The sequence below is a fragment of the Lycium barbarum genome, chromosome 6, assembly GCF_019175385.1.
Source record: "Lycium barbarum isolate Lr01 chromosome 6, ASM1917538v2, whole genome shotgun sequence".
Lineage (NCBI taxonomy): Eukaryota > Viridiplantae > Streptophyta > Magnoliopsida > Solanales > Solanaceae > Lycium > Lycium barbarum.
Genome location: NC_083342.1, coordinates 73,516,176 through 73,660,354, shown reverse-complemented (window position 1 = coordinate 73,660,354; position 144,179 = coordinate 73,516,176).

Genomic DNA, 144,179 nt, shown 5'->3' with positions numbered 1-144,179 from the left:
GTTATGGATATTATTTATGAATATTATTAGTATGGAAATATTGAGAAAGGCTAAGGGCAAAAAGGGAAATTCACAAAGTGGTTCATGGAAATATTGTGGAAGGCTAGGGGCAAAATGGGAATTTCACAAAAGTTTCATGAAAGTTCAAGAAAGGGCCATTTGGCCGTGTGATGTGTGTGTGTGTATGTGTGGGTCCCACACTTTTATGGGCTATGTCATTATATATATATAAGGAAGCTTACATAACAAGACATAGTATTCATTCATTTTCCAACTCTAGAAACTTGGAGAAAAAAAAAGAAGAAGAAGAAAGAAAGAGAAGGGTCATTCGGCCAAGGTCCCAAAAATTATGTCCATGAAATTGACCAAGAAAAATTATTTCCTTCTAGTGTTCCAAGCAATTGGAAGGTCCTCTTAGACATGGAATGGTTGGTGGAGCAATAAAATCATTTAATTGTGCAAGTTCACAACCTTAGTCAAGCCAAGAAGTTGAGTGAAAAAGGTATGTGTTCAATCTTCTCTTTCATATGTTATGCATGGTTTGTGCATGTTATGGTATGTAGAAATGGATGAAATACATGAAAATATGTATGTTGGAGTGTGGCCGAATAGAGGTGGTGTGGTGTAGATGTGATGAATTGATTTTATTTAGTATTTTGATTGTTGTGTTGTGGATTCCATGATGTAAAATAAGGATTTAATGGCTTGAAAAGAAGTTATAATCGTTGTGGGAGTGTTGAAGAAGTAATGTGACACTAGCATGAATTCTTATATTTGCATGAATAATGTTGTTAATGTGTAGATTGTTAGTGAAGTTCATAAATTTGGGAAGAAAGTAATGTGTTGTTGTCTTTGGTGGTGTTGTGAGATTTCGGGTGGAAGTGTGCATTAATTGGGTTGTTTGAATATTGTAAGAATTGTTTAAAGTGTTAGCTTGAATATATGTGATTGGGTGGAATAAAAAAAAATGAAATGTCGTCGAATTGTGTAGAAAGAATTGCTAGTATTAGAATGCATTTGAAATCATTGTTGAAGTTGGAGATGTGATTGTGGATATTGTTGTTGATAATTTGGACGAGTTGAATTCTCGGATTGTTGTTGATAAATTGGCCGAGTTAGATTCTCGGGGATGGTGTATTTACAGGGGAAATGCTGCCGAAATTTCGGCAGATTATAAGTGAAATTATTTGAGAAGCTAAGGCAAGTAATGACAATGAATTTAATGATTATGTGAATTCTTTTGTATGTAGACTAGCAAGCTTGGATAAATAAGCGTAGCTAATAGGACGTGGAGCAGGTATGTAAGGCTTACCCTTTCTTTCTTTTGGCATGTCTTAGAGCCAAATACGGTATGATATTGTCACGACCCAGCTAGGGGCAGCGACGGGTACCCGGAGCTAGTTACCGAGCACCGCTCACTCTACTACTTATCTTGCTCATTTAATACCCTTTTATCAATTGTAGGAAAATCATATTTAATTAAAATATAAATACTTTATATACATTTGCCTCTTGACCATCAAAATAATATACATACATATGAAAACATCTTGTGACACCATCTAACCCTAACTGCGTATCTACGAGCCTCTACTAACATAATGAATGCATGGACGGAACAAGACTCCGTCATGCCCAAAATATGCATATATGAATGTACATCAAAAGGGTAGCCATTAGCACCTCCGAACAATGGAGTGCTGTCTACCAGCTGACAACTACTGAGGACCTGGGCCAAGCTCTCCTCCCTGTCTACCTGTGGGCATGAACACAGCGTCCGAAGAAAGGACGTCAGAACGAATATTGTACCGAGTATGATAGGCATACATAATGAAAGAAGACATCAATAATAGGGGAATAACATCAACATGAGACAACTGAATCTGACTGATAATCATAAATGAAGTAATACATGCTGTCTTACTCATACTCATCATCATAACATGTATGAGTGCTATCGTGCTACGGGTGCCTGTTTTTCTTGTGGCCGTCAAGGCCATATTATGAGAGATTGCCTGTTGGCGAGTAGTTCCGGTGGTGCAGCTCAGGATCAGGAGGCGTCAACAAATGTAGTTACAGGTATACTATTGATCTTTTCCCGAGACGTGTATGCATTGATAGATCCGGGCTCTACTTTGTCGTATATTTCTCCCCTTGTCGCTAGTAGAATTGGGATAACACCTGAACCGATAAAACCGTTCGAGGTAGCTACACCGGTCGGGGATTCTGTTATAGCAAGGCAGGTATATAGAGATTGTTCAGTAATTATATGTGGTCATTGCACCAAAGACGATCTGGTAGAACTGGATATGACTGAATTCGATGTTATTATGGGCATGGATTGGTTAGCCTCTTGTTATGCCAATGTTGACTGTCAGAAGAAGGTAGTCCGCTTCCAATTTCCAGGGGAACCAGTTATAGAATGGGCAAGAAATACAGCATCGCCGAAGGGTAAGTTTATTTCATACCTCAAGGCCAGGAAGATGATTCAGAAGGGGTATATTTATCATCTGGTTCGCGTGCATGATATTAAAGTGGAAGCACCTACTCTTCAGTCAGTTCCAGTAGTTAATGAACTTCCAGATGTATTTCCAGATGAGCTTCCGGGCCTTCCTCCTGAACGGGAAATAGAGTTTACTATAGATGTGCTGCCAGATACCCAGCCTATATCTATTCCTCTTTAGAGAATGGCACCTGTAGAACTGAAAGAATTGAAGGAGCAGTTGAAGGATTTATTAGAGAAAGGCTTCATTAGACCCAGTACATCACCTTGGGGAGCACCGGTACTATTCGTGAGGAAGAAAGATGGGTCTCTACGGATGTACATTGATTATAGGCAGCTGAACAAGGTGACCATAAAGAATAAATAACCCCTCCCCCGGATTGATGATTTATTTGACCAGTTGCAGGGTGCTAAGTATTTCTCGAAAATAGATTTGCGCTCGGGCTATCACCAGGTACGGGTAAGAGAGGCAGATATTCCGAAGACTGCGTTCAGGACCCGATATGGACACTATGAGTTTAAGGTGATGTCTTTTGGGCTAACTAACGCTCCAGCAGTGTTCATGGATCTGATGAATCGAGTATTCAGACCGTTCCTAGACTTGTTCGTGATTGTATTTATTGATGATATTCTGGTTTATTCACGATCAGAAGAGCAGCATTCAGATCATCTGAGGTCAGTACTCGGAATACTCCGACAACAAAAATTATATGCTAAGTTCTCCAAATGTGAATTCTGGTTGACTTCAGTGGCATTTTTGGGGCATGTCGTCGGAGCAGATAGTATTCGGGTCGATACACAGAAGATCGAGGCCGTAAAGAATTGGCCTAGGCCTACGACACCCACTGAGGTACGAAGTTTTCTGGGGTTGGCAGGATATTACAGGAGATTTGTGGAGAATTTTGCTTCGATTGCAGCACCGTTAACGAAGCTGCCCCAGAAGGCAGCAAAGTTCCAGTGGACCGATGCTTGTGAATGAAGCTTCCAATTGCTGAAGGAAAAGTTGATTACAGCTCCAGTTCTGACTCTCCCCGAGGGGCCAGACGGGTATGTCATTTATTGTGATGCTTCAGGTGTTGGGATAGGTTGTGTATTAATGCAGCATGGTCGAGTTATAGCCTATGCGTCCCGGCAACTCAGACCGCACGAAAGGAATTATCCTACTTATGACCTGGAATTAGCAGCGGTAATTCATGCTTTGAAGATATGGTGGAACTACTTATATGGGATTCATGTTGATATTTATACGGACCACAAAAGCCTCCAATGCATCTTTAAGCAAAAGGAGCTGAATTTGCGGCAGAGGAGGTGGCTAGAGTTGTTGAAAGATTATGATGTTGACATTTTATATCATCCTGGGAAAGCCAATGTTGTAGCAGATGCGCTCAGCCGTAAGTCTATGGGAAGCTTGACAGATATGCAACTAGGAAAGAGAGAAATGGTACATGATATCCACCAGCTAGCTAATCTTGGAGTTCGTCTGGCCGATTCTGGAGGTACGAGTGTTTTTGTCCAAGGGGTTGTCGAGTCATCTATTATGGAAGAGATAAAGCGACACCAATTCGAGGATCCTATTCTGGTACAGTACAGAGATGCATCCCTTGATAAGGAGAGGACCCCATTCGAGATTACACCTGACGGAGTATTATTATATAGAGGCAGGTTATGTGTACCTGACGTTGCAGGGCTGCGGCGGCAGATTATGGCAGAGGCACATTAAGCCCGGTATTCTGTTCATCCGGGATCAACAAAGATGTACCATGACCTCAGATGCTTATATTGGTGGGATGGTATGAAAAGGAACATCGCAGAGTTCGTTGCTCAGTGCCCAAATTGCCAACAATTTAAGATCGAGCATCAAAAGCCTGGTGGGTTGTTACAGGAAATGGAAATTCCGACTTGGAAGTGGGAAGCAATTAATATGGATTTCATTATAGGTTTACCGCGCACCCCACTAAGGTATGATTCCATATGGGTTATTGTTGATAGGCTGACAAAATCAGCCCATTGTTTTCCAGTCAGGACCACCTACTAGGCTGAGGATTATGCCCGGTTATATATTAAGGAGATAGTAAGACTTCACGGAGTTCCCATATTTGTTATATCCGACAGAGGTGTTCAGTTTACAGCTAACTTCTGGAGATCATTTCAAGAAGGATTGGGGACCCAGGTAAGTCTTAGTACCGCATTTCACCCGCAGTCTGATGGACAGGCCGAGCGTACTATTCAGACACTAGAAGATATGCTACGGGCCTGTGTTATTGACTTCAAAGGCAGCTGGGATGACCATTTTCCACTCATTGAGTTCGCTTACCATAATAGCTACCATTCCAGCATCCAGATAGCACCGTATGAGGCTCTGTATGGTAGGAGGTGCAGGTCACCGATCGACTTGTTCGATGTTGGTGAAACTAAGTTAATTGGCCCGGACATGGTTCAACAAGCATTAGATAAAGTGAAACTTATTCGGGAACGGTTACTAGCAGCTCAGAGTCGACAGAAATCATATGCGGATAATCGACGTCGACATTTAGAATTCCAGATTGGCGATTGGATATTTCTGAAAGTGTCACCCATGAAGGGTGTAATGAGATTCGGAAAAAAGGGGAAGCTCAGTCCGAGGTATATTGGACCTTATCAGATCGTCCCAAGGTAGGCAAGGTCGCTTATGAATTAGACTTACCGTCTGATTTAGAAGAAGTGCATCCGGTCTTCCATGTGTCGATGCTTCGCAAATGTATTGGTGACCCTTCCAGAATATTTCTCATAGATGACATTCAGGTGACAGAAGAGTTATCCTACGAAGAGCAGCCGATAGCCATACTAGATCGTCAGGTGAGAAGACTGCGTACTAAAGATATGGCTTCTGTTAAGGTATTGTGGCGGAACAATAACAGGGAGGAGGTGACCTGAGAAGCTGAAGAAGAGATGAAGAAGAAGTATCCTCAGTTGTTTCCGATATCTACAAGTAATTTAAATTTCTGAATTGGTTATGTTGATTGATAGGTGGATTGTGTGTGATAGTTATAAAGGAAATTCCCCCGAAGTATTTATAAGACGCTATAAGACTAATTCAACATTCGAGGACGAATGTTCTAAAGGGAGGGAGGATGTTATATCCGGTATTTTGTACATTCGGATAATTCAAGATAAGTGCGAGAAGTTAAGGGCAAGGCTATATTTTGATCTTGTTTAATACACAAGTTGTTTATAAAAATTATTGATGTTGAAATATTAAGAAAGGATAGGGGTAAAAAGGGAAATTCACAAGGTGGCTCATGGAAATATTAAGGGAAGTTTGGGGTTAAAAGTGAATTATGGGAACATAAAATTCTTGAACAAAAAAAAAAAAGGGCAAGTGGCCGTGTAAGGTGGGGTGGGCCTTGGCCCACATGGATGAATTATATATGTGTATATTAGATGACTTATTAGTCATATTCATCATCTTCCACACTTAGAAAATTCAAGAAACTTGGAGAAAAACAAAGAGAGCCATTCGGCCATGGTGTAGCCGAACAACACCTTGGAAAAATTGATCACAAAAAAATATTTTCTTCTAGCAATTCAACCAATTGGAAGGTCCTCTTTAACGTGGAGAAGTTGTTGGAGCAAGCAAAACACTTATTTGTGCACTATTACCACCCTAGCCAAGTTGAGAAGTGTAGTGAAGAAAGGTAAGGTTTAATCCTATTTTTCATATGTTATGAATGTTTTGTACATGTTATGGTGTGTGGAAATGGATGAAAACCATGAAACTTGTGTGTTGGGGTGGTGTCCGAATATGGGCTTCTTTGTATGGCAAGGAATGAACAAATTTTTCTAGTATTTTGGTTGTTGTCGTCATGGATTCTATGATAAAAATGAGAGTTTAATTATTCAAATTGAAGTTGAAATTGTTGTGCTGTTTTAGAAGCCAATGTGATTTTAATGTAGTCATCTTGTATTTATGGATAATAATGTTGTTAGTGTAGTTCATGAATTTGAAAGAAGGAAATGTGTTGTGGTTGTTCCTAGTGGACTTGGAAGTTTTCGGGTAGGGTGGCATATTGGTTAGATTATTTTGAATATTGTACGAATTGTTTGATGTGTTCTTGAGTCTTGTTTGAATGGTTTCGGATTAGTGTTTGAGTGTGTGAGCATTGGTATTAGCTTGATTGTATGTAGTTGAAGTGAATGTAAATGGAATGCCGTCGAATTATGTAAAGGGAGTTGCTAATGTTAGAATGTGTTTTGAATTAGTTGTTGATGTTGTTAATATGGTTGTTGGTATTGTTGTTGATGATTTGGCCGAGTTGAATTCTCGGGGTTGTTGAATTTACGGGGGAAATGCTACCCAAATTTCCGTAGACAAGTGCTAGCTTAGGATTGAATTCCTAAGTACTTGTAGCAAACGTTTGGTATTTAATGACGTTATTGAAGATCTTGGGGAGCCCGAGACTTGAGTTGAGATTAGCTTAGGAAGCGGGCAAGGTATTTAAAGCTTACCTTTCTTTCTTTTGGCATGCCTTAGATGTAAATAAGATGTGATACAAACCTCGGGGTAACTCCATTCATAAGATCTGAGCATGTCGACGATTCTTATTCACTTCTTGATGTTACACTCCTAAAATAGTCGAACTATGGTCCTAAGGTCTTTTGTATAATTGGATAAAGGACGTGTATACCGAATTTTTATTCTTAAAGGTCTTATGTCGAATAATGTCCCTAACTCTCTTAGACGAGCTTGGATCGCTCCGAAATATTCTTAGGGAGTTCTAAAGCGAATTATGTTTGTAACTTTCGTAGGTCGGCTCGTATTGGGTTGCTACTTGTCTGTGGTCCCCGAGACTTCCCTTTGTGTAACTCTAACGAATTCGGAAAGGATATCACATAATTATCGTCTTAACCCTCGAGTGTTGGTTAGTTTACTGATTTGCTGAGTCTAAAATAATAATGTTTTTAAATTGCATATAGTTTCTCACTACTCTGCTCGTGCATAATGTATTTACATCTTTCGCCGAGTCCCGGGCCGGTTTTGTCATCGTGCGCACTATGTTATATTCGGCAGTATGATGTGTTACGGCTCCCCGAGTCCCCCACTAGCGGGCCGGGTACTGTTTATATATGTTATGGTGTGATGATGTGTTATGTTGCTATGATGTGTTACGGAGACGTTACGGGGATATGAAACCTTCTGGAGTATGATGTGCTGTGGCGCCAATGACGGGAGGGGCGACCACGTTCCTGAGCCCTATACATGATTTTGACATGCATTATTTGTGTTTCAAAAACAAGTATTTTGGTATACTGATTCTTGTACTCGTTTTCCATACTTCTTATTTCAGTTATGATCCTGATTATTGTATTTCACGCTTTATATACTCAGTACCTATTTCGTACTGACCCCCTTTCTTCGGGGGCTGCGTTTCATGCCCGTAGGTACAGACGCTCGTTCCGGTGACCCATCAGCTTAGTACACTTATTCTGCTGTTTTGGAGTGCTCTCCTTGTTCCGGGGCCTACATTCTGGTATAGACTCTTCCGTTGTATATAGGTATGTATATTAAGGGGTACGGCAGGGCCCTGTCCCATCATATGATTTTGTTGTCACTCTTAGAGGCCTGTAGACATACATGTGGATTGTGAATAGTTAATGTTCGGTTATGTCTGTGTGATTTATGTCTTAAGCGGTCCCATTTGCTATGACAGCCTTAACGACTTATATGTATTCCTGTATGTATATATTTTTGGGGCGATGTGTTTTACGACAGCCTTGTCGGCTTCTGTGTGATATATTTGTTTATATGCGACCGCTTGAGACGATGTCTGACCTTTGTATCTGAATAAGCCATTTGTATGCCGATTCCGGTAAATGACTGTGTACGGGTGCCCAGCTCGGGCACTAGTTACGGCCCACGGGGTTGGGTCGTGATATCATCATGCTCATTAACTACTCTTTTATCGATTCAATTCTCAAATCAAAGAAAGTCATGTTTCATTTTTAAACATAGATAGTTTCATATACGTAAGCCCTTTAGGCTAGCAAAAATAATATATATACAGTTATACCATAGTGACTTTATCCGACCACATAACCCACATTGAGTATCTACGAGCCTCTACTGAAGTACAAAACGCATAGGCGGGACAGGACCCCGTCGAGCCCAACATATACAAATATACACAAAATAATAATCAAGCACCTCCGGAACAAGGGAGTGCATTCAATTGGCGGACGGATACTACGAATCTGGCTCAAGCTCGCCTCCCTGTATACCTGTGGGCATGAACACAGCATCCAAAGAAAACGGACGTCAGTACGAACATTGTACTGAGTATGTAAGGCAAGAATGAAATAAATATAATAAGTGGATCGTGAGCCATGGGAGAAGGATATAACCTGCAAGATTTTCATAAGCAATTACATTTTGTACATATATCATATTTGTCATAATCATGGTACATATGTCGTCACCTCACATATCTCATCACATCATATGTCTCGTCACATCACATGTCTCGTCACATCACATATCTCATCACATCGCATAACATATCTCATCGTTATCCCGCGTCCGGGTAACCATCATATGCCGCCCACTAGTGGTGATCATGCCCGGCCCTCTAGGCTCGGTGTAACATCGCAGCCCGCCTTAGCGCTGACATGCCCGACCATCTAGGCATGGTGGAATCATGAGCAGCCTGCCTTAGCGGTGACATACCCGGCCATCTAGGCACGGTGGAATCTCGTCATCACAAAATCAATCATTAACCATCACTATTACACATTCCATGAACGTATCATATTCTTATCGTCGCTTGGCATATTCACACATAACATAGGCATATTATAAGCTAGGATCATTAATCATCTTATAGACATCTCATGACTTAGCATTATTTCACATTTAGCATTAGGAGTATACATTAGACTTTGAAAACAACCATAGCTATGTCGGGCTGACGTAAGGTCGTAAACCCCCGAATATATTATGAACATTTCTAAGTACTTTGCCTCACCTTGAGGGAAATAGTGCATAAGGTGAGTATTAACAACAATGACATCACTAGCGTTATGGGATCATTATATCATGAACTATCGAATCTCTATACTTTAACTCATTATCATCATCATCATGCTCGTATGTAATTTAGTATATTTAAGAACTCATAAGTTCCATCATATAGGAGGATCATGGAAAGCTTGAAAGATTCATGCCTTTGAAGGAAGGGATAAACCTTACATACCTTTGACGTTTAACTAACCTATCGCTTGCGTGTTCTCCTTTAATGCACACGTTCTACATTCAAGGGAATTTATATCGTCATTAGCTAAGCAATTATAAGAATGGGCTTTCTAAAGCTAGGGAAAATTGGGCAGCACTTCCTTTGTTTATACTACTTTCCCCATATTCTATATCAACTCCTAACACTCACAACAACATTCACAATATAGCAATCAACAATCATCATTCATATACAATGACCATAATCCACCATTCCTCTTCAATTTCTCCACATTTATGGTTATAGCTTACTATCACGTTTTCTTATGTATCACACTTATTTCATGGTCTAAATTTCATTTATAACGTATTCATAATCATAACACACCAACATTTATGATTCAATCCAACTACTATCCAAACATGGCACTATTCACTCATTAATGACCCATTTCCTATGTCTTTCTACAATTCAAGTATCTTAATCTTCCATTACCTTAAACAACATGGTTTAGTCATGAAACTTACCTTAGATGATGGTTGAACAAGTCCTGAGTGGAGTTTCTCCTCTAGCACCAAAACCCTATCTCACCTCTTTTGGTTTTCTTGGGGGAAGATGAACTTTACTTGGGTTTCATGCACTTTGATTCATGGATTTGGTGTTGTTGATCATTGATTTCCTTTGATTTTCCTGTGGATGGATGTTGGAGAATATTCTAGAGTGTTCTTGTCTTGTGGAGTGGAGGATGGAATGAAAATGAAATGAGAAGAGTCCCTTATATTAAAATGCAAAAGCTGGTCGGACCACTTTATACGGACCAACATACGATCCGTATAATTTTTACGGACCGTATGTTGGGACCATATATTTGGTCCAGTGAGCCTTGTTGTTCTGGACTGGATCTACGGACTGGACATACGGTCTGTGAATATTATACGACCTGTATGTCTGGCCGTATATTGTCCAGTTCTCCGGAACTTATTTTCGTCGACTCGTTTGATCTTCAATCCTTATGGAACCTTCTTGGCACTTGTTGAAAATCTCAATACCAATCTAAGGGACGTTATTACTTGTCTCCAAGACATCATTATACCATCATAGACTCGTTGCTCAAAATTCTTATCCGATACACAACATATGGTTCGCTTTCCTTGGCAATTTCTTTCCTTGCATTATATGCCTTTGGAATCTCGTCGAGGGTCATCAAATACTATTTCTTACTCATCAAAACATCGCATACGCTATGTCCTTTGTTAGCCTATTCACTGTACATATACAAGGGATTTTCCAAGGTGTAACATTCTTCCCCCCTTTTGGAACATTCGTACTCGAATTTTAAACACTCGGGATTCTACAAAAATTTCGCCAGAGTTTCCCCTGTAATTTGGCACTACCAAGCTGTCACAACAACCCATAATATCATCACCTCACAGGGATACATCACAATACCAGCATATCTATGGCCACACACGACCAAAAGCATAAAGATAAAGCGTACATACCTTATATTATTGGCGTTTCATCTTGGATCTCCCCTGGGGTTGGAATAAATGTGGGTACTTGGACTTCATCTTCTCCTCCGCTTCCCAAGTCATTTCTTCTCGATTGTTGTTTCGCCATAAGACTTTGACTGAATCTACCTCTTTATTTCGAAGTCTTCGCACTTGCCTGTCTAGGATAGCAATAGGCACCTCTTCATAGGTTAGCCTTTCTGTCACTTGCACATCATCTATCGGAACAATATTTGTGGGATCTCCAACACACTTGCGGAGCATCGAAACATGAAAAACTGGATGAACCAATTAAATCTCCGAAGGCAAGTCCAATTCATAGGCCACATGACCCACCTTGCGGATAATTCTATAGGGTCCAAAGTATCTAGGACATAGCTTCCATTTCTTACCAAATCTCATCACTCCTTTCATTGGCGATACTTTCAAAAATACCCAATTATCAGCCTGGAATTCCATGTCTCATCGGTGGTTGTCCGCATAAGACTTTTGATGGCTTTGGGCTATCAATAATCGATCTCGGATCACTTTCACTTTTTCTACCACCTGCTGAATCAATTCGGGGCCTATTAATTGTGCTTCTCCTGTTTAAAACCATCCAATTGGAGATCTACACTTCCTTCCATATAGAGCTTCATAAGGAGCCATTTGAATGCTGGAATGGTAACTATTATTGTATGCGAATTCGATTAGCGGCAAATGATCATCCCAACTACCACCGAAATCCAGCACACATGCTCGTAGCATATCTTCCAAGGTCTGAATAGTGTGCTCGGCTTGCCCGGCGGTCTGCGGATGAAATGTCGTGCTAAGTTTCACTTGAGTGCCTAGACATTCTTGAAAGGACTTCCAAAGCTTGGCTGTAACTGTGCTCCTCTATCTGTAATAATAGATAATGGTATACCATGGAGTCGCACAATTTCCTTGAGATACAACCTCGCATAGTCTTCTGCTGAGTAGGTAGTTCTGACTGGAAGAAAATGAGCTGCCTTTGTTAATATATCCACGATCACCCATATAGAATCATACCTGCCTCGAGAACGAGGTAACCCCACGATAAAATCCATGTTGATCACATCCTATTTCCAAGTAGGGATTTCTATTGCTTGCAATAAGCCTCCTGGCTTCTGCTGTTCGGCTTTTACTTGTTTGCAATTAGGACACTGTGCTACAAATTATGCTATGTCTCTTTTCATGTCATCCCACCAATATATCAATTTGAGATCGTGATACATTTTGGTCGCGCCTGGATGAATGGAATACCGAGAATAATGTGCTTCCTCTAGAATTCGCCGGCGCAATTCTGCCACATTCGGCACACATAGTCTGCCTCGGTACCTAAGAATTCCATCAGTAGAAACTTCAAATAGAGACTTATCCTTTTCATGAGATAGGTCTCTGTAATGGCACAATTGGGAGTCTTCATATTGTCGCTCCTTCACTTCTATGTCCAAGGACGAAGTTGCGGGGTCATTGATACTAATCCCCACATTAACTGAATATATTACACGTACTCCAAGACTAGCTAGTTGGCGGAGCTCATGAACCATCTCTTTCTTTTCCGGAGGGATTTCACATAAACTGCCCATCGATCGGCGGCTAAGCGCATCGGCTACTACATTCGCTTTTCCGGGGTGGTACAATATGTTCACATCATAATATTTTAACAATTCTAACCACCGCCTCTGCCGCAGGATCAACTCCTTTTGCTTGAAAATATATTGAAGAATTTTGTGGTCTGTATAAATATCGACATGCACACCATACAAGTAATGGCTCAATAGTTTTAAGGCATGAATAACCGCAGCCAATTCGAGATCATGAGTTGGATAATTCTTTTCATGTTTCCATAATTGTCTCGAAGCATATGCAATAACTTTACCATGCTGCATCAATACGCATCCTAATCCGACACCGGAGGCGTCACATTATACTACATAGCTATCTGGCCCTTCTGGAAGTGGTAAGACCAGAGCTGAGGTCAATCTGCCTTTCAACTCTTGGAAACTGTGCTCACAAGCATCATTCCATTGAAATTTGGCTGACTTCTGGGTTAGCTTTGTCAATGGGGATGACATAGATGAGAAGCCCCTTACGAATCTTCTATAACAACCTGCCAAACCCAAAAAAACTACGAACTTCTGTAGGCGTCGTAGGCCTTGGCCAAGTCTTCACAGCCTCAATTTTCTGAGTGTCGACTCGAATGCCATCATCTGAAATAAGATGGCCCAGAAATGTCACAGAATTGAGCCAAAATTCGCACTTTGAAAATTTTGCATATAACTCCCGAGCTCGAAGAATGCCAAGAACAATTCGCAGATGATCTGCATGTTCAGATTCCGTGCGAGAATACACCAGAATATCATCAATGAATACTATCACAAATAGATCCAAAAGAGGCCTGAATACATTGTTCATCAAATTCATTAACACGGCCGGAGCATTAGTCAATCCAAATGACATCACTCGAAATTCATAGTGGCCATATCTCGTTCTAAAAGCTGTTTTGGGAATATCTTCTCCTCTTACTCTTACTTGATGGTAACCCGATCTCAAATCTATTTTCGAAAATCACTTGGCACCTTGCAATTGATCGAATAAGTCATCAATCCTTGGAAGAGGATATTTGTTCTTTATCGTCACCTTGTTCAATTGCCTGTAGTCAATACACATTCGTAGAGATCCGTCTTTCTTCCTCACAAACAAGACTGGTGCTCCCCACGGTGATGAACTGGGTCTAATAAACCCCTTTTCAAGCAAATCTTTCAACTGTGCCTTTAGCTCTTTCAACTCTGCCGGAGCCATTCGATACAGAGGAATAGAAATAGGATTGGTGTCCGGCAACACATCAATGGAGAAGTCAATCTCTCTTTCTGGAGGAAGTCCTGGAAGCCCATCAGGAAATACATCTGGGAATTCATTCACTACCGGAACGGATCCGAAAGTTGGTGGCTTTGCCTCGATGTCATGAACCCGAACTAGATGATAAATATAGCCCTTGGCTATCATCTTTCTTGCCTTCAGATAGGAAATAAACCTACCTTTTGGTGATGCTGCATTACCCTTCCATTCAAGCACGGGCTCCCCCCGAAATTAGAATCGAACCACTTTCAATCGGCAATCAACATTAACATAATACGATGACAACCAATCCATGCCCATAATTACATCGAAATCTAACATCTTCAACTCAATCAAATCAGCTGTGGTCTGGCGATCACATATCATGACTACACAATTTTTGTACACTTGCTTTGCTATCACGGGATCACCAACCGGAGTAAACACCTCAAAAGGTTTGATTGGCTCAGGTTTCACCCCAATACATCCAGCAACATATGGAGTAATATAAGAAAATGTAGAACCCGGATCTATCAATGCATACACATCACGGGAGGATATAGACAATATACCTGTAACCACATTCGGAGAAGACTCGAGATCTTGTCGTCCCGCTAAAGCATAAACACGGGGCTGAGTGGCACCTGAAGTAGATGCTGCCCCTCTGCCTCTACCTCGACCTGCTGACATCTGGGGAGTCTGCCCTACCGGGCGTACTGATGAAGAACCAGCTGCTGAGCCTGTGGGATGAACCCCACCTCTACCAAACCGTGAGGGACAATCTCGCATCAAATGTCCAGTCTGTCCATAAACATAACAAGCATCCGTGTCCTGACGACATGGCCCTGAGTGTAACTTCTATCACCGACTACATCATATAACTAGTGGTCTCGTCTGACTGTAATCACCCCCAAACTGAGAACCCGAAGCTCTCAAACTCTGACCCTGTCCTGAAGGAAAAGAGCGATCAAATCCCCTATCTGCAAATCGTGGAAGCGCACTAGTCACTGGCTGACCTGAATGTCGGGAATAGGTCTGCCTCGATCCCCCTCTATAATCACTTCTTGTGCCCATAGATCTAGCCCTTGTTCTTTGTCTTCTATCACTGTCACGATCACCCCTTTGTGGTTGTTGTCGTCCCTCTAAGTTCTGGGCATGGGCTTGTATTTGAGAAATATCCATCCCTTCTTGCAAAGAGGCCGTCAAGCAGTCCTTGAAGAAATGTGGCCCCAAGCCACTCACGAATCGGTGTACACGATCTCCCATGTCGGCCACCATAGTCGGGGCATATCTAGCCAAGGAATTAAATTGCATGCTATACTCCCGGGCACTCATATTTTCTTGCCTCAAATGTAGAAATCTATCTGCTCTAGCTCATCCGACCTCGGGTGGAAAATAGAGACGAATAAATGCATCCACAAATTCTTGCCAAACCGGAGGAGGCGCATTCTCTCCCCTTGATAATACCCAGTTGTTGTACCATAAAACTGCCATATCCCAGAGTCTATAAGATGCCAACTCCACGGATTCGGTCTCGGAGGCATGGAAAATCTTCAAGGTCCTCAACATCTCATCTACAAAACTTTGCGGATCTTCATCCGGCTTAGACCCAAAAAATTCTGGAGGATTTAAACTCATAAAATCACGGGCTTTGGTACTTGCTGCCCGATCACTTGAACCCACATGTTGTTGTTGTGCCTGTGCGGTGACCAATTGTGTCAATAACTGGATGGCCTCGGTCATTTGTTGACCCGAAGAAGCCAGTGGAGGAATTGGAGTTGGGGCTCCTCCTTGCTCTTCCACATTAGGTGGGGTAGATGAAGTGTTAGACAAGGCCTCATTATGTGATTCGCCTTCTTCTATATTCATCGGAGGCTCTCTTTCTACCCACCTCATTGCCGTAGTCTTGCCCTTCTAGGCGACATTCTGAAATCATAACACACTATTAGGAAGGATAAAATCTTAAACATGGCTCTATCGCACGATCTTATGAGAAGAAGGATGGTCATTTTTCCTAAATGCCCTGTAGCCTCTTGTTTATTGATGTGGCGCGCAACACACCATAAACAAGACTCTACTAGACACGGCTCGTAGACACTTCCTAGGACTGAACCGCTCTGATACCACTTTTGTCACGACCCAGCTAGGGGCCGCGACGGGTACCCGGGGCAAACCGCCGAGCACCGCTCGTTCTACTACTCATAATGCTCATTAACTACTCTTTTATCGATTCAATTCTCAAATCAAAGAAATTCATGTTTCATTTGTAAACATAGATAGTTTCATATACGTAAGCCCCTTTAGGCTATCAAAAATAATATATATACAGTTATACCATAGTGACTTTATCCGACCACATAACCCACATTGAGTATCTACGAGCCTCTACTGAAGTACATAACACATAGGCGGGACAAGACCCCGTCGAGCCAAACATATACAAATATACACAAAAGAATAATCAAGCACCTCCGGAACAAGGGAGTTGTTATGTCCCATATTTTGCACATTCGGATAATTTGAGATAATTGTGACTAGTAAGAGATAAGGCAATATTTTGATCTTATTTAATACATAAGTTGCTCATGAAAATATTGATGCGGAAATATTGAGGAAGGCTAAGGGCAAAATTGGAAATTTCGAAAATAGTTTCATGAATTACAAAAACATGGACATGAAATAATTGGTCTTGAAAAAAAAAAAACAAAGCCCAAGTGTGGCCGGCCAAGGCCCACTTGGGAATTTTAATCCAAGTCAAATAAAAAGGGATGACTACTATTATTGTCAACTTATTCAAGAACATTCAAGAAAAATAAAGTTGAGAGCAAGGAGAGAAAGGGTTCGGCCAAGAGGGAAAAGGAGAGAAAACAATTGAAGCCATTCATCTTGATTAAAAACAAAATATTTTCCTATTATTCTTACTAATTCAAAGACCCTCTTTAACGTGGTATAATTATTGAAGCAAGAAAACTACGCTTGGTGGCAAGTCCAAAAATTCTAGTCAAGTGAAAAGTTAAGGAAAAAGGTAAGAATTCATATTCTTTTATATGTTATGGAAGGTTTATATATATAGTAGTAAGTAGAATTAAATGAAAATCATGGAAATAATGTGGGTTGTGTGTGGCCGTGTGGGTGTGTGTGTTGAATGGTGGCCGTGTGGTTGTTGAATGGTGGAGGAGAGGTGAATTAATTTTATTTAATATGTTAGTTGTGTTGTTGCGGACTCTATGATGCCAATGAAAGACTAATGGTTCAAGTTGGCATGGAAATTGGCTGTAGGGTGTTGTAGGAAATTATGTGATTTTAATATGGTTTTATGTAGTTGTGAGAATTTAGTTGCTTAAGTATGAATTTATGTTGTAGTTTACGAATTTGAAAGAAGGAAATGTGTTGTTGTAGCTTTTGTTGCATTTGTAGAGTTTCGGGTGGAATAGAGTTTGGTTGGATTGTTTTGAATGTTGTGCGGGTTACTAATGTTAGAATATGTTTAAAATTGATTGTTGGTATTGTTGAAATAATTGTTGGTATGGTTGTTGATAAATTTGGCCGAGTTAGATTCTCGGGGTTGTTGTATTTACAGGGGAGATGCTGCCGAAATTTCTGTAGATAAGTGCTAGTTAGAATTGAATTTCAAAGTACTTGTAGCAAACGTTTGGTAATTAATAACGTTATTGTAGATCTTGGGGAGCCCGAGACTTGAGTTGGGATTATCTTAGGAGGCGAGCGAGGTATGTAAGGCTTAACCTTTTCTTCTTTGGCATGATCCTTATGAAATAAGTATATGATGTATATGTATGGTTTCGGATAGATTCTTATTCTTAGAGCCACTAGGATGGCTAACGTCCTTGATTTCTCATAAGCTGTTCCGTATGGTTTTGATATGTATCCATGATGTCCGATGACGTGTATCTATGATGTCCGAAGTTTGGCCAATATGTTTCCGAATAGCATTTGAGAAACAAATGATATGACTATAGTTTCGACCGTCCAAATGTTAACACATTCGATTGCTCCATCGAGCCTTTGATATGTTTCAATACGTACATAAGACTCCAAAAGTTCTATTTGATTTTGATCCATAATAATATCCAAAAGATTTTTGACATGATTATGGCTTTGATTTTCCAAAAATGGCTTCTGAAACGCTTATAGAACGTTCTGTACTTCAAACGTTCGTAACTTTCTCATACTAGGTCGGATCGACCCGAAACTTGTTTCTGAGCCTTCAGGGGTCGGTAAGTATATATATCCATTGAATCTTGATTTATGTGCATGTGGTTTCTCACTACTCTGGTCGTGCATACTACTATGATATCGTTCGCCGGGTCCCGGGCTGGTTTTGTCATCGTGCGCACTATGTTACATTCGGCAGTATGATGTGTTACGGTTCCCGAGTCCTTTGCCATAGGGTCGGGTACCGCTTATATACGGCGTTATGATGTGATATGGCATATGATGTGTATGATATTATGATGTGCTATGATGATACGATATGTTCTGGATTGTACGGAGATTTGAAACCTTCTGGAGTATGATGTGTTGTGGCGCCAGTGTCGAAGTGGCGACCACGTTCCTGAGCCCTATGCATGACTCTTATATATGCATCATTTGTGTTTTAAAACCAGCTTCTTGGTATATTGATTTTATACTCATTTTCCATACTTCGTATTTCTGTTATTATTTTAGATAGTATATTTCATGCTTTACATACTCAGTACCTATTTCGTACTGACCCCCTTTCTTCGGGGGCTGCGTTTCATGCCTGCAGGTACAGACGTTCGTTCTAGTGACCCGCCAGTGTAGGTTACCTATTCTGCTACTTCGGAGTGCTCCTTTGATTCGGAGCCCATACTTTTGGTACAGATCTTTCGTTGTACATGTTTCTGTATATATATATGTATGACTATTTGGGGTACGGCGGGGCACTGTCCCGTCATATGTTTCTGTTGTTGTTTGTAGAGGCCTGTAGACATATATGTGGGTCATGGGTCATCATTGTGTGGTCATGTCTGTGATTTGTGTCTTAATTGGTTCCGTTTGCTGTGACGGCCGAAAAGGCCCATATGTGTGGGTATGGATGTATATATTTGAGCGATGTGTTTTCCGCCAGCCTCATCGGCTTCTTTATGATATTTTGCTATATATGACCACTTAAGACGACATCTGATTCCAGTATCGGTATAGCTTAATGTATGCTGAATACGAATAAGTCTTTGATATATCGATTTGGGAAGTGACGTGTATGGGTGTCCAGCTAGGGCACTAGTCACGGCCCACGGGGTTGGGTCGTGACAAAAGTGGTATCAGAGCGGTTTGTCCACGGAATGTCTAAAGGTCGTGTCTAGTAGAGTCTTGTTTATCGGTGTGCTGTGCTCCACATCTATAAACAGGAAGCTACAGGACATTTAGGGTGTTACCTTTCTTTCGATCTTAGATCGTGCGGTAGAGCTGTACTATTAGAATGATTTCTTTCTGACCGATTGTTATGTTTACAGTGATGCCTCCGAAGAAGGCGATGGCTGCCCAGAAGGGCAAAGCCGTGGCAGGAGAGACCAGCTAGATACAGAGAGTAACTCGGGCTCGTGCTCAGACTATGCCCGATATTGCACCCCAGTCAGCGGGTTCTGCTACACCCCCACCATTAGAGGAGCCTGGAGCAGCAGCCGCTGCCACCATGGATCAGGGGGCGGCTCCACCATTAGCTCTGGAGGCCCCATCACCCGAGCCTCTAGCTCCTCAGCCAGGGGCGGAGGACAGGGCGATGAGAGATGTGGTACAGCTATTGACGAGATTAGTAGCAGGACAGGCTCGCAGACGCGGGCTAGGGGGTGATGATGTAGACAGACATGACAGTTTGAGGGTTCATGATTTGTTGACCTGTAATCCCCTAGAGTTCTACGGGTCTAAGCCCGAGGAGGATCCCCAGGATTTTATTCGACAGATGCAGCATACGCTGAGACTAGTCAGGGCTTTTAAGACTGAGTCTGTCGAGCTGGCTTCACATAGATTGTGGGATGTAGCGATTAATTGGTATGAGTCCTGGGAGCTGTCTAGAGGCGAGGATGCTCCTCCAACCGTGTGGGATGAGTTTACAGTAGCTTTTCTCAGCCACTTTTTGCCTCCAGAGCTGCGGCGAGCGAGAGTTGACAGATTTTGCAACTGAGATAGAGGGGTAGGAGTGTTCGAGAGTACAGTCTAAAGTTCGACTCCCTGGCCAGATATGCACCTACAATTGTAGCTGATATGGCTGACAGGATGCATCGGTACGTGATAGGGCTGGACCGTTATTTAGTGGATAGCTGTATGGCGATTGTATCGCAGACTGGTATGGACATTTCCCAGTTACAAGCATATGCGCAAGGGATGGAGGACCGGCATAGAGGGGGCTAGCCCGAGAGAGATCGTGATAGGAGGCACCCCAAGAGGGCTAGATTAGCTGGACATTCTGGAGAGTTTCGAGGCGGGCAGCCTCAGCAGTAGTATAGCAGATATCCTTCTCAGTCAGGTCAGAGTGCACACTCACAGTCTGCAGGCAGACGCTTCGATGGTGCAGGGCACTCAGGAGCAGGCCAGAGTTCCAGAGCGGTAGGTTCACAGGTGAGCAGAGGTTCCAGCCAGGCGAGGCCACCTATGCCTCGATGTTCTGATTGTGGGAGGTCTCACCCAGGAGAGTGTTATCGAGCCACGAGTTCTTGTTTTTCTTGTGGCTGCCAGGTCCATATTATGAGAGATTGTCCATTGGCGGGTGGTTTCGGTGGTGCAGCTCAGCCGACGGGATCCGCTGCGGGTTCATCCTCCACTTCTGTTGCTATGCGCCCTATGAGGCAGGGTATGCCAGCACCAGCAGGCCGCGGTAGAGGTCGCGGCGGAGTTTCTGATTCTAGTGGTCCCTCGAATCGCATATATGCCTTGGCCAGCCGACAGGATCAGGAGGCGTCGCCAAATGTAGTTACAGGTACATTATTGGTCTTCTCCCGAGATGTATATGCATTGATCGACCCAGGTTCTACCTTATCATATATTTCTCCTCTTGTCGCTAGTAAAATTGGGATAACACCTGAACCGATAGAACCGTTCGAGGTAGCTACACCGGTCGGGGATTTTATTATAGCAAGGCAGGTATATAAGGATTGTTCAGTAATTATATGTGGCCGATGCACCAAAGCCGATTTGATAGAGCTGGATATGACTGAATTCGATGTTATTATGGGCATGGATTGGTTAGTTTCTTGTTATGCAAATGTTGATTGTCAGAAAAAGGTAGTCCCCTTCCAGTTTCCAGGGGAACCAGTTATAGAATGGGCAGGAAATATAGCATTGCCAAGGGGTAAGTTTATTTCATACCTCAAGGCCAGGAAGATGATTCAGAAAGGGTATATTTATCATTTGGTTCGCGTGCATTATATTAAAGCGGAAACACCTACTCTCCAGTCAGTTCCAGTAGTCAGTGAATTTCCAGATGTATTTCCGGACGAGCTTCCGGGTCTTCCACCTGAACGGGAGATCGAGTTCACGATAGATGTGCTGCCAGATACTCAGCCTATATCTATTCCTTCTTACAGAATGGCACCTGCAGAATTGAAAGCATTGAAGGAGCAGCTGAAAGATTTATTAAAAAAAGGCTTCATCAGACCCAGTACGTCACTTTGGGGAGCACCGGTATTGTTTGTAAGGAAGAAAGACGGATCGTTGCGGATGTGTATTGATTACAGACAGCTGAATAAGGTGACAATAAAGAATAAATATCCCCTCCCCCGGATTGATGATTTATTCGACCAATTGTAGGGTGCTAAATATTTTTTGAAGATAGATTTGCGCTCAGGTTATCATCAGGTGCGGGTGCGAGAGGAAGATATTCCAAAGACTGCTTTCAGGACCCGATACGGGCATTATGAGTTCAGAGTGATGTTTTTCGGGTTGACCAACGCCCCAGCAGTGTTTATGGATTTGATGAACCGGGTATTCAGGCCGTTTCTAGACATGTTTGTGATTGTGATTATTGATGATATTCTGGTTTATTCACGATCAGCAGAAGAACATTCAGATCATCTGAGGACAGTACTCGGCATACTCCGGCAACAGAAATTATATGCTATGTTTTCCAAATGTGAATTCTGGTTAACTTCAGTGGCCTTCTTGGGGCATATCGTCGGAGCAGATGGTATTCGGGTTGATACACAGAAGATCGAGGCCGTAAAGAATTGGCCTAGGCCTACGACGCCGACTGAGGTATGCAGTTTTCGGGGATTATCAGGGTATTACAGGAGGTTTGTGGATAATTTTGCTTCGATTGCAGCACCATTAACGAAGCTAACTCAGAAGGCAACAAAATTTCAGTGGACCGATGTTTGCGAACGCAGCTTCCAGTTGCTGAAAGAAAAATTGATTACAGCTCCAGTTCTAACTCTTCCCGAGGGGTCAGACGGGTATGTCATTTATTGTGATGCTTCCGGTATTGGGATAGGTTGTGTATTAATGCAGCATGGTCGAGTTATAGCCTATGCCTCCCGGCAGCTCAGACCGCACGAGAGAAATTATCCCACTCATGATCTGGAACTAGCCGCGGTAATTCATGCTTTGAAGATATGGCGGCATTACTTATATGGGGTTCATGTTGATATTTATACGGATCACAAAAGTCTTTAGTACATTTTTAAACAAAAGGAGTTGAATTTGCGGCAAACAAGATGGCTCGAGTTATTGAAAGATTATGACGTTGACATTTTGTATCATCCGGGAAAAGCCAATGTTGTAGCAGACGCACTTAGCCGCAAGTCTATGGGCAGCTTGATCGACGTACGGCCAGAAAGGAAAGAATTAGTTCGTGAAATTCATCAACTAGCCAGTCTTGCAGTCCGTTTGGTCGATTCTAGGAATATTGGGGTTTCTATCCGAGAAGTTGCTGAATCGTCTATTATGGAAGAAGTAAAACGACGCCAATACGAGGATCCTATTCTGGTACAGTACAGAGATGCAGCCCTTGATAAGGAGAAGACCCAGTTCGAGATTTCACCTGACGGAGTATTATTATATGGAGGCAGGTTATGTGTACCTGACGTTGCAAGGCTGCGGCGACAGATTATGGGAGAGGCACATTATGCTCGGTATTCTGTTTATCCGGGATCAACAAAAATGTACCATGATCTCAGATGTTTATATTGGTGGGATGGTATGAAAAGAGACATCGCAGAGTTCGTTGCTCAGTGTCTAAATTGCCAACAGGTTAAGATCGAGCATCAGAAGCCCGGTGGATTGTTACAGGAAATGGAAATTCCAGCTTGGAAATGGGAAATAATTAATATGGATTTCATTACAGGTTTACCGTGCACTCCACGAAGGTATGATTCTATATGGGTTATTGTTGATAGGCTGACAAAATCAGCCCATTTTTTTCCGGTCAGGACCACCTATTCGGCTGAGGATTATGCCCGGTTGTATCTTAAAGAGATAGTAAGGCTTCACGGAGTTCCTATATCTATTATATCCGACAGAGGTACTCAGTTTACAGCTAATTTCTGGAGGTCATTTCAGGAAGGATTGGACACTCAGGTGAGTCTTAGCACCGCATTCCATCCTCAGTCTGACGGACAGGCCGAGCGTACTATTCAGACGCTAGAAGATATGCTACGGGCCTGTGTTATTGATTTCAGAGGTAGCTGGGATGATCATTTGCCGCTTATTGAATTTACTTATAATAATAGCTATCATTCTAGTATCTAGATGGCACCGTATGAAGCCCTATATGGTAGAAAATGCAGATCTCCGATTGGTTGATTCGATGTGGGTGAAACTAAGTTAATTGGTCCAGATATGATCCAGCATGCAGTCGACAAGGTGAAACTCATTCGGGAACAGTTATTAGCAGCCCAGAGTCGATAGAAATCATATGCAGACAATCGACGTCGACACTTGGAGTTCCAGATTGGTGACTGGGTATTTCTGAAAGTATCACCTATGAAAGGTATAATGAGATTCGGCAGAAAAGGAAAGCTCAGTCCGAGATATATTGAGCCTTATCAGATTGTTCGAAAGATAGGCAAGGTCGCCTACGAGTTAGACCTACCATCCGATCTGGAAGCAGTACATCCGGTATTTCATGTATCAATGCTCCGCAAATGTATTAGCGATCCTTCCAGAATATTTCCTATAGAATATATCCAGGTAACAGAGGAGCTGTCCTACGAAGAACAGCCTGTAGCCATCTTGGATCGTCAGGTGAGGAGACTGCGTACCAAAGATGTGCCTTATGTTAAGGTCTTGTGGCGGAACAATAATCGAGAGGAAATGACCTGGGAAGCGGAAGACGAGATGAAGAAGAAGTATCCCCACTTGTTTCCAATGCCTACAGGTAATCTAAATTTCTTACTTGGTTATATTGATTGGTGAATGAATTATATGTGCTGTCCATAAAAAGAAACTCCCCGAAATGTTTGCAAGATCCTATAAGGCTAGTTTAACATTCGAGGACGAATGTTCTAAAGGGGAGGAGGATGTTATGTCCCGTATTTTGCACATTCGGATAATTTGAGATAATTTTGACTAGTAAGAGATAAGGCAATATTTTGATCTTATTTAATACATAAGTTGCTTATGAAAATATTGATGCGGAAATATTGAGGAAGGCTAAGGGCAAAATTGGAAATTTGGAAAATAGTTTCATGAATTACAAAAACTTGGACATGAAATAATTGGGCTTGAAAAAAAAAAGAAACAAAGCCCAAGTGTGGCCGGCCAAGGCCCACTTGGGAATTTTAATCCAAGTCAAATAAAAAGGGATGACTACTATTATTGTCAACTTATTCAAGAACATTCAAGAAAAAGAAAGTTGAGAGCAAGGAGAGAAAGGGTTCGGCTAAGAGGAAAAAGGAGAGAAAAAAATTGAAGCCAAAGACCCTCTTTAACGTGGTATAATTATTGAAGCAATAAAACTACGCTTGGTGGCAAGTCCAAAAATTCTAGTCAAGTGAAAAGTTGAGGAAAAAGGTAAGAATTCATATTCTTTTATATGTTATGGAAGGTTTATATATATAGTAGTAAGTAGAATTGAATGCAAATCATGGAAATAATGTGTGTTGTGTGTGGGTGTGTGTGTTGAATGGTGGCCGTGTGGTTGTTGAATGGTGGAGGAGAGGTGAATTAATTTTATTTAATATGTTAGTTGTGTTGTTGCGGACTCTATGATGCCAATGAAAGACTAATGGTTCAAGTTGGCATGGAAATTGGATGTAGGGTGTTGTAGGAAATTATGTGATTTTAATATGGTTTTATGTAGTTGTGAGAATGAAGTTGCTAAAGTATGAATTTATGTTGTAGTTTACGAATTTGAAAGAAGGAAATGTGTTGTTGTAGCTTTTGTTGCATTTGTAGAGTTTCGGGTGGAATAGAGTTTGGTTGGATTGTTTTGAATGTTGTGCGGGTTACTAATGTTAGAATATGTTTCAAATTGATTGTTGGTATTGTTGAAATAATTGTTGGTATGGTTGTTGATAAATTTGGCCGAGTTAGATTCTCGGGGTTGTTGTATTTACAGGGGAGACTGCCGAATGAAAGTGGTTCGATTTCAATTTTTGGGAGAGCCCTTGCTTGAATGGAAGGGTAATACAGCATCCCCAAGGGGTAGGTTTATTTCCTGCCTTAAGGCAAGAAAGATGATAGCTAAAGGCTATATTTATCATCTAGTACGAGTTCATAACACCGAAGCAAATTCGCCAACTCTCTAATCCGTTCCGGTGGTGAATGAGTTTCCGGATGTATTTCCAGATGAACTTCCAGGCCTTCCTCCGGAAAGAGAAGTTGATTTCGCTATTGATGTGTTGCTGGACACCAAGCCTATTTCTATTCCTCCTTACCGAATGGCTCTTGCAGAGTTGAAAGAGCTAAAGGCACAATTGAAGGATTTACTTGAAAAAGGATTCATTAGGCCTAGTTTATCACCGTGGGGAGCGCCAGTCCTATTTGTGCAAAATAAAGATAGTTCCCTACGGATGTGTATCCATTACAGGCAGTTGAATAGGGTGACGATAAAGAATATGTATCCTCTTCCAAGAATTGATGATTTGTTCGATCAATTACAGGGTTCCAAGTGGTTTTCCAAGATAGATCTAAGGTCAGGTTATCATCAAGTGAGAGTTAAAGAAGAAAACATCCCCAAAACAGCTTTCAGAATGAGATATGGCCATTATGAATTCCGGGTGATGTCATTTGGGTTAACTAATGCTCCGGCAGTGTTTATGAATTTGATGAATAATGTGTTTAGACCTTTCTTGGATCTATTCGTAATAGTGTTCATTGATGATATTCTAGTGTACTCTCGCACAGAGTCAGAGCATGCATACCATTTACATATTGTTCTTGGAATTCTTCGAACTCAAGAACTGTATGCAAAATTTTCAAAGTGCGAGTTTTGGCTGAATTCTGTGACATTTTTAGGTCATATTATTTCAGATGATGGCATCCGAGTGGATACTCAAAAAATTGAGGCTTTGAAGACTTGGCCAAGGCCTATAGAAGTCCGTAGTTTTCTGGTATTGGCAGGTTACTACAGAAGGTTTGTGGAGGGGTTTTCCTCTTTTTCAGCACCATTGACAAAGCTAACTCAGAAATCATCAAAATTTCAGTGGAATGAAGCTTGTGAACGCAGTTTTCAAGAATTGAAAGATAGGCTAACTTCAGCTCATGTCTTGACACTCCCAAAAGGGACAGATGGTTATGTTGTATATTGTGATGCTTCTGGGTTGAGGTAGGATGTGTATTAATGCAGCACGGTAAAGGCATTGCTTATGCTTCCAGACAGTTGTGGAAGCATGAAAAGAACTACCCAACTCATGATCTCGAATTGGCCGCGATTATTCATGCATTAAAAATGTGGAGGCATTACTTGTATGGTGTACATGTCAATATCTATACAGATTACAAGAGTCTCCAATATATTTTCAAGCAAAAGGAGTTAAATCTACGACAGAGACGATGGTTAGAACTTCTAAAAGATTATGATGTAAGTATTTTATACCACCCCAGAAAGGAGAATGTAGTGGCTGATGCACATCGTCGTAAATCAATGGGAAGTCTATGTGAGATTCCTCCGGAGAAGAAATAATTAACCCGTGAGCTTCACCAACTAGCTAGCCTTGGAGTTCGCCTAATTTATTTAGGCAATACGGGAATTGGTGTTCACAACCCAACTGTTTCATCCTTAGAAATGGAGGTGAGAGAACGTCAATGCGAAGATCCTCAGTTGAGCTATTATAGAGATACATTTCATGAGAAAGAGAAGTCTCCCTTTGAAACTTCTATAGATGGAGTTCTTAGATACCGAGGCAGGCTATGTGTTCCGAATGTTGCAGAATTACGTCGCCAAATTCTAAAATAAGCTTATTATTCTCGGTATTCTATCCACCCAGGTGCAACAAAGATGTATCATGATCTCAAATTGATGTATTGGTGGGATGGAATGAAAAAGGACATAGCAGAATTTGTAGCACAGTGTCCAAATTGCCAACAAGTGAAAATCAAACATCAAAAGCCAGGAGGATTATTGCAAGCAATGGAGATTCCAACCTGGAAATGGGAAATGATCAATATGGACCTTATTGTAGGGTTAACTCGTTCCTGAAGCAAGTATGACTCCATATGGGTGATCGTGGACAGACTCACGAAATCAGCTCGTTTCCTTCCAGTCAGAACTACTTACTTAGCAGAACATTATGCAAGATTGTATCTTAAGGAAATAGTGCGACTCCATGGTATTCCGATGTCCATTATTACTGATAGGGGAGCGCAATTTACAGCTAAGTTTTGGAAATCCTTCCAAGAAGGATTGGGTACTCAGGTGAAGCTTAGCACAACATTTCCCCCGCAGACTGATAGGCAAGCCGAACGCACTATTCAGACCTTGGAGGATATTCTAAGAGCATGTGTTCTAGATTTCGGTGGTAGTTGGGACGACGACTTACCCCTTATTGAGTTTGCATACAACAACAGTTATCATTCCCGTATCCAAATGGTTTCGTATGAAGCTCTATATGGAAGGAAGTGTAGATCCCCAATTTGGTGGTTTGAAGTCGGGGGGACACAATTAATAGGCCCTGAGTTGATTCAACAGGCAGTGGAAAAGGCCAAGGTCATCCGAGATCGATTGTTGACAGCCCAAAGTCGTCAAAAATCTTACGCGGACAATCGACGGCGAGACTTAGAATTTCAAGTTGATGACTGGGTATTCTTAAAGGTGTCACCAAATGAAAGGAGTGATGAGATTTGGTAAGAAAGTAAAGCTGAGTCCTCGACACATTGGACCTTATAAGGTTGTCCGCAAGGTGGGTCAAGTAGCTTATGAATTGGACTTACCCTCAGAACTAAAATCAGTCCATCCGGTTTTCCATGTCTCAATGCTCCGTAAGTGTGTTGGTGATCCTACTAGGATCTTCCCAGTAGATGATGTTCAAGTGACAGAAAAGTTGGCTTATGAAGAAGTACTCGTTGCCATACTAGATAGGCAAGTACAGAGACTTAGAAATAAAGAGGTAGCATCAGTTAAGGTTTTGTGGAGAAATAGCAACCGGGAAGACATGACTTGGGAGGCAGAAAAAAATATGAAGGCCAAGCACCCACATTTATTTCAGCCCCCGGAAGAAATCCAAGATGAAACGTCAAGATTATGAGGTATGCATGTTTTCTTTTTATGCTTTCGGGTCGTGTGTGGAAAAACTTTATTAATATGATGTTGTGGCCCTGTGAGGCATTGTTAATATGGGCTGTTGTGACAGGTTGGTAGTGCCATATTATAGGGGAAACTCTGGCGAAATTTTCGTAAAATTCTCGAGAACTTAACACTCGAGGACGGATGTTTTTAAAGGGGGGAAGAATATTACACCTCCCATTTTATTTCAAAGAGATTTCAGCTTATTGGTGGTGTATACTTAGGTATGGTAGTCCGCACCAGAGTTTTGGTCATGAGATATTTTGCTTGGTATGTGTACAGGTGTATAAGTATGTATTCTTGACATTTTGAGCGAATTGGAAGTGAAACGAATCGAATCGGAACAAAACGGAGCAGTTCAGGAAACTGCTAAAACTACACAACGTCGACGGCCCAAGGGACGGACCATTGACACGTCGATTAGCCTTCACCTGGCACCGTCTACGAGGTTTCACAATCTGACATCTCAGTCGGAGTATTGACGAGCCGTCGACCCTGCTTGCCGACTCGCCGATCTGAAAGCTTCCTGCCCTGATTATAAATATAAGCTCCCAAGTTTTATTTCATTATTTCTCCCAAGAACAGACCCTATATCTCTCTAGAACCCTCTAAAACTATCTCTTTATTTCTACAACCATCTATACCAAGAAATCAAGAGCAAAATCCAAGATTTAAGAGATTCATATACTATGAAGCCTATTAGGGTTTGTGAAGAGTAATTTATTTGGCATGCAAGAGAAGGATTCCATTCTAATGGAGTAGAGTGACTCAAGGCTTGTTCCCAAGTGTTTAAGGTGAGTTTTATGTTTATTTCTTATTATTGAGGGTATTGAGAGGTTGAAAGACTTGGATTATGGAAGAACATAGAATATGGAGCTTAAATGTAGAATCAATGGTATTCTTGAATGATAGTTGACCTGAATCATGACTCTTGATGTATTATGAATAGAATCTTGTTACAAATGACATTGAGAACATGGGATAATGTTACACCTTAAAAAAAATTCCGTTGATGCACAGTGAATAGACTAATGAAGAGCATGAAGTATATGGTATTTCAATAAGTAAGGAATGACATTTGATGACCCTAATTAAGATTTCAAAGACATTCGAGTAAGAGGAGAAAGTTTGTCAAGAGAAGGCAAGGCATACGATATGTATCGGAAAGGATTTACGAGTAACAAGTTAATGATGATTTAATGATGCTTTGGAGAAGAGTTATAATGTCCCTTAGATTGTTAATGAGGTGATAAACAAGTGTCAAGAAGGTTCCATAAGGATTGGAGATCAAACGAGTCGACGAGATTGAGTTCGGAAAAACTGGGCATTATACGGCCCAACATACTGGCCATATAAACTATACTGGCAGTATGTTTGGCCGTATAATCAGCCCAGATTAGCACCCCTCACTGGACCGAAAGTACGACCAAACATACGGTCAGTATAATTTATACGGACCGTATGTTGGTCCGTGAAATCCAAGCGGGACAGATTTTGTATTATTAATAAGGGGTCCAAGTTTATTTCATTTCATTTCCCCTTCACTCACCTTCTCTCTAGAACATTTCTCTACACTTCTCCCACAAAAATTCAATGCATATTAGTGAACAACTTCATCAAACCAAGAGAATCAAGTGTAAGAAACTTATTAAAGTTCATCCAAGACAAGGAATCCAAGTGAAGGTGAAACTAGGGTTTTGCTCAAGTGAAGTGTTTCCAGCCAAGGTTCATTCCTACACTATCTAAGGTAAGTTTTATGGTATTTCCATGTTGTTTAAGGTATTGAGAAGTTGAAACACTTGGATTGTAGAAGAATATAGAAAATGGGTCATGAATGTGGGAATAGTGTCATTTTTGAGTAATATCTTGGATTGAGGCATGATTCTTGATGTGTTGTGATTACGGTTATGTTATAAATGATGTTTAGAACATGGGCTAGACATTGTATATGAGTAAATGTAATCGTGTGCTATGACCATGGATATGGATGATTGGAAGTAAATTGAGAAGTAAGGATAATGTATGTGAATAAAGAGTATTGTTATGATATTGTGAATGTTATTATTGATGTTTGGGAGTTGATATATGATATGGAGGAAGTAGTATAAATAAAGGAGATGCTGTCCAATTTTCTCTAGCTTTAGTCATGTATGCTAAGCTATCGATTTTCTAATGATAGTATAACTCTAATGAAGGTAGAAACGTGAGCATTGAAGGAGAACGTGCAAGTGATAGAATAGTTGAACGGAAAGGTATGTAAGGCTAACCCTTCTTTCATAATGCATGGTTCTTTGACCAAATATCTAATTTTCTTTGAGCTTATGATGTCCTCCAAATAATGCTATCTTCAAAAGCTACTAAGCTCATGATTCTCGATATGTTATGATTGTACTAAATTCCTTATATGATGAGTAATCCTCTAAGGATAGATGTAATGAACGATGATAGTAATGATGCTAAAGATGCTTATGAGATTTTATGTATATGTGTCTATGTAGGACTATTATGGAACCTCGAGCTTATATGGCCGGGTAGAATATATATATATATATATATTGCGCGCGCACCACTGCAGTTGGGTACGGATAACCCTGAGCCTTAGTAGGGCAAGGTATGTATACTCACCGAGCCTTGCCATGGTCGGGTATGCGAAACACCGAACCTTCATGGTCGGGTATGCTATGTACATGATATGGATATGTATACGATATAAATATGACTATAAATACGAATATGCTATGAATACGAAATGTAAATGAGTACGGATATGAATACGGATACGGATACAAATATACATACACAATCACGCATTAGAAATGGAAAGTCCCTATGAAAAGAAAGTAAGTGTTCGTGACGATGATACTACTATCTGCCATCCTAGGCTATTTCTTATGTTGTCTATTATGCTTTCATAATGATGTTTACCATGCTTTACAAACTCAGTACATTCTTCGTACTGACGTCCTTTTGTTTGTGGACGCTGCGTCATGCCCGCAGGTGACCAGAGAGACAGGTTTGATCCATAGCTTTATTACTCAGGGACTACATAGCAGAGCTCCATTTCATTCGAAGCTACAGCTTTTGGTATTTATTCTTTTGTGTACATATTTATGGGCATAGCGGGGTCCTATTGTTACGCCTTGAAAATTTCATGTCGTCGTGTAGTGAATGAACCGATGCGAGCTTAAGGGTAACAGGAAGTTCTTAAGACTATAAGACGGATATTTAGTGGTCTTAGAATGCATATGTTAAGATTTTGAAGTTATATGAATTGATGAAATAAGGATTGATAAGGACAAGTTGAGTATAAGTAGGGTTTAGGAAAGGTTTTGTAAATTATCGCGTTAAGGATTGTTTGGTAAGGCCTTAAAAATGAGCTATAGGGATGTTTAGATTGCTAATGAATTATTAAACAAGTGTCAAGAAGGTTCCATAAGGATTGGAGATCAAACGAGTCGACGAGAACGAACTTAGGAGAGCTGGGCATTATACGGCCAAACATACTGGTCATATAAAACATACTGACCGTATGTCCAACCGTATGTTCTGCCTAGAATGAGGGCCTTCACTGGACCAGACATATGGTCAGTATAAAATATACAGACCGTATATTGGTCCGTATGTTCGTGTCGGGTCAGATGTTAAAACGATATAAGGACCCTCTCTCTCATTTACTTCATTTCATTTCCACTCTCCACGCTTCAAGAACACTCTAGAATCCTCTCCACTCTTCACCCACAAGAACCCAAGAGAAATCTATGATCAACCTCATCAAACCCACAAAATCAAGTGTATGAAACATATCAAAGTTCATCTAAGCCAAGAAATCCCAAGGGAAGTGAGCTAGGGTTTTGGTGCAAGAAGAGAATTTCCTCTCAAGGCTTATTCCTCCATTATATAAGGTGAGTTTTATGATCATTCCATTATATTTAAGATATTGAAAAGTTAAAACACTTGGATTGTAGAAGGGTGTAGAAATTGGGTCATGAATGTAGGAATAGTGTCATTGTGGAGGAGTAGTTTGGAGTGAAGTATGAATATTGATATGTTGTGATTACAAGTATGTTATAAGTGACATTTAGACCATAGGATAAGTATTATATGTGAGAAAAAATGATAGCGAACGATGACCACGATTATGGAGGAATCGAAGTAAATTGTGAAATGTGGATAACGTAGATGAATGATGATTTTTGTGTATAATATTGTGAATGTTGTGATGGATGTTGGGAGTTGATATGTAAAATGAGGAAAATGCTGCCCAATTTTCTCTAGAAATAGTAACACGTTCTTATAATCGATTAACTAATATTGATGCGAATCCTCTTGAAGGTAGAAACGCGAGCATCGAAGGAGAATGATCAAGTGATAAAACTATTAAACGAAAGAGGTATGTAAGGCTAGTCCCTTCTTTCTAAGGCATGAATCCTATGATATGATATTTCCTCCTTCTCCATGAATTTTTGACATTCCAGGAAAACTAAGAGTCTATGTTTATGAGTAGCCATATGATTTAAGATAAGAGACATGCCACGAGCATGATAATGATGATGATGATGAGTTAAGTATAAAGAATCCTAGAGTATAGTAAGATGTCCATGAAGCTAATGATTCTAAGTATGGTTCCATTGATGCTTTCTCGTTGTGTACACTCACCTTCAAATTCTAGTTCCTTCAAGGTGAGATATGATGTGGATGATTACTCCATAATATAATTGGGGTTTCACGACCTTATGTCACCCCGACATAGCCACAGTTGCCTTCAAGTTCTAATGTATGTGTTGATGATAAATGTATAATGAAGTTAAGTAATGATATGTCTATGAGATGTACAATAATGTAAGTTTATAATATGCCTATGCCATGTATGGAAATGTTGAGTTACGATGGGTTTATGACGATACGATTCCACCGTGCCCAAAAGGCCGGACATGTCACCGCTAAGGCGCGCTGCTTACGATTCCACCTTTCCCAAAAGGCCGGACATGTCACCGCTAAGGCGGGCTGCTTATGATTCCACTACGCCTAGAAGGCCGGACATGATCACCACTAGTGGGCGGCATATGATGCTTACCCGGACGCGGGTTAACGATGATGATTATGATGCGATGATATATGCGCTATGATATATGTACTATGAAATGTATTCACCCATAAAACTAACTCAGGTTATATCTTCATCCCATGTCTTATGATTCTTCTATTATGTTCATTTCATTCATGTCTTACATACTCAGTACAATATTCGTACTGACGTCCGTTTTCTTTGGACGCTGTGTTCATGCCCACAGGTAGACAGGGAGGTTATCCGGACTCGTAGAAGTTATCAGCAGATTTACAGGAGAACTCCATTACTCTGGAGGTGCTATTTGGTTTATTATTTCGTGTATTTATATATGTATATGTATTTTGGTACGACGGGGTCTTGTTCCGTCTATATGTCTAGTACTCTAGTAGAGGCTCGTAGATACGCATGTGTGGGTAGTATGGTCTCACGATGTTACTATTGTATATACATACTACTATTTTGACGGCCGAAGGGCTTATGTGTATATATATATATATATATATATATATATATATATATAAGAGTAATTATGTTTCCAAATGAAAAGTGGTTTTCCTATGTTTTGAGTATATAACTAATGAATGTTCGCTTAATGAGTATGATGAGTAGTAGAATGAGTGGTGCTCGGTGGTTAGCTCCGGGTACCCGTCATGGCCCCTAGCCGGGTCGTGACAAAAGTGGTATCAAAGCAGTTCAGTCCTAGGAAGTGTCTACGAGCCGTGCCTAGTGGAGTGTTGTTTATGGTGTGTTGCGCGCCACACTAATAAACAGGAGGCTACAGGGCATTTAGGAAAAATGACCATCTTTCATCTATAGAGATCGTACGATAGAGCTGTATTATAAGATTTTCTCCTCCCTAATAGTGTGCTATGATTTCAGAAATGCCGCCAAAGGGAAAAGCTACAGCCGCCCAGAAGGGCAAGACTACGATGAAAAGGCGGGTAGAAAGGGAGCCGCCAATGAATGTAGAAGAGGTCGAGTCACATAATGAGGCTCTATCTAATACTTCCTCCACCCCGCCTAATGTACAAGAACAAGGAGGAGCTTCAGCTCCAGTTCCTCCACCGGCTGCTTCGGCTCAACAAGTGACCGAGGCTATCCATTTATTGATGTAGTTAGTTGCCGCCCAGGCACAGCGGCAGAATGCGGGTCCAAGTGATCGGGCAGCTAGAACCAGAGCCCGTGATTTCATGAGTTTAAATCCTCCAGAGTTTTTCGGGTCGAAGCCGAATGAAGACTCGCAAAGTTTTATTGATGAAATGTTAAGGACGTTGAAGATTATTCATGCCTCCGAAACTAAATCTATGGAGTTGGCATCAGATAGACTCCGGGATGTGGCGGTATTATGATATAATAATTGGATATCGTCGAGAAAAGAGGATGCGCCTCCTCCCGTTTGGCAGGAATTTGTAGATGCCTTTATCCGCCACTATTTGCTACCTGAGGTCCGCCGAGCTAGAGCAGATAGGTTCTTAAATCTAAAGCAAGGAAAAATGAGTGCCCGGGAATACAATCTTCAGTTTAATTCATTGGCTAGATATGCCCCGACTATGGTAGCCGATATGGGATATAAGGTACACAAGTTTGTGAGTGGCTTAGGGCCACATTTATTTAAGGATTGTTTGACGGCTTCGTTGCAAGATGGGATGGATATTTCCCGAATACAAGCCTATGCCCAGAATTTAGAAGGACAACAACATCCGCAAGGGGTGATCGTGACATTGATAGAAGGCAGAGCAAGAGGGCCAGGTCTATGGGGGCAGGTAGTGATTATAGAAGGGGATCGAGGCAGACCCATTTTAGACATTCAGGCTGGTCGGTGACTAGCGCGCCTCCACAATTTGCAGATAGGAGATTTGATCGCTCCTTCCCTTCAGGACAGGGTTAGGGTTCGAGGGTTTCAAGTTCCCAGTTTGGGGGTGATTATAGTTAGAGGAGACCACCAATTCCACGATGTAGCCTGTGCAAAAAATTACACTCAGGGCCATGTCGCCAGGGCACAGATGCTTGCTATGTTTGTGGACATACTGGGCACTTGATGCGAGATTGTCCCTCGAGGTATGGCAGAGGTGGGGCTCAGCCCACAGGATCAGCAGCTGGTTCCTCTTCAGTGCGCCCGATAGGACAGACTCCCCAGATTTCAGCAGGTCGAGGTAGAGGCAGAGAGGGAGCATCTACTTCAGGTGCCACACAGCCCCGTGTGTACGCTTCAGCCGAACGACAGGATCTTGAGTCCTCCCTGGATGTGGTTACAGGTACATTATCCATATTTTCCCACGATGTATATGTATTGATAGATCCGGGTTCTACCCTATCTTATATTACCCCGTATGTTGCTGGTCGAATTGGGGTGAAACCTGAGCCAATAAAACCTTTTGAGGTATCTACTCCGGTTAGTGATCCCGTGATAGCTAGACAAGTGTATAAAAATTATGTAATTGTGATATGCGACCGTCAGACTAGAGCTGATTTAATTGAGCTGGAAATGTTAGATTTCGATGTGATTGTGGGTATGGATTGGTTGGCCTCATGTTATGCTAATGTTGATTGCCGAATGAAAGTGGTTCGATTTCAATTTCCGGGAGAGCCTGTGCTTGAATGGAAGGGTAATACAGCATCTCCAAAAGGTAGGTTTATTTCCTACCTTAAGGCAAGGAAGATGATAGCCAAGGGCTATATTTATCACTTAGTCTGAGGTCATGACACCGAAGAAAAGTTGCCAACTTTTCAATCCCTTCCAGTAGTAAATGAATTTCCGGATGTATTTCCAGATGAACTTCTCGGCCTTCCTTCGGAAAGGGAGATTGATTTCGCTATTGATGTGTTGCCGGACACCAAGCCTATTTCTAATCCTCCTTACCGAATGGCTCCGACAGAGTTGAAAGAATTAAAGGCACAGTTTAAAGATTTGCTTGAGAAGGGATTTATTATACCCAGTTCATCACCGTGGGGAGCACCAGTCCTATTTGTATGGAAGAAAGAAGGCTCCCCTGCGAATGTGCATCGATTATAGGCAGTTGAATAAGGTGACGATAAAGAACAAATATCCTCTCCCAAGGATTGACAATTTATTTGATTAACTATAAGGTGCCAGGTGGTTTTCCAAAATAGACTTGAGATCAGGTTATCATCAAGTGAGAGTTAAAGAAGAAGATATTCCCAAAACAACTTTCAGAACGAGATATGGCCATTACGAATTTCGGGTGATGTCGTTTGGGTTAACCAATGCTCCGCCAGTGTTCATGAATTTGATGAATAATGTATTCAGGCCTCTCTTGGATGTATTTGTAATAGTATTCATTGACGATATTCTGGTATACTCTCGCACAGAATCAAACATGCCGATCACTTACGTATTGTTCTTGGAATTATTCGAACCCGAGAATTGTATGCAAAATTTTCAAAGTACGAGTTTTGGCTGAATTCTGTGACATTTCTGGGTCATGTTATTTTAGATGATGGCATTCGAGTTGATACTCAGAGAATTGAAGATGTGAAGACTTGGCCAAGGCCTACGACGCCTACCAAAGTCCGTAGTTTCCTGGGATTGGCAGGGTACTATAGGAGGTTCGTAGAGGGATTTTCCTCTATTTTAGCACCATCGACGAAGCTAACCAAAAAATCAGTTAAATTTCAATGGAATGATGCTTGTGAACGCATTTTCCAAGAGTTGAAGGACAGACTAACTTCAGCCCCAGTCTTGACACTCCTAGAAGGGCCAGATGGTTACGTTGTATATTGTGATTGTTATATCCCGTATTTTTGCGTATTCGAAAAATTTGAAATAATTGTGACTAGTAAGAGATAAGGCAATATTTTGATTTTATTTAATATATATGTTGTTGTTCATGAAAAATATTGATGCGGAAATATGGAGGAAGGTTAAGGGCAAAATTGAAATTTTGGAAATTAGTATCATGAATTACAAAATACCAACCAAAAGTAATTGGGCTAGGAAAAAATCAAAAAAAAAAGAGTCCAATGGGTGGCCGGCCATGGAGCAAAAAAAAAAAAAAAAAGGGGCCCAAGCCCATGTGATAATTTAATCCATGTAATAAAAGGAAAAAAGGGCCACAATTATTCATTACACTTGAACATTCAAGAAAACAAAAAATAAAAAGTGAGAGTAAGAACAAGAGGGGTTCGGCCAAGAGAGGAGAAAAGAAAAAAAATTAAGCCATCAATCTTTGATCCAAAAATTATAATTTTCTAATATTCTTACTAAGTTCAAGACCTTCTTCAACGTGGTATAATTATTTAAGCAAGAAAACCACTTTGGTGGCAAGTGGAAAATTGAAGAAAAGGTAAGAATTTCTATTCTTTTACATGTTATGGGAGATATATATATGTTATAGTGAGTAGAATTGAATGAAAATCATGGAAATGTTGTGTGTTGTGTGTTGTGTGTGGGCCGTGTGGGTGTGTTGTTTGTGTGTGGCTGTGTGGTTTATATTGGTGGAGGAATAAATTTATGTAGTATGTTAGTTGTGTTGTTGTAAACTCTATGATGCCAAGGAAGGACAAATAGTTCAAGTTGGCATGGAAATTGGTTGTAGGTTGTTGTAGGAACTTATGTGATTTTAATATGGTTTTTATGTAATTGTGGAAATGGAGTTGCTAAAGTGTGAATTGTTGTTGTTGTTTATGAATTTGAAGGAAGAAATTGTATTGTTGTGGCTTTTGTTGTATTGTAGAGATTTCGGGTGGAGTATGGTGTTGGAGGAATTGTTTGAATATTTTGTAGATTGTTTGAAATGCTTTTGAATTGTATTTGAATGATTTTGGATTAGTAATGAAGATGTGAGCGTTGATATTGGATTGAATGTACGTAGTCGAATTGAATATGATAAGCTACGTAGAGAAGAAAGTTACTAATGTTAGAATGCGTTTAAATTGATTCTTGATGATTATTAGTATGGTTGTTGGTGTTGTTGGTATGGTTGTTGATAAATTTGGCCGAGTTAAATTCTCGGGGATGTTGAATTTACAGGGGAGATGCTGCCGAAATTTCTGTAGACAAGTACTAGTTAGAATTGAATTTCTAAGTACTTGTAGCTAATGTTTGGTAATTGATAACGTTATTGTAGATATTGGAGAGCCCGAGACTTGAGTCGGGATTTGGTTAGCGAGCGATCGAGGTATGTAAAGCCTACCTTTCCTTCTTTTGGCATGACCTTATGAAATGAACAAATAGCGTATATGTATGCTGCTAAGGAAAATCATATTCTTAGAGCCATTAGGTTGGCTAACATCTTTGACTTCCATAAGCTATTCCATATGGCTTGACACGTATTTTATGATGTTCGAAGATTCTAGTTGTTATGTTTCCGAATGTTGTTCGAAATAAAAATCGAGATGACTAAAGTCTTTGATGAATACTTTGATACGTAAATATGGTCTTAAAGTCTCCATTTGATTTGATCCATAATGTTATTCGAAAGTTTCCTAATATGAATAATACTTGAATTTCCAAATATGGCTTATGAAATGTTTTTAGAAGGTTCCGTACTTCAAAAGCTCGCAACTTTCTTATACTAATTCCGATTGACCCAATACTTGTTTCTGAGCTTTTTGATAGCGATATATATATTTTTTCATCGAGTCTTGGACTTTATTTACTTATATGCATATGGTTTCCTCACTACTCTGCTCGTGCATACTACTGTTACATCGTTCGCCCGGTCCCGGGCCAGTTTTGTGGTCGTGCGCACTATGTTATGTTCGGCAGTATGATGTGTTACGGTTCCCGAGTTCCTCGCCATAGGGCCGGGTACCGCTTATATACGGAGTTATGATGTGATATGGCATATGATGTGTTCTGATGTTGTGATATGTTATGATGATACGATATGTTCGGGGATTGTACGGAGATTTGAAACCTTCTGGAGTATGATGTGTTGTGGCGCCAGCGTCGGAGTGGCGACCACGTTCCTGAGCCCTTTGCATGATTTTTATTTGCATTATTTATATTTTCAGCACAGGTTTTGATATACTAATTCTGTAGCCATTTTCCGTACTTCTCACTTCAGTTATGCTTCGGATTACTGTATTTCATGCTTTACATACTCAGTACATATTTCGTACTGACCCCCTTTCTTCGAGGGTTGCGTTTCATGCCCGCAGGTACAGACGTTCGTTCAGGTGACCCGCCAGTGTAGGACACTATTCTGCCATTTGGAGTACTCCCTTTGATCCGGAGCTCATATTTTTGGTACATATCTTTTGTTACACATGTTTCTGTATATATGACTATTTGGGGTACGGCGGGGCCCTGTCCCGTCATATGTTTCTGTTATGGTTTGTGGAGACCTGTAGACATATATGTGGGTCATGGGTCGTGTTTGTTCGATTATGTCCGTGACTTATGCCTTAAGCGGTCCTGTTTGCTATTATGGCCAAAACGGCCCATATGTTTGTATATGTATGTATATTCGGGCGATGTGTATTCCGCCAGCCTGCCGGCTTTTGTATGATATTTCTTTCACAGGTGACCGCTTAAGATGACGTTTGTTCTCAATATTTGTGCAAATTAACGTATGCTAAATTTGAATAAGTCTTTGATATGTCAATTTGGTAAGCGAATTGGTTTGGGTGTCCAATTAGGACACTAGTCACGGCCCACGGGGCTGGGTCGTGACAAAAGTGGTATCAGAGCGGTTTGTTCTCGGAATGTCTACAGGTCGTGTCTAGTAGAGTCTTGTTTATCGGTGTGTTGTGCACCACATCTATAAACAGGAGGCTACAGGACATTTAGGGTGTTACCTTTCTTTGAATCTTAGATCGTGCGATAGAGCTGTGCTATTAGGATGATTTCTTTCTGACCGACTATTATCTTTACAGTGATGCCTCCGAAGAAGGCGACGGCTGCCCAGAAGGGCAAAGCAGTGGCAGGAGAGACCAGCCAGATACAGAGAGTCACTCGGGCTCGTGTTCAGATTATGCCCGATATTGCACCCCAGTCGGAGGGTTCTGCTACACCCCCACCATTGGAGGAGCCTGGAGCAGCAGCCGCCGCCACCATGGATCAGGAGGAGGCTTCACCAGTAGCCCCAGAGGCTCCAGCGCCCGAGCCTCCATCTCCTCAGTTAATGGCGGAGGATAGGGCGATGAGAGAGGCTGTGCAGTTATTGATGACATTAGTAGCAGGACAGGCTCGCAAACGCGGGCTAGGGGGTGATAATGGTGACAGACGTGATAGTTTGAGGGTCCGTGATTTCTTGACCTGTAATCCCCCAGAGTTTTTGTTACATCCGGCATTTTTGCATATTCGAAAAATTTGAGATAACTTGACTTGTAATGAATAAGGCCATACTTGGACTTTACTTGGTATGAATGTGTCGGCTATGAATGCATTGGTGTGGAATTACGAAAGGAGGCGAAGGGCAAAAATCGGAATTTTGGAAACTTGTTCCATGAATTACAATTTTTTAGCCAACAATTGGGCTAAAAAAAAATAGAAAACAAGGCCCATTTTGAGAGGGGTGGCCGGCCATGGTGAGGCCCAAGCCATGGCCCCTAATCAATTTTTCCATGTGATGAATTAAGATAAGGAACCATATTATATATATGTATCATTATCCTTTAGAGCTTTCAAGAAACTAGAAGAAAGAACAAACCAAAAGAAGAGCAAAAAAATAAGGGACCATTCGGCCCTTCCTTGCAAAAATCAAGACCAAGATTAAGCCACCAAGAAATTAAATTCTTCAAGTAAACTTGCCAATTCAAGGGTGCTAAGTAACGTGGAGTCGTTGTTTCGGACAATCGGTGGTTCGTTTTCTCTAGCTACCAACTTGGGTCAAGTTAAGAACTTGAAGGAAAGATTCTGGACGAAATTGGAATCGAAGCCAAGCGAGCGTAAGACGCAATCGAGGTATGTAAAGCCTTCCCCTTTATTCTTAGGCATGTTCTGAATGTAATAGGCTCGGCCGCGGGCCTTGAATACGACTTCGTTCCTCGGAATTCGAGATGGAAATCCGCTCCAATTCCTTCAGTACGATTGAAACCATTTCCTTATAAAGTGCCTTTAAAGTGAACTTTTGTACGAAACTTTTCTAAACGGAGTCGGAATACTTCCAAATGATTATGGATGACCTCATAAGGTCCATTATCAGTAATTTACGTATGTCGCCTCGGGTTGGTTCGAGGTGGGCCCACGGAGCCCCGATACCTATTGTATGATCTAAATTGTCTCATTTTTGTCCGATTCTCACAAGTAACATCTGGACTATTATTCTGATCATGATATGACTACTTTTTATATAAATTTTACAAAATGGCTTTGACATCTGAATCTGGTAATATTCTGTCGTGCCTCCCCAAGCAGGATATAGGCGCATATTATGAACGCTAGCCAAATACTCTGATTTGACTCGCCATTTGGCCTACTTCAGTTTGATTGAGTCGGTATAACGGTCTGTATGTATGTGGTTTCTCATTAATCTGTTCGTGGATGTCTCAATGCTTCCTTTCACCGGATCCCGGGCCGGTTTATATCGTGCGGATGGGCCGCCGAGTCCCTTGTCGGGGGCCGGGTCCCATGTATGTATTCCGAAGTATGATGTGTCCGGTTCCGGGGTACTGTGGTATATGTCTGTCCCCGGTTACCGTGTATATGTTACGAAGTATGATGTGTCCGGTTTCCCGGCGTGTGATCTGTCCCCGGGGTTACCGTGGTTATGATATGATGTGTTATGTGACGGAGATGTTCGAAGATATGAAATCTTCTGAAATATGATATGTTGTGGCGCCAAAGGCAGGAGTGGCGACCACGTTCCTGTGCCCTATTATGATTCTGTCTGTTTGATTGGATTCTGATTTTGTCTGTCCGTATGGATTCTGACTCTGTCTGTCCGTTCGGATTATGATTCTGTCTGTCTGTCTGGACCATGATTCTGTCCGTCCGTCTGGATTATGATACTGTCCGTCCATTTGATTTATGGTTCTGTCCACTATATTTCTATGCTTCTGGTTCGGGCTATGGTTATGTTTGTTATGTTTCTGCTTTACATATTCGGTACATTTTTCGTACTGACCCCCGGTTCTTCGGGGGCTGCGTTACATGCCCGCAGGTACAGACGCACCTGGAGATACACCGCCAGTCTAGGGATCAGATTCTGCTATTTTGAAGAGCTCTTTTGATCCGGAGCGAATACCTTTGGTATATATCTTCTGACATCTGTATATTCTTTATGTATGATAATTCTGGGTACGGCGGGGCGCTGTCCCGTCATCTGATTCTGTGTGTCTGTTAGAGGCCTGTAGATATGTATGTGGGTTACGGGTTACATCTGTTCAGGTAGGCGTGCACGATTTTGTGACTCTGTCCGTTATGTTAGCCTCCTCGGCTTATATGTAATTTCAGTATGTTCGGATATGCGTATATTATAGCGCGCGCGACATTTGTATTCGTTTAAGTCTGTATATAGCTAGTGTGAATTATCTGTCTGGTACGATTCTGTCAGGTAGGTACGTATGGGTATCCAGTTAGGATACCAGTCGCGGCCCACGGGGTTGGGTCGTGACAGGAGTGGTATCAGAGCGGTTAGTCCTCGGTATGTCTACAGGCCGTGTCTAGTAGAGTCTTGTTTATCGTTGTGTTGTGCACCACATCTATAAACAGGAGGCTACAGGGCATTTAGGATGTTAGCCTTCTTTGGATCTTAGATCGTGCGATAGAACTGTATTAGTCGGATGATCCCCTCCTGACGATTTGTTATGTTTTCAGCGATGCCTCCGAGGAAAGCAACAGCTGCCCAGAAGGGCAAAGCGGGGGTTGAGGTAGGAGAAACCAGTCGGGCCCAGAGAGTTACCAGGGCCAGTGCGCGGTTAGCGCTTGAGGATGAGCCCCTGTCAGCCGGCTCTGTTACACCGCCCTTATCAGAGGAGATTGGAGCAGCAGCTGCTGCTGATCAGAGGGCGGCTCCACCGCGAGCTCCCAGGGTTCCAGTGCCCGAGCCTCCAGCTCCACAGCCAGGGGCAGAGGACAGGGCTATGCGAGATGCGGTTCAGTTATTGACCACGCTGATGACGGAGCAGGTTCGTAGGCATGGATTTGGGGGTGGTCGTTCGGACAGGTATGAAAGCTCCAGGGCTCGTGAGTTCTTGACATGTAATCCTCCAGAATTCTTCGGGACAAAACCCGAGGAGGACCCCCAGGAGTTTATTAGGAAAATGGAGAGTACGATACGGTTGATTAAGGCTTCGCCGACTGAGTCCGTCGAGTTGGCTTCGTATCGGTTATATGAGGTAGCGGCGAACTGGTATGAGTCCTGGCAGCTATCCAGGGGTGACGATGCTGCCCCAGCGGTATGGGCAGAGTTTACTAAGTCTTTTCTGGATCATTTTCTACCTCCAGGGCTACGGAGAGCTAGGGTTGATCGATTCTTGCACCTGAGACAGAACGGTAGAAGTGTTCGTGAGTACAGCCTAGAGTTCGACTCACTGGCTAGATATGCACCCGCTATAGTAGCGGATATGGCCGATAGGGTGCACCGATATATGATGGGGCTAGATGACTATCTGATCGATAGTTGCCTGGCGGTGGCTTCTCAGCCAGGGATGCATATTGCCCGGGTGCAGGCACACGCCCAGGGCATGCAGGACCGACGTAGGGAACGTCGGCCTGATAGGGGTCACGACAGGAGTCGGCCTAAGAGAGCCAGATCAGCCGGGTATTCAAGGGGATTTCAGAGCGAGTTTTCTCAGCGGCAGGGTAACAGGTATTCGTCCCAGCCAGCACACAGTACGCCCCCACAGTTCTCGGGACAGAACTCCATGGCTTCGAGTTCGCAAGTAAATAGGAGTTTCAGTCAGATGGGGCCATCCATACCTCGGTGTCCTTATTGCAGAAGGCGTCACCCTGGGGAGTGTTATCGTGCCACTAGTGCCTGCATTTCTTGTGGCCGACAAGGCCATACGATGAGAGAGTGTCCGTATAGGGGTGGTCCAGGTGGTTCAGCCCAGCTTACCGGGTCAGTTGCTGGCTCGTCTGCTCCTTCGGTAGCCATACGCCCCACGGGGCGAGGAGCACCAACACCAGCGAGTCGTGGCCGGGGGCGAGGTGCAGCTTCTGGTTACAGCCCCAGGTACGTTAGTGATCTTTTCTTGAGGTGATTATGTGGATCAAGAGCCGAGTCCCGGCGATTAATGTTATGATAGACGAAAGGTTTTACTAAACCGAATACATGAAACGAAGCGGAGACGAGGATACGAATGTTGTCAAAAATATATATAATAGATAAACTCCGGTTACGTTACCACTTAGTCTAGTGCGACGATATTTGGAAAAGAAAATGAGTATGGATAGTAGGAAAGATGAAGGATAAGAAATGTGAATAAGCAGAATCTTTGAAAGAGTCGATAAGCGACACGTAAGACGATTTGTATGACAACTTGGTGAACAAGTTTATGAATGAGTGAACAGGTTTCGATGAGATAATCGGTGATATAATGGTCGAGGTGAATAATGAAATGTCGGCAAAGGGAAATTTTCGTAAATCACTGGAGCCTTAATAGAAGTGGTCTGATTCCAATCAAAACTCTGTTTGTTGTACTTCTGCACCTCTGATTCTGATAAGACTCTGTCTATTATGCCTCTGTAATTCTGAACCCGATTACGTTTCTGTCTGATACACCTCTATCCGATTGACTCTGGACATGAATCTGTCTGATATAACTCTGTATGTCTGACATTGATTACGAATCTGTTCGATACATCTCTGTATGTCTGATTCTGATAGCGAATCCGTCTGGTACATCTCTATAGGTCTGATTCTGATTACGAATCCTTCTGATACATCTCTGTACGTCTGACTCTGATCTCGGATCTGTCTGATACCCTCCCATATATCTGACTTTGACTACGAATCCGTCCGCCATAGTTTAGTACGTTTGCCTCCGATTACGAATCCGTCCGATATGCTCCTGTGCGTCCGATCCCAGTTCTGAATCTGTTTGGTACGACGTGGAATCATGATGATGCGGTAAGGAACCGAGGAGTATGAGAAGAAGTGATAGTAAGTATAATGTCTGAAAAGCTTTGAAGGAAAAGGAAGAAGGGACATAGCGTCCGTAAAGAGAGCGAAAAGCATTCCTCTGTTATTAGAATGTAGCTCATGACCCAGTGATTATGTAGGATATGAGAAAATACGTTATGAAAGCATTTGCATCAGTAATGTGAAAAATCACTCCATCACATTGGTAAAGAATCCATATCGGAAAGTCAACAAAGGACGACTATAAAAAGAACCCTCCCGAAGTAGTATGACGCCCCATGAGGTCAATTTAACATTCGAGGACGAATGTTTTAAAGGGGGGGAGGATGTTACATCTGGCATTTTTTCATATTCAAAAAATTTGAGATAACTTGACTTGTAATGAATAAGGCCATACTTGGACTTTACTTGGTATGAATGTGTCGGCTATGAATGCATTGGTGTGGAATTACGAAAGGAGGCCAGGGGCAAAAATCGGAATTTTGGAAACTTGTTCCATGAATTACAATTTTTTAGCCAAGAATTGGGCTAAAAAAAAATAGAAAACAAGGCCCATTTTGAGAGGAGTGGCCGGCCATGGTTAGGACCAAGCCATGGCCCCTAATCAATTTTTCCATGTGATGAATTAAGATAAGGGACCATATTATATATATGTATGATTATCCTTTAGAGCTTTCAAGAAACTAGAAGAAAGAACAAACCAAAAGAAGAGCAAAAAAATAAGGGACCATTCGGCCCTTCCTTGCAAAAATCAAGACCAAGATTTAGCCACCAAGAAATTAAATTCTTCAAGTAAACTTGCCAATTCAAGGGTGCTAAGTAACGTGGAGTCGTTGTTTCGGACAATCGGTGGTTCGTTTTCTCTAGCTACCAACTTGGGTCAAGTTAAGAACTTGAAGGAAAGATTCTGGACGAAATTGGAATCGAAGCCAAGCGAGCGTAAGACGCAATCGAGGTATGTAAAGCCTTCCCCTTTATTCTTAGGCATGTTCTGAATGTAATAGGCTCGGCCGCGGGCCTTGAATACGACTTCGTTCCTCGGAATTCGAGATGGAAATCCGCTCAAATTCCTTCAGTACGATTGAAACCATTTCCTTATAAAATGCCTTTAAAGTGAACTTTTGTACGAAACTTTTCTAAACGGAGTCGGAATACTTCCAAATGATTATGGATGACCTCATAAGGTCCATTATCAGTAATTTACGTATGTCGCCTCGGGTTGGTTCGAGGTGGGCCCACGGAGCCCCGATACCTATTGTATGATCTAAATTGTCTCATTTTTGTCCGATTCTCACAAGTAACATCTGGACTATTATTCTGATCATGATATGACTACTTTTTATATAAATTTTACAAAATGGCTTTGACATCTGAATCTGGTAATAATCTGTCGTGCCTCCCCAAGCAGGATATAGGCGCATATTATGAACGCTATCTGAATACTCTGATTTGACTCGCCATTTGGCCTACTTCAGTTTGATTGAGTCGGTATAACGGTCTGTATATATGTGGTTTCTCATTAATCTGTTCGTGGATGTCTCAATGCTTCCTTTCACCGGATCCCGGGCCGGTTTATATCGTGCGGATGGGCCGCCGAGTCCCTTGTCGGGGGCCGGGTCCCATGTATGTATTCCGAAGTATGATGTGTCCGGTTCCGGGGTACTGTGATATATGTCTGTCCCCGGTTACCGTGTATATGTTACGAAGTATGATGTGTCCGGTTTCCCGGCGTGTGATCTGTCCCCGGGGTTACCGTGGTTATGATATGATGTGTTATGTGACGGAGATGTTCGAAGATATGAAATCTTCTGAAATATGATATGTTGTGGCGCCAAAAGCAGGAGTGGCGACCACGTTCCTGTGCCCTATTATGATTCTGTCTTTTTGATTGGATTCTGATTTTGTCTGTCCGTATGGATTCTGATTTTGTCTGTCCGTATGGATTCTGTCTCTGTCTGTCCGTTCGGATTATGATTTTGTCTATCTGTCTAGACCATGATTCTGTCCGTCCGTCTGGATTATGATACTGTCCGTCCATTTGATTTATGGTTCTGTCCACTATATTTCTATGCTTCTGGTTCGGGCTATGGTTATGTTTGACATGTTTCTGCTTTACATACTCGGTACATTTTTCATACTGACCCCCGGTTCTTCGGGGGCTGCGTTACATGCCCGCAGGTACAGACGCACCTGGAGTGTTATATCCCGTAATTTCGCATAATTGGAAATTCTTGGAAATAATTAGAACTTGTATGTTATAAGGCAATATTTTGATTTTAGTTAATATGTCTAGGTTGTTTATGAAAAATATTGGTGTGGAAATATGGAGGAAGTGCAAGGGCAAAATTAGAATTTCGGAAATTAGTTTCGGGAATTACAAAACGTGAGTTTTAACGAATTGGGCTCAATAAACTTGAGGAAATTTAGGCCCAAACCACAAAGGTGGCCGGCCATGGTCCAACATATAGTAGCCCAAGTCCATGGATTAAGTAGTCATGTGATGACCATGTGACATATATTAAAGGGGCAATAATATATATACAAGCTTATCCTTTGGAATGTTCAAGAAAGCAAATTAAACACAAAAAAAAAGGATTGAAGAGCTCCAAGAAAGAGCTCTCGGCCGAGAACCCTCCAACAAAAAAAAAAAAAAAATTCTCCTAGCCTTGTTTTCCATCTAAAAATCTTGTCCTTCTTGTATTGTAGTAAGTTCAAGATGCTCTCCGACGCGATATAATTAGTTAAGCGAGTGAGCGACGTTTGCGGCAAGTCGGAATCTTAAGAAAAAGGTTGGATTTCTATGTTTTTATGTTATGGAATGGATATATATGCTATAGTGATTAAAGTGGCATGAAGATTATGGAATTTTGTGGTGTTTGTGAGTGGCGCGTGTGTGTGTAGAGGGTGTGTTTGGCCGTTAGCCATGATAGTGTGGAAGGGAAGGTGAATTTGATTTTGTTTAGTTGTTAATTGCGTCGTTGTGGCATTTATCGCGTAAATGAATGTTTAACGAGTTGAATTGGCATTGGAAAATGGTTGCGGGTTCTTATGGGCATTTATATGATTTTTGTATATTCTTATATAATTGTGAAAGTAAGACTTTAAATGTGGATTATGGTTGTTGTTAATGAATTTGGAATGAAACAATGCGAGTTAATATGTTCGTCGTAGTTGTTGACGTTTCGGATGGAATATGGAAAGTGATGAATCATTCGAACTTGTGTATATTGCTCGGAATATTATTGGGATGTGTTTGAATAACCTTGAATGAGTAAATGAATACAATAATGCGCACATTAGCTTGGTATTGTGAAGTTTGAATGAAAGTTGTCGATTTATATAGAAAGGAAGAATATTGACGTTAGAGTGATTTTGTTATGACTTATGATGTCTGTGATATTGTGGGTTGTTGTGTTGATGTATTTGAGCCGAGCTAAGTCTCGGGGGTGTTATATATGTAGGGGAAATGCTGCCGAAATTTCGGTAGACAAATATGTGGTTAAGTGAATTCTTAAGCCTTGAAATCCCTAATTGGTAACTTTGACCATTTGCAGATTCTGAGCGAAACGGGACTTGAGTTTGGGGCGAGCGTAAGACGCTTATAAGGTATGTAAGGCTACCCTATTCCTTCTTTTGGCATGTCTTAAGTATCCTATGTTGATATCGGAGCCCCGGGGGCAGTTCTGTTCCTTGAAATCCGAATTAGAAATCGAGCACTATTCATTCAATTGAATTGAACCTTAAAGTTCTTCTTTTGCTTGCAAAGTAATTAAATGTCCGAAACTTATGCAAATGTAATCAAATCGCTGCGGATCTTCCATGTATGATTCCATAGACCCTAAATGTTCGTGATTCATGTCCGTCACCTCGACTTGACCCGAGGTGGGTCCGCTAACCCCGAGATGCCTTCGTTTGCTCTATTAGGCTCTTTTTTGTAAAATTGTGATAAGGAACTTTTGTTATGAAATTGCCTATTGTAAAATAATGTTTCGATTAACACAAAATGCTAAACTATATTTTGGGGCTATAAATACCATTTCGGGAACACTTTTGTGAAATGAACTCCGTACTAGTTAATTGTTCGACTACTTTGACTAATGAATTGACGTATGACCTTATGAAGTTTCAAATCATATTTTGATATACAAATTGCATTGTTTTCTCACGACTCCGCTCGTGCCCTTATTAAGGCTTCGTTCACCGGTTCCCGGGCCGGTTATGATTCGTGCGCAATATGATAAATTCGGCCGTATGCTGTGTTACGGTTCCCGAGACCTCGCCATAGGGCCGGGTTCCGTTTGGTGTTATGCTGTGATATGGCTAGTGATATGCTATGATGATATGTGTGCTCGGGGATGTACGGAGATTTGAACCTTCTGGTGTTATGTTGTGTGTGGCACCAGTGTCGGAGTGGTGACCACGTTCCTGAGCTTTGCATGATTTTGTTTGCATTATGTATATATGATTTTGATATAGATTCTGATATAATGTTCAGTATTCCCCCTTTTGTATCCTGTTTACTTTCAGTTGTGGCTCATATTTCTGTACCCTATGCTTTACATACTCAGTACATCTTTCGTACTGACCCCCTTTCTTCGGGGGCTGCGTTTCATGCCCGCAGGTACAGACACAGGTGATCCACCACTGTAGGCTCCATTTTCTGCTATTTCGGAGTACTCCCTTTGATCCGGAGTCCACTTTTGGTACATACATCTTTTGCTATGTATATACATTTCTGTATATCTGACTATTTGGGTACGGCGGGGACCCTGTCCCGTCATATGATTCTGTCGGTCTGTTTAGAGGTCTGTGGACATGTTTGTGGGTTAGGGTCTTTCTGTATGGATATGTGTATATGTTGTTTGGGGCGATCCCATACGCCGAGGCGGTCGGTCCGTATATGTTTATACGTTGCTTTGTTAGCCCTGTGTGGCCTTTGTTGGTGTTTGCTGTGTACAGGGTTATTCTGGATAGTCTGAAAAACAAAGGAGACTCTGTCGAAATTTTTCTGGAAATTATCTAAATTTATAAATACAGCCTTGTCGGCTTCTGCTATTTACTTGAATGTATTTGATAGATGGGTTTGGGTGCCCAGATCGGGCACTAGTCACGGCCTACGGGGGCTGGGTCGTGACAAAAGTGGTATCAGAGCGGTTTGTCCTCGGAATGTCTACAGGCCGTTTCTCGTAGAGTCTTGTTTATCGGTGTGTTGTGCACCATATCTATAAAAAGGAGGCTACAGGGCATTTAGGGTGTTACTTTTCTTTGGAATCTTAGATCGTGCGTTAGAGCCGTGCTATTAGGATGATTTTGATCTGATTCGTTATTGTGTTTGCAGTGATGCCTCCAAAGAAGGCAACGGCGGCCCAGAAGGGCAAGGCAGGGATGGCAGGGACTAGTCAGGCATTGCGAGTTACCCGAGCTCGTGTTTATGATTTGCCCGAGGTTGTGCCCCACTCAGAGGGATCCGCTACACCACCGGTGGAGCCTGGAGCAGGTCCATCAGCAGCTCCAGGGGTCCGCGTACCCGCACCCGAGCCTCCAGCTCCTCACCCAGGGGCGGAGGACAGGACACTGAGAGAGGCTGTGCAGTTATTGACCACTCTGGTAGCGGGACAGGCTCGCAGACGCGGGCGGAGAGATGATGATGATGACGACAGGCGTGACAGCCTGAGAGTTCGAGAGTTCCTATCGTGTGGCCCTCCAGAGTTTTTCGGGTCTAAGCCCGACGAGGACCCCCATGACTTTATTCGGGGGATGCGGCGCTCACTAGACTTGGTCAGGGCTTCAGAGACTAAGTCTGTTGAGTTGGCTTCGCATAGACTACGGGATGTTGCTGCTCACTGGTATGAGTCCTGGGAGCTATCCAGGGGTGAGGGTGCCACCCCAGCTACTTGGGACGAGTTCGTGACTGCTTTCACTCACCACTTTTTGCCCCCAGAGTTACGGCGGGCGCGGGTTGACCGATTTTTGCATCTGCAGCAGAGGGGTCGGAGCGTCCGTGAGTATAATATGGAGTTTGATTCTTTGGCCCGGTATGCACCTGCCATAGTAGCAGATATGGCCGATCGGATGCACAGATACGTAATGGGGTTAGACCGCTATTTGATTGATGGTTGTATGGCGGTGGCATTGCAGGCAGACATGGATATTGCCCGACTACAGGCTTATGCCCTGGGTATGGAGGACCGACATAGAGCTGATTATTCTAGCAGAGATCGGGACAGGAGGCCGCCCAAGAGGGCCAGATCCGCAGGTTATTCTGGAGATTCTCGAGACGGACAGCCTCAGCAGCAGCAGTCAGGCAGACATCCTCCTCCGTCAGGCCGGGGTACACAGCCAGCCGGTAGGAGATTTGACAGTGCAGGACAGTCTGGGGCCGGTCAGAGCTCCAGAGCATCAGGGTCACAGATAGCTAGAGGTCCCAGCCAGCCCAGACCACCCAGGCCCCGTTGTTCCCATTGCGGGAAATCGCACCCTGGAGAGTGTTATCAACTTACTGGAGCCTGTTTTTCATGAGGTGGTTAGGGCCATCTTATGCGAGATTGTCCGTTGGCGAGCGGTTCTGGTAGTGTGGCTCAGCCGACGGGGTCAGCCGCTGGTTCATCAGTTGTACGCCCTGCGGGGCGAGGTATGCCGGCACCGGCGGGACGCGGTCAGGGCCGTGGCAGTGCTTCAGGTTCTAGCGGTCCCTCGAACCGCATATACGCATTAGCCAACCGCCAGGATCAGGAGGCCTCACCGAATGTCGTCACAGGTACATTATTGGTTTTCTCCAGATCTGTATATGCACTGATTGATCCTGGTTCTACTTTATCATATATTTCCCCGCTCGTTGCTAGTAAAATGGGGATAGTGTCTGAGCCTATAGAGCCATTTGAAGTGGCTACACCGGTTGGGGATTGTATTATAGCGAGGCAGGTATATAGGGATTGTTCTGTGACTATATGTGATCGCTGCACTAAAGCTGATTTGATAGAATTAGATATGCTGGAATTCGATGTCATTATGGGTATGGACTGGTTAGCTTCCTGTTATGCTAATGTTGACTGCCAGAAAAAGGTAGTCCGTTTTCAGTTTCCAGGGGAACCAGTTATAGAGTGGTTCGGGTCTACAGCATCGCCGAGGGGTAAGTTTATTTCGTACCTCAAGGCTAAGAAGATGATTCAGAAAGGCTATATCTATCCCTTGGTTCGTGTGCACGACACTACAACTGAGACACCTACCCTTCAGTCTGTTCCGGTCATTAATGAATTCCCAAACGTATTTCCTGATGAGCTTCCGGGTCTTCCGCCCGAGCGGGAGATAGATTTCACTATAGACTTGTTGCCGGATACGCAACCTATATCTATTCCTCCGTACAGAATGGCACCGGCTGAATTGAAGGAATTGAAAGAGAAGCTGAAAGATTTGTTGGATAAAGGCTTTATCAGACCCAGTACATCACCCTGGGGAGCGCCGGTATTATTTGTAAGAAAGAAAGACGGGTCACTGCGCATGTGTATCGATTACCGACAATTAAATAAGGTGACTATAAAGAATAAATATCCCCTCCCCCGGATTGATGATTTGTTTGATTAGTTGCAGGGTGCTAAATATTTTTCAAAGGTGGATCTGCGCTCAGGTTATCATCAGGTGCGAGTGCGAGAATCTGATATCCCAAAGACTGCTTTCAGGACCCGGTATGGGCATTATGAATTCAAAGTTATGTCTTTCGGGTTGACTAATGCTCCAGCAGTATTTATGGATCTGATGAATCGGGTATTTCGGCCTTTCCTGGACATGTTCGTGATTGTGTTTATTGATGACATTTTGATTTACTCGCGATCAGTAGAGGAGCATTCAGATCATTTGAGGACGGTACTTGGTATTCTTCGCCAACAGAAATTATATGCTAAATTTTCTAAATGTGAATTCTGGTTAACTTCGGTGGCATTCTTGGGGCATATTGTCGGAGCAGACGGTATTCGGGTCGATACGCAGAAAATTGAAGCTGTACAGAATTGGCCCAAGCCTACTACACCGACAGAGGTGCGCAGTTTTCTGGGGTTAGCCGGATATTATTGGAGGTTCGTGGAAGATGTTTCTTCTATTGCAGCACCACTGACGAAGCTTACTCAGAAAGCCGCGAAATTTCAGTGGACCGATGCCTGTGAGCGCAGCTTTCAGATGTTGAAAGAAAAATTAATTACAGCTCCAGTTTTAGCTCTTCCAGAAGGATCAGATGGGTATGTTGTCTACTGTGATGCCTCCGGTATTGGGATAGGTTGTGTGTTGATGCAGCACGGTCGAGTCATAGCCTATGCTTCTCGGCAGCTCAGACTGCATGAGAAGAATTATCCCACTCATGATCTTGAGTTAGCCGCGGTAATTCATGCTTTGAAGATTTGGCGGCATTATTTATATGGGGTCCACATTGATATTTATACGGACCACAAGAGTCTCCAGTATATTTTTAAGCAGAAAGAATTGAATTTGCGGCAGCGAAGATGGCTTGAATTATTGAAAGATTATGATGTTGATATCCTGTACCATCCTGGGAAAGCCAATGTGGTAGCGGATACACTTAGCCGCAAGTCCATGGGCAGTTTAGCTGATGTACCATCTAGTAAGAAAGACTTGGTTCGTGAAATTCATCAGTTAGCCAGCCTTGGAGTTCGTTTGGCAGATTCTGGAGATACTGGGATTTCTGTTCGTGCAGTTGCTGAATCATCTATTATAGAAGAGGTAAAGCAGCGTCAGTTTGAAGATCCTATTTTGGTTCAGTACAGGGATGTGGCTCTTAATAAAGAAAAGACTCCGTTTGAAATTTGACCTGAAGGGGTATTGTTATATGAGGGCAGATTCTGCGTACCAAATGTTGCAGGCCTACGGCGACAGATCATGGGCGAGGCGCATAATGCACGGTATTTTGTTCATCCTGGTTCCACTAAAATGTATCATGATCTCAGATGTTTATATTTGTGGGACGGTATGAAGAAAGATATTGCTGAATTCGTTGGTCAGTGCCCAAATTGCCAGCAAGTTAAAATTGAACATCAGAAGCCCGGTGGATTATTACAGGAGATGGAAATACCAGCCTGGAAATGGGAGATGATTAATATGGACTTCGTTGTTGGGTTACCGCGCACTCCACGTAGGTACGATTCTATTTGGGTTATTGTTGACAGACTGACGAAATCAGCCCACTTTCTCCCAGTCCGGACTACTTATTCGGCTGAGGATTATGCTAGATTATATATCAGACAGATAGTCAGACTTCACGGAGTCCCTGTATCTATTATTACTGACCGAGGTGCCCAGTTTACGGCAAATTTCAGGAGGTCATTTCAGGAGGGATTAGGGACTCAGGTGAGCCTCAGTACAGCTTTTCATCCCCAGTACGACGGGCAGGCCGAGCGCACTATTCAGACGCTGGAAGATATGTTGCGGGCCTGCGTTATTGATTTCAGTGGCAGCTGGGATGATCACTTGCCGCTTATAGAATTTTCCTATAATAATAGTTATCACTCCAGCATTCAGATGGCACCGTACGAAGCCCTTTATGGTAGAAAATGCAGATCTCCTATTGGTTGGTTCAACGTGGGCGAAACTAAATTAATTGGGCCAGATGTGATCCAGGAAGCAGTAGATAAAGTAAAACTTATTCGGGAACGATTATTGGCTGCACAGAGTCGACAGAAAGCTTATGCAGATAGACGACGTCGACCGTTAGAGTTCCAGATTGGCGACTGGGTATTTCTGAAGGTGTCGCCTATGAAGGGTGTTATGAGATTTGGCAAAAAGGGTAAGTTAAGCCCGTGGTATATCGGTCCATATCAGATTGTTCGGAAGATAGGCGAGGTCGCCTATGAGCTAGACTTACCATCCGATTTGAAGGCCGTACACTCGGTATTTCATGTGTCTATGCTGCGAAAATGTATTGGTGATCCTTCCAGGATATTCCCAGTGGATGATATTCAGGTAACGGAGCATTTATCTTATGAAGAGCAGCCTGTAACTATTCTGGATCGGCAGGTCAGGAGACTAGGGAAGAGATGACCAGGGAGTCAGAGGAGGAGATGAGGAGGAAATATCCCCACTTGTTTCCTACGCCCACAAGTAATCTAAACTTTTAAGTTTGTTGCATTAATTGACGAATAAATCATGTGTGCTAGTTATAAAGCGAGACTCCCCCGTTATGCTCATAAGACTTTATAAGACTAATTTAACATTCGGGGACGAATGTTCTAAAGGGGGGGGGGGGGGGGGGAGAATGTTATATCCCGTAATTTCGCATAATTGGAAAGTCTTGGAAATAATTAGAACTTGTATGTTATAAGGCAATATTTTGATTTTAGTTAATATGTCTAGGTTGTTTATGAAAAATATTGGTGTGGAAATATGGAGGAAGTCCAAGGGCAAAATTGGAATTTCGAAAATTAGTTTCGGGAATTACAAAACGAGAGCTTTAACGAATTGGGCTCAATAAACTTGAGGAAATTTAGGCCCAAACCACAAAGGTGGTCGGCCATGGTCCAACATATAGTAGCCCAAGTCCATGGATTAAGTAGTCATGTGATGACCATGTGACATATATTAAAGGGGCAATAATATATATACAAGCTTATCCTTTGGAATGTTCAAGAAAGCAAATTAAACACAAAAAAAAAAAAAGGATGGAAGAGCTCCAAGAAAGAGCTCTCGGCCGAGAACCCTCCAACAACAAAAAAAAATAATAATAATTCTCCTAGCCTTGTTTTCCATCTAAAAATCTTGACCTTCTTGTATTGTAGTAAGTTCAAGACGCTCTCCGACGTGATATAATTAGTTAAGCGAGAGAGCGACGTTTGCGGCAAGTCGGAATCTTAAGAAAAAGGTAAGATTTCTATGTTTTTATGTTATGGAATGGATATATATGCTATAGTGATTAAAGTGGCATGAAGATTATGGAATTTTGTGGTGTTTGTGAGTGGCGTGTGTGTGTGTAGAGGGTGTGTTTGGTCGTGAGCCATTATAGTGTGGAAGGGAAGGTGAATTTGATTTTGTTTAGTTGTTAATTGCGTCGTTGTGGCATTTATGGCGTAAATGAATGTTTAACGAGTTGAATTGGCATTGGAAAATGGTTGCGGGTTCTTATGGGAATTTATATGATTTTTGTATATTCTTATATAATTGTGAAAGTAAGACTTTAAATGTGGATTATGGTTGTTGTTAATGAATTTGGAATGAAACAATGCGAATTAATATGTTCGTCGTAGTTGTTGACGTTTCGGATGGAATATGGAAAGTGACTGTCACGACCCAACCCCGTGGCCGCGACTGGTACCCTAACTGGGTACCCGTACATACCTACCTGACAGAACTTCGTACCATACAAAAAATATTTCTTTCAAACAGATGTTTACAAAATCAGGCCGATACAGATACTGCACGCGCGCGAACATATACATACCTGAACATACAGAAATTTACAGATAAGCCGATGAGGCTAACATACAGACGGAGTCACAAAATCGTTCGTACCTACCAAACAGATGAAACCCGTAACCCACACATCTATCTACAGGCCTCTACAGACATACAGAATCATATGACGGGACAGGCCCCGCCGTACCTCGAAATACCATATATACAGAGTCTACAGATAACAGAAGATATATACCAAAAGTATTTGCTCCGGATCGAAGGAACTCTTCAGAATAGCAGAATCCGAGCCCTAGACTGGCGGCGTATCACCAAGTGCGCCTGTACCTGCGGGCATGTAACGCAGCCCCCGAAGAACCGGGGGTCAGTACGAAAAATGTACCGAGTATGTAAAGCAGAAATATATCAAACATAATCATGATCTGGACCGGAAGCACAGAAATATAATAGACAGGCTCATAAGCCGGATGGACAGAGTAATAGTCCCGACAAACGGACAGAATCATAGTCCAACAGACAGAATCAGAATTCATACGGACGTACAGAATCGGAACCCGTCGGTCAGATAATCCAGACGGACAGACGGAATCGTAACCGGTTGGACAGATAATCCGGACGGACATACAGAAGCATAACCAGTCGGACAGATAATCCGGACGGACATACAGAATCATAACCAGTCGGATAGATAATCCAGACGGACATACAGAATCATAACCAGTCGGACAGATAATCCAGACGGACATACAGAAGCATAACCCGTCGGTCAGATAATCCAGACGGACATACAGAAGCATAAGTCATACAGACAGAAAGAATCACACATAGGGTGCAGGAACGTGGTCGCCACTCCTCCCATTGGCACCACAACACGTCAGATATCAGAAATTCTTCTCCGATCTCCGTCACACATCATAACATAACCACGGTACCCGGGGGCGGACAGATAACACAGCACCCCGAGCCCGGACTCATCATACTTCGTAATATATCCTCGGTAACCGGGGACGGACATGTAACACAGTACCCCGGAACCGGACACATCATACTTCAGAATTCACATATGGGGCTCGGCGGCCCACCGCACGATATACGTACCGGCCCGGGATCCGGTGAAAGGAATCATAGCATGTGCACGAACTGATTAATGAGGAACCACATACATACAGATCGTCATACAGACTCAACAGAACAGAAGTAGGCCAACTGGCCGATCGAACCACGTATTTGGATAGTTTTCAAGGTACGTGCCTACACGTCACTTGGGAAGGCACGACAGATTATAACCAGAACCAGATTTCCAAATGTCAAAAACTATTTTGTAAGATTTGTATAAAAACAGTCGTATCGTGATCAGAATAGTAGTCCAGGTGTTTTCTGAGAAAATCGGGCAAAACTAAAGTAATTAAGATCATACAGAAGGTATCGGGCCTCGTGGGCTCGCCGCGGATAAACTCGAGGCGACATAGGTAAATTACCGATAGTAGACCTTATAAGGTCATCCATATTCATCTGGAAGTGTTCCGACTCCGTTTAGGGAAGTTTTGTACAAAAATTCACCTTAAAGGCAATTTGTAAGAAAATAGCTTCAATTGGATTGAAGGAATTGGAGCGGTTTTCCGTCTCGAATTCCGGGGGACGGAGTCGTACTTAAGGCTCGCGGCCGAGCCTATCACATCCGGAACATGCCTAGGAACAAAGGGGAATGCTTCACATACCTTGGTAGCACCTTACGCTCGCTTGGCGTCAATCCAAATTTCGTCCAAAATCTGGAAATGGTCAAGTTTACCATTTGTTAGTTTCAAACTTTCAATATTCCAACTTAACACATACTTGCCTACCGAAATTTCGGCAGCATTTCCTCTGTATACACGACATCCCCGAGACTTAGCTCGGCTCAATTCATCAACACAACAACCCAGAAATGACATTAAAACAACAATAAACATTAAGACATACACTATGGCATCACTAGCCATCTTTCGACACAACGAAACATCTTTCGTTTCAAACTTACATTTCCAAACCAAACTTATTATTTTCATATTCATTATCCATCAAAATCATTACGACATACATCGGAGGCATCCATACCATTTTCACACGATATACATAAGATATGCAAACATTCAAACTTTCCATTAAGCTACTACTTATCCAATCTTCCCAACCTTCAACATACAAGTTCATAAACACATTTCCATATTCCAAGTTCATTATCCTTAATCATAATTTCAAGAAACCATGCTAAAACAACATACTTTCCGACAACAACTTTACCAACAAATACTTCGTGTTAGCTTAACCATTATCCTCCCATCTACTTCACAAATCCATAACAACACAATTAACATGCTAACAAGATTTGGTTCTCCTTCCAACATCACATAACCACACGGCCACCTACAATATTTTCCAATTTTCACTAATTCATTCCACTTTCATTTCTAATACAATTTCCATCATACTACAACTAAATTACAACATGAATTCAAATCATCCAAATCATGCAATATACATATATATATTCGGCCAACACACACTTAGTTCCAACACACAAAATTTCCATGTTTTTCATTCATTCACACATACTACATCATACATATACCATTTATAACATAACAAGAGTATGAAACCCTCACCTTTCTTCAAGTTCTTCACTTGGAGGATAAAATTGTTTTCTTGCCACAATACTTATATCAACTTGCAGAGGGCTTTGCACTTGGTAATAATTTCACAAGAGATGAACTTTTAAACCAAAGAATTGGCTCCAAAAAAAATTTCTTTCTTTTCTTTCTTTTTCTCCCTTCCACCCGAATTCTCTTCTTTCTTTTCCTTTCAATTCTTTTTCTTGAAGCTTCTTTGGATAATGATGCATTTTCATATATAATAAAATCCATGTGATAATTATCACATGGTAATTTAATAAATCCCATGGGCCAAGGCCTTACATGGCCGGTTGGGCTCCCACTTGGGCCTTAGTTTTCTTATTTTTTTTTTGAGCCCACTTGGCTAATTTTGTGATTTATGGAACAAGTTTCTAAAATTCCAATTTTGCCCTTGGCCTCCTTTCGTAATTCCATACCATTGAATTCACAACCTACACATTCATACCAAGTAATGTCCAATTGTGGCCTCATTCATTACAAGTCAATTTATCTTGAATTTTTCGAATAAGCAAAAATGTCGGATGTAACATCCTCCCCTCCTTTAAAACATTCGTCCTCGAATGTTAAATTGACCTTATGGGGCGTCATACTACTTCGGGAGGGTTCTCTTTATAATTGTCCTTCGTGGACTTTCCGACATAGCTTCTTTACCAACATAATGGGGTAATTCTTCACATCTCTGATTCAAATGCCTTCATAATATATTTTCTCATACCCCACATAATTATCGGACCATAAACTATATTCTCGTAGCAGACGAATGCTGTTCAGACATTATAATTAACATCACCTCTTGTTACACTTCTGTGTTCCTTCCCACACTATCGTAATCCCACTTCATACCAGACACTTCATGCCAAACAGATTTAGAACTAGGACCGGACGCGTAGAAGCATATCGGACGGATTCGTAATCGAGGGCAGATGTACTAAACTATGGCGGACGGATTCATAGTCAAAATCAGAGGTACAGAAGTATGTCAGACAAATCTGAGATCGGAGTCAGACGTACAGAGAGGCATCAGACAGATTCGAAATCAGAATCAGACGTACAGAGGCATATCAGACGGATTCATAACCAGAGTCAGACATACAGAGGCGTGTCAGACAGATTCGCAATCAGAGTTAATCATACAGAGGTATGTCAAACAGAAACGTATTCAGAATCAGACGGACAGAGGTATGACAAACGAAATTTTGATCAGAATCGGACCACTCTTGTTGAGGCTCCTGTGGTTTATGAAAATTTCCTTTATCGATACCTCATCATTAATCCCGACGATTATACCACAGGGTTTTTTTTTTCTACATCCTTCCCAGGGGGGGTCACCCATCCCAGAATTACTCTAGCCTTAGCACGCTTAACCTTGAAATTTTCATGCGTTTTGATACGTTACGGCTAATATAATTTCGTCGACCGCCCCGCACGACCTTTGTCACGTGATTTAGGGCAAATCGGGATCTTGGTACATTTTCGGAAAATTCTCGTAGTGGGTCCCACCCCGGGCTAAACCGTACAATTATCATATCGCCCTTCTGAACTCTCGGTGTCGATCGAGTTAGACACTACCTTACCCCTACTAATACCCAGAAGAAGGAAATCATATGACGTAATGAGATACAGACTTGTTCATACACACATCCCTCAAAAAGAGATTAGTAGCATACCTGGGTGTGCACTGGAAGACGCTCCTGGGTCCTGCTGGCCGGTCAAAGCAAATACGCGGTTCGAAGGACCGCTGTAACCCGAAGCTGCACCGCGACCCCTGCCACGACTCGCTGGCGCTAGTGCTGGTGCTGGTGCTGGGGCCCCTCGCCCCGTGGGGCGTATGGCTGCCAAAGGAGGGGATGAGCCAGCAACTGACCCGGTAAGCTGGGTTGAACCACCTGGACCACCCCTATATGGACACTCTCTCATCGTACGGCCTTGTTGGCCACACGAATAGCAGGCACCAGTGGCACGATAACACTCGCCGGGGTGGCGCCTCCTGCAATGAGGACATCGAGGTATGGATGGCCCCATCTGACTGAAACTCCCATCTACTCGCGAACTCGAAGCCATGGAGTTTTGTCCCGAAAACTGTGGGGGCGTACTGTATGCTGGCTGGGACGGATACCTGTTACCCTGCCACTGTGAAAACTCACCCTGGAATCCCCCTGAATATCCGGCCGATCTGGCTCTCTTAAGTCGGCCCCTATCGGGACCCCTATCAGGCCGACGCTCCCTACGCCGGTCCTCCATGCCCTGGGCATATGCCTGTACTCGGGCAACATGCATTCCTGGCTGGGAAGCCATCGCCAGGCAACCATCAATCAAATAGGGGTCTAGCCCCATCACATACCGGTGCACCCTGTCGGCCATCTCTGCTACTATAGCGGGTGCATACCTAGCCAATGAGTCGAACTCCAGGCTATACTCTCGAACACTCCTACCGTTCTGTTTTAGATGCAAGAATCGATCAACCCTGGCTCTCCGTAGCTCTGGAGGCAGAAAATGCTCAAGGAAGGCCTTAGTAAACTCGGCCCATACTGCTGGGGGATCTCCGTCACCCCTGGAGAGCTGCCAAGACTCATACCAATTTGCCGCCACCTCATATAGTCGATACGAAGCCAACTCCACAGACTCAATCGGCGAGGCCTTAATCAATCGTATCGTGCTCTCCATCTTTCTAATAAACTCCTGGGGGTCCTCCTCAGGTTTTGTCCCGGAGAATTCTGGAGGAATACACGTCAAAAACTCACGAGCCCTGGAGCTCTCATACCTGTCCGTACGACCACCCCCAAATCCATGCCTGCGAACCTGCTCCGCCATCAGTATGGTCAATAGCTGAACCGCATCTCGCATGGCCCTACCCTCCGCCCCTGCCTGTGGAGCTGGAGGCTCGGGCACTGGAACCTCAGGAGCTTGCGGTGGAGCCGTCTCCCGATTAGCAGCTCCTGCTGCTCTGATATCCTCCGGCAAGGGGGGTGTAACAGATACAGACGACGGGGGCACATCCCCAAGTGCAGGCTGCACACTGGCCCTGGAAACCCTCGGGGCCCGGCTGGTCTCTCCTGCCTCAATCCTCGCCTTGCCCTTCTGGGCAGCTATTGCCTTCTTCGGAGGCATCACTGAAACATAGCAGATCGTTAGGAGAGGATCATCCTACTAATACAGTTCTATCGCACGATCTAAGAATCCAAAGAAAGGTAACATCCTAAATGCCCTGTAGCTTCCTGTTTATAGATGTGGTGCACAACACATTGATAAACAAGACTCTACTAGACACGGCCTGTAGACATTCCGAGGACTAACCGCTCTGATACAACTTCTGTCACGACCCATCCCCGTGGCCGCGACTGGTACCCGTACATACCTACCTGACAGAACTTCGTACCATACAAAAAAAATTTCTTTCAAACAGATGTTTACAAAATCAGGCCGATACAGATACTGCACGCGCGCGAACATATACATACCTGAACATACAGAAATTTACAGATAAGCCGATGAGGCTAACATACAGACGGAGTCACAAAATCGTTCGTACCTACCAAACAGATGAAACCCGTAACCCACACATCTATCTACAGGCGTCTACAGACATACAGAATCAGATGACGGGACAGGGCCCCGCTGTACCCCGAAATACCATATATACAGAGTCTACAGATAACAGAAGATATATACCAAAAGTATTTGCTCCGGATCGAAGGAACTCTTCAGAATAGAAGGATCCGAGCCCTAGACTGGCGGCATATCACCAAGTGCACCTGTACCTGCGGGCATGTAACGCAGCCCCCGAAGAACCGGGGGTCAGTACAAAAAATGTACCGAGTATGTAAAGCAGAAATATATCAAACATAATCATGATCTGGACCGGAAGCACAAAAATATAATAGACAGGCTCATAAGCCGGACGGACAGAGTCATAGTCCCGACAAACGGACAGAATCATAGTCCAACAGACAGAATCAGAATTCATACGGACGTACAGAATCGGAACCCGTCGGTCAGATAATCCAGACGGACAGACGGAATCGTAATCGGTTGGACAGATAATCCGGACGGACATACAGAAGCATAACCAGTCGGACAGATAATCCGGACGGACATACAGAATCATAACCAGTCGGATAGATAATCCAGACGGACATACAGAATCATAACCAGTCGGACAGATAATCCAGACGGACATACAGAAGCATAACCCGTCGGTCAGATAATCCAGACGGACATACAGAAGCATAAGTCATACAGACAGAAAGAATCACACATAGGGTGCAGGAACGTGGTCGCCACTCCTGCCATTGGCACCACAACACGTCAGATATCAGAAATTCTTCTCCGATCTCCGTCACACATCATAACATAACCACGATACCCGGGGGCGGACATATAACACAGCACCCCGAGCCCAGACTCATCATACTTCGTAATATATCCTCGGTAACCGGGGACGGACATGTAAAACAGTACCCCGGAACCGGACACATCATACTTCAGAATTCACATATGGGGCTCGGCGGTCCACCGCACGATATACGTACCGGCCCGGGATCCGGTGAAAGGAATCATAGCATGTGCACGAACTGATTAATGAGGAACCACATACATACAGATCGTCATACAGACTCAACAGAACAGAAGTAGGCCAACTGGCCGATCGAACCACGTATTCGGATAGTTTTCAAGGTATGTGCCTACACGTCACTTGGGGAGGCACGACAGATTATAACCAGAACCAGATTTCCAAATGTCAAAAACTATTTTGTAAGATTTGTATAAAAACAGTCGTATCATGATCAGAATAGTAGTCCAGGTGTTTTCTGAGAAAATCGGGCAAAACTAATGTAATTAAGATCATACAAAAGGTATCGGGCCTCGTGGGCCCGCCGCGGATAAACTCGAGGCGACATAGGTAAATTACCAATAGTAGACCTTATAAGGTCATCCATAATCATCTGGAAGTGTTCCGACTCCGTTTAGGGAAGTTTTGTACAAATATTCACTTTAAAGGCAATTTGTAAGAAAATAGCTTCAATTGGATTGAAGGAATTGGAGCGGTTTTCCGTCTCGAATTCCGGGGGACGGAGTCGTACTTAAGGCTCGCGGCCAAGCCTATCACATCCGGAACATGCCTAGGAACAAAGGGGAATGCTTCACATACCTTGGTAGCACCTTACGCTCGCTTGGCGTCAATCCAAATTTCGTCCAAAATCTGGAAATGGTCAAGTTTACCATTTGTTAGTTTCAAACTTTCAATATTCCAACTTAACACATGCTTGCCTACCGAAATTTCGGCAGCATTTCCTATGTATACACGACTTCCCCGAGACTTAGCTCGGCTCAATTCATCAACACAACAACCCAGAAATGACATTAAAACAACAATAAACATTAAGACATACACTATGGCATCACTAGCCATCTTTCGACACAACGAAACATCTTTCGTTTCAAACTTACATTTCCAAACCAAACTTATTATTTTCATATTCATTATCCATCAAAATCATTACGACATACATCGGAGGCATCCATACCATTTCACACGATATACATAAGATATGCAAACATTCAAACTTTCCATTAAGCTACTACTTATCCAATCTTCCCAACCTTCAACATACAAGTTCATAAACACATTTCCATATTCCAAGTTCATTATCCTTAATCATAATTTCAGGAAACCATGCTAAAACAACATACTTTCCGACAACAACTTTACCAACAAATACTTCGTGTTAGCTTAACCATTATCCTCCCATCTACTTCACAAATCCATAACAACACAATTAACATGCTAACAAGATTTGGTTCTCCTTCCAACATCACATAACCACACGGCCACCTACAATATTTTCCAATTTTCACTAATTCATTCCACTTTCATTTCTAATACAATTTCCATCATAGTACAACTAAATTACAACATGAATTCAAATCATCCAAATCATGCAATATACATATATATATTCGGCCAACACACACTTAGTTCCAACACACAAAATTTCCATGTTTTTCATTCATTCACACATACTACATCATACATATACCATTTATAACATAACAAGAGTATGAAATCCTCACCTTTCTTCAAGTTCTTCACTTGGAGGATAAAATTGTTTTCTTGCCACAATACTCATATCAACTTGCAGAGGGCTTTGCACTTGGTAATAATTTCACAAGAGATGAACTTTTAAACCAAAGAATTGGCTCCAAAAAAATTTTCTTTCTTTTCTTTCTTTTTCTCCCTTCCACCCGAATTCTCTTCTTTCTTTTCCTTTCAATTTTTTTTCTTGAAGCTTCTTTGGATAATGATGCATTTTCATATATAATAAAATCCATGTGATAATTATCACATGGTAATTTAATAAATCCCATGGGCCAAGGCCTTACGTGGTCGGTTGGGCTCCCACTTGGGCCTTAGTTTTCTTTTTTTTTTTTTTTTGAGCCCACTTGGCTAATTTTGTGATTTATGGAACAAGTTTCCAAAATTTCAATTTTGCCCTTGGCCTCCTTTCGTAATTCCATACCATTGAATTCACAACCTACACATTCATACCAAGTAATGTCCAATTGTGGCCTCATTCATTACAAGTCAATTTATCTTGAAGTTTTCGAATAAGCGAAAATGTCGGATGTAACAGTGACGAATCATTCGAACTTGTGTATATTGCTCAGAATATTATTGGGATGTTTTTGAATAACCTTGAATGAGTAAATGAATACAATAATGTGGACATTAGCTTGGTATTGTGAAGTTTGAATGAAAGTTGTCGATTTATATAGAAAGGAAGAATATTGACATTAGAGTGATTTTGTTATGACTTATGATGTCTGTGATATTGTGGGTTGTTGTGTTGATGTATTTGAGCCGAGCTAAGTCTCGGGGGTGTTATATATGTAGGGGAAATGCTGTCGAAATTTCGGTAGACAAATATGTGGTTAAGTGAATTCTTAAGCCTTGAAATCCCTAATTGGTAACTTTGACCATTTGCAGATTCTGAGCGAAACGGGACTTGAGTTTGGGGCGAGCGTAAGACGCTTATAAGGTATGTAAGGCTACCCTATTCCTTCTTTTGGCATGTCTTAAGTATCCTAGGTTGATATCGGAGCCCCGGGGGCAGTTCTGTTCCTTGAAATCCGAATTAGAAATCGAGCACTATTCATTCAATTGAATTGAACCTTAAAGTTCTTCTTTTGCTTCCAAAGTAATTAAATGTCCGAAACTTAGGCAAATGTAATCAAATCGCTGCGGATCTTCCATGTATGATTCCATAGACCCTAAATGTTCGTGATTCATGTCCGTCACCTCGACTTGACCCGAGGTGGGTCCGCTAACCCCGAGATGCCTTTATTTGCTCTATTAGGCTCTTTTTTGAAAATTTGTGATAAGGAACTTTTGTTATGAAATTGCCTATTGTAAAATAATGTTTCGATTAACAAAAAATGCTAAACTATATTTTGGGGCTATAAATACCATTTCGGGAACACTTTTGTGAAATGAACTCCGTACTAGTTAATTGTTCGACTACTTTGACTAATGAATTGACGTATGACCTTATCAAGTTTCAAATCATATTTTGATATACAAATTGCATTGTTTGCTAACGACTCCGCTCGTGCCCTTATTATGACTTCGTTCACCGGTTCCCGGGCCGGTTATGATTCGTGCGCACTATGATAAATTCGGCCGTATGCTGTGTTACGGTTCCCGAGACCTCGCCATAGGGCCGGGTTCCGTTTGGTGTTATGCTGTAATATGGCTGGTGATATGCTATGATGATATGTGTGATCGGGGATGTACGGAGATTTGAACCTTCTGGTGTTATGTTGTGTGTGGCACCAGTGTCGGAGTGGTGACCACATTCCTGAGCTTTGCATGATTTTGTTTGCATTATGTATATATGATTTTGATATAGATTCTGATATACTGTTCAGTATTCCCCCTTTTGTATCCTGTTTACTTTCAGTTGTGGCTCATATTTCTGTACTCTATGCTTTACATACTCAGTACATCTTTCGTACTGACCCCCTTTCTTCGGGGGCTGCGTTTCATGCCCGCAGGTACAGACACAGGTGATCCACCACTGTAGGCTCCATTTTTTGCTATTTCGGAGTACTCCCTTTGATCCGGAGTCCACTTTTGGTACATACATCTTTTGCTATGTATATATATTTCTATATATCTGACTATTTGGTACGACGGGGGCCCTGTCCCGTCATATGATTCTATCGGTCTGTTTAGAGGTCTGTGCACATGTTTGTGGGTTAGGTATTTCTGTATGGATATGTGTATATGTTGTTTGGGGCGATCCCATACGCCGAGGCGGTCGGGCCGCATATGTTTATACGTTGCTTTGTTAGCCCTGTGTGGCCTTTGTTGGTGTTTGCTGTGTACAGGGTTATTCTGGATAGTCTGAAAAACAAAGGAGACTCTGCCAAAAATTTTCTGGAAATTATCTAAATTTGTAAATATAGCCTTGTCGGCTTCTGCTATTTACTTGAATGTATTTGATAGATGGGTTTGGGTGCCCAGATAGGGCACTAGTCACGGCCTACGGGGGTTGGGTTGTGACATGGAGATACACCACCAGTCTAGGGATCAGATTCTGCTATTTTGAAGAGCTCCTTTGATCCGGAGCGAATACTTTTGGTATATATCTTCTGACATCTGTATATTCTGTATGTATGATAATTCTGGGTACGGCGGGGCCCTGTCCCGTCATCTGATTCTGTGTGTCTGTTAGAGGCCTGTAGATATGTATGTGGGTTACGGGTTACATCTGGTCAGGTAGGCGTGCACGATTTTGTGACTCTGTCCGTTATGTTAGCCTCCTCGGCTTATATGTAATTTCAGTATGTTCGGATATGCGTATATTATAGCGCGCGCGGCATTTGTATTGGCTTAAGTCTGTATATAGCTAGTGTGAATTATCTGTCTGGTACGATTCTGTCAGGTAGGTACGTATGGGTATCCAGTTAGGATACCAGTCGCGGCCCACGGGGTTGGGTCGTGACAGTTTTACTGGTCTACCCGAGGAGGACCCCCAGGATTTCATTCGACAGATGCAGCACACATTAAGACTGGTTAGGGCTTCTGAGACTGAGTCTGTCGAGCTGGCATCACACAGATTGCGGGACGTAGCGATTAATTGGTACGAGTCTTGGGAGCTGTCCAGAGGCGAGGATGCTCCTCCAGCTGTGTGGGATGAGTTTACAACAGCTTTTCTCAGCCACGTTTTGCCTCCAGAGTTGCGGCGGGCGAGAGTTGATAGATTTTTACAGCTGAGGCAGAGAGACAGGAGTGTCCGAGAGTATAGCTTAGAGTTTGATTCTCTGGCCAGATATGCACCTACCATTGTGGCTGATATGGCTGACAGGATGCATCGGTACGTGATAAGGCTGGATCATTATTTGGTGGATAGCTGTATGACGATGGCGTCGCAGACTGGGATGGACATTGCCCGGTTACAGGCCTACGCGCAGGGTATGGAGGATTGGCACAGAGGGCGCCAGCCTGATAGAGATCGTGACAGGCGGCAGCCCAAGAGGGCTAGATCAGCCAGTTATTCAGGGGAGTCTAGAGGCGGACAGCCTCAACAGCAGTATAGCAGATAGCGCCAGCCTGACAGAGTGCACATTCACAGTCTGCAGGTAGACGATTTGATGGTGTCGGGCACTCAGGAGCAGGCTAGAGTTCTAGAGCCTCAGGTTCGCAGGTGAGCAGAGGTTCCAGCCAGGCGAGGCCACCTATGCCTCGATGTTCGTATTGTGGGAGGTCGCACCCAAGAGAGTGTTATCGAGCCATGGGTGCGTGTTTTTCTTGTGGCCGCCAGGACCATATTATAAGAGATTGTCCATTGGAGGGTGGTTCTGGTGGTGCAGCTCAGCCGACGGGATCAGCTGCTGGTTCCTCTTCAACTCCTGCAGCTATGCGCCCTGCGGGGCGAGGTATTCCAGTACCAGCAGGCCGCGGTAGAGGCCGTGGCGGGGTTTCTAATTCTAGCGGTCCCTCGAACCGCATATATGCATTGGCTAGCCGACAGGATCAAGAGGCGTCGCCAAATGTAGTCACAGGTACACTATTGGTTTTCTCTCGAGCTGTATATGCATTGATAGACCCAGGTTCTACCTTATCATATATTTCTCCCCTCGTTGCTGGTAAAATTGGGATAACACCTGAACCTATAGATCCGTTAGAGGTAGCTACGCCGGTCGGTGATTTTATTATAGCGAGGCAGGTTTATAAGGATTGTTCTGTAATTATATGTGGCCGTTGCACTAAGGCTGATTTGGTAAAATTAGATATGATGGAATTCGATGTTATCATGGGCATGGATTGGTTAGCCTCTTGTTATGCTAATGTTGATTGTCAGAAAAAGGTGGTTCATTTCCAGTTTCCAGAGGAACCAGTTATAGAATGGGCAGGAAATGCAGCATCGCCGAGGGGTAAGTTTATTTCATACCTCAAGGCCAGGAAGATGATTCAGAAAGGGTATATTTATCATTTGGTCCGTGTGAATGATACTAAAGCAGAAACACCTACTCTCCAGTCAGTTCCAGTTGTTAATGAATTTCCAGATGTGTTTCCAGATGAGCTTCCAGGTCTCCCACCTGAACGGGAGATAGAATTTACGATAGATGTGCTGCCAGATACTCAACCTATATCTATTCCTCCTTACAGAATGGCACCTGCAGAATTGAAAGAATTGAAGGAGCAGCTGAAAGATCTATTAGAAAAAGGCTTCATCAGACCCAGTACGTCACCCTGGGGAGCACCGGTATTGTTTGTAAGAATGAAAGGCGGGTCGCTGTGTATGTACATTGATTACAGACAGCTGAATAAAGCGACTATAAAGAATAAATATCCCCTCCCCCGGATTGATGATTTATTTGACCAGTTGCAGGGTGCTAAATATTTTTCGAAGATAGACTTGCGCTCGGGTTATCATCTGGTGCGGGTACGAGAGGCAGATATTCCAAAGACTGCTTTCAGGACCTCATACGGGCATTATGAGTTCAGGGTGCTGTCTTTTGGGCTAACTAATGCGCCAGCAGTGTTTATAGATTTGATGAATCGGGTATTCAGGCCGTTTTTAGACATGTTTGTGATCGTATTCATTGATGATATTCTGGTTTATTCCCGATCAGCAGAGGAGCATTCAGATCATCTGAGGACAGTACTTGGCACACTTCGGCAATAGAAATTATATGCTAAGTTCTCCAAGTGTGAATTCTGGTTAACCTCATTGGCATTCTTGGGGCATATCGTCGGGGCAGATGGTATTCGGGTCGATACACAGAAGATCGAGGCTGTACAGAATTGGCCTAGGCCTACGACACCGACTGAGGTATGCAGTCTTCTGGGATTGGCCGGATATTACAGGAGATTTGTGGAGAATTTTGCTTCTATTGCAGCACCATTAACGAAACTAACTCAGAAGGCAACAAAATTTCAGTGGACCGATGCTTGTGAACGCAGCTTCCAGTTGCTGAAGGAAAAAATGATTACAACTCCAGTTCTAACTCTTCCCGAGGGGCCAGATGGGTATGTTATCTATTGTGATGCTTCCGGTATTGGGATAGGTTGTGTATTAATGCAGCATGGTCGAGTTATAGCCTATGCTTCCCGGCAGCTCAGACCGCACGAGAGAAATTATCCTACTCATGATCTGGAACTAGCCGCGGTAATTCATGCTTTGAAGATATGGCGGCATTACTTATATGGGGTTCATGTTGATATTTATATGGATCACAAAAGTCTTCAGTACATTTTTAAACAAAAAGAGTTGAATTTGCGGCAAAGAAGATGGCTCGAATTATTGAAAGATTATGACGTTGACATTTTATATCATCCAGGAAAAGCCAATGTTGTAGCAGATGCACTTAGCCGCAAGTCCATGGGCAGTTTGACCGACGTGCGGCCAGAAAGAAAAGAATTAGTTCGTGAGATTCATCAGCTAGCCAGTCTTGGAGTCCGATTGGCCGATTCTAGAAATATTAGGGTTTCTGTTCGAGAAGTTGCTGAATCATCTATTATGGAAGAGGTGACACGACGTCAGTTCGAGGATCCTATTATGGTACAGTACAGAGATACTGCCCTTGATAAGGAAAAGACCCAGTTCAAAATTTCACCTGACGGGGTATTATTATAAGGAGGCCGGATATGTGTACCTGACGTTGCAGGGCTGCGGCGACAGATCATGGGAGAGGCACATTATGCTCGGTATTCTGTTCATCCGGGATCCACAAAAATGTACCATGATCTCAGATGTTTATATTGGTGGGATGGTATGAAAAGAGATATCGCAGAGTTCGTTGCTCAGTGCCCAAATTGCCAACAGGTTAAGATCGAGCATCAGAAGCCCGGTGGATTGTTACAAGAAATGGAAATTCCAGCTTGGAAATAGGAAATAATTAATATGGATTTCATTACAGGTTTACCACGTACTCCACGAAGGTATGATTCTATATGGGTTATTGTTGATAGGCTGACAAAATCAGCCCATTTTCTTCCGGTTAGGACCACCTACTCGGCTGAGGATTATGCCCAGTTGTATATTAAAGAGATAGTAAGGCTTCATGGAGTTCCTACATCTATTATATCCGACAGAGGTGCACAGTTTACAGCTGACTTCTGGAGGTCGTTTCAGGACGGATTAGGGACCCAGGTAAGTCTTAGTACAACATTTCATCCTCAGTCTGACGGACAGGCCGAGCGTACTATTCAGACGCTGGAAGATATGCTACGGGCCCGTGTTATTGATTTCAGAGGTAGTTGGGATGATCATTTTCCGCTTATTGAATTCTCTTATAATAATAGTTATCATTCCAGCATCCAGATGGCGCCGTATGAAGCCTTATATAGTAGAAAATGCAGATCTCCGATTGGTTGGTTCGATGTGGGTGAAACTAAATTGATTGGTCCAGATATGATCCAGCAAGCAGTCGATAAGGTGAAACTCATCTGAGAGCGGCTATTAGCAGCCCAGAGTCGACAAAAATCATATGCAGATAAACGACGACGACCTGTAGAATTCCAGATTGGCGATTGGGTATTTCTGAAAGTGTCACCTATGAAAGGTGTAATGCGATTCGGCAGAAAAGGAAAGCTCAGTCTGAGATATATTGGGCCTTATCAGATTGTTCGAAAGATAGGCGAGGTCGCCTACGAGCTAGACTTACCATCCGATCTGGAAGCAGTACATCCGGTATTTCATGTATCAATGCTCCGTAAGTGTATTGGTGACCCTTCCAGAGTATTTCCTATAGAAGATATCCAAGTAACAGAGGAACTGTCCTACGAAGAACAGCCTGTAGCAATTTTGGATCGTCAGGTAAGGAGACTGCGCACCAAAGATGTACCTTCTGTTAAGGTTTTGTGGTGGAATAATAACTGAGAAGAAATGACCTGGGAAGCGGAGGACGAGATGAAGAAGAAGTATCCTCACTTGTTTCCTATGCCTGCAGGTAATTTAAATTCCTTAATTGGTTATATTGATTGGTGAATGATTTATATATGTTGTCCATAACATTCGAGGACGAATGTTCTAAAGGGGGGGAGGATGTTATATCCCGTATTTTTGCATATTCGGAAAATTTGAAATAATTGTGACTAGTAAGAGATAAGGCAATATTTTGATTCTATTTAATATATATGTTGTTGTTCATGAAAAATATTGATGCGAAAATATGGAGGAAGGCTAAGGGCAAAATTGGAATTTTGGAAATTAGTTTCATGAATTACAAAATACCAACCAAAAGTAACTAGGCTAGGAAAAAATCAAAAAAAAAAAAAAGAGCCCAATAGGGTGGCCGGCCATGGAGCAAAAAAAAAAAGGGGGGGGGGGGGGGCCCAAGCCCATGTGATAATTTAATCCATGTAATAAAAGGAAAAAGGGGCCACAATTATTCATTACACTAGAACATTCAAGAAAACAAAAAAAAAAAAGTGAGAGCAAGAACAAGAGGAGTTCGGCCAAGAGAGGAGAAGAGAGAAAAAAAATTAAGCCATCAATCTTTGATCCAAAAATTTTAATTTTCTAATATTCTTACTAAGTTCAAGACCTTCTTCAACGTGGTATAATTATTTAAGCAAGAAAACCACTTTGGTGGCAAGTGGAAAATTGAAGAAAAGGTAAGAATTTCTATTCTTTTACATGTTATGGGATATTTATATATGTTATAGTGAGTAGAATTGAATGAAAATCATGGAAATGTTGTGTGTGGGCCGTGTAGGTGTGTTGTGTGTGTGTGGCCGTGTGGTTTATATTGGTGGAGGAAGATGAATTAAATTTATGTAGTATGTTAGTTGTATTGTTGTAAACTCTATGATGCAAAGGAAGGACAAATGGTTCAAGTTGGCATGGAAATTGGTTGTAGGTTGTTGTAGGAACTTATGTGATTTTAATATGGTTTTTATGTAATTGTGGAAATGGAGTTGCTAAAGTGTGAATTGTTGTTGTTGTTTTTGAATTTGAAGGCAGAAATTGTATTGTTGTGGCTTTTGTTGTATTGTAGAGATTTCGGGTGGAGTATGGTGTTGGAGGAATTGTTTGAATATTTTTTAGATTGTTTGAAATGCTTTTGAATTGTATTTGAATGATTTTGGATTAGTAATAAAGATGTGAGCGTTGATATTGGCTTGAATGTACGTAGTCGAATTGAATATGATAAGCTACGTAGAGAAGAAAGTTACTAATGTTAGAATGCGTTTAAATTGATTCTTGATGATTATTAGTATGGTTGTTGGTGTTGTTGGTATGGTTGTTGATAAATTTGGCCGAGTTAAATTCTCGGGGATGTTGAATTTACAGGGGAGATGCTGCCGAAATTTCTGTAGACAAGTACTAGTTAGAATTGAATTTCTAAGTACTTGTAGCTAATGTTTGGTAATTGATAACGTTATTGTAGCTATTGGAGAGCCCGAGACTTGAGTCGGGATTTGGTTAGCGAGCGATCGAGGTATGTAAAGCCTACCTTTCCTTCTTTTGGCATGACCTTATGAAATGAACAAATAGCGTATATGTATGCTGCTAAGGAAAATCATATTCTTAGAGCCATTAGGATGGCTAACATCTTTGACTTCCATAAGCTATTCCATATGGCTTGATACGTATTTTATGATGTTCGAAGATTCTAGTTGTTATGTTTCCGAATGTTGTTCGAAATAAAAATTGAGATGACTAAAGTCTTTGATGAATACTTTGATACGTAAATATGGTCTTAAAGTCTCCATTTGATTTGATCCATAATGTTATTCGAATGTTTCCTAATATGAATAATACTTGAATTTCCAAATATGGCTTATGAAATGTTTTTAGAAGGTTCCGTACTTCAAAAGCTCGCAACTTTCTTATACTAATTCCGATTGACCCAATACTTGTTTCTGAGCTTTTTGATATCGATATATATATTTATTCATCGAGTCTTGGACTTTATTTACTTATATGCATATGGTTTCCTCACTACTCCGCTCATGCATACTACTATTACATCGTTCGCTGGGTCCCGGGCCGGTTTTGTGGTCGTGCGCACTATGTTATGTTCGGCAATATGATGTGTTACGGTTCCCGAGTTCCTCGCCATAGGGCCGGGTACCGCTTATATACGGCGTTATGATGTGATATGGCATATGATGTGTTCTAATGTTGTGATATGTTATGATGAGACGATATGTTCGGGGATTGTACGGAGATTTGAAACCTTCTGGAGTATGATGTGTTGTGGCGCCAGCGTCGGAGTGGCGACCACGTTCCTGAGCCCTATGCATGATTTTTATTTGCATTATTTATATTTTCAGCACAGGTTTTGATATACTAATTCTGTATCCATTTTCTGTACTTCTCACTTCAGTTATGCTTCGGATTACTGTATTTCATGCTTTACATACTCAGTACATATTTCGTACTGACCCCCTTTCTTCGGGGGCTGCGTTTCATGCCCGCAGGTACAGACGTTCGTTCAGGTGACCCGCCAGTGTAGGACACTATTCTGCTATTTGGAGTACTCCCTTTGATCCGGAGCTCATATTTTTGGTACATATCTTTTGTTACACATGTTTCTGTATATATGACTATTTGGGGTACGGCGGGGCCCTGTCCCGTCATATGTTTCTGTTCTGGTTTGTGCAGGCCTGTAGACATATATATGGGTCATGGGTCGTGTTTGTTCAATTATGTCCGTGACTTATGCCTTAAGCGGTCCTGTTTGCTATTATGGCCAAAACGGCCCATATGTTTGTATATGTATGTATATTCGGGCGATGTGTATTCCGCCAGCCTGCCGGCTTTTGTATGATATTTCTGTCACAGGTGACTGCTTAAGATGGTGTTTGTTCTCAGTATTTGTGCAAATTAGCGTATGCTAAATTTAATAAGTCTTTGATATGTCGATTTGGTAAGCGAATGGGTTTGGGTGTCCAATGAGGACACTAGTCACGGCCCACGGGGCTGGGTCGTGACAGTGATGCTTCTGGTGTTGGGTTAGGATGTGTGTTAATGCAGCACGGTAAAGTCATCGCTTATGTCACGACCCAACCCCGTAGGCCGTGACTAGTGCCCAATCTGGGCACCCAAACCCATCTATCAAACGTATTCAAATGTATAGCAGAAGCCGACAAGGCTATATTCCAAATACAGATAATTTTCAGAAAAATTTCGGCAGAGATTCCTTTGTTTTTCGGACTAACCAGAATAACCCTGTACACAGCAAACACCAACAGAGGCCACACAGGGCTAATCAAAGCAATGCACAAACATATGCGGACCGGCCGCCTCGGCGTATGGGATCGCCCAAACAACATATACACATAAGCATACAGACTGACTATAACCCACAGACATGTCCACAGACCTCTAAACTGATCGACAGAATCATATGACGGGACAGGGCCCCGCCATACCCAAATAGTCAGATATGCAGAAATATATACATGGCAGAAGATATATATATACCAAAAGTGGACTCCGAATCAAGGGAGTACTCCGAAATAGCAGAAGTGGAGCCTACAGTGGTGGATCACCGGCGTCTGCACCTGCGGGCATGAAACGTAGCCCCCCGAAGGAAGGGGGTCAGTAGGAAAGATGTACTGAGCATGTAAAGCATGGAGTACAAAAATATAGGCCGCAACTGAAAGCGAACAGAATACCAAAGAGAGAAATGCCGAACAGTATATCAAAATGTTTATCAAAATCATATATACATAATGCAAACAAAATCATGCAAAGCTCAGGAACGTGGTCACCACTCCGACGCTGGTGCCACACACAGCATAACACCAGAAGGTTCAAATCTCCGTACATCCCCGAACACACACATATGAGCGTATCACATCACAGCCATATCACAGCATAACTCCAAACGGAACCCGGCCCTATGGCGAGGCCTCGGGGAACCGTAACACAGCATACGGCCGAATCATCATAGAGCGCACGAATCATAACCGGCCCGGGAACCGGTGAACGAAGTCATAATAAGGCACGAGCGGAGTCGTGAGCAAACAATGCAGTTTGTATATCAAAATAGCCTTTCAAAACTTGATTACTTCATAAGTCAGTTCATTAACCAAAATAGTCAAATAGTTAGTTGGTACGAAAGTTCATTTCACAAAATGTTTCCAAAGTGGTACGTATGGCTCAAAACATAGTTTGTTACATCATAGTGTTCCGAACATTATTTCATAGAGGACAATTTCAAAATCGAAGATTCGTTGTCGAAGCTTATCCAAAAAGAGAGCCTAGTAGGACAAATAAGGCATCTCGGGGTTAGCGGGCCCACCCCGGGTCAAGTCGAGGTGGCGAACATAATTTATGAACATTTCGGGTCTATAAGATCATACATAAAGATTTCAAAGTAATCCGATTGCATTTGCATAAGCTTTGGACGTTTGATTGCTTTCTAGCCAAAATAGGAACATTAGGCGTCAATTGAATTGAATGAATAGTAGCCATTTTCTAGATCGGATTTCGAGGAGCAGAATTGCTCCCGGGGTTCCGATATCAACCTAACATACTAAGACATGCCAAAGGAAGAAGTGGGAAGCTTTACATACCTTAGAAACGTCTTATGCTCACCCCAAAATCAAATCCCGTTTCGTCCAGAATCTGCAAATGGTCAAAGTTACCTATTAGAGATTCTTAAGCTTAAAAATTCCATTAACTTCATTTCTGCCTACCGAAATTTCGGCAGCACTTCCCCTATATATCTAACACCCCCGAGACTTAGCTCGGCTCAATAAAAATCAACAACAACAACCCAAACGTCACAAACAACATAAACCACAACTAAATCATTCTAACTTCAATATTCTTCTTTACTATAAAAGTTGGCAACTTTCATTCAAACTTCACAATTCCAAACTTATGTCCACATTATTGTATTCATTCAATCATTCAAGATTATTCAATCACATCCCAATTATGGTCCAACATTATACATAAATTCAAGAAGTTCGTCACTTTCCATATTCCTTTCAAAACGTCAACAATTCCGACGAACATACTAACTTGCATTATTTCATTCCGAATTCATTAACAACAACCATAAGTCATATTTAAAGCCTTTATATCATAATTATACAATGATATACACAAATATACCGAAATTATATACTTTCCCATAATAATCCGCAATCATTTTCAACACCAACTCAATTCGTTAAACACTCATTTACGTCCTAAATGTCACAACGAGGCAACTAATCAACTTAAACAAAATCAATTTCACCTTGCCTTACACACCTTATGGCTCACGGCCACCTCACTACACACACACACACACCCGGTTTCATACATACATCAAAACTACGAGGTTCTCGTCTATTCTCAATCCTTATCATATTCATACCAATTCCATAACATTAAAAGGGTAAAATTCTTACCTTTTCTTGAAATTCCGACTTGTCGCAAACGTGATTCTTCTGCCAAATAAATTATATCACGTTGAAGAGCGTCTTGAGTACCCTACAAATATGGGAAAACCAAGATTTTTGGATCAAACACAAGGGCTAGAGAATTGTTTTGGTTGGGAAATGGGGTTCTCGGCCGAATGGAGCTTTTAGCTCAAAGTGGAGTTATGATTTTTATCTTGATAATTCCAAAGGCAACTTTGATATATATCCAACTAAGGGTCATGTGAAAATCACATGACCACTTAATAAGAGGCTTGGGCCAAGCCTTGTGGCCGGCCACCCCATGATCTTTGGGCCTAAATTTTTGTTCCAATTTCTCTTGGCCCAATTCGTTGAAGGCTCGTTTTGTAATTCCCGAAACTAATTTCCGAAATTCCAAACTTACCCTCGGCCTTCCCCAATGTATTTACACCAACAATTTCGCAACCAACAATGTCATGTTAACTAAAATAATATTATTTACTTATAACATACAAGTCTTAATTATTTTCACGATTTCCAATTATGCGAAAACACGGGATATAACATTCTCCCCCCCTTAAGAACATTCGTCCCCGAATGTTAAATTAGTCTTATAATATAACGGGGGAGTCTCCCTTTATAGTTAGCACACACAATTCATTTGTCAATCAATACAACAAATTTGAAGGTTTAAATTACCTGTGGGTGCAGGAAACAAGTGGGGGTATTTCTTCTTCATCTCGTCCTCCGCCTCCCAAGTCATCTCTTCCCGATTGTTGTTGCGCCACAGGACTTTAATAGAAGGCACTTCCTTAGTGCGTAGTCTCCTGACCTGCCGATCCAAAATAGTTACAGGCTGCTTTTCATAAGACAAATGCTCCGTTACCTGAATATCATCCACTGGGAATATCCTGGAAGGATCACCAATACATTTTCGCAGCATAGACACATGAAATACCGGGTGTACGGCCTCCAAATCGGATGGTAAGTCTAGCTCATAGGCGACCTCGCCTATCTTCCGAATGATCTGATACGGCCCAATATACCGCGGGCTTAACTTACCCTTTTTACCGAATCTCATAACACCCTTCATAGGCGACACCTTCAGAAATACCCAGTCGCCAATCTGGAACTCTAGTGGTCGACGTCGTCTGTCTGCATATGCTTTCTGTCGACTCTGTGCAGCCAATAATCGCTCCCGAATAATAATACTCCTTCATATAATAATACTCCTTCAGGTGAAATTTCAAACGGAGTCTTGTCTTTAGTAAGGGCCACATCTCTGTACTGAACCAGAATAGGATCTTCGAACTGACGCTGCTTTACTTCTGCTATAATAGATGATTCAGCAACTGCACGAACAGAAATCCCAGAATCTCCAGAATCTGCCAGACGAACTCCAAGGCTGGCCAGCTGATGAATATTACGAACCAAATCTTTCTTACCAGATGGTACATCAGCCAAGCTGCCCATAGACTTGCGGCTAAGTACATCCGCTACCACATTAGCTTTCCCCGGATGGTACAGAATATCAACGTCATAATCCTTCAGTAACTCAAGCCATCTTCTCTGCCGTAAATTCAATTCTTTCTGCTTAAAAATATACTGGAGACTCTTATGGTCCGTATAAATATCGACATGGACCCCATATAAATACTGCCGCCAAATCTTCAAAGCACGAATCACCGCGGCCAACTCCAGATCATGAGTGGGATAATTATTCTCGTGCGGTCTGAGCTGCCGGGAAGCATAGGCTATGACTCGACCGTGCTGCATCAACACACAACCTATCCCAATACCAGAGGCGTCACAATAGACCACATACCTATCTGATCCCTCTGGAAGAGTCAAAACTGGTGCTGAAACTAACTTTTCTTTCAACATCTGGAAGCTGCGCTCGCAGGCATCGGTCCACAGAAATTTCGCTGCTTTCTGAGTAAGCTTCGTCAGTGGTGCTGCAATAGAAGAAAAGTCCTCCACGAACCTGCGATAATATCCGGCTAATCCCAGAAAACTGCGCACCTCCGTCGGTGTAGTAGGCCTGGGCCAATTCTGTACAGCCTCAATCTTCTGCGTATCGACCCGAATACCATCTGCGCCGACAATATGGCCCAAGAATGCCACAGAAGTTAACCAGAATTCACATTTGGAGAATTTACAATATAATTTCTGTTGACGGAGAATACCAAGTACCGTCCTCAAATGATCTGAATGCTCCTCGGCTGATCGCGAGTAAATCAAAATATCGTCAATGAACAGAATAACAAACATATCCAAGAAAGGCCAAAATACCCGATTCATCAGGTCCATAAATACCGCTGGAGCATTAGTCAACCCGAAAGACATAACTCTGAATTCATAATGCCCGTACCGGGTCCTGAAAGCAGTCTTCGGGATATCTGATTCTCGCACTCGCACCTGATGATAACCTGAGCGCAGATCTACCTTCGAAAAATATTTAGCACCCTGCAACTGATCAAACAAATCATCAATCTGGGGGAGGGGATATTTATTCTTAATAGTCACCTTATTTAATTGCCGGTAATCGATACACATGCGCAGTGACCCATCTTTCTTTCTTACAAATAATACCGGCGCTCCCCAGGGTGATGTGCTGGGTCTAATAAAGCCCTTATCCAACAAATCTTTCAGCTGCTCCTTCAACTCCTTCAATTCAGCCGGTGCCATCCTGTACGGAGGAATAGATATAGGCTGCGTGTCTGGCAACAACTCTATAGTAAAATCAATCTCCCGCTCAGGCGGAAGGCCAGGAAGTTCGTCAGGAAATACATCTGGGAATTCATTAACGACCAGAACAGACTGAAGGGTAGGTGTCTCAGCTGCAGTATCGTGCACACGAACCAAATGATAGATATAACCCTTCTGGATCATCTTCTTAGCCTTGAGGTATGAAATAAACTTACCCCTCGGCGATGCTGTAGATCCGAACCACTCTATAACTGGTTCCCCTGGAAACTGAAAACGGACTACCTTTTTCTGGCAGTCGACATTAGCATAACAGGAAGACAACCAGTCCATACCCATAATGACATCAAACTCAAGCATGTCTAACTCTATCAAATCAGCTTTAGTGCAACGATCATAAATAGTCACAGAACAATCCCTATAGATCTGCCTCGCTATAACAAAATCCCCAACCGGCGTAGCTATCTCAAATGGCTCTATAGGCTCAGACACTATCCCAATTTTACTAGCAACGAGCGGGGAAATATATGATAAAGTAGAACCAGCGTCAATCAATGCATATACAGATCTAGAGGAAACCAGTAATGTACCTGTGACGACGTTTGGCGAAGCCTCCTGATCCTGGCGGCTGGCCAAAGCATATATGCGGTTCGAGGGACCGCTAGAACCTGAAACGCCACCGCGGCCTCGACCGCGTCCCGCCGGTGTCGGCGTAACTCGCTCTGCAGGGCGTGCAACAGATGGAGCAGATGATGAACCGGCGGTTGACCCTGTCGGCGGAGCCACACTACCAGAACCGCTAGCCAACGGACAATCTCGCATAAAATGGCCCTGACCACCGCACGAAAAACAAGCTCCAGTAGCTCGATAGCACTCCCCAGGATGAGACTTCCTGCAATGAGAGCAACGGGGTCTGGGTGGTCTGGCCTGGCTGGGGCCTCTAGACACCTGTGAACCTGCCGCCCTGGAGCCCTGACCGGCCCCAGGCGGTCCTGCACTATCAAACCTCCTGCCGCCAGACTGAGTACTCCGGCCGGACGGAGGAAGCTGTCTGCCTGTCTGCTGCTGCTGAGGCTGCCCGCCTCGAGAATCTCCAGAATATGCCGCGGACCTAGCCCTCTTGGGCGGCCTCCTGTCCCGATCTCTGCTAGAATAATCAGACCTGTGACGGTCCTCCATACCCAGCGCGTAAGCCTGAAGTCGGGCAATATCCATATCTGTCTGCAATGATACTGCCATACAGCCGTCGATCAAATAGCGATCCAACCCCATAACATATATGTGCATCCGATCGGACATATCTGCTACTATGGAAGGTGCATACCGGGCCAGGGAAACAAACTCCAGATTATACTCACGAACGCTCCGACCCCTCTGCTGCAGATGTAAAAATCGATCAGCCCGCGCCCGTCGCAACTCTGGGGGCAGAAAATGGCGGGTGAAAGCAGTCGCAAACTCGTCCCAAGTAGCTGGGGAAGCACCCTCACCCCTAGATAACTCCCAGGTCTCATACCAGTGAGCAGCAACATCCCGAAGTCTATGTGAGGCCAACTCGACTGACTCGGTCTCTGAATCCCTGACCAAGTCTAGTGAGCGCCGCATCCCCCGAATAAAATCATGGGGGTCCTCATCGGGCTTAGACCCGAAAAACTCTGGAGGGCCACACAATAAGAACTCTCGAACCCGCAGGCTGTCACGCCTGTCATCATCATCATCGTCCCTCCGCCCGCGTCTGCGAGCCTGCCCCGCTACCAATGTGGTCAGCAACTGTACAGCCTCCCTCAGGGTCCTGTCCTCCGCCCCTGGCTGAGGAGCTGGAGTCTCGGGAGCGGGTACTCGGGCCTCTGGAGCTGCTGAAGGACCTGCTCCAGGTTGTACCAATGGTGGTGTAGCGGACCCCTCAGAATGAGGCACAACCTCAGGCAAATCATAGATACGAGCCCGGGTAGCTCGCTGTGCCTGACTAGTCTCTCCCATCCTTGCCTTGCCCTTCTGGGCCGCCGTTGCCTTCTTCGGAGGCATCACTGCAAACACAAGAACGGGTCAGATCAGAATCATCCTAATAGCACAGCTCTATCGCACGATCTAAGATTCCAAAGAAAGTAACATCCTAAATGCCCTGTAGCCTCCTGTTTATAGATGTGGTGCACAACACATCGATAAACAAGACTCTACGAGACACGGCCTATAGACACTCCGAGGACAAACTGCTCTGATACCACTTTTGTCACGACCCAACCCCGTAGGCCGTGACTAGTGCCCGATCTGGGCACCCAAACCCATCTATCAAACGTATTCAAATGTATAGCAGAAGCCGACAAGGCTATATTCCAAATACAGATAATTTCCAGAAAAATTTCGGCAGAGTTTCCTTTGTTTTTCGGACTAACCAGAATAACCCTGTACACAGCAAACACCAACCAAGGCCACACAGGGCTAATCAAAGCAATGCACAAACATATGCGGATCGGTCGCCTCGGCGTATGGGATCGCCCAAACAACATATACACATAAGCATACAGACTGACCATAACCCACAGACATGTCCACAGACCTCTAAACTGACCGACAGAATCATATGACGGGACAGGGCCCCGCCGTACCCAAATAGTCAGATATGCAGAAATATATACATGGCAGAAGATATATATATACCAAAAGTGGACTCCGAATCAAGGGAGTACTCCGAAATAGCAGAAGTGGAGCCTACAGTGGTGGATCACCGGTGTCTGCACCTGCGGGCATGAAACGCAGCCCCCCGAAGGAAGGGGGTCAGTACGAAAGATGTACTGAGCATGTAAAGCATGGAGTATAAAAATATAGGCCACAACTGAAAGCGAACAGAATACCAAAGAGAGAAATGCCGAACAGTATATCAAAATGTTTATCAAAATCATATATACATAATGTAAATAAAATCATGCAAAGCTCAGGAACGTGGTCACCACTCCGACGCTGGTGCCACACACAGCATAACACCAGAAGGTTCAAATCTCCGTACATCCCCGAACACACACATATGAGCGTATCACATCACAGCCATATCACAGCATAACTCCAAACGGAACCCGGCCCTATGGCGAGGCCTCGGGGAACCGTAACACAACATACGGCCGAATCATCATAGAGCGCACGAATCATAACCGGCCCGGGAACCGGTGAACGAAGTCATAATAAGGCACGAGCGGAGTCGTGAGCAAAAAATGCAGTTTGTATATCAAAATAGCCTTTCAAAACTTGATTACTTCATAAGTCAGTTCATTAACCAAAATAGTCAAATAGTTAGTTGGTACGAAAGTTCATTTCACAAAATGTTTCCAAAGTGGTACGTATGGCTCAAAACATAGTTTGTTACATCATAGTGTTTCGAACATTATTTCATAGAGGACAATTTCAAAATCGAAGATTTTTTGTCGAAGCTTATCCAAAAAGAGAGCCTAGTAGGACAAATAAGGCATCTCGGGGTTAGCAGGCCCACCCCGGGTCAAGTCGAGGTGGCGAACATAATTTATGAACATTTCGGGTCTATAAGATCATACATAAAGATTTCAAAGTAATCCGATTGCATTTGCATAAGCTTTGGACGTTTGATTGCTTTCTAGCCAAAATAGGAACATTAGGCTTCAATTGAATTGAATGAATAGTAGCCATTTTCTAGATCGGATTTCGAGGAGCAGAATTGCTCCCGGGGTTCCGATATCAACCTAACATACTAAGACATGCCAAAGGAAGAAGTGGGAAGCTTTACATACCTTAGAAACGTCTTATGCTCACCCCAAAATCAAATCCCGTTTCGTCCAGAATCTGCAAATGGTCAAAGTTACCTATTAGAGATTCTTAAGCTTAAAAATTCCATTAACTTCATTTCTGCCTACCGAAATTTCGGCAGAACTTCCCCTATATATCTAACACCCCCGAGACTTAGCTCGGCTCAATAAACATCAACAACAACAACCCAAACGTCACAAACAACATAAACCACAACTAAATCATTCTAACTTCAATATTCTTCTTTACTATAAAAGTTGGCAACTTTCATTCAAACTTCACAATTCCAAACTTATGTCCACATTATTGTATTCATTCAATCATTCAAGATTATTCAATCACATCCCAATTATGTTCCAACATTATACATAAATTCAAGAAGTTCGTCACTTTCCATATTCCTTTCAAAACGTCAACAATTCCGACGAACATACTAACTTGCATTATTTCATTCTGAATTCATTAACAACAACCATAAGTAATATTTAAAGCCTTAATATCATAATTATACAATGATATACACAAATATACCGAAATTATATACTTTCCCAAAATAATCCGCAATCATTTTCAACACCAACTCAATTCGTTAAACACTCATTTACGTCCTAAATGTCACAACGAGGCAACTAATGAACTTAAACAAAATCAATTTCACCTTGCCTTACACACCTTGTGGCTCACGACCACTTCACTACACACACACACACACCCGGTTTCATACATACATCAAAACTACGAGGTTCTCGTCTATTCTCAATCCTTATCATATTCATACCAATTCCATAACATTAAAAGGGTAAAATTCTTACCTTTTCTTGAAATTCCGACTTGTCGCAAACGTGATTCTTCCGCCAAATAAATTATATCATGTTGAAGAGCGTCTTGAGTACCCTACAAATATGGGAAAACCAAGATTTTTGGATCAAACACAAGGGCTAGAGAATTTTTTTGGTTGGGAAATGGGGTTCTCGGCCGAATGGAGCTTTTAGCTCAAAGTGGAGTTATGATTTTTATCTTGATAATTCCAAAGGCAACTTTGATATATATCCAACTAAGGGTCATGTGAAAATCACATGACCACTTAATAAGAGGCTTGGACCAAGCCTTGTGGCCGGCCACCCCATGATCTTTGGGCCTAAATTTTTGTTCCAATTTCTCTTGTCCCAATTCGTTGAAGGCTCGTTTTGTAATTCCCGAAACTAATTTTCGAAATTCCAAACTTACCCTCGGCCTTCCCCAATGTATTTACACCAACAATTTCGCAACCAACAAAGTCATGTTAACTAAAATCAAATTATTTCCTTATAACATACAAGTCTTAATTATTTTCACGATTTCCAATTATGCGAAAACACGGGATATAACAGCTTATGCTTCGACATAGTTGCGAAACATGAAAAGAACTACCCAACTCATGATCTCGAATTGGCTGCAGTTATTCATGCATTAAAGATGTGGAGACATTACTTGTATGGAGTGCATGTCGATATCTATACAGATCACAAGAGTCTTCAATACATTTTCAAACAGAAGGAATTAAATCTGTGGCAGAGGCGGTGGTTAGAATTATTAGAAGATTATGATGTGAGCATTTTATACCACCCCGGGAAGGCAAATGTAGTAGCTGATGCGCTTAGCCGCCGATCAATGGACAACCTATGTGAAGTTCCCCCGGAAAAGAAAGAATTAATTCATGAGCTCCACCAACTAGCTAATCTTGGAGTACATGTGATTGATTCAGATAGTGCTGGAATTGGTATTGATGATCCCATAGTTTCGTCCCTGAATATGGAAGTAAAAGAGCGTCAATATGAAGATCCTCATTTGAGCCATTACAGAGACATATTTCATGAAAAAGAGAAGTCTCCATTTGAAACTTCTATGGATGGAATTCTTAGCTACCGAGGCAGGCTGTGTGTTCCGAATGTCGCAGAATTGCGCCTTCGAATCTTAGAAGAAGCTCATTATTCTCAGTATTCTATTCACCCAGGTGGAACAAAGATGTATCATGATCTCAAGTTGATATATTGATGGGATGGCATGAAGATAGACATAGCGGAATTTGTAGCTCAATGTCCAAATTGCCAGCGAGTGAAAATCCAACATCAAAAGCCAGGTGGATTATTGCAAGCAATAGAAATCCCTACTTGGAAGTGGCAAGTGATCAACATGGGTTTTATTGTGGGGTTACCTCATTTTCGAGGCAAGTATGATTCTATATGGGGTATTGTGGACAGATTAACGAAAGCAGCTTATTTTCTTCTAGTCAGAACGACGTACTCAGCAGAAGATTATGCGAGGTTGTATCTCAAAGAAATTGTGCGACTCCATGGTATTCCAATATCCATTATCACAGATAGAGGAGTGCAATTTACAGCCAAGTTCTGGAAATCCTTCCAAGAAGATCTAGGTACTCAAGTGAAGCTTAGCACGACATTTCATCCGCAGACCGATGGACAAGCCGAACGTACTATTCAGACCTTGGAGGATATGCTAAGAGCATGTGTCTTAGATTTAGGTGGTAGTTAGGATGACCACTTACCTCTAGTTGAGTTTGCATACAACAATTCATGTATTCAAATGGCTCCGTATGAAGCTTTATATGGAAGGAAGTGTAGATCCCCAATTGGATGGTTTGAAATAGGAGAAGTACAGCTAATAGGCCCTGAGTTGATTCAACAAGCAGTAGAGAAAGTCAAGGTGATCCGAGATCGATTGTTGACAGCCCAAAGTCGCGAAAAATCTTTTGCGGACAACCGCCGGTGAGACCTAGAATTTCAAGTTGATGATTGGGTATTCTTAAATGTGTCACCAATGAAAGGTGTGATGAGATTTGGTAAAAAAGGAAAGCTAAGTCCTCAATACATTGGACCCTATAAGATTATCCGCAATGTAGGTCAAGTAGCTTATGAATTGGACTTACCTCCAGAACTTGAATCGGTCCATCCAGTTTTTCATGTCTCCATGCTCCGCAAGTGTGTTGGAGATCCTACGAGCATTGTCCCGATAGGTGATGTTCACGTGACAGAAAAGCGAGCCTATGAAGAAGTGCCCATTTCCATATTAAACGAGCAAATACGGAGACTTCGAAATAAGGAAGTAGCTTCAGTCAAAGTCTTGTGGCGAAATAACAACCCAGAGGAAATGACTTGAGAGGCGGAAGAGAAAATGAAATCCACATACCCGCTCTTGTGGCCAAATTATATTGCTATTGTGTTGTGGCCCTAAGAGGCGATGTTATTATGGGTTGTTGTGATAGGATGGTATTGCCATATTACAGGGGAAACTATGGCGAAATTTTTGTAGAATTCCCGAGTGCTTAACATTCGAGGACAAATGTTCTAAAAGGGAGGAAGAGTGTTACGCCTTGGAAATTTCATGTCATCGTGTAGTGAATGAACCGATGCAAGGTTAAGGGTAACAGGAAGTTCTTAAGACTATAAGACGGATATTTAGTGGTCTCAGAATGCATACGTTAAGATTTTGAAGTTATGTGAATTGATGAAATAAGGATTGATAAGGACAAGTGGAGTATAAGTGGGGTTTAGGAAAGGTTTCGTAAATTATCGCGTTAAGGATTGGTTGGTAAGGCCTTGAGGATTAGTTATAGAGATGTTTAGATTGCTAATGAAGTATTAAACAAGTGTCAAGAAGGTTCCATAAGGATTGGAGAAGTGTCAAGAAGGTTCCATAAGGATTGCTAATGAAGTATTAAACAAGTGTCGACGAGAACGAACTTCGGAGAGCTGGGCATTATACGACCAAACATACTGGCCGTATAAAACATACGGACCGTATGTCCAATCGTATGTTCTGCCCAGAATGAGGGCCTTCACTGGACCAAACATACGGTCTAGAAATACGGTCAGTATAAAATATACAGACCGTATGTTGGTCCGTATGTTCGTGTCGGGTCAGATGTTAAAACGATATAAGGATCATCTCTCTCATTTACTTCATTTCATTTCCACTCTCCACGCTTCAAGAACACTCTAGAATCCTCTCCACTCTTCACCCACAAGAACCCAAGAGAAATCTATGTCAACCTCATCAAACCCACAAAATCAAGTGTATGAAACATATCAAAGTTCATCTAAGCCAAGTAATCCCAAGGGAAGTGAGCTAGGGTTTTGGTGCAAGAAGAGAATTTCCTCTCAAGGCTTATTCCTCCATTATCTAAGGTGAGTTTTATGATCATTCCATGTTATTTAAGATATTCAAAAGTTAAAACACTAGGATTGTAGAAAGGTGTAGAAATTGGGTCATGAATGTGGGAATAGTGTCATTGTGGAGGAATAGTTTGGAGTGAATTATGAATATTGATATGTTGTGATTATAAGTATGTTATAAGTGACATTTAGAACATGGGATAAGTATTATATGTGATAAAACATGATAGTGAACGATGACCACGATTATGGAGGAATCAAAGTGAATTGTGAAATGTGGATAACGTAGATGAATGATGATTTTTGTGTATAATATTGTGAATTTTGTGATGGATGTTGGGAGTTGATATGTAAAATGAGGAAAGTTGTATAAAAAAAGGAAATTCTTCCCAATTTTCTCTAGAAATAGTAACACGTTCTTATAATCGATTAACTAATATTGATGTGAATCCTCTTGAAGGTAGAAACGCGAGCATCGAAGGAGAACGATCAAGCGATAAAACTATTAAACAAAAGAGGTATGTAAGGCTAGTCCCTTCTTTCTAAGGCATGAATCCTATGATATGATATTTCCTCCTTCTCCATGAATTACCTACATTCCGGGAAAACTAAGAGTCTATGCTTATGAGGAGCCATATGAGTTAATATAAGAGACATGCCACGAGCATGATAATGATGATGATGAGCTAAGTATAAAGAATCCTAGAGTAAAGTAAGATGTCCATGAAGCTAATGATTCTAAGTATGGTTCCATTGATGCTTTCTCCTTGTGTACACTCAACTTAAAATGCTAGTTCCTTCAAGGTAAGATATGATGTGGATGATTACTCCATAATATAATCGGGGTTTCACGACCTTATGTCACCCCGACATAGCCACAGTTGCCTTCAAGTTCTAATGTATGTGTTGATGATAAATGTATAATGAAGTTAAGTCATGATATGTCTATGAGTTGTACAATAATGAAAGTTTATAATATGCCTATGCCATGTATGGAAATGTTGAGTTACGATGGGTATATGACGATACGATTCCACCGTACCCAAAAGGCTGGACATGTCACCGCTAAGGCGGGCTGCTTACGATTCCACCGTGCCCAAAAGGCCGGACATGTCACCGCTAAGTCGGGATGGTTATGATTCAACCGTGCCTAGAAGGCCGGACATGATCACCACTAGTGGGCGGCATATGATGGTTACTCGGATGCGGGTTAACGATGATGATTATGATGCGATGATATATGCGCTATGATGATACATGTACTATGAATATATATATATATATGGTATATGTGTGAAATGTATTCACCCATAAAACTCACGCAGGTTATATCTTCATCCAATGTCTTATGATTCTTCTATTATGTTCATTTCATTCATGTCTTACATACTTAGTACAATATTCGTACTGACATCCTTTTTCTTTCGACAATGTGTTCGTGCCCACAGGTAGACAGGGAGGTGATCCGGACTCGTACAAGTTATTAGTAGATTTACAGGAGCACTGCATTACTCCGGAGGTGCTATTTGGTTTATTCTTTTGTGTATATATATATATATATATGTATATGTATTTTGGGCACGACGGGGTCTTGTCCCGTCCATATGTCTGTACTCTAGTAGAGGCTCGTAGATACGCATGTGTGGATAGTATGGTCTCACGATGTTACTATTGTATATACATACTATTATTTTGACGGCCGAATGGCTTATGTATATATATATATATATATATATAAGAGTAATTATGTTTCCAGATGAAAAATGGTTTTCCTATGATTTGAGTATATAATTAATGAATGTACGCTTAATGAGTAGTAGAATGAGTGGTGCTCGGTGGTTAGCTCCGGGTACCCGTCATGGCCCCTAGCCGGGTCGTGACACCTGTCCCGCCTATATGATATGACATACTCTCTTTAGAGGCCGTAGACATGTGTATATGGTTAGATGTATTTGGCCTTGTCGGCTAGTCTTGTATATATCATTTTGTTAGCCTCGTCAGCTTATGTACATTGATATGGGCATTGTTATTGATGGTGATATATATATATATATATATAGGTATCGTTGCCCAATGGGATTAGTACGAATAATAGATGGAAAGTATGAATTAGCTATGTGGCTCACCTAGATGTAAATGTGAAAGTATGATAAAAGGTGCCCGGGTGGGTTAGAAACGGGTGCCCGTCGCAGCCCTCCGGTTGGGTCGTGACAGATAAACATTATATGTGAGTAAATGTAGTAGTGCACTATGACCGTGATTATGGATGACTTGAAATGAAATTGGGAAATGTGGATAATGTAAATGAATGGAGATTATTGCTTAGGATATTGTGAATGTTATTATAGACGTTTGGGAGTTGATAAATGATATGGAGAAAGTTGTATAAACAAAGGATATGCTGCCCAATTTTCTCTAGCCTTAGTTAAGTATGTTCATGTGATCGATTAGCTAATGTTAATATGAAATCTCTTGAAGGTAGAGACGTGAGCATTGGAAGAGAACGTTCAAGTGATAGAGTAGCCAAACGAAAAGGTATGTAAGGCTAGTCCCTTCCTTCTAAGGCATGATTCTCATGAAATGAATTCCCTTTTCTTTCCATGACTTTCTTGCATTCCGTAAAATATGAGTCAACGTTATATAGAGCTCCTTCTGAGACAAAGAATAAGAGATGCGTTTTGAATTCGATAATGGTACTGAGGAGCCTAAGTCTAGAGATTCTAAAGCCTACGATATGACGTTAATTATTATTGCTAGACCCACCTTATGATACTAGTTCTTCAAGGTGAGGTATGATGATTATGATTTTCCCATAATAGAATTGGGGGTTCTCGACCTTACGTCACCTCGATATGGTTATAGATTATCTTGGGACTCTAATGTATGTTTTATGATGAGTTTATGAGGTGTATGCGATGATACGATTCCACCGTGCCTAGATGGCCGGACATGTCACTGCGAAGGCGGGCTACATATGATTCCACTGCGCCTAGATGGCCAGACGTGTAACTGCTAATGCGGGCTGCTTATGATTCCACCGCGCCTAGATGGCCGGACATGTCACCGCTAATGCGGGCTGCTTATGATTCCACCGCGCCTAGATGGCCGGACATGTCACCGCTAATGCGGGCTGCTTAGATTCCACCGCGCCTAGATGGCCGGACATGTCACCGCTAATGCGGGCTGCTTATGATTCCACCGTGCCTAGAGGGCCGGACATGACACCACTAGTAGACGGCGTATGATGGTACCCGGAAACGGGTAAATGATGATTATATATGTGATATGTTTAAAATGCATTTACTCTTAAAGGCTAAGCAGGCTCTGTTTTCACCTTATCTTTCATGATTTCCTTATTATGCTCATTTTATTTACGTCTTGCATACTCAGTACAATGCTCGTACTGACGTCCTTTTCTTTGGACGTTGTGTTCATGCCCACAGGTAGACAGGGAGTTGATCTAGACTCGTAGGAGCTATCAGCAGATTTTGAGAGCACTCCATTATTCCGGAGGTGCCACTGATTTACCATTTTGTGTGTATATATATGTTTTGGGCACGACAGGGTCCTGTCCCATCCATATGTCTAATAATCTAGTAGAGGCTCGTAGATACGTATGTGTGGGTAGTATGGTTTCACGATTTCCCATTTGTATATGTATATTCTTTTGATAGCCCAAGGGGCTTATGTATATAAAGGTAATTATGTTTCAAAGTGAAAATGGTTTCCCTATGATTAGAAGCATTAGGTTAATGAAAGAGCGCAGGATGAGTATGATGAATAGTAGTACGAGCGGTGCTCGGTGGTTAGCCCCAGGTACCCGTTATGGCCCATAGTCGGGTCGTGACATTAACTATCTAACGTTCTTCTCCAAAGTCCGTAAAATCTACATTCAACAGGATTCACACTATGGTTAAGTCTCGAAAATACTTCTAAGTTAAAACCAGTACAATTAACGAGCTAACGAAATTAGGGCAGCATTTCACCTTTTGTCAACTTCCACCATATTATAAATCAACTCCCAAACAACAATAATAACGTTCACAATATCATAATCAAGAAGTTATTGTCACGACCCGACTAGGGCCGTGACGGGTACCTGGGTCTAACCACCGAGCACCACTCGTTCTACTACTCATTAAGCGTTCTTTTATCAAATTCATAGTCAAATCATAAGAAAATCATTTTTCATTCGAGAGCATATATACTTTTATATACATAAGCCTTTCGGCTATCAAAATGAATATATATATATATATATATATATATATATAGTAGTAACATTGTGAGACCATATAACCCACACCTGCGTATCTACGAGCCTCTACTAGAGTGCTAGACATATGGACGAGACAAGACCCCGTCGTGCCCAATATATATATATATATATATATATATATATATATATATATATATATATATATATATATATAGTAGTAACATCGTGAGACCATATAACCCACACCTGCGTATCTACGAGCCTCTACTAGAGTGCTAGACATATGAACGGGACAAGACCCTGTCGTGCCCAAAATACATATACATATCTACCCAAAAGCATAAACCGAGTAGCACTTCCGGAATAATGGAGTGCTCCTGTAAATCTACTGGTGGCTCCTATGGATCTGCACCGTCTCCCTGTCTACCTGTGGGTATGAACACAGCGTCCAAAGAAAACGGATGTCAGTACGAATATTGTACTGAGTATGTAAGACATGAATGAAATAAGCATAATAGAAGAATCACAAACCATAGGAGAAAGATATAACTTGCATGAGATTTATGGGCGAATACATTTCATACATATATCGTATACTTATATGATCATAGTACAGGTATCATCATAGCATATATATATATCATCGCGTCATCATCATCATCGTTAACCAGCATCTGGGTAACCATGATAAGCAGCCCGCTTTAGCGGTGACATGTCCGGCCATCTAGGCACGGTGTAATCATAAGCAGCCCGCATTAGCGGTGACATGTCCGGCCATTTAGGCACGGTGTAATCATATCGTCATATACCCTTCGTAACTCAACATTTTCATACATGACATTGGCATATTATAAACTTACATTATTAATCATCTCATAGACATATCGTGACTAAACATCATTATACATTTATCATTAAAAACATACATTAGAACTTGAAGGAAACTATGGCTATGTCGGGGTGACATGCGGTCGTGAACCCCCGATTTCCATTATGGACGTTTATAAGTATTCAGCCTCACCTTGAAGGAAATAGTGTATAAGGTGAGTGTATACAATAACAGCATCATTAACTATATAGGAACATCATACCATGAACTCTAGGATCTTTAGACTTAAGCTCATCATCATCATTATTGGGCTCGTAATGTATCTCTTATCTCATGTAGCTATTCATGAACATAGACTCTTAGCTTTCCGGGGTATAGAGGATTCATGGAGAAGAAGGAAAAATCATGCCATCGGATTCATGCCATAGAAAGAAAGGACTAGTCTCACATACCTTTTCCGTTTAACTAATCTATCGTTTGCTTGTTCTCCTTCAATGCCACATTTCTACCTTCAAGAGAAGTCGCATGAATGTTAGCTAATCGACTATAAGAACATGTTAATATTTCTAGGGAAAATTGGGCAGCATTTCCTTTGTTTATACTACTTTCCCCATATCATATAACAACTCCCAACATCAATAATAACATTCATAATCTCATGATCAACAACCTTCATCAACCACACATTATTCAATTTCCCCAATTCCATTTCAAGGTCATCCATAACCATGGTCATAATACAACATTACTTTCATCCCCATATAATGTTTCTCCTATGTTCTTGATATTATTTATAACATAACTATACTCGTAACATATGAAGAATCATGATTCATATTAAGCTACAACTCAAAAATGTCACTATTCTCATATTTGTAACCCATTTTCTATTTCCTTCAATACTCAAGGTCTTTCAACCCCTCAATACTCTAAATAACATGAATTGATCATAAAACTTACCTTTGATAATGTAGGAATGGGTTTTGGATAGCAATACTCCACTTGAAGAAAAACCCTAGCTTCAATATCCAAAGAATTCTTGGAGCTTATTAACCCTAGCAAGACCTCTAGCACATGGGTATCTTGATTCTTGCTTATTGATAATTAATCTCTCATGGATTTTGGCTTGGATTAGTTTAGAGAGCTTTTGGATCTGATTTTGTAAGATGAAATGTCCAAATGAAGTGGACTAAATTATATAAAGCGGAACTTAAAATCCCGTCGGGCAATCCTGCGCCAATTTTGACGGGCCGTCAAAATTCCTACGGACCGTGAAAATGGTCCGTAGAACTGCCCGGTCAAATATGGGTCACTGTGACCATTTGACGCTGGGCTGTGTCAATTTGACGGACCGCAGAATTTTCTGCGGGGCATCAAAATTCGTGCGGGCCGTCAAATGGTTCGCAGAACTTTTCTGCTCAGACAATCTGTCGTAGAATGGCCATAACTTTTTATTCAGATGTCACATTGATGAGCGGTTTGTTGCGTTGGAAACTAGACTCGATGAACTTCAATTGGACAACAGAAATGCACCAAAAATCCTCATATTCTAGGAGATATGCCCCCACCAATTTGGACCAAAATTCTGTCCGAAAGTTTGCCAAGTTTTACCAAAGTTCCCACAACTCCATTCCTTTATTTGTTTGTTCTTAAATCCTTCCATAGCTCATTTAATGGGCTTAAACCCCTATAACCATAATATGGGAAGATGTAATCTCACATATCCTAAGGTAACTCCCGTTTCCGCGATTAGGACAACTAACGCCTAACGAATCTCAACAGACGAAACTACGAGGTGTAACAGTTATATTCAATTTAGTCTCGAATTTACCCAAAATCCCCTTTTTAAGTTCATCTCATAGTCATCTTCCACTTCAACATTTATGACTTCTCCACTTTCACTCTTTTTCTTTCCAAAGGTTACTAAACCTTTATATCAAATCAATCATGAAAATAATAGGAAGATCATACCTTAGTATAGAATAACTTCACCTTCCCCTACTCCTTTCAAGACCAAGTTTATCACAATTTTGAAGAGAAGCAAGAACAATCACCTTCCATGGATTCTCTTTGGTCTTTGATGTTGATCTTCTCTTTTGATGATATGGAAAGGTTTGGAGTGTTATGGAACTTTCAATAACTCTCAAGAACTCTCTAGAAGTGTGGGGAAATAAGTGTGGGAGGTTGAGATGAAAATGGGATCTTTTAGGATTTAAAAAGGTGGCAAAATCTCTCCCCCGCATCACTTTGCGGTGGAGATGCGGCTCAGCATATTGGATATGCGTCTGTATATCCCCTCCTCTCCTTAGGGAGGAAGCTGGGATGTGAGGGTTGCAAATTTGGGGAGTTTGCTGCCCATATTCGGTCCAGCATACTGAGCATGCAGCCGCATATGGCCATAATTGCCCCGCTTTTTCGAAAATGCGTTCTTTTTTATTCATTTGACCTCCGATTCTTATGTAACCTTCTTAGAACTTGTATAAAACTTCATTAACCACACAAGGGGCCCTATATATCCCTCTTAAGGTAATGCTAAGCAATGTGTAACTGAAATGATATGAAATCTTCCCAAAACATGACTTAATTCTTCCAATCTCTTAACAAACTTACTTCCGCCGCTTCATGTGACTCCAAAACCTTAAAGTACACACTTAAAGTTATCAAATACCCTCTTCAACCTTATAAGGGCCTCATATCTACTTTAGGTTTGCGTTAGTCTACTCATAATGCGAATGACACGAAATTTCCAAGATGTAACATTCCTCCTCCCTTAGGAACATTCGTCCTTGAATGTTAGGCTCTTAGGGATTCTACAAAAAATTTGCCAAAGTTTCCCCTGTAATATGTCACTACCATCCTTTCACAGCAACCTAAAATATAAAACGCCTCACGGGGCTACAGAAACAACAACAATAATGGCCATACATGACCAAGAAATCATCGAAAGAAAGCATTACATACCTGAGGACAATGGTGCCTCTTTCTGAATCTCTTCTGGGGGTGGAAATAAATGTTGATATCTGAACTTCATATATTCCTCATCTTCCCAAATCATTTCCTCCTTATTATTGTTTCTCCATAAAACTTTAACTGAAGCTACATTTTTTGTTCTGAGCCTTTGAACTTGCCTATATAGAATAGCAATGGGAACTTCTTCGTAGGATAGTTGCTCGGTGACTTGGATATCATCTATAGGTACAATTCTGGAGAGATCTCCAATGCACTTGGGAAGCATCGATACATGGAACACTGGGTGGACTGACTCCAAGTCCGAGGGTCGATGTAACTCATATGCCACCTGGCCCACCTTGCGCACAATCTTGTAAGGTCCAATGTACCAAGGACTAAGTTTTCCTTTCTTACCAAATCTCATTACACCCTTCATAGGTGACACCTTTAATGTTACACCCCGTAGTTCGTATGTTGAGATTTGAGCTACCTTTCAGGAGGTATGTGAGCTTATATGTGTTTAACTTATGGTTATAAGGGTTTAAGTGGATATAGTAAGCTATGGAAAGACTGCAGGGCAAGTGAATTAAGGAAATTAAATTTGTTGGAACTTGGAAGAGAATATGAGGGGTAATTTGGGCCCAACTTGGGGAAAGAATATCTTTTAGTATATGAGGAGTTTTGAAGCAAAGTAAAAGCCTAAAATAAAGTTCGTCATGTCTAGTTTCCAGCGCAACAAACCGCTCATCAATACGGCATCGAAGTGGAGAATTATGGATGTTACAAGTTAGGCTGACAGAGCAGAACCGCTGCTACAGTAACCGGGCTGCTACAGTATCGACTTGCTACAGTACTGCTATAGTGACCCGACCCGAATTTGACCCACTATTTAAGGACCAAATCTGATCCTAAACCTCATTTTCAGCCAAGAACACTCCAAATATTTCCCAAACCTTCTAGAAAACTCTCCCAACTTCCGTCCACTAGATTTTAACGCAAATTAAGTGAAATCCCCGAATTTAAGTTTGGACAACACATAGCTGCGATTATAATATCGAATTGCGGCAAAAATTGGCTTCGATTCAAGGTGATAATCGAAGATATTGCAATTCTAGCGGGTGAAAGGTATGAATATTTCCTTATTAGTATTGATTTAAGCTGATCTACGGAGGAAAAGTTACTAAATGAGCGTATAAGGAATTTATGGGTTGAGAAATTTGATAAAACATCATGTGGGATGTTTATGGAATATTTTGATATTGATAATATTGTTGTTGATGTTGGTATTATTGTTGTTGTTGTTGGTTGCTGAGTTGAGATTTTGGGCTAGGCATATAAACAGAGGAGATGCTGCCAAAATTTCGGCAGATTCTAGAAAGATTTATTTGAAGACTTAGGATAAGTATATAACAACGGGCCTAACAATAGTATGAATGGTTTTATATGTAGATTTCAAGACAAGAGGTAGTTTGGAAAGACGAGAAGCGATCTTCCAGGTATGTTAAGGCTCGTCCCTTTCTTTCAAAGGCATGATTCCTATGTTTTGATTACATACGTGACATCCATAGTATTTTTACTCCTAGAAATGCCAGAAGTCTATAGTTTCTGAAGAATCTTACGATGACTCCAATCCTAGAGATTTTCAAGCCTAAGGTTCTAGATGATTTCATGACGTGACTGAGTGTGCTATATAATATATGGCCTCAGCTTATGTCTGAATGTGCTACATAACATATGGCCTCAGCTTATGTCTGAGTGTGCTATAATATATATGGCCTCAGCTTATGTCTGAGTGTGCTATATAACATATGGCCTCAGCTTATGTCTGAGTGTGCTATATAATATATGGCCTCAGCTTATGTCTGAGTGTGCTATATAATATATGACCTCAGATTATGTCTGAGCGTGCTATATAACATATGGCCACAGCTTATGTCTGAGAGTGCTATATAATATATGGCCTCAGATTATGTCTGAGCGTGCTATATAACATATGGCCTCAGCTTATGTTATGGATAATTCAAAGTAAGACGTGATAGTGGTGATGAGTATGGTAGTGATGAAGACACTTATGTCTGAGCGTGCTATATAACATATGGCCTCATCTTATGTTATGGATCATTCAAAGTAAGTCGTGATAGTGGTGATGAGTATGGTAGTGATGAAGGCCCTTATTATCTAAACGAACCCACCAAATAAGCGGATTCCAAAGACTCTATTCCTAGACAGTGTAGGGATATACGTATCCTTGACCTCTTAAGTCTCGAAGGGGCATTCATAAGTTGTGCAATTTCATAACAATGTCTAATTCCAGAAGGGAACATTCTTAAGGTTTCCTTATTCCTATACATTTCACATTTGATTTTTGAGTCTCAAAGATGACAAATGAAAAGGGGAAGAAGTTCCCATTTTTGAGAAAAGGGGAAGAAGTTCCCATTATTGATAAAAAGGGGAAGAAGTTCCCATTTTTAAGAAAAGGGAAGAAGTTCCCGTTTGAACTAAAAGTTGCTCCGAAGGGAGTCTTCTGATGGTTTCAAAAGATTCTCATGCATTTTCATATTTACATACATGCACGACATCATTTCATGGGGAATGGGAAAAAGGATAAGGCGCTATATATGCAAACTACCTGATCAGCTGGAATACGATGATTGTGATGCCCGAAGGGGCCATTATGCTATTATGCCCGAAGAGGCTGCGAGCAGGGTGAAGGCATACATTATATATATATATATATATATATATATATATATATATATATATATATATATATATATATATATATATATATATATATAAACACATATACATACTCATACTGCATCAAAAGTTCATTTGCACATGCATGTTTATCAGAGTTGGTTACAGGTACAGATTGAGTCTGTTACTCTTTTATCATCCGGGTCGAGATATATTGTTTCCGTTCTGCCTTACATACTCGGTACATTGTTCATACTGATGTCCCTTTTCCTGGGGGCGCTGCGTTTCATGCCACGCAGGTGTACAAAGATGAGTAGAAGACATTGGCTATAGGATGTTCCCAGGCTATCAGCTGGATTGGTGAGCTCCATCTCAGTTCGGAGTGTTGCCGAGTCAGAGTACTTATGTTATGGTATCTCGTGTATGTTAGAGACTTTTGCAGACAGTGTCCTGTGGATAGTGCGTCGAGGTGTCAACAGTTGCGTAAAGCGACCATATAGGTCGAAGTGTTTTTATGCTTTATTTTTAAAGATTTTATTATGACTAAAGGCTTTCTTTGAATTAACGATAAGGGAGAAGTCCCTGATTTGACGAAAGAATTTTATTGAAAAGTATTTTTTTACTTGACGGAAGTGTCATTTCGTAGATTAAAGGTTCACAAAAAGTTGTGACTCCTGGATGGAATAGTAGGATGGCACTCAGCCGAGTAGGGTCTTGGGTGTCAGTCGCGGCCCTCCGGTTTGGGTCGTGACATTCAAGAACACCCAATCAATCACTTGGAATTCTAAGTCTCGTCGGTGATTATTTGCATAAGATTTATGGCGACTCTGAGCAGTTAATAATTGAACCTGAATAAGCTTGACCTTTTCCATGGCTTGCTAGATTAAATTTGGCCCTATTAGCTTAGTTTCTCTCACTTCGAACCACCCAACTAGTGATCCACACTTTCTCCCATATAAAGCCTCATACGGGGCCATTTGAATGCTAGAATGATAACTATTGTTATAAGCGAACTCTATAAGCGGTAACTGATCATCCTTACTACCTCCATAATCCAGCACACATTCCTGTAGTATATCCTCGAGAGTCTGAATGGTGTGCTCAGCTTGTCCATCAGTCTGTGGATGAATGTTGTACGAAGACTCACCTGAGTTCCCAAAGCTTCTTAGGAAGGACTTCCCGAAATTAGCTATAAACCGTGTCCCTCTATCAGAAATAATAGCTACTGTAACACAATGGAGTCGAACTATTTCTCTGATATAAAGCTTTGCATAATCATCAGCTGTGTAGGTAGTTTTGACTGGTAGAAAATGAGCTGACTTCGTAAGTCTATCCATAATTACCCATATGGAATCATACTTTCACTGAGAACGAGGTAAGCCTGTAATGAAATCCATGTTAATCGGTTCCCATTTCCAAGTTAGAATTTTCATAGCTTGCAACAATCCACTGGGCTTTTGATGCTCAATTTTCACCTGCTGACAGTTAGGACATTGAGTTACGAATTCTGCTATGTCTTTCTTCATTCCGTCCCACAAATATATGGATTTAAGATCATGATACATTTTCGTCGCTCTCGGATACACATAATAACGGGAACAATAGGCTTCCTCCAAAATCTGATGACGTAATCCTGCAATATCAGGGACACACAATCTGCCTTGACATTTGAGAACTCCATCTACTGAAATCTCAAAGGATGACTTTTTCTTCTGAGGAAGTGTATTTCTGTAATGAACTAATATGGGATCCTCATAGTGGCGTTCTTTCACCTCAACCACCAATGATGAAACAGCTGAATTCTGAATGGAAACTCCTATATTGCCCGAGTCCATTAGCCGAACTCCTAGGTTAGCTAATTGCTGAAGCTCACGAGCTAACTCTCTCTTCTCTAGTTGAACATCACATAAGCTCCCTATAGATCTACGGCTAAGAGCATCCGTTATGACATTCACTTTCCCTGGATGATATAGAATGCTAACATCATAATCTTTCAATAGCTCCAACCATCACCTTCGCCTTAAATTCAACTCTCTTTGCTTGAAAATATACTGAAGACTCTTATGATCTGTATAAATATCGACGTGAACACCATACAAATAATGCCTCCACATCTTCAATGCATAAATCACAGCAGCTAACTCAACATCATGCGTTGGATAGTTTTTCTCGTGTTTTCATATATGCTTAAAAGCATAAGAAATAACTTTACCATGTTGCATCAATACACAACCTAACCCTACACCTGAAGCATCACAATACAGCACATAGCCCTCCGGTCCTTCTGGAAGTGTCAGAACTGGGGCTGAAGTCAATCTATCTTTCAGCTCCTGAAAACTACACTCACAAGCATTCGTCCATTGAAATTTAGCTGATTTCTGAGTCAGTTTCATCAATGGTACAGAAATAGAAAAAAAACCTTCTACAAATCTTCCGTAATAGCCTGCCAAACCCAAAAAGCTATGAACTTCGGTAGGTGTTGTAGGTCTCGGCCAGGTCTTTACATCTTCAATCTTCTAGGTGTCCACCCGAATGCCACCAGCTGCAATAATATGCCCCAGAAAAGTCATAGAATTCAACCAAAACTCACATTTTCAAAATTTTGCAAATAGCTCCCGAGCCTGAAGTACAACACACTATTCATCAAATCTTTGAACACCACCAGTGCATTAGTTAATCCAAACGACATTACCCGAAGCTCGGAATGACCATATCTCTTTCTAAAAGCTGTCTTTGGAATATCGTTCTCCCTAACTCTCACACGATGATACCCGGATCTTAAATCTATCTTTGAAACTATTTGGCACCATGCAATTGATTAAATAAATCATCAATCCTTGCAAGCAGATATTTATTCTTGATCGTCACTTTATACAGCTGTCTGTAATCAATACACATTCACAAGGAGCCATCTTTCTTTCTTACAAATAACACAGGTGCTCCCCACGACGACGAACTAGGCCTAATAAAGCCTTTCTCAAGCAAATCCTTCAATTGCTCCTTCAACCTTTTCAACTCTGCAGGAGCCATTCTATAAGGAGGAATAGATATGAGCTTAGTATCTGGTAGCACATCAATAGCGAAATCAATCTCCCGTTCATGTGGTAGTCCTTGAAGCTCATCCGGAAACACATTCGGAAACTCCTTGACCACAGGGATAGATTGGAGAATTGGCGATTTTGCTTCTATATCTTGAAATCGGACTAAATGATAAATGCAACCTTTGGCAATCATCTTCCTTGCCTTGAGATTGGAAATAAACTACCTCTCAGAGATGCTGTATTTCCCTTCCACTCTAAAACTAGTTCTCCCGAACACTGGAAATGAACCATTTCTGTTCTACAATCAACATTGGCATAACAAGAAGCCAACCAATCCATACTTATAATGACATCAAAATCTAACATTTTCAGCTCATTTAGATCAGTCATAGTACGACGGTCACAAATCACAACCACACAATTTCTATATACCCGACTAGTTATCACTGGGTCACTAATTGGTGTGGACACTTCAAAAGGCTTAATTAGCTCATGTTTCACCCTAATACGATCAACAATATAAGGAGTAATATATGATAATGTAGTACCCGGATCAATCAATGCACACATATCATGAGAAGATACCGATAATATACCTGTGACAATATCGGGGGAGGACTCTAGATCCTATTGCCCAACCAGTGCATAAATACGGTGTTGAGAACTGCTCGAACTAGGTGCTCCTCCTCTGCCCCTACGACGACCTACTGGTGTCTGTGAACCTTGTCCAGGAGGGTGTATAGATGATGAAAACCAACTGCTGACCCTGTGGGCTGAACTGTACCCCTACCACCTCGGAACGGACACTCCCGTATAATATGGCCTGACTGGCCGCAAGCATAGCAAACATCCAAACCTAATCGGCATTGTCCCCAATGTAGCTTACCACACTGAGTGCATCATGGTAATGGTGGTCTCATCCGGGCTGAATCACCCCTATACTGAGATCCCGAAGCTCTGAAACTCTGACCCAGTCTGGAGTGAATAGGTCGATCAAATCTTTGGCCCGCAAATAATGGAGGTGCACTAGTTGTTGTATGGCCTTAGTGCCTAGAATACTGCTACCTCTGACCTCCTCTAAACTCACTAACAGGACCTGAGGATCTATCCCTCTTGTTGTAATCCCTATCATGCTCACGCTCATTCCCCCGTTGTTGCTTCCACTGTTCTAAATTTTGGGCATGGGCCTGGATGCGAGAAATATTCATACCATCCTGAAGTGAGGCCGTCAAACACTCATCCATCAAATGTGGCCTTAAACCATTCACAAACTAGTGCACGCGATCCCCTATATCAGCTATCATGGTTAAAGCATACCTAACCAAAGAATTAAAATAAAGGCTATACTCTAGGGCATTCATACTCCCTTGTCTAAGATTCAGGAACCTGTCAGCTCTGGCCCGTCGAACCTCTAGCGATAAATAGTGTTGGAGGAAAGTGTTACATCCCGTATTTTCATGTGTTGAAAAGCGTGCGAGTTAGATGATATTAGTAACGAAGACGAGGCTATCCTCCTAAGCTTATGGGTGGTTGTAGTGATGGTACAGGTGTGTTATAAATATTTGAAGTTAAACAAATCTAAGAAAATAAGTCTCGTCGAGGTTCAAAATTTATTTGAATGGAAATGCGGTCCGAGCTATAATACCCTGTATTTTTGGACTAGGAAATTGGACCGACCAACATGAGTAAATTTATTTAAGCCCGGAGAATTTGATCATATTCAAGCGTGAAATGAATATCTTGGTATATACAAGGGATGAAGTCCTGAAACAATTTAAGATGGAAAAGTGTGACGACGATGACTGGAAATAAGATTTTATGTGTGGCAAATGAGGCTATGGATTAGAGCCATGTCATATGAGCGTAATAATGAGTATATGAAGTATGCTAAAAGTGATCCATGTCTAAGTGAATTTACATCGAAGAATTAATTATGTGCGTAATTGATTAAATGTGGGATTGTAATTGAGATAAAGAATTTAATAAAAATTCATGGGAAGGGGCTGCGTGGCTAACATTCTCCAGGTGGCAACAACTGGTGACTAAGATTGTACATGCAATTATGTGGCATCTTTAGGGAAGTCTTCTTTTGAAAGTTAATCCTTAAGAGTGGGACCCATGGTCCACTAAGGTAAACAATTCCTATCTAACTAAAATGAATATCTATGTGGGCAGCAACGTTTCAGACCTTTTCTTCAATTAACCATATACTTTGCTCCTAAAGAAGCTAACCAGTGACGTACATAGGCAACAACACTATTTTCTAATTTTTGCTTGTGCATCAACAATATTTAGCTATGCATCAATATATATTGTTATGCCCCGTACTTTGTTCATGGAGCTAGTCTAGAATAATTGCGATAAGTTAGGGACAAGACTATTTCGGAACACGAGGTAGAGGCTCTTAACCCCGACTTTATTTTAATGCACGAGTTGCCTATTGTTGGTATGGAAATATTGAGGAAGGTTAGGGATGAATATTATGTTATATGAGCATAATTACATATATATATATGGCATTTGGAGAGTGTAGGAAGTAAATCGGTTAACATGATCACTCGATTATAGCACTCGTAACCATAAGTCAAGGTGGGGCCCACACGTCGGGACTTTATAAAAGACATATGAAGAGATATATGGGTAGTACATATGAAGTTGAGCAAGTCCTAAGAAGGACCCATAAGCCAAAAATGAGTGTAAGCCCTCCAAAAGGACGATTTAAGAAAACGTTTTCGGATGACCTGACTTGGAGGGGAAAACACGGCATTATAAGTTTGGAATTTGGGAAAACTCCCAGAAATCAAGTTGTATATAATTGAATTAGCTTTCCAATGGTAGGTCGTGGGCCTACAAGTGACATCGGGATAAGAAGATATGAACGTTTTAAGGCAGGAGGGTCGAGTTGAACAGTAAATCCGGCCCAACCCGAATCCAATTCGGGTCAGGCCCATTACCCATGCTTTTTAATTAAAATTTTCAGTCTCTCTCCCTCATTTTCAGACCAAGAGCACCTAGAAAACTCTAGAGAAAAAGAGAGAGGAGAGCCTAGAGAGAAAACCAATTTTTGACCAAAATCGGAGCCCCGAATCCCGAAGCCCATGAAGAGAAAAGTGTTCTACGTCGCGTTGCCTTCGATTTGAGCTAAAAATCAACTAAAGAGAAGAGGGTGGACGTGGTGGCTGTGCACTTAAGGTATGAATAAGGTTCCTTTTCATTGTTAACAAGTTTATTTAGATTTTTAATGGATTAGAACGAAGAAAATAGCGTGATAAATTCGTTTGTTGGTATGGTTGAATTGTGGAATGGGGTTTGAAGAAAATTTTACATGAAAACAAATGTATTTAACTTGTAGAATGCGGAGGATGTTGTTATTGATGTTGTTAGTGTTAATTTCGACTTCTTTACGGAAATAAAATTATTAAATAGTTATATCGCGAATTGGTTGGTTGGAAAATTTGAAAAATAATGTGCGGGCTAGTTTACGGCATATGTTGGTGGTGGAAATGATGTTAATATATTTGGTATTGTTGTTGATGTGTTGGTTGTTGAATTGTAATTCTGGGCTAGGCATATAAACAGGGGAGATGCTGCCGAAATTTCGGCAGATTATAAATGAATTTATTTGAAGGACTAAGACAAGCGTATAATGATGAGTCTAATGATAGTGTAAATACTCTTGAATGTAGCTAGCAAGTTTGGACGAACAAGCGTAGCTAATAGGACGTGGAACATGTATGTAAAGCTTACCCTTCCTTTCTTTTGGCATGTCCTAGAACCAAATAAGGTATGATATGCATTTTGGGGAAATCCTATTCTTGAATTCCATAAGCTACTTCATATGGCTTGGATATGTATCTATGTTCTCCGAAGTTCTACTTGATGTGTTTCCGATCTTGTTAACAATTCTTATTCACTTCTTGATGTGAGTACTCTTAGTGTAGCCGAGCTTATTGTACGATTGAATAACAAGCGAAGCATAAAAAGTTCTTGTTTTCTTTTAAAAGAGTTATGTAAGTAGTAATGCTCCTGACTTTCGTATGTTAACTCCGAATGCTTTAAAACGTTCATAATGGTTTCTGTAATGAATAACGTTTCTAACTTTCATGTGCTAGCTTGGATTGTTTTGGAAATGCTCGTAGAAATTTCTATAATGAATAACGTTCATAAGTGTCACAAGCGAACTCGAATTGTTTTAGAAACGTTCATGGGGGGTGCTATAATAGATGATGTCCATAACGATATTTGAAAGCTACTTGGTATGATTGTTACTTTAATGTTCCAAAAATAGCCTCTGAACGTTCGTAAAGGTTTGTGTACTAAAATGTCCATAACTTTCTTATACTAAATCCGATTGACCCAAAACTTGTTTCTGAGCCTTCAGGTGTCGGTAAGTATACGAGTCTATCGAGTCTTAACATTGATTTGCGTGCATATGGCTTCTTACTATTCTGCTCATGCATATGGTCGTTAACTTTCTTATACTAACTCGGATTCACTTGAAACGTGTTTGTGGTTTACTAACGATTTCAAGAAAACTAGTTTTGTACTAAAGGAAGTATAAAGTCGATTTTTCCAAAACCGCTCCGAAGGAAGTGCGAGATTTTATTATTTAGAATTTCAAAACCACTCCGGAGGGGGTGCAGGATTTTACTATTTCATTTCATTTACGATTTGTGCTTACACTCCATAGCCTCACTTCTTTGTATTGATATTCGTGGATTAAGTTTTGTTGATATCATTAGTATTATGTCGCAAGTGGCATGCCCGAAGGGGCCAGGGCTAGTGCGATTATGTCATGAGCGTCATGCCGGAAGGGGCTAGGACTACTATTATTATGTCGCGAGCAGAATGCCCGAAGAGGCTAGGGCTAGTACGATTATGTTGCGAGCGGCATGCCCGAAGGGGCCGTCATTATTATTACGCCGGACACGGCATGCCCGAAGGGGCCATCATTGTTATTATTATGTCGGACCGGCATGCCCGAAGGGGCCAGGACTAGTGCGCTTATGCCGGCGGCATGCCCGAAGGGGCCATCATCATTGTTATGCTGGATGCGGCATGCCCGAAGGGGCCAGGACTAGTGCGATTATGTCGACCAGCATGCCCGAAGGGGCCATCCTTATTGTTAAGTCGGAAGCGGCCGTCCGAAGGGACTATGGTGATGCTATATTTAGATTGTGTATTCTGGAATTTGTTTATGCTGTTTTTATGTTGTGTATGCTGGAGTTGGTGTAAGGCACTACATGGCACGGTTCAAATACTATTCCAGGTTGCTCTCGGGTTGTCTCTAAACTGGTTTACTGTTACGCTTTCTTCGTTATGATTCAGTGATGCTTTACATATTCAGTACATATTCCGTACTGACCCCCTTTCTTCGGGGGCTGCGTTTCATGCCACGCAGGTACACCCAGATGAGTAGAAGACCTTGCTAAAGATGTTCCAGAGGGATTGGCGAGCTCCATCTCAGTCCGGAGTGTTGCCGAGTCAAGTATTTCTGTCATGGTATTTTGTATATGTTAAAGACTTTGCAGACAGTGTCCTGTGGATAGGGCGTCGAGGAGTGCGAATCATTTATAGATATTAAAAGAGTATGTATTTTTAGATGATTTCAGTTGGTAAAAGTACGTAATTGATTGAAAGTTTTTCATAATCTGTATAAAGATAATGATCTTTACTTGGAAAGGTTCCATGTTTTAAAAAGTGTTTTTGGGATGACAGGTTTTGGTAAAGCGAATGTTTAAGGGTTCGCTCGACTCTGAAGAGAGTCGGGTGCCCATCACGCCCTATCAAGGTTAGGGTGTGACATATATGCACAACAAAAATGTGTTGTACAACAGCCTTTGTTTATACATATGACGATACATATACAGCAACAAAGGTACATATTTCCATCTTTGGAGGAGAAATAGCGTGACTTTTATTTACATAGCAGCAACACCACTTCAAATGGATATAGCATCAACGTGAATGTCAATTGTAGTAGCAGCTACATGAGTAGGTATTTTACGGAAGAAGAATATTTCTTGGCACATAGGTAATAATTCTCCACTCCTAGATATATTTAAATTCATCTAGGTCATAGTTAAATTGTGAGACGGAAACTACGAAATTAATTATGGAAAATCGGATAAATTGTTGTTGTTATCATGTGGACTATTTGGTGATTGTTATGAATTATTTTGTAGGCTGGAATATTATAGGATTGGCTACAGTTGTAATAATAAAAAATTAATTATGTGAATAATTTGTTAAATTTTTGGATTTAGTGGAAGACTAAAACGGGTTAGCTAATGAATTAAATAGATAAGTGGGAAACGACCCTTTCCAAATGGGAGCCACTCAATAAAGGTTGAAATGATTCATTCTTCATATACGTATTTGGTGGCAATCATAAAATAGTTTTAGAATTTATAATTATTAAGGGTGGGCCCCACATTCCAATAAATAAAGGAAAGATAGTTCATTGAGCTTTCAACTTGAAAAGTTAATTCCCTTAAACTAGCAGCAAGCATGTTCAACGTAATAGCAATACAATTACTTTTAAACTTATACCTTTACTTTATCAATTCTCATTGAAGATGAATAACTGTACATCAACTCTTTTAAGGTAGCCCATTTTGAATTTAAGATATTCATCAAATGGAGTGGTGGTAGAAATGAAAATATACGCATCAATGTGTTGTGTTTATTTCCATGTTGTCGAAGCCGCTTGTTTCTTAGAAGCTTGAGGAAGAGCGGACAAATTCCATCTCATTTACGGTTAACGTGAGAATTGGACGGACTGGTTCCGTGGTATCTATTTAAAAGGAAGTATATAAGACTTGCAGGTTCAAGAAATGAGACATGGCATGAGTGAGTAAGCGATGAGGTATGTAAAGCTGTCCCTTCCTTCTTTTGGCATGTCTTAGACTTAAGTGATGACTGATATGAACTTTGGGGTAATTCCATTCGTAAGCTTTGAGTGATATTTATGATTCTTATTCACTTCTTGATATTACAATTCTCAAGTGATTGAGCCTCCCTTTTCAGTTTTCTGTACGTTGGGTAATAGTCGATGTCTATCCGTTCCTATTCTGGGGAACTCTATGATAACTAATGTTCGGATTTCTATAAGGTGTTTCATACTATATTGACATATGACTATGATTCCTAAGGTTCTTGATATACTTTATGATGACATTCGAAGGATGTTGATGTGGTACCGAGTGACATTCGAAAAATATTTGATACGACTATTGTCTTGATTTTCAAATGATAACTCATGTTGATTATTCCATTGAGTCTTTGAAAATGTTTAAATTTGCATATAGTTGCTCACTAATCTGCTCGTGCCTGCTTCAATATATCTTTCACTGAGTCCCGGGCCAGGATATGTTTTCGTGCACAGCTTCACTGCATTGTTCACCGAGTGCCTCACTAGAGGGCCGGGACACGTTATATGTAAATGTATATGATGATATGATGATACGGTGATGGCAGCCAGGATGGCATATGATGACTTTATCCACCGAGACCCTCACTAGAGGGCCGGGACACGTTATATATATGTGTGTGTGTGCATGATGATGATATGATTTTATTTACCGAGTCCCTCACTATAGGGCCGGGACATGTTATATATACATACATACATGATGATTATCTAATTATGTTACTACGTCCCATAACGGGCTGAGTATGATATATGATATTGACATGCATGATTTACGTTTCAAAGGCAAGAATTTTGGTATTCTTTTTATTGTATTTATGTTCTGTACTCCTCATTTCAGATATGATCCTGTTTACTGTATTTCATGCTTTACATGCTCAGTATATATTCCGTACTGACCCCCTTTCTTCGGGGGGCTACGTTTCATGCCCGCATGTGCAGATACCCGTTTCGGTGATCCACCGGCTTAAGACTCCCTTTCTACTATCTTGGAGAGCTCTGTTGCTCCGGAGTTCAGCTTTTGGTACAGACCCTTTTTGATGTATACATGTATATGTTGCTCAAGGGTACGACGGGGCCCTGTCCCATCACATTTCACTGTTGAAACTCTTAGAGGTCTGTAGACATGTATGTGGGTTGTGTTCAGACGTGATCCGCTGTGCGTATTATCAGTATGCGTGTTCTATCGTTGTAGCAGCCTTGCCGGCTTGCATTTATTTTCATGTTATGGTAGCCTTGTCGGCTTGCGTAGAATAATGATATACACAGTGGCAGCCTCATCGGCTTGCGTACGTCATTATGTTGTGATTGACTGAGGATCTATAATATCAGTCCAATTATGTTGACAGGTACATATGGGTGTCCAGCTCGGGCACTAGTCACGGCCTACGGGGCTGGGTCGTGACAAAAGTGGTATCAGAGCAGTTCGTCCACGGAGTGTCTACAGACCGTGTCTAGTAGAGTCTTGTTTATCGGTGTGTTGTGCACCATATCTATAACCAGGAAGCTACATGACATTTAGGATGTTACCTTCTTTCATATCTCAGATCGTACGATAGAGCCCAACCATAGGAAATGAAATTCCTTTTACTAACCCTTGATTTCAGCTGAAGAACAGCATCGACAAAAGAAAGCGACCGATAATATTGGTAGTTACAAAGTACACAGGTAAGTAACGGTGTGAAAGAGGCATGTTGGATAAGGTAAGAATATTGAATTATGATTGAAATGTAAAGTTGGAGGATGAAAGAGAAGGTGGATAGGAAAGTATAACAGAACAGACCGTTAAAGGATGAGGTACGTCTCGAGGTGCGGTATGTGAGGTAAGTCCCGACACCTTTATACTTTTTCTGGAAATTGGAAGCCCTGTGTGGCTATGATACAATATGATATATGCGTATATATGTTGACCCTATGAGGCATTGTTGGTATTTCATGCGTGCAGGTTTTGGGATAGTAAGAAGTACAGAGGAAACTCTGCCAAAAGTTTCCTAGAAATAAAAAGAGAATGAGATATAAGTTTGTAATATGTCTTGAAGGGTCGCGTCAATAGTAGTGATAGGATTTGACTAAGTTGCGAGTACGGCTGACCTCGAGGAATAAGTTAACTACTAAATTGATAGTGATAGCAATTAGGAGGTCGAGACAAAAAATAAATGTATGTTTCCGTTGTTTTTTACACGATGTGCATAAATATGAACTATGCATGTGAAGTAGTAAATGAATTGGTAAGCACATGATAGACGTTGGTTAAGTATAAAGTAATATAATGTGATTGGTGTAGAGCGATTAGGGAATAATTAACGGGAGTGAAAAGAGAGCATAGAAAGTTGAAAAATTATGTGCAGGATTGCTAAAGAACATGAACGATGAAAAATATGGTTGTGGAGTTAGAGTAACGATGTTTTGATGATAGAAGATTGTGGTCAACGATGTATATATTGCAATAATTAGTAAAAATGACAAATGGATTAATAATGTAAGTACATGTATTGTATAAGATGAAATGTAAGTATAAATAAAAAAAAATGTATATAAGAATGTACATGACAACAGTAAGAAAAACATTAATTCGAGACAATTCAAGAAGAATATAAGCTAACACAAAGAACTTGAACATTGACAATAGAAAGTTGAATACTACCATTCTTTCGCATTGACTCTTCCGTGGAGTAGCCTAAAGAATCGCCTTTCGCTTATTACTCCTATAGAGCGAGAGATTCGGCAACATTCACTGAGTAAAAACAAACCTCCACTTTCTTTCATAAGAAAACTTCTTGTAAGTATATATGCTTAAGTTACAATAGTCAAAGTGGATTCAATATTTTAATTTTAGTGGTCCTAGTTCAAAATTATATCACAAGGTAAATAATTTACTGATTTCAAATCTATTATTTGTGTTTATTCACATGTCTGAGCACATTTTTGTTAGAGTGGTTTACAAATGAGGGCCCAAGTCCCACCACTAAGTAATCTTGGTCTTTTGAAATAATTATCGTCTGTAAAGTTTTCTTCTGTGGTCCCATGTCTCTTGGAGGGGGTGCACTTGGTTTTATTCTTGCGTGGTCCTACAACTACAATGTTTACAAGTAGTGTGGTCGCAATTGTTGTTTAATGAAAAGTAATATGCACATTTTTATAGGAATTAATTAAATGAAAAGAAAAAAGAGGCATGAAAACTTGTTAGTTCACGATGGTCCAAGAATTTTCAAGATTATAGTAAGGACATCTCGCACGTGAGCATCCCTCTAAAGTATATATGTTGGTCTTTTGTGTTAATCAAAGATTTATGTTTTTGATAAATATACCCAATATATAAGGGTATTGATCACCAGTCAGCTTTTACCTTCCTTCTAACATAAAATATAGGGAGAGAGGAAGATTAAAGGTTGTTATGTATGTAGTAAAATGATTTAATTTTGAAAAAAAAATTGACATAGAAAAATGAAGAAATAGTATGAGAAACAGTGATTAGTAAAGGGGATAAAGAAAGGCATCAATAGTGAAAGAAATACTAGAGAGAAAAAGGAGAAAGATAACTTATAAAGAGTAGAAAGTGACAAAAAAAAATAGCAAATAAATAGATGTAATGATATGTGTAATAGCAGCAAGTGAATAAAGACGTAAAAATAGCAATTGATGAAAAGACTTATTATATAATGTTGATGATGAGATAGTACAGAAATAATCGTAAGAAATATGATACAGAGTATAATAAAAAGGTGTCGGTGAAAAAACAACAAAAATTACGAATAGGATGAAAATTACTATAGAGAAAATATATAATGAATATTAGATTTATGATATTGTTAACAATTACAGTAAAACAAACAGTGTATAGATAAGACACGAGAACTAAAGAAGAGGAAAGAATACAGACATACAGTGTGTTAGATAGATAAAGAAATAAAATGGTTGATTTAATGTATGTGATATAAGGAACTAGAATAATGACAAAAGATAGTGAGAGAGACAGAAACTGAGAAAATGAATAAATTAGAACAAAAAGAAACAAAAAGCAAATGTAAGATGTTCACTGAAGAATGATATAAAGGAATAGAAATAATAGCTACATGAATAATAACACAAGGCAGAAATTGAACGCATATGGAAGGAGAGGAAATTTAGGTACAGAGATGCAAATACACAAAAGAGATGATGTTTTGGTTATAGTTATAATGACTACGGGATAAAAGAAGAAGGTGTAAAATGACATAAGTTGTAATAGAAAATGATGACAGGGACAAAACATGCTGGAAGCTGCAGAGCAGACAATAATGTAAGTTTCAGTGTGTAATACTATGTAAAACAAATACTATTTTAATTAGTGTAATAATAATAAGAAAGTGATGGACAAGATATGAAGTAGCATATTACAACAGTATAAAGTAGAGATGGTGGAGAATGTAGGAGTATAAAAGCAATATAGATTAGGATCATATGAATTTGAAAATTGGAAATGGGGACATAGAGTAGAGTATAAACAGATAATGATGTGGGTACACCCTAAAGGGGGGAAGCGAATGAGAGAAATGCAAGTGTAAGATGAAATCAACTGACACTGCAACACGTTTAATGTGAACACTTAAACTTTATGTGAGATCCCATACTGAAATAAGTTGGTAAGATCTGAGAGCCAGCGGTAAAAGAACAGTAGTCAAGATAGTATTTGAGACAGTGCTGAGAATTATTTGTAAGGACCTTGGATAATATGACATTAGGAAGTATATGCTTATAAAAAGGGAGAATGCGACAAGAGAATGGTAGCGAGTAACTTAAAAAGATATTATAAAGGGTAGCAAGCTATACTGGATTAGGAATTAAGATGTTGGCAACAGAGTTGTATGCTAAGGATATTGTGACTTATAAGTAGCAAAGAAGAAGGGATAGGGAATCTCCCATAGTAGAATACGAGAAAATTGAATGGTAAGTAAAGGAAGGGAAAGGAGTATGACAAAATAGACAGCAAGTGATAATTAAAAACTTTTAAACGAAAGTCGAAAAGTGACACATGATGCTGAAGATTTCAGGATACGGACTGTAACAGCATAGCAAAGCACGGTTATTGGAGTAAAATAATGTTACACCCTGGGAAATGTCGTTTATTCGTAGAATCTGCGAAGGGTCTACAAGTTATCGAAGGTATGAAATGCTCCAAGGATTGTAAGGAGGGGTGTCTGCGCGTTACAAGATCTTATTTAAAGATTAGAAGGTAAAGTGAAGTGAACGATACGTCATCTTAAGGAGTAACTATAGGAGGAGAAAAAGAGTCAAGTTAAGACTAAGTGCACCAGGAAGAGAGTAATATTTCAGCGGAAGAGCTCACAATACAATCGTCAACCAACTGCGAAATGAGAAGGAGAGTAATGACAACGACGTGGAATTACCACCTCGAGAGGCAAGAGCAAGAACAAATATTATGGAAATGGTTACTAAGATAGCTGGAATGCGTTATAATAAAGTGAAACAATCGACCAATGAAAGAGGCATGTGAAGGACATAATTTAGTAAAAGGATGTTTAAGAAAGTATTGGGGGTGCAGGACTAGTTTAACATTCGAGGACGAATGTTCTAAAGGGGGGAAGGATGTTACATCCCGTATTTTCATGTGTTGGAAAGCGTGCGAGTTAAATGATATTAGTAACGAAGACGAGGCTATCCTCCCAAGCTTATGGGTGGTTGTAGTGATGGTACAGGTGTGTTATAAATATTTGAAGTTAAAGAAATCTAAGAAAATAAGTCTCTCGAGGTTCAAAATATATTTGAATGGAAATGCGGTCCGAGCTATAATACCCCGTATTTTTGGACTAGGAAATTGGACCGACCAACATGAGTAAATTTATTTAAGCCCGGAGAATTTGATCATATTCAAGCGTGAAATGAATATCTTGGTATATACAAGGGATGATGTCCTAAAAAAATTTAAGATGGAAAAGTGTGACGACGATGACTGAAAATAAGATTTTATGTGTGGCAAATGAGGCTATGGATTAGAGCCATGTCATATGAGCGTAATAATGAGTATATGAAGTATGTTAAAAGTGATCCATGTCTAAGTGAATTGACATCGAAGAATTAATTATGTGCGTAATTGATTAAATGTGGGATTGTAATTGAGATAAAGAGTTTAATAAAAATTCATGGGAAGGGGCTGCATGGCTAACATTCTCCAGGTGGCAACAACTGGTGACTAGGATTGTACATGCAATTATGTGGCATCTTTAGGGAAGTCTTCTTTTGAAAGTTAATCCTTAAGAGTGGGACCCATGGTCCACTAAGGTAAACAATTCCTATCTAACTAAAATGAATATCTATGTGGCCAGCAACGTTTCAGACCTTTTCTTCAATTAACCAGATACTTTGCTCCTTAAGAAGCTAACCAGTGACGTACATAGGCAACAACACTATTTTCCAATTTTTGCTTGTGCAGCAACAATATTTAGCTATGCAGCAATATATATGCACAACAAAAATGTGTCGTAAAACAACCTTTTTTTTTTATACATATGACGATACATATACAGCAAAAAAGCTACATATTTCCATCTTTGGAGGAGCAATAGCGTGACTTTTATTTACATAGCAGCAACACCACTTCAAATGGATATAGCATCAACGTGAATGTCAATTGTAGTAGCAGCTACATGAGTAGGTATTTTATGGAAGAAGAATATTTCTTGGCACATAAGGTAATAATTCTCCACTCCTAGATATATTTAAATTCATCTAAGTCATAGTTAAATTGTGAGACGGAAACTACGAAATTAATTACGAAAAATCGGATAAATTGTTATTGCTATCATGTCGACTATTTGGTGATTGTTATGAATTATTTTGTAGGCTGGAATATTATAGGATTGGCTGCAGTTGTAATAAAAAAAAATTAATTATGTGAATAATTTGTTAAATTTTTGGATTTAGTGGAAGACTAAAAAGGGTTAGCTAATGAATTAAATAGATAAGTGGGAAAGGACCCTTTCCACATGGCAGCCACTCAATAAAGGTTGAAATGATTCATTCTTCATATACGTATTTGGTGGCAATCATAAAATAGTTTTAGAATTTATAATTATTAAGGGTGGGCCCCACATTCCAATAAATAAAGGAAAGATAGTTCATTGAGCTTTCAACTTGCAAAGTTAATTCCCTTAAACTAGCAGCAAGCATGTTCAACGTAATAGCAATACAATTACTTTTAAACTTATACCTTTACTTTATCAATTCTCATTGAAGATGAATAACTGTACATCAACTCTTTTAAGGTAGCCCATCTTGAATTTAAGATATTCATCCAATGGAGTGGAGGTAGCAATGAAAACTATATGCATCAACGTGTTGTGTTTATTTCCAAGTTGTCGAAGCCGCTTGTTTCTTAGAAGCTTGAGGAAGAGCGGACAAATTCCATCTCATTTACGGTTAACGTGAGAATTGGACGGACTGGTTCCGTGGTAGCTATTTAAAAGGAAGTATATAAGACTTGCAGGTTCAAGAAATGAGACATGGCATGAGTGAGTAAGCGATGAGGTATGTAAAGTTGTCCCTTCCTTCTTTTGGCATGTCTTAGACTTAAGTGATGACTGATATGAACTTTGGGGTAATTCCACTCGTAAGCTTTGAGTGATATTTATGATTCTTATTCACTTCTTGATATTACAATTCTCAAGTGATTGAGCCTCCCTTTTCAGTTTTCTGTACGTTGGATAATAGTCGATGTCTATCCGTTCCTATTCTGGGGAACACTATGATAACTAATGTTCGGATTTCTATAAGGTGTTTCATACTATATTGACATATGTCTATGATTCCTAAGGCTCTTGATATACTTTATGATGACATTCGAAGGATGTTGATATGGTACCGAGTGACATTCGAAAGATATTTGATACGACTATTGTCTTGATTTTAAAATGATAACTCGTGTTGATTATTCCATTGAGTCTTTGAAAATGTTTAAATTTGCATATAGTTGCTCACTACTCTGCTCGTGCGTGCCTCAATATGTCTTTCACTGAGTCCCGGGCCAGGATATGTTTTCGTGCACAACTTCACTGCATTGTTCACCGAGTCCCTCACTAGAGGGCCGGGACACGTTATATGTATATGTATATGATGATATGATGATACGGTGATGGCGGCCAGGATGGCATATGATGACTTTATCCACCGAGACCCTTACTAGAGAGCCGGGACACGTTATATATATATATATATATATATATATATCTGTGTGTGTGTGTGTGTGTGCGCGCGCATGATGATGATATGATTTTATTTACCGAGTATAGGGCCGGGACATGTTATATATACATATGTACAGGATGATTATCTAATTATGTTACTACGTCCCATAACGGGCTGAGTATGATATATGATATTGACATGCATGATTTACGTTTCAAAGGCAAGCATTTTGGTATTCTGGATATTGTATTCATGTTCTGTACTCCTCATTTCAGATATGATCCTGTTTACTGTATTTCATGCTTTACATGCTCAGTACATATTCCGTACTGACCCCCTTTCTTCGGGGGGCTGCGTTTCATGCCCGCAGGTGCAGATACCCGTTTCGGTGATCCGCCAGCTTAAGACTCCCTTTCTGCTATCTTGGAGAGCTCCGTTGTTCCAGAGTTCAGCTTTTGGTACAAACCCTTTTTGATGTATACATGTATATGTTGCTCAAGGGTACGACGGGGCCCTGTCCCATCATATTTCACTGTTGAAACTCTTAGAGGTTTGTAGACATGTATGTGGGTTGTGTTCAGACGTGATCAGCTGTGCGTATTATCAGTATGCGTGTTCTATCATTGTAGCAGCCTTGCCGGCTTGCATATATTGTCATGTTGTGGTAGCCTTGTCGGCTTGCGTAGAACAATGATATACACAGTGGCAGCCTCGTCGGCTTGCGTACGTCATTTTGTTATGATTGACTGAGGATCTATAATATCAGTCCAATTATGTTGACAGGTACATATGGGTGTCCAGCTCGGGCACTAGTCATGGCCTACGGGGCTGGGTCATGACAGAAAGCATCTACAAACGCTTTCCATACTGGTGGGGTGCGTTGACTCTTTAGAAGACATCCAAACAAAATACCAATGAACTGCAATATCCCATAATCTATAAGAGGCCAATTCTACCTGTTATACCTTGGAAAATTCGTATGGCTCGCATTATGATTGTGTTAATGTAAACCTAACGTGGACATTAAGACCTTGTAAGGTTAATGATGGTATTTGATAAAGCTAATTGTATACCTTAAGGTTTCGAAGTTATATGAAGCAATGGAAGTAAGTTTGTTGGAGAAAGTTAGGTTGAACCATGTTTGGAAAGCTTTCACACCATGTGAGTTGCACATTGCATAGAATCACTTTGAGAGAGAGAAATAAGTCCCCTTAGAAAGGTTAATGAAGTTCTAGACAAGTGTCAAGAAGGTTCCATAAGGATTAGAGGTCAAACGAATCGGAAAGATTTCGATTTCGCAAAATTGGGGAAAGTGCGGTAGTGTGCGGTCTCACATTGAGTGTGCTGACCCGCACACTACACAAAAACTGCTCATTTTAGGCATACTCACTGGCAAACACCACCTTTAAGTGGTGGGTAGAATGTGCGGCTGCACACTCAGTCTGCAAGGTCGCATACTCTCCGCCAAATGAGACGGGGTGTGATTTGGCCACCTTTTTAAGTTCCAAACGACCCCCAAATTCATTTCCAGCTTTCCACACTTATTTCCCTACCTTTATAGGGGCTTCCCAAGATATCTTGAAGGTTCCCACTAGTCACGACCCAGCTAGGGGCCGTGACGGGTACCGCTCGTACTATTACTTTTTAAACCCATTCAACAATCATTTATCGGTTTCATGCTCATTTTACAAAGAAACTGCTTTTCATTACAAACATAATGCTCTTATACAAAAAAAACATATACCAATATACATATACATATACGTAATACCCACGTCATGAAACCACATAACCCACATTGAGTATCTACGAGCCTCTATGGAATGCCATATACAAATATACACAAAATCACCATCATAAGCACCTCCGGAACAAAGGAGTGCTTTCAGTCAGCTAACAGCTTCTAGGAGCCCGGAGCGAGATATCCTCCCTGTCTACCTGTGGGTATGAACACAGCGTCCAAAACCAAAACAAACGGACATCAGTACGAACATTGTACTGAGTATGTAAGGCAGGAATGAAATGAACAATGTCATAGAAGCATCATGAATCATAAGAAAAGATATAACCTGCTTGAGTGTTATAATCCACATACTTTTATACATATATCACATTTTACATCATCATAGTATATGTTTTATCATATCCCATATATGATCACATTCATCATCACATACATAATCACATACTTCATCACGTACATCGTCACATCGTAATCCGCATCATTACCCGCGTCCAGGTAATCCTCATATGCCGCCCACTAGTGGTGATCATGCCCGGCCCTTTAGGCTCCGTGTAAACATAGCAGCCCGCATTAGCGATGACATGCCCGACCATATAGGCGCGGTGGAATCATACGCAGCCCGCATTCGCGGTGACATGCCCGGCCAAGTAGGCGCGTTGGAATCATATCATCACAAAATTAATCATTACACATTACTATTAATCATCTCATAGCATAGCATCATGTTATCATTTCTCGGCATTTTATACATATCATCATTGTATTACAAACTAGCATTATTAATCATCTTTTAGACATGTCATATATTAGTATTAAGAGCATACCTTAGGCTTTAAGGCAACCACACTATGTCGGGGTGACATAAGGTCGTGAACCCCCGATTATATTATGAACATTTACGAGTATCATGCCTCGCCTTGAAGGAAATAGGGCATAAGGCGAGTGTTAACAAAGATAATATCATTAGTGATATAGGAACATCATGGCACAATTTCTTGAATCACTATACTCTATCTCATTGTCATCACCATCATATTCATATGTAATTCGATATATTGGAGGACTTATAGGCTTCGTTTTGTAGAAGGATTATATAAGACTTGAAGGATTCATGCCATTTGAAAGAAGTGATAAGCCTCACATACCTTTGTCGTTTAACTATACTATCGTTTGCTTGATCTCCTTTGATGTCACGTCTCTACCTTCAAGAGAGAATTCATACCGACGTTAGTCAATTGGCGATAAGAACACGCCACCATTCTTAGGGAAAATTGGGCAGCGTTTCCTTTGTTTCTATTACCTTCCCCATGTTTCATTTCAACTACCAAACATTCACAACGACGCTCACAATATCATAGCAGCAATCGTCGTTTATCTATATTTCCACATTCCACCATTTTTCTCCAATTTTCCACATTTATGGGTTCTAGCTCATCATCAAATTTTCTTATACAACACACCCATTTCATGGTCTACACATCATTTATAACATCTTTATACTCACAGCACATCAACATTCATACTTCAATCCAACTATCTTTCAATTATAGTACTATTCACATTTTATGACCCATTTATTACACTCTTCTATAATCCAAGTGTTTCAACGTATAAATACTTCAATCATCATGCGAAATTCATCAAACTTACCTTAGATATTGTAGGAATGAGCCTTGAGTAGCAATACCCTTCTATACTAAAACCCTATTTCACTTCATTTGATATTTTTTGGTGTAGGTGAACTTTGATAGGTTTCACACTCTTGATTTCATGGATTTGGTGTTGTTGATCTAGATTTTCCTTTGATTCTCTTGAATTCTTGTGGATGAAGTGTTTTGGAGTATTCTAGAGAGTTCTTGAATTATGAAGTGTTTTGGAGTATTCTAGAAATGTTACAGAATTCAGCCAAAACTCGCACTTAGAAAATTTCGCATATAATTCTCGGGCTCGGAGAATTCCAAGAACAATTCGCAAATGACCTGCATGTTCTGATTCAGAGCGAGAATATACCAGAATGTCATCAATAAATACTATCACAAATAAATCCAAGAGTGGCCTGAACACATTATTCATCAAATTCATAAACACGGCCGGAGCATTAGTCAACCCGAATGACATTACTCGGAATTCATAGTGGCCATATCTTGTCCTGAAAAACGTCTTGGGGATATCCGCTTCTCTAACTCTTACTTGATGATAACCCGACCTTAAGTCAATTTTTGAAAACCATTTAGCAGCCTGCAGCTGATCGAAAAAGTCATCAATCCTCGGAAGAGGATATTTATTCTTTATCGTCACCTTATTCAACTACCTGTAATCAATGCACATTCATAGGGAACCGTCCTTCTTTATCACAAACAAGATGGGTGCTCCCCATGGTGATGAACTGGGCCTAATAAACCCCTTGTCAAGCAAATCTTTCAGCTGTACTTTTAGCTCTTTCAATTCTGCCGGAGCCATTCGATAAGGAGGGATAGAAATAGGCTCGGTGTCCAGTAATACATCAACAGCGAAGTCGATTTCTCTCTCTGGTGGAAGACCTGGGAGTTCATCTGGAAATACGTCTGGAAATTCATTCACCACCGGGACAGATTGAAAAGTTGGCGACTCTGCTTCTATGTCATGTACTCATACTAGATGGTAAATATAGCCCTTGGCTATCTTCTTCCTTGCCTTGAGGTAGGAAATAAACCTACCCTTTGGGGATGCTGTATTGCCCTTCCATTCAAGTACGGGTTCTCCCGAAAATTGGAATCGAACCACTTTCGTCCGGCAATCGACATTGGCATAGCACAAGGCTAACCAATCCATACCCATGATTACAGCAAAGTCTACCATTTCTAATTCAATCAAATTAGCTTTGGTCTGACGATCACATATCACAATGACACAGTTTTTGTACACTTGTTTTGCTATCACAGGATCACCAACCGGAGTGAGTACCTCAAAAGGTTTAATTGACTCGGGCTTCACCCCAATACAACCAGCAACATATGGAGTAATATAAGAGAATGTGGAACCCGGATCTATCAATGCATATACATCACGGGAAAATATAGAAAATATACCTGTAACAACATCTGGGGAGGACTCGAGATCATGTCGTCCCGCTAAAGCATATACTCGAGGTTGAGTGGCACCTGAAATAGATGTAGCCCCTCTACCTCTACCTCGGCCTGCTGACATCTGTGGAGTCTGTGCTGTCGGGTGTACTGATGAAGAACCCGCAGCTGAGCCTGTGGGCTGAACTCCACCTCTACCATACCGTACGGGACAATCTCGCATCAAATGCCCAGTCTGTCCACATACATAACAAGAATCTGTGTCTTGACGACACGACCCTAAGTGCAATTTGCGGCACCGACTACATCGTGGAACTGGGGTCTCCCCTGACTATAATCACCCTCAAACTGGGAACCTGAAGCCCTCGAACTCTGGCCCTGTCCTGAGCGAAAGGAGCGGTCAAATCTCCTATCCGGAAACCTGGGAGGCGCACTAGTCGCTGACTGGCCTGAATGTCGGGAATAGGTCTGCCTTGGTCCCCCTCTGAAATCACCGTCTGTGCCCATAGATCTGGCCCACTTGCTTTGCCTTCTGTCGATATCACGATCAATCCTCGATGGTTGCTGTCGCCCCTCCAATTTCTGGGCATGAGCCTGTATCCGGGAAATTTCCATCCCGTCTTGCAATGAAGCTGTCAAGCAGTCCTTAAATAAATGTGGCCCCAGGCCACTCACAAACCTATGAACACGATCTCCTATATCGGCCACCATAGCCGGGGCATATCTGGCCAAAGAATTGAATTGCAAGCTATATTCCTGACCACTCATGCTTTCTTGCTTTAGATTCAAGAACCTGTCCGCTCTAGCTCGGCGGACCTCGGTTGGCAAATAATGGCGAGTAAAAGCATCCACAAATTCCTGCCATACGGGTGGAGGCGTTGTTATATCCCGTATTTTTGAACGTCAGATTAATTGCTGAGGTGGGACCCACACATAGAGATTTTTTTGGGACATCTGAAAATTCATATGAATCACATATGAGAAGTTAAACACAACTCAAGAAGGACCCTTGGGCCAAATCAAAGTGGAAGTCCTCCAAACGAATATTTTAAGAAAACGTTTTCGGGTGATCTGAATTCAAGGGGCAAAAACGGTATTATAAGTTTGGAATTTGGAAACGTATCAAGATATAGAAGTTGTAGATAATTGAATTAGCTTTCCAACCATAGGTCGTGGGTGCCCAGGTGACTTCGGTACAAGGAGATATGAACGTTTTAAGGTCGAAAGGTCAGTGGGCTAGGCCCAACTCGGGACCAAACCGAGTTGGCCCAAAAAAATCAAAAACAAATAATAAGGCCCAAAATTTGTGAGGCCCAACCGGCCATGGTTATGGCCCAAGCCCATATTAAATAAAATTTGGTCAATAAATAAGATGACTAAGTCATCTTATTCCACATAATGTTCTAGAAATTTCAAAAAAAGCAAGAACAAGAGAGAGAGGAGAAAAACTTAAGGCCATTTCGGCCAAGAGCAATTTTCACAAGAACAATTTGCAAAAATTCTCCAAAAATCATTTTCTACCAAGTAAAGGGTGATTAACAAGGTGGAGTGTTGTTGGAGCAAGAAAAATTCAAAATCATACAAGTTGTCAAGTTGTAGTCAAGTGAGAAGTTGAAGAAGAAAGGTGAGTTTTGATCTTGTTTTATGTGTTATATATGGTTTATATGTGTTGTAGTATGCTAAAATGGATGAAATTCATGAAGGAGAGAAATATAGTATACGGGCGTGTATATATATATGTGTGTAGGAGTCATGCTTCAATTATTTTAATTAGTGTTTAGTTGTTATTGTTGTGAATGATATGTGGAAAATGGAAGTTGATTGAGTTTGGAGAGATTGTAGTGGTGTATACATGTTGGAGCCGTGTGAGTGTGCATGGTATATGTGGCCGTGTATACTTGATGTATAGTCGTGTATATTGGTGAGTTGTGAAAGAATAATGAGCGACTTGTAATTAATACCTTAATCGTTGTGTTGTAGATGTTATATCGCAAATAAAGACTTGATAAGTTTGGTGAAGTATTGGCAATTGGAAGTTTGTGTAAATTGAAAATAATGTTTTTGTATGGAAGACATGTAATGGTATTACTATGATGTTGTTGGAATATATGTATTATAAGGTTATTGTTGTTTCATTGGAATTGGAGAGTATTGAAGGAGGTAGAATGTTAATTGAAGTGTTGGAATGCACCTTGAATGGAATATGTGAATTTTTAGTGTGATTGTTGAATTATGTTAAAAGTTTGGCCAGGTTTGAATTCCCGGATTGTGATTGATGAGAATTTGGCTATGTTGAATGTTGAGGATGGTATATTTACAGAGGAAGTGCTGCCGAAATTTCGGTAGCAAAGTGGTTCCTTAAGATTCTAACTCTAAGTACCCTAATGAAAGTTTGGGTAAATGTGACCAATTTGCAGATTTTGACGAGATTGCAACGTGAATTCGGAATAGCAAAAGAAGCGGAAAGAGGTATGTAAGGCTTCACCCTTCTTTCTATGGCATGTCTTAGTTGAAATAAGTTGGGTACGAGCCTCGGGGACAACTCGGTTCCCCGGAATCCGCACCTAAAGTTTTCCACTTTTTGTTCAATAGAATTGAACTAGAAAGTGTGCAAATGATGGAAAGACCTCTTAAACCCTTAGAACTTGCATAAGTGGGACCCGATTACCCTAGGACCCTCACAAGTAATGACATGACACATAATATATGTAAATCATATACGTCACCCCATCCGGCCCGAGGTGGGCCCGCTACTCTCGGATGTTTCCTTATGTTGCTTGACTTACTTGAAGTGAATCCAAAGGGAACCTTTGATCCCGATTTCGTTACCAAATGATAAATACTATGACTCCTCTAACGAGGGCACTTCCATGACGATAATGATAACAATGATGTTAGATAAGAGAATATGCCTATGATACGTACTACCGGAACGACTCTATGACTAAGATGACTAAGCTAAGTATCTTATGTAAACATGAAAATGATAAACTAATTTTTGAATATTATTTATATTTCCTAGCTATGACTTTATTTTCTGAAAGATTTCAAAGTCTATGAACTGTCATCTATGATGCCCCGATTTCATTCTACGTTTACTTTAATATTATTCCCCGTTGATAGTCTCACCTTAAAATACTCGTTCCTTCAAGGTGAGACAAAGCGATCACGAGTATTCTATAATGTAATCGGAGGTTACCGACTTTACGTCACTCCGATGACTACATGATGCTTCTTTGGGCTCTCCTGCGTGCATATGAGATATATGTTTATAGGATACGTAAATGCATATAAGACATGTAAATGTATGTAGGATATGCGTATATATTTTTAAAATATGCACATGACGAAAGAGCTAGAGCGCTATAGACGCTGATGTACCTACATGACACACGTATATGTATATGATAAAAGCACCAGAGCGCTATAAACGCTGATGTACCTACATGACACACGTATATGTATATGATAAAAGAGCTAGAGAGCTATAGACGTTGATATATGTACATGATATATGCATATGTATACGGGGGAAATGGAGGTAAGGGCAGAGCGTTATGAACGCATATCCACCTGATCAGTTGGCATTACATGATATGATAGCGTCCCGGAAGCGGGATGTGTATATTTATGGTTAAATGGATCGGCTGCCGACGCCTCGGCAATATGAGATGTCCTATTTTATATGTATATGTATATGAACAAGGAAAGATTCTTAAAGGAAAGCTAAGTACGCATAGCACCTGCCAAGGGTATATATATATACAGGTTATGTTTCTATCCCAGGACATGTGTTGTAACTCTCTTATGTCATTATACATGATTCATATTTTCTGTATATTACTATTCATGCCTTACATACTCGGTACACTATTCGTACTGACGTCCCTTCTTGTGGACGCTGCGTTTCATGCCGCGCAGGTCAGCAGACAGGCGGATTTGATACTTAGAAGCTCTACCAGCAGTGTTGACAGTGCTCCAGTTATTCCGGAGCCTCACTTCCTTGGTACTATTTTGTGTATATATATTCGGGCACGGCAGTACTCAGCCCTTTCTATGTATAAGTGTACTACGTCTAGAGGCTCGTAGACAGTTATGTACAGTCAGTTAAGTACAGTTAGATATATGGTGTTTTGGCATGTTAATGTTGATGTATAAGTGATAACGAAGTTTATTAGTCTATGTTCAGAATGACGCCGCTAATGTTAATGTTCAAAAAAAAAAAATGGCTCTGTTTACATGGCTTGCTAAGAGGTAAAGGTAAAACGATAGACAAGGGGTGCTCGGTACAAGTATCGGGTACTCGTCACGACCCCTAGACGGGTCGTGACAGAAGTGGTATCAGAGCAGTTCGGTCCTAGGAGTTTGTCTACGAGCCGTGTCCAGTAGAGTCTTGTTTATGGGTGTGTTGCGCGCCACACTTATACACAGGAGGTTACAGGGCATCTAGGAAATGTTGACCTTCTTTCTGTCTCAGATCGTGCGATAGAGCCCAGTCATAGGAAATAAGATTCCTTATACTAACCGTCGATTTTCGTAGATGCCTAGTGGTGACGAAAGAAGACAAGTGACGAGATGGCAAGTTACAAAGGTAAGCCTGGATAATTGTTCTGTTACTCGGAACTGGAAGTCCTGGACGGTGGGAATATGCTATATAGCCGCATGTTCTGTGAAGTATTATTGATATTTGTTACGTACAGACTGTGAAGAGTAGGAATGGTAAAGAAGATTCCGTAAGAATGGATACGCCTAACAGGAAGGCGCGTGGAAAGGAAATATTGCAAACCGGCAATAGGTGAGATGCGTTGTTCCAGAAAGGTTATGGGTTTGGCATGAAGACGAAGGTGCGATTACTATAATCGGGAATCTGGAAGCCCAAGCCAGGAGGTGGTCATACACATAGGCGGAAGGTGAACATCGGGAACCAAAAGGGTAAAACGGTAATTACAAAAGAAGGGACATGTTACGAAAATGTTTTGGCAACTGTAAGACTTTGACTTGCTCCAGAGCATGCAATAAAGGTCATGTGAGGAAGCTTACGCAAAAATATCGGCATCAAGGCACCGAATTTCAGTGAAGCTTTTGGGTTAAGCGTGCTCAGGTGGGAGCAATTCCATGATGGGTGACCCCCTGGGAAATATGCTAAAATTTTCACAAATGTGGGAACAAGAGACGAATGTGAAGCTAGGTAGTCCAATGTAAATTAGAGTGTGTGGAGTGGTTACAAACCCTATAAAAGTCATGTAGGCTGAGACGGACAAGACTAACGGAAGAGGAGAAAGCGTGACAGAAAGGGGACTTATTAACGTGGGGCCAACGTTCGGAGCTTACTCAATGAACTTACGACATAAAAGCGACCTAAGCGACATGTGAGATGTCTACGAAGGAGACCTCCCCGAAGTATTATGATACACTATGAGGCCAGTTTAACATTCGAGGACGAATGTTCTAAAGGGGGGGAGAATGTTATATCCCGTCTTTTTGAACGTCAGATTAATTGCTGAGGTGGGACCCACACATCGAGATTTTTTTGGGACATCTGAAAATTCATATAAATCACATATGAGAAGTTAAACACAACTCAAGAAGGACCCTTGGGCCAAATCAAAGTGGAAGTCCTCCAAACGAATATTTTAAGAAAACGTTTTCGGGTGATCTGACTTCAAGGGGCAAAAACGGTATTATAAGTTTGGAATTTGGAAAAGTATCAAGATATAGAAGTTGTAGATAATTGAATTAGCTTTCCAACCATAGGTCGTGGGTGCCCATGTGACTTCGGTACAAGGAGATATGAACGTTTTAAGGTCGAAAGGTCAGTGGGCTAGGCCCAACTCGGGACCAAACCGAGTTGGCCCAAAAAAAATAAAATAAAAAATAATAAGGCCCAAAATTTGTGAGGCCCAACCGGCCATGGTTATGGCCCAAGCCCATATTAAATACAATTTGGTCAATAAATAAGATGACTAAGTCATCTTATTCCACATAATGTTCTAGAAATTTCAAGAAAAGCAAGAACAAGAGAGAGAGGAGAAAAACTTAAGGCCATTTAGGCCAAGAGCAATTTTCACAAGAAAAATTTGCAAAAATTCTCCAAAAATCATTTTCTACCAAGTAAAGGGTGATTAACAAGGTGGAGTTGTTGTTGGATCAAGAAAAATTCAAAATCATACAAGTTGTCAAGTTGTAGTCAAGTGAGAAGTTGAAGAAGAAAGGTGAGTTTTGATCTTGTTTTATGTGTTATATATGGTTTATATGTGTTGTAGTATGCTAAAATGGATGAAATTCATGAAGGAGAGAAATATGGTATATGGGCGTGTATATATATATATGTGTGTGTAGGAGTCATGCTTCAATTATTTTAATTAGTGTTTAGTTGTTATTGTTGTGAATGATATGTGGAAAATGGAAGTTGATTGAGTTTGGAGAGATTGTAGTGGTGTATACATGTTGGAGCCGTGTGAGTGTGCATGGTATATGTGGCCGTGTATACTTGATGTATAGTCGTGTATATTGGTGAGTTGTGAAAGAATAATGAGCGAGTTGTAATTAATATCTTAATCGTTGTGTTGTAGATGTTATATCGCAAATAAAGACTTGATAAGTTTGGTGAAGTATTGGCAATTGGAAGTTTGTGTAAATTGAAAATAATGTTTTTGTATGGAAGACATGTAATGGTATTACTATAATGTTGTTGGAATATATGTATTATAAGGTTATTGTTGTTTCATTGGAATTGGAGAGTATTGAAGGAGGTAGAATGTTAATTGAAGTGTTGGAATGCACCTTGAATGGAATATGTGAATTTTTAGTGTGATTGTTGAATTATGTTAAAAGTTTGGCCGGGTTTGAATTCCCGGATTGTGATTGATGAGAATTTGGCTATGTTGAATGTTGAGGATGGTATATTTACAGAGGAAGTGCTGCCAAAATTTCGGTAGCCAAGTGGTTCCTTAAGATTCTAACTCTAAGTACCCTAATGAAAGTTTGGGTAAATGTGACCAATTTGCAGATTTTGACGAGATTGCAACGTGAATTCGGAATAGCAAAAGAAGCGGAAAGAGGTATGTAAGGCTTCACCCTTCTTTCTATGGCATGTCTTAGTTGAAATAAGTTGGGTACGAGGCTCGGGGACAACTCGGTTCCCCGGAATCCGCACCTAATGTTTTCCACTTTTTGTTCAATAGAATTGAACTAGAAAGTGTGCAAATGATGAAAAGACCTCTTAAACCCTTAGAACTTGCATAAGTGGGACCCGATTACCCTAGGACCCTCACAAGTAATGACATGACACATAATATATGTAAATCATATACGTCACCCCATCCGGCCCGAGGTGGGCCCGCTACTCTCGGATGTTTCCTTATAGTCTTGCTTGACTTACTTGAAGTGAATCCAAAGGGAACCTTTGATCCCGATTTCGTTACCAAATGATAAATACTATGACTCCTCTAACGAGGGCACTTCCATGACGATAATGATAACAATGATGTTAGATAAGAGAATATGCCTATGATACGTACTACCGGAACGACTCTATGACTAAGATGACTAAGCTAAGTATCTTATGTAAACATGAAAATGATAAACTAATTTTTGAATATTATTTATATTTCCTAGCTATGACTTTATTTTCTGAAAGATTTCAAAGTCTATGAACTGTCATCTATGATGCCCCAATTTCATTCTACGTTTACTTTAATATTATTCCCCGTTGATAGTCTCACCTTAAAATACTCGTTCCTTCAAGGTGAGACAAAGCGATCACGAGTATTCTATAATGTAATCGGAGGTTACCGACTTTACGTCACTCCGATGACTACATGATGCTTCTTTGGGCTCTCCTGCGTGCATATGAGATATATGTTTATAGGATACGTAAATGCATATAAGACATGTAAATGTATGTAGGATATGCGTATATATTTTTAAAATATGCACATGACGAAAGAGCTAGAGCGCTATAGACGCTGATGTACCTACATGACACACGTATATGTATATGATAAAAGCACCAGAGCGCTATAAACGCTGATGTACCTACATGACACACGTATATGTATATGATAAAAGAGCTAGAGAGCTATAGACGTTGATATATGTACATGATATATGCATATGTATACGGGGGAAATGGAGGTAAGGGCAGAGCGTTATGAACGCATATCCACCAGATCAGTTGGCATTACATGATATGATATCGTCACGGACCCGTCTAGGGGCCGTGACGAGTACCCGATACTTGTACCGAGCACCCCTTGTCTATCATTTTACCTTTACCTCTTAGCAAGCCATGTAAACAGAGCCATTTTTTTTTTTGAACATTAACATTAGCGGCGTCATTCTGAACATAGACTAATAAACTTCGTTATCACTTATACATCAACATTAACATGCCAAAACACCATATATCTAACTGTACTTAACTGACTGTACATAACTGTCTACGAGCCTCTAGACGTAGTACACTTATACATAGAAAGGGCTGAGTACTGCCGTGCCCGAATATATATTCACAAAATAGTACCAAGGAAGTGAGGCTCCGGAATAACTGGAGCACTGTCAACACTGCTGGTAGAGCTTCTAAGTATCAAATCCGCCTGTCTGCTGACCTGCGCGGCATGAAACGCAGCGTCCACAAGAAGGGACGTCAGTACGAATAGTGTACCGAGTATGTAAGGCATGAATAGTAATATACAGAAAATATGAATCATGTATAATGACATAAGAGAGTTACAACACATGTCCTGGGATAGAAACATAACCTGTATATATATATACCCTTGGCAGGTGCTATGCGTACTTAGCTTTCCTTTAAGAATCTTTCCTTGTTCATATACATATACATATAAAATAGGACATCTCATATTGCCGAGGCGTCGGCAGCCGATCCATTTAACCATAAATATACACATCCCGCGTCCGGGCATCCCGCGTCCAGGACGATATCATATCATGTAATGCCAACTGATCAGGTGGATATGCGTTCATAACGCTCTTCCCTTACCTCCATTTTCCCCGTATACACATGCATATATCATGTACATATATCAGCGTCTATAGCGCTCTAGCTCTTTTATCATATACATATACGTGTGTCGTGTAGGTACATAAGCGTCTATAGCGCTCTAGCTCTTTCGTCATGTGCATGTTTTAAAAAAATATATACATATATCTTACATACATTTACATGTCTTATATGCATTTACGTATCCTATATACATATGTCTCATAGGCACGCAGGAAAGCCCAAAGAAGAATCATGTAGTCATCGAAGTGACGTAAGGTCGGTGACCTCCAATTATATTATAGAATACTCGTGATCGCTTTGTCTCACCTTGAAGGAACGAGTATTTTAAGGTGAGACTACCAACGGGGAATAATATTAAAGTAAACGTAGAATGAAATCGGGGCATCATAGATGACGGTTCATAGACTTTGAAATCTTTTAGAAAATAAAGTCATAGCTAGGAAATATAAATAAGATTCAAAAATTAGTTTATCATTTTCATGTTTACATAAGATACTTAGCTTAGTCATCTTAGTCATAGAGTCGTTCCGGTAGTACGTATCATAGGCATATTCTCTTATCTAACATCATTGTTATCATTATCGTCATGGAAGTGCCCTCGTTAGAGGAGTCATAGTATTTATCATTTGGTATTGAAATCGGGATCAAAGGTACCCTTTGGATTCACTTCAAGTAAGTCAAGCAAGACTGTAAGGAAAAATCCAAGAGTAGCGGGCCCACCTCGGGCCGGATGAGGTAGCGTATACGATTTACGTATGTTACGTGTCATAGCGTTACTTGTGAGGGTCTTAGGGTAATCGGGTCCCATTTATAAAAGTTCTAAGGGTGTAGGAGGTTTTTCCAACAATTGACACACTTTCTAGTTCAATTCTATTGAACAAAAAGTGGAAAACTTTAGGTGTGGATTCCGGGAAACCGAGTTGTCCCCGAGGCTCGTACCCAACTTATTTCAGCTAAGACATGCCATAGAAAGAAGGGTGAAGCCTTACATACCTCTTTCCGCTTCTTTTGCTATTCCGAATTCACGTTGCAATCTCGTCAAAATCTGCAAATTGGTCACATTTACCCAAACTTTCATTAGGGTACTTAGAGTTAGAATCTTAAGGAACCACTTGGCTACCGAAATTTCGGCAGCACTTCCTCTGTAAATATACCATCCTCAACATTCAACATAGCCTAATTCTCATCAATCACAATCCAGGAATTCAAACCCGGCCAAACTTTTAACATAATTCAACAATCACACTAAAAATTCACATATTCCATTCAAGGTGCATTCCAACACTTCAATTAACATTCTACCTCCTTCAATACTCTCCAATTCCAATGAAACAACAATAACCTTATAATACATATATTCCAACAACATCATAGTAATACCATTACATGTCTTCCATACAAAAACATTATTTTCAATTTACACAAACTTCCAATTGCCAATACTTCACCAAACTTATCAAGTCTTTATTTGCGATATAACATCTACAACACAACGATTACGATATTAATTATAACTCGCTCATTATTCTTTCACAACTCACCAATATACACGACTATACATCAAGTATACACGGCCACATATACCATGCACACTCACACGGCTCCAACATGTATACACCACTACAATCTCTCCAAACTCAATCAACTTCCATTTTCCACATATCATTCACAACAATAACAACTAAACACTAATTAAAATAATTGAAGCATGACTCCCACACACATATATATATATACGGCCATATACTATATTTCTCTCCTTCATGAATTTCATCCATTTTTAGCATACTACAACACATATAAACCATATATAACACATAAAACAAGATCAAAACTCACCTTTCTTCTTCAACTTCTCACTTGACTACAACTTGACAACTTGTATGATTTTGAATTTTTCTTGCTCCAACAACAACTCCACCTTGTTAATCACCCTTTACTTGGTAGAAAATGATTTTTGGAGAATTTTTGCAAATTTTTCTTGTGAAAATTGCTCTTGGCCGAAATGGCCTTAAGTTTTTCTCCTCTCTCTCTTGTTCTTGCTTTTCTTGAAATTTCTAGAACATTATGTGGAATAAGATGACTTAGTCATCTTATTTATTGACCAAATTTTATTTAATATGGGCTTGGGCCATAACCATGGCCGGTTGGGCCTCACAAATTTGGGCCTTATTATTTGTTTTTGATTTTTTTGGGCCAACTCGGTTTGGTCCCGAGTTGGGCCTAGCCCACTGACCTTTCGACCTTAAAACGTTCATATCACCTTGTACCGACGTCATCTGGGCACCCACGACCTATGATTGGAAAGATAATTCAATTATCTACAACTTCTAGTTCTTGGTACTTTTCCAAATTCCAAACTTATAATACCGGTTGTGCCCCTTGAAGTCAGATCACCCGAAAACGTTTTCTTAAAATATTCGTTTGGAGGACTTCCACTTTGATTTGGCCCAAGGGTCCTTCTTGAGTTGTGTTTAACTTCTCATATGTGATTCATATGAGTTTTTAGATGTCCCAAAAAAATCTCGATGTGTGGGTCCCATCTCAGCAAAAAATCTGACGTTCAAAAATACGGGATACAACACCTTTGATGTCACGTCTCTACCTTCAAGAGAGAATTCATACCGACGTTAGTCAATTGGCTGTAAGAACACGCCACCATTCTTAGGGAAAATTGGGCAGCGTTTCCTTTGTTTCTACTATCTTCCCCATGTTTCATTTCAACTACCAAACATTCACAATGACGGTCACAATATCATAGCAACAATCGTCGTTTATCTATATTTCCACATTCCACCATTTTTCTCCAATTTTCCACATTTCTGGGTTCTAGCTCATCATCACATTTTCTTATACAACACACCCATTTCATGGTATACACATCATTTATAACATCTTTATACTCACAACACATCAACATTCATAATTCAATCCAACTATGTTTCAATATAGCACTATTCACATTTTATGACCCATTTATTACACTCTTCTATATTCCAAGTGTTTCAACGTATAAATACTTCAATCATCGTGAGAAAGTCATCAAACTTACCTTAGATGTTTTAGGAACGAGCCTTGAGTAGCAATACTCTTCTATACCAAAAACCCTATTTCACTTCCTTTGATATTTCTTGGTGTAGATGAACTTTGATAGGTTTCACACTCTTGATTTCATGGATTTGGTGTTGTTGATCTTTATTTTCCTTTTATTCTCTTGAATTCTTGTGGATGAACTGTTTTGGAGTATTCTAGAGAGTTCTTGAATTGTGAAGATGAGAAATGAAATAAAATGAGCTTGGGGTCCCTTATACTTAAGTTAAAAATCTGATTTTTGTGAACAATAGTCGGGCTGTACAGTGGCCGTAAACCCAGTTTACGGGCTGTATTCTTGTTTACGGTCAGTCCTTCATGACCGTATTTAAGAATATCAGAAACAGAAAGGTTTGCTGTAGGTCATGGTGGTTTACGGTCACAGTTTACGGGCCGTATTTCAATTTACGGTCCGTATTCTGAGTCGAATTTTACCATTTCAACAGTTGACAGAAAGTTGAAGTTTTGATAGTTGGAAGACGATGGCACTTTACGGTCCGTAAATCACTTTACGGGCCGTATTCTGTTTTATGACCACTAGGCTGAAATGCAAATCTGCAACCTTCGCGTTTTCAAAACTCATGGGTAGTCATTCTCTTCTTAGTAAAACATCATACACTCATACTCTTCGTTGGTCTATTCATTGTATGCTCACGGAAATTTTTTCGAGGTGTAACACCACTCACTCCCCACATTTCCATATCATCCAAGGAGAGAATCAACATCAAAACTCAAAGGTAATCCAAAGAAGGTGATTATTCTTGTTTCTCTCCAAAGTTATGGTGAACTTGATCTTGGAGGAAGTTGACTGAAGTGAAGCTATTTGATTGAGTTGATGTAAAGGTTTAGCAACCCTTAGAAAGGAAAAGAATTAAAGTGGAGAAGCCATGGATGGTGTAATGAAGAAGATGACTATAAGGTGAACTCAAAAAGGGGATTTTGGCTAAACGTGAAATTAAATTGAATATAAATTCTTGATTGTAATATTATGGATATTGTTGTTGTTGTTTGGAAGTTGTTTTGCCACATGGTGGAAGTTGATGTAATAGGGGAAGTGCTGCCCAAATTTCGTTAGCTTTTAGTCGCTCTAGTTTGAACTTAAGCATATTTTCAAGACTTAACCTTAGTATGATCCTCTTAAATGTAGACTTTGCGAACTTGGAAGGAGAATGTTAAGTGATTAAGGAGACGTTAAGGTATGTTAAGTCTATCTTTTCTTTCATTTTGGCATGACCCTTTTGATATGAACGAATGAACGAGTTTCCATATTACTTTACTCTTAGAAGCACTAGGAGAACTTCAGTCTTTGATGGTCCTATACCCGGTTTATGATTGTTACTTCTGTTCATGGGTCTTGAGATTTATTATATTGATGATGCTAGATCAAAAGATATTCATCGGAGATAGTACGACCTTATGTCACTTCGATAGTTCTATGTATTCACTTCATTTATGCATTGCATTCATATTTATATGCATATTGACCCGTGACAAGAAGGCGTTATATACGCGTATATTATATGTATGCAGGGTATGGGGAAAGAGATAGGCGTTATACAAATATTACCACCTGATCAGCTGGTGCACCATGATGATGGATCGGGCTGCACGTTCTACAATAATGTATATGATGATGATGATGATGATGGCCGCGGAAAGACCGATGGGATATGAGATAATAGATCGGGGTGAACGTTCCTCAACACTATGAACTATATATATACATGAGCATGATTGTCATTGAGAGCATGCATATTATGAGCCCATAGAGGCATTGTCAGTATACAGATTTATGCATATACTTTCAGACTCTCAGTCATACAGATGCATACAGACAGTCAGCTGGCTTTTGAGTTCAGATTTCGCTCATGATTCTTATGTTTATGTTACTCCTATGCCTTACATACTCAGTACATTATCCGTACTGACTTCCCGATTGCTTGCGGGGGGCTGCGTTCATGCCCACAAGTTCAGGTAGACAGACTGGCGGTCCAGCTCAGTAGGACCTCTACCCAACGGTGGTTAGTTCGCTCCATTTGATCCGGAGCTGCAGTCTATTTTGGTATACCATTCCTTTAATATGTACATGCACATGGGTATGACGGGGCCTTTTCCCATCCTTTCTACAGCTTTATACTCTAGTAGAGGTCTATATATAGTTGTATGTATTGACCGATGATGTAGCCTTGTCAGCTTCTATTCTTTTATGTACAACATATGTGGCGGCCTAGTTGGCGTGCATTATTCTTTTCAGCTCATGTATATATAGATACAGATTGTACAGAGTTTATGATGTCATCCTTTCATGAGTCAGTATAAGTTTAGTTTGAGCTAATTATTGCCCTTGTTATATAGTGTTGTTCAGATACGAGTATGGGAGTGTTTGGTCACTAGAGATCAGGCACCCATCATGACTCTTCGGTTTGGGTCGTGACACTCCCGACTCAACATCCGAATCATGTATTACCCACAATGTTCTCAACATTCCATCTATCAAGCTCTGCGGGTCCTCATCCGATTTTGACCCAAAGAATTCTGGAGAGTTCAAACTAATAAAATCACGGGCCCTGGCACTGATAGCCCTATCATCATGACCTGCACCCTACTGCTGGCCCTGAGCGGCGACTAACTATGTCATCAAATAGATGTCCTCTCTCATCTCCTAGCCTGAGGCATCTGGTGGAGGAACTGGTGGTGCTGGAGCTAGAGCTGGAGTTGAGGCTCCTTTATGCTCCTCTGAAGCAGGCGGTGAGTGAGAGGATCGAGCTAGAACCTCGTTATGAAACTCGCCTCCTCTATATCTATCGGCGGTACCCGCTCAGTGCTCCTACCTACCACTGTCTTGCCCTTTCGGGCTGCTATAGCTTTTCTCTTTACAGGCATTGTTGAAAACATAATGCACGGTTAAGAAAAGGGAAATTCTTATATCATAGCTCTATCGCACGATCTATGATGAAGAGGAGGGTCATTCATTCCTAAATGCCCGCATCCTCCTATTTAAAAGTGTGGCACACTTCACACCCATAAACAAGACTCTACTAGACATGGCTCGTAGACACAACCTAGGGCGAACTGCTCTGATACCACTTTTTTCATGACCCAACCGGAGGGCCATGACGGGCACCCGGAGTTAACCTACCGAGCATCTCTCAACATACTTTTCGTAATCATAAATATGTGAGCCACATGGCTAACTCTTAATCATCAAAACTAAAAAGACACAAGTTCCTCCGAACATAGACACCTTTATATAAACATCAATACTAAGCCGGCAAGGCTATCAAAATGATATAGAAAATGTGAACCGATAAGGCTACGGAATACCTAGCTATACACATCTGTCTATGAGCCACTATGAAGAGTATGTAATATCGTAAAGATGGGACAGGACCCCGCCATGCCCAAATAGGTACGTACAAGGAATAATACTAATTACTGTAGCTACGGATCAAAAGGAGCACTGCTATGCAATCACTGACGAAGAAGCCTACAGGTCTGGTTTGTCTCCCTGTCTACCTGTGGATATGAACACAGCGTCCACAAGCAAAATGACGTCAGTACGAAGAATGTACTGAGTATGTAAGGCATCAATAGTAACACGATGAAAACATAAAGATAACATAAGATAAAGCGAACAATTTATACCTCATACACTTTTTAAGATGTTTTTTATGCAAACTTAACCTTTCTATAGAGGAAACATTTCATACATATACATATGCTATACCATACCCAACCATGTAGGATCGGTATCACCCATACCCGGCCCTATAGGGCTCGGTGTTGTCCATACCCGACCTCATCAAAATCGGTGTTGTCCATACCCGACCTCATCAAAATCGGTGTTGTCCATACCCATCTGAAGTGGCGGACATGCAATAGATATCATGCCCGGCTACATAAGCTCAGTATCATAAAATAACTATATACGTATATATCATAAGTAAAAGTAACGTCATCACCATAATTATCATCATCACTATGAAGGGCTTTGATCAATAATAGCTTAAGAATTTTGGTATTCATGAGCTTCTAGCATTCTGTAGGACGTAAGACATTATGAACATCATCGATGAATTCACGACGAGGAAATCATGCCTTTAGAAAGAATGGTTAGCCTTACATACCTTTACGTCTTCGTAAATATCTAACGTTCTCCTCCAATTCCACAAAATCTACATTCAAGAGGATTCACACTAAGGTTAAGTCTCGAAAACACTTCTAAGTTCAAACTAGTGCAATTAACGAGCTAACGAATTTTGGGCAGCATTTCCCCTATTTTGTCAACTTCCACCATATTAAAAATAAACTCCCAAACAACAATAATAAAATTCACAATATCATAATCAAGAAGTTATATTCAATTTAGTCTCGAATTTACCCAAAATCCCCTTTTTAAGTTCATCTCATAGTCATCTTCTTCACTTTAACATTTATGACTTCTCCAATTTCATTCTTTACCTTTCCAAGGGTCACTAAACCTTTATATCAAATCAATCATGTAAATAATGGGAAGATCATACTCTTAGTATAGAAGAACTTCACCTTCCCCAACTCCTTTCAAGACAAAGTTTATCACAACTTTGAAGAGAAGCAAGAACAATCACCTTCCATGGATTCTCTTTGGGCTTTGATGTTGATCTTCTCTCTTGATGATATGGAAAGGTTTGGAGTTTTATGTAACTTTCAATAACTCTCTAGAAGTGTGGGGAAATAAGTGTGGGAGGTTGAGATGAAAATGGGATCTTTTAGGATTTAAAAAGGTGGCAAAATCGCTCCCCCGCATCACTTTGCGGCGGAGATGCGGCTCACCATATTAGATATGCGGCCGCATCTCCCTTCCTATCCTTAGGGAGGAGGATGGGAAGTGAGGGTTGCAAATTTGGGGAGTTTTCTGCCCATATGCAGTCCAGCATACTGAGTATGCGGCCGCTTATGACCCCAGTTTCCCCGCTTTCGCGAAGATGCGTTCTTTTTGATTCGTTTGAGCTCCAATCCTTATGGAACCTTCTTGGTACTTGTATAAAACTTGATTAAAAACATAAGGGGCCTTATAGCTCCCCCCTCGAAGTAATGCTAAGCAATTTGTAACTCAAATGATACGAAATCTTCCCAAAACATGACTCAATTCTTCCAATCTCTTAACAAACCTACTTCTGCCGCTTCATGTGACTCCAAAACCTTAAAGTACACATTTAAAGTTATAAAATACCCTCCTCAACATTATAAGGGCCTCATATCAACTTTAGGCTTGAGTTAGTCTACTCATAATGCGAATGACACGAAATTTCCAAGATGTATCAATCACCAACAATCACTCCTTAGCCTTTCCGTTGAGCCTTGAGATCAAGAAAGTCTAAGCATATTCAAATCATGTCATTGGAATCACGAAGAACATCAAACAAACCCTACTTCTACTCAAGACCCAAATCCCTAACCTATGGAATAGGGTTTATGAACTAGAAGGCTGAAATTAGGAATCTGAAGGTCCAAACATGAAATTAAACCTCTAGGTGATCAATTCCCATCATAAGCAAGCTCGAATAATCAACAATTCACTCAATTTTGGATTCTAGGAAAAATCCCCAAATTTGGGTATAAACCCTAACTTTCAATTCGATAAATTAGCCACTCATTAGGAAGAAGTTATGAAATAAAGGATTCTAATAATCAATTCAATGCTTAAAGAAGCAAACCCAACCAACAAATCATGATTTAGAAGCCTAGAAAGAATATTCATTAAACCCACTTTAATCTTCAATCACTTAATGAACTATCAAAATGAAGGGATTCTAAGATGATTAGGGATAATGGAATAGCAAAGGGGTTAGAAGGACTTACCACAAAGAATAACCTAGATTTGCTCCCAATAGCTCAGATTTCGGAATAGTAAGAAATGAGGGACTAAGGGCTTTTAATACACAATTAATGAAATAGACCAGACCCGATACCGTTACGGTGGCAGCGGGACCGCCCCTACGACCTCTCAGACAGCCGAGACGGTCGGCCTCCAAAAGCATGGGCTGCCACATCGGCCAATACCACCGCTATGGCTGTAATGGTGCCGCCCCGACGGACACCAGCACAGATTTTGCCACAAATAATCTCAATCCTAATCCGAAATTCCAACTAATACCTGAGGCCATCTGCTCAAAAACCACATACATAGACACACATAAAATCACGCTACGAACGTACTCGTGGCCTCAGAATTCCCAACGAAGGTCTCGTTGATCGAGTCAACCCCCGATACCTGAATTCCAACTTCCCAACCCAAGTCCCAAAATGCACCTGGGTGCATTGGGAACTGAACCATATATGCAAACAAGTTCTAAATGACCATCCGGACCTCTCGAAATCGATGAATTTTTGAAAAAAGTCTGTTTACCCAAAAGTTAGCCTTGAGTCAACTCTTTAGCGGTAAATTTTACTCATATGCTACTTATTATGTATGGCCCAAGCTTCCTTGGCTAAGATTGACTTTCTAGTCAGATCTCGTAATGCCTTTCGTAGGCGAAACTTTCAAGAATACCCAATAATCAATGCGGAACGCTAAGTCACGTCGTCACACATATGAATATATCTTTTGACAGCTCTGGGATGTTAATAACTGCCTCTGAATTAGCTTTACTTTCTCTACAGCTTAATGAACCTAATTGGGTCCAAGTAACTATAATTCGCCTTTCTCGAACCACCCAATTGGGGATCTGCATGTGGCCTCATAAGGAGCTATGCTAATGTTGGAATGATAGCTCTATGACATCTAGCACGCGCACTCGTAATGTATCCTCGAGTGTCTAAGTCGTGCACTCTGCCTGGCCATCTGTCTGTGGCTAAAAAGTCATACTAAGATTTACTTGTATCCCCAAACCGTTTTGGAAGGACCTCCAGAAGTTAGCTGTAAACTGGTCCTCTGGAAACGCTACGTAGCTGTACTATTTCTTTAATGCATAACTTGCGTAATTTTCGACTGTATAAATAGTTTTAACTGATAAAAAGTGGGTTGATTTAATGAATCTATTAAGGATTACTCAAATTGGAGGCATACGTATGATATCACAGGCAATCTTGTGAGGAAATATCTAATTTCTACCTATAGATCTCTTTAATATCGTGATACATCTTAGTTGATCTTGGATGAACAAAATAATAGAAGTAATGTACCTTTGACATAATCTGATGTCGTAGTCCCCCTATATCTGGGACGCATAGACGGTCTCGGTACCTCAAGACCCTATCTTCTGTTAGCTTGAAGGCGGTCACTTTCCTATGTTAAACCTCTTCTTTAGGCTACAAAGGAGTGGGATTTTCATACTATTACTCTTTCACCTCTACTTCTAGAGATGATGTTACTGTATTATAAATGTCAACTTTGCTATCTTCTGAGTCCAACAATCGGGCTCGTAACTCGCTAGCTGACATAGCTCTTTGGCTAATTCTCTCTTTTCTATTCCCAAACATGCTAAACTTCCCATAGATCTGTAATTTACGGCGTGGCCACAACATTAGCTTTTCCCGGATGTGTAAGATGTCACAATTATAATCCATTAATAACTCAAGTCATCTTCTCTATTCGCAAGTTACATTTTTTCTACTTAAAGATATGCAGAAAACTCTCGTGATCGATAAAAAATCCCATATGAACACCCTATAAATAGCGTCACCATTCCTCTCGCGCATATACAACTGCTGCTAATTCTAGATTATGAGTCGAGTAATTTTCTTCATGCTTTCTCAACTACCTCTAATCATAAACAATCTCCTTCCCTTGTTCTTTCTAGCACATGCATCACACATGCACTAATTTATCTCAGTCCCCACAATCCTGGAACTTCTTTTATACATAACCTCAAATATTATTCTTGATGTTGCTCCTTTGTTCAATAGGCATAGGCGGTGATGAGTTATTAGAATCAACATTACATGCTGACTATTCAGTAATCTCTACCTTAGATATCTATACTTGGAGCAATCTCCCTCTTCATCTCTTAGCTAACACTTCTTATCAATAGTACTTCAAAAGAATTTTTGTTAGCATTAGCTAGACTAATGCATATATGAGTTTTGATGATTGACAAATGGAAAAACAATGAGCGATACCATGAGGAAGATAAACCAGGTCTAGATACATGTAAGAATGCACAAGAATGATTAAATAAAGCTAGACATCTGGATGAATGAAGAAAAAGTTCCAAACACAAGAGATTAGTTGTCCGAATAAGCAAGAATGCAGTGCACATTGAACAAGTCCAAAGACCTGATCACAGAGACAGTTGTAGGTAATGCAGATGAATCAGGTTCACAGACATGTTCCATCAGATACAGACAAGCAGACAAGCACAGAGAAAGAAGTGACCCAGCCTACAGAGATGTTTAGTACGCAGCATAAATGATTCAGTGAATAGAAAACCTGAACAATGTTACATCCCGTAATTTTCATACATTGGACGTTTCAAAATAAACGCGACAAGTTAAGACATGATTAGTTTAGGGTACAAAGTGGAGATTTTAACTTCCAATTTTGTTTCAAGTTACAAATTATCTACAAATTTCGTTTGGCATGGAAGAATTAATAGAAAAGTGGGATTAAACTAATGATAAATGGAGTACTAAGTGGGATTGGGAACAAAAATCTGCCCATCTTTTCTTAGCCATGTTCAGCCGTGCATATTGTGCAATGGTCAAAGATTATTGACCCAAAAACTTGAGTGGGACACATGTCCAAATCATGGAAGGAATATATAAGGCAAAATTCTGATTCATACACCACTAAGAAACTCATTTCTTCATTTTACAAAGTTAGAAAACTTAGTCATAGAAAGAGAGGGTCTCGGCTACAAGTTGGCCGAGAATGAGCTGCTCCAAATTGCTCCAAAAATCAGTTTTCCAAGCAATTAAACTCCATTATAGGTGCATAATAACGTGTAGCATTCATTGGGGTAGCAAGAACAAGTGTTAAATTTCAAGAAGAGAGTTTGAGGGGCTAGCCGATTGAAGGAATTAGTTACA